At 37.1% G+C, this 122,848-nt stretch overlaps 9 protein-coding genes and 1 non-coding gene across 20 annotated transcripts; 5 read left to right on the top strand and 5 right to left on the bottom strand.

Moving 5' to 3' along the window:
• Positions 1–10,766: 10,766 nt before the first annotated feature.
• Positions 10,767–12,980, bottom strand: LOC127795366 (bidirectional sugar transporter N3-like). The gene is made up of 6 exons (XM_052326994.1): positions 12,812–12,980; positions 12,137–12,173; positions 11,831–12,035; positions 11,566–11,724; positions 11,340–11,459; positions 10,767–11,241 (listed from the first exon to the last, which is right to left on the bottom strand). Exons 1-6 carry the CDS (start codon positions 12,858–12,860, stop codon positions 10,921–10,923), a joined length of 891 nt encoding a protein of 296 aa, XP_052182954.1. The 5' UTR covers positions 12,861–12,980; the 3' UTR covers positions 10,767–10,920.
• Positions 12,981–15,506: 2,526 nt separating this feature from the next.
• TRNAQ-UUG (transfer RNA glutamine (anticodon UUG)) lies at positions 15,507–15,578 on the bottom strand. The gene has a single exon. It is a non-coding gene; the product is annotated as a tRNA-Gln (tRNA).
• Positions 15,579–22,179: 6,601 nt separating this feature from the next.
• On the top strand, positions 22,180–25,612 carry LOC127795480 (probable protein S-acyltransferase 7). 4 transcript variants are annotated; one of them, XM_052327178.1, is made up of 7 exons: positions 22,180–22,596; positions 22,890–22,998; positions 23,130–23,343; positions 23,448–23,630; positions 23,825–24,115; positions 24,570–24,803; positions 24,918–25,612. In XM_052327178.1, the coding sequence occupies exons 4-7, from the start codon at positions 23,508–23,510 to the stop codon at positions 25,410–25,412; spliced, it is 1,143 nt and encodes a 380-aa protein (XP_052183138.1). In that variant the 5' UTR covers positions 22,180–22,596; positions 22,890–22,998; positions 23,130–23,343; positions 23,448–23,507; the 3' UTR covers positions 25,413–25,612. The 4 variants fall into 4 exon arrangements, with proteins under 4 accessions (XP_052183138.1, XP_052183137.1, XP_052183139.1 ...); XM_052327177.1 differs by having other exon boundaries at positions 22,868–22,998; XM_052327179.1 differs by lacking the exon at positions 22,890–22,998.
• Positions 25,613–25,685: 73 nt separating this feature from the next.
• LOC127795481 (mitochondrial import inner membrane translocase subunit TIM8) lies at positions 25,686–31,184 on the bottom strand. Its single transcript, XM_052327180.1, has 2 exons — positions 31,008–31,184; positions 25,686–26,085 (listed from the first exon to the last, which is right to left on the bottom strand). The coding sequence occupies exons 1-2, from the start codon at positions 31,053–31,055 to the stop codon at positions 25,888–25,890; spliced, it is 246 nt and encodes an 81-aa protein (XP_052183140.1). The 5' UTR covers positions 31,056–31,184; the 3' UTR covers positions 25,686–25,887.
• Positions 31,185–37,259: 6,075 nt separating this feature from the next.
• LOC127795371 (NAC domain-containing protein 83-like) lies at positions 37,260–39,079 on the top strand. Of its 2 annotated transcripts, none has more exons than XM_052327009.1 (3): positions 37,260–37,529; positions 37,612–37,889; positions 38,533–39,079. In XM_052327009.1, the coding sequence occupies exons 1-3, from the start codon at positions 37,349–37,351 to the stop codon at positions 38,833–38,835; spliced, it is 762 nt and encodes a 253-aa protein (XP_052182969.1). In that variant the 5' UTR covers positions 37,260–37,348; the 3' UTR covers positions 38,836–39,079. The 2 variants fall into 2 exon arrangements, with proteins under 2 accessions (XP_052182969.1, XP_052182968.1); XM_052327008.1 differs by having other exon boundaries at positions 38,530–39,070.
• Positions 39,080–48,712: 9,633 nt separating this feature from the next.
• Positions 48,713–55,290, top strand: LOC127794599 (pyruvate dehydrogenase E1 component subunit beta-1, mitochondrial-like). Of its 4 annotated transcripts, none has more exons than XM_052325841.1 (15): positions 48,713–48,954; positions 49,079–49,150; positions 49,266–49,325; positions 49,480–49,560; positions 49,666–49,692; positions 49,790–49,852; positions 50,003–50,089; positions 50,703–50,828; positions 52,167–52,300; positions 52,384–52,456; positions 52,531–52,596; positions 53,988–54,026; positions 54,132–54,256; positions 54,362–54,476; positions 54,848–55,290. In XM_052325841.1, exons 2-15 carry the CDS (start codon positions 49,100–49,102, stop codon positions 54,914–54,916), a joined length of 1,116 nt encoding a protein of 371 aa, XP_052181801.1. In that variant the 5' UTR covers positions 48,713–48,954; positions 49,079–49,099; the 3' UTR covers positions 54,917–55,290. The 4 variants fall into 4 exon arrangements, with proteins under 4 accessions (XP_052181801.1, XP_052181803.1, XP_052181802.1 ...); XM_052325843.1 differs by having other exon boundaries at positions 49,058–49,150; XM_052325842.1 differs by having other exon boundaries at positions 49,037–49,150.
• LOC127794598 (probable serine/threonine-protein kinase At1g54610) lies at positions 54,900–63,527 on the bottom strand. 3 transcript variants are annotated; one of them, XM_052325838.1, is made up of 8 exons: positions 63,060–63,527; positions 62,705–62,989; positions 60,320–60,637; positions 58,055–58,282; positions 57,484–57,584; positions 57,275–57,398; positions 56,742–57,112; positions 54,900–55,046 (listed from the first exon to the last, which is right to left on the bottom strand). In XM_052325838.1, exons 1-7 carry the CDS (start codon positions 63,381–63,383, stop codon positions 56,765–56,767), a joined length of 1,728 nt encoding a protein of 575 aa, XP_052181798.1. In that variant the 5' UTR covers positions 63,384–63,527; the 3' UTR covers positions 54,900–55,046; positions 56,742–56,764. The 3 variants fall into 3 exon arrangements, with proteins under 3 accessions (XP_052181798.1, XP_052181797.1, XP_052181796.1); XM_052325837.1 differs by lacking the exon at positions 54,900–55,046 and adding an exon at positions 55,984–56,328; XM_052325836.1 differs by lacking the exon at positions 54,900–55,046 and having other exon boundaries at positions 56,555–57,112; positions 63,060–63,526.
• A 5,350-nt stretch (positions 63,528–68,877) lies between these two features.
• Positions 68,878–106,792, bottom strand: LOC127794889 (ubiquitin-conjugating enzyme E2 27). 2 transcript variants are annotated; one of them, XM_052326175.1, is made up of 5 exons: positions 106,362–106,792; positions 82,256–82,319; positions 69,784–69,943; positions 69,442–69,531; positions 68,878–69,234 (listed from the first exon to the last, which is right to left on the bottom strand). In XM_052326175.1, exons 1-5 carry the CDS (start codon positions 106,537–106,539, stop codon positions 69,127–69,129), a joined length of 600 nt encoding a protein of 199 aa, XP_052182135.1. In that variant the 5' UTR covers positions 106,540–106,792; the 3' UTR covers positions 68,878–69,126. The 2 variants fall into 2 exon arrangements, with proteins under 2 accessions (XP_052182135.1, XP_052182136.1); XM_052326176.1 differs by having other exon boundaries at positions 82,271–82,319; positions 106,362–106,788.
• Positions 106,793–109,314: 2,522 nt separating this feature from the next.
• Positions 109,315–115,860, top strand: LOC127795435 (uncharacterized). The gene is made up of 6 exons (XM_052327098.1): positions 109,315–109,602; positions 110,524–112,143; positions 112,252–112,503; positions 113,210–113,290; positions 114,299–114,892; positions 115,398–115,860. Exons 2-6 carry the CDS (start codon positions 110,953–110,955, stop codon positions 115,452–115,454), a joined length of 2,175 nt encoding a protein of 724 aa, XP_052183058.1. The 5' UTR covers positions 109,315–109,602; positions 110,524–110,952; the 3' UTR covers positions 115,455–115,860.
• Positions 115,861–118,541: 2,681 nt separating this feature from the next.
• LOC127795264 (CASP-like protein 1F1) lies at positions 118,542–120,495 on the top strand. The gene is made up of 3 exons (XM_052326835.1): positions 118,542–119,008; positions 119,508–119,631; positions 119,986–120,495. Exons 1-3 carry the CDS (start codon positions 118,803–118,805, stop codon positions 120,214–120,216), a joined length of 561 nt encoding a protein of 186 aa, XP_052182795.1. The 5' UTR covers positions 118,542–118,802; the 3' UTR covers positions 120,217–120,495.
• Positions 120,496–122,848: the final 2,353 nt, after the last annotated feature.

Genomic DNA, 122,848 nt, shown 5'->3' with positions numbered 1-122,848 from the left:
GGCTTTATGACAGCTGATAAATACAATAACATGGGGATCATGCTTGGAGAATATGGTTTTGTTTGATACTGACATGTCAACTCAATATCTCCCCATCATGAGTTCAAAGGTGAAATTCTTATTATAATATGGTTTTGTTGGTTCTAATGCATCTGTATCTTCAAAGGGATAGATGTGGTAATTAGTGAAACAGAATTAAGAAAACCAATCAATCTAAATAAATGTCCTACGTGGTTTGAATTATAGAAATAAGTTGTCAGGTTGTATATAAAAATGTTTCATTTTTTTTTATTTTTATTAAAGTGAAAAATTTTATACACTAAAGATTCTTTTGTTTGGTTTGAGAATAGATAGCAAGGAAGACGATGTTCCTCCCATTATCATCTACTTTTTCATGAAAATAAAACTAATTATCTCGAGAGGCTAGAGAGATATTTTTAGCGAAGAAGAAGACAAACAACTATCGTCTTTGGCCCCTTTCCATCAACTGGGCGGCCAAAAAAGCAGCAAACTGAATGTGGACAATTAATGATCGTACACATATCTGTAAACTGTTGCTGCAAAAATCATGTTAAATTTTAATCTGGATTCTTTGTGCTTTTGGTTCCTGTTTTATAACAATGAAAATGTAGGAGCTGTAAAGAAAGCCTTTCTATGGCAAGAGCCGGAACACGTCTCGCTGCTGGCCCCATCCATTTCATGATTATTCACGTCAAGCAGCCAAATCTTGCATTCCCATGCGTTCAAAGTTTGGTCCGTGATATTTATTTGAGTCAATTATATAGGCAAATTAAGTTAAATCTTAAAAGTGACAAACCAACTTAATATGACATGGAATTGATTGTTGGGTAAGAGTGAACTGATCAGACAGCAGCTTATGTTTTTAAATCTAATTAGCACAATAGAACAAAATCACAAGAAGTCGGAATATCATGACAAACACGGTGCAAAGCCATTAGGCGCAAATATGAAACGACACGTAGTGAGTTTAAAAGGCGGGATAAGGCATGTCTAAAGAAGGGTACTAGTTGTTGGTTATATATATATATATATATAAACAGTAAATTGATACATAAAGTTGAGGTGGAAAGGAGGAGATGCTTACTAATCCTTGTACTCGATCACATTTCAAATAACAAAGTCGCACTTTATCGATTCGGAGATGGTAAGACTCCTTAAACCTAAAAACAACAACATTGAAATAAGAGCTCATTAGAGGATGAGGAAGACACTATATCTGGCTTAAAACATTAATTCACTGGGGCGCCCTATGTCACATGGAGTTTGAAGTTACTTCCAAATAGAAAAAAATGGCTTGAAACTATACCAAGCCAAACTGTCTGGTCAATGCAATGCAATCCCCTTTCCTAGTGGAATCTCCAAAAACCTTTAAATGATGATGTTTCCAGGAAACATCATTCTTTGTCAAACTCTATTACCAATATGGACTGGGAAAGATACATAATACCAACTTTCCAGTCACTCAACACTATTGACATGATCTTATATAATCTATCTGGATTTTGGCACAGCCAAAGTGTGTTTGGCTTTGAAACTGGCCTACAGGAACTGCCCCTTGAGCCAAAAATGTGCCTCACCACTTGAGCGAATGAAGAGCTTTTTCAAGATCAGAAGGGAAATGGGCAAGTGGATCGGGTTCTATTTTCACGCGCAGTATCTAAAATTGGTGCCTTTTTGTTTTTCTTGCTTCACTTTTGACCCTTTTAACTCTATAGGAGTTAATGGACATATGACAAGTTGGGGTTGGCAAACTTTTTGATGTCAAACAAAACCCTACTCTAGCAATTGTTTCTCAGTGTGTGCAACCAAAAATAACAAGAAAAAAAGCACAGTACTTGGGTTGGGTTGTTTCAGATGATCTGTATGTGGTTCCAATTTGGAAGAATGTCCAGCTCTAAAGATCCCACCTTTGTAATAACTTCTGGATCACATGAGATGCAGAAAAATTTGGAGTCCTTAGTGATATCGATGCAAGTAGACCATGCTGGTACCCAAATATATAATAGGCGGCGCAGGAATTGACCTAGGAAGGTGATATTCAAATTTTGAGTGAATTATTGGTTATTTTTTATGCATTAATGGGTAGACACAGAAGTATCAAGGAGCCAACAAAAACCTGGCTTCTATGTTCGCATCGTGTTACAAAATGTTTTGAGAATTTGATACGTTCATATATTACCAATTAAGAGTTCAATGATTTAGAGTAACCTTTAACTTTGCTTGGTTGATTCGGCGGTTTTCTTACTAATTAATGTGAGTGGTTATTTATTGCACATCAAAACATCAATCGAACATAAAAATAATGGGAACTAGCTTGCTATTCAACACACAGTGTGTATAGAAGATTTGAACAACAATAGAGAGACTGATATTCAATCACAAAGCTGCCATGTCTCTTTGAAGAACAGAGTGATCTCAGCATATATACATATATATATATATTCTGGATCAGCAACCCTTGTTTTGTTTATTATAATTTTGAGAGCCCTTTGTTGCCAAGAACTTCGACATCTATGGAAGTTGGAAACTTCTATGTGATCTGCTTTCCACACATTGCACTTCAATATTGTATAACTTGAACAATACCAAATAGCAATTATGTCTCAATTGCCCCGCTTGAGCTTGCCTAGTTTTTCTCCACTTGTATCCAAGAAGGAAAAAAAAAAGAAAAAAGTTCATACCTCTCTCTCTCTCTCTCTCTCTCTAGGATTTATTGATTGTAGAGCCTCTTCACCACCGGCCCCTTCGTCTTCCTCTGTTCTAGTGACAGCGACATTCCCTTTTGTTATAATTATAATCCAAAATTCAAATTCAACTGTGAGTGAAATTATATCTGCAATTGAAAATTTATTATTTTTAAGATCCATCAAATTTATCTTTTTCATTACTCATCTTCTTATTAAAATATAAATTTATTTAATTTTTTTTTTAAGTGTTAGATCCATAAATAAGTTCTTAATACTTTGTAATTAGTTACAGTAATATCACTATTATAGTATTAATATCATTTTAGTGATATTTTAATCTTTTTATCCGTAATTTTTTTATTTGAATTTTTTCACATTAAATTTATGTGTTTTTGTATATTTGATAATTTGATTGTAGTTTATTTTTTTTATCCTAAATCCTATTAAATTGGTATCAGAACCGTTGGATCAAACCATAAGCTTTTGACAGATTTCAATCCTTCATATGCAATTCTTCATCTTCTGTTGCAGCTAAGTTTTGGCTGCCTAGTAGTCGTCGTTGTCGCTGTCTCTACTGCCGTCAACTACTGTCGCCTCTGCTACCGTAGGCCACCTTTTGGCTTACCGCAATCGCCTCCGTCTACCCTATTCTTTGTCGCTTCCACTTCCAACGACTGCCTTTACTGTTACCAACAAACCATTTTTGTTCTTTGACCCTTCATCTTCTCCAGGAATTGTGGTCCTTCATCGGCTCCTGAGCTCCGCCATTGACATCCATCATCGACCATCGCCTCCTTCATCTTCTTTGTTCGCCTTTGCCTTCTCCAGTTGTCATATACCATCGTCCTCGATGAGTTCATCATAGTCGTTAGCCTTTCAAGCTTTGCTTGTCTAGATCTACTCGGATCCAGCAGATCTTAACTCATATTCACCCATATTTAATCCATTCAAACTAGATCGATAGATCTAGATTTGTTTTGCCAAGACTTGTGGTCCAGATTCGCTATCTTGGTTTGTTTTTTGTTGGCTAATTTTTTTTTTTTAATTACGCACTATTACTCACGCCTCGTCGAACTTGTCTCAGGGTCATCACGAGAGAGGTAAACCATGGATGTGCCTGGGTGACTAGAGTTTGAAGCTGTGTCCATTGGCACTTACCAAGAATCACTCTTAGAAGGATACAAATTTGCTTCCCCCAGAAATCGATCCCACGCTGGCAGCCTCCAACATGACTTTACAGCTCCTTTCTTTGCCACCCAGCTGTACTTGGGGGCTTGTTGGTCATTCTTTGTCAATCTTTTGGGGTTATTTAATAGAAAAATTCTATTTGTAACCATATTTTTTGTTTTTCATAATCAGTGTAAAGTAAAATATTAAATTTTACTATTTACAACCACATTTATTAGTTTTTGTAACCATTTCTATTCCAAACAACCCTTCAAATACCATCCCTTAAAAAAGACATCCCACGCGCATCAAATCTCCTCCTCATTCTTCTTATTCTTTTTCTTCTTCTTCAGACTACTCAAATTATTTATTATTATTTGTTGTATTATTATAATTATAACTTTTCAACGTGTATTATTATTATTTGTAATAATATTTTATTTTAGTATTTGCTGTTAGATTTTATTTAAATTAACTTTATTTAATTTATAATAAAATGTCATAAATTTAATATAAATTTTAAATAAATAAAAATAAATATAATTTTATTACGATTTGTATTTAACTCAAAAAAATTAAAATTAAAGCAACATTAATTCAAGAAAAAATAAATATAATATTAATCCAAATATTTGAGGCACGATGGTTCGAAATAATTTATATACATTTGAAATAATTTATATAAAATCATTATATATATGCATATAGTTATAATATATATATATAATATACTATATATACATATAATAATATAATATACATATAATATTATACATATAATATATAATATATTATATACATTTGCATTCTCCCGAACCCTGAGGTTCGGGAGACTGGATAATATGCATATTATATATTATTATATAACATATATAATATTATATTAATTATATATTATGTTGAATTCGGGAGAATAATTATAATATGTTGAATTCGGGAGAATTGCAATTCATAATTTCAGGAAAAATGATTTTTTCTGAATTCATGGATTCGGGAGAAATGATTTTTCCCGAATCTATAAATTCGGGGTGCTTACCGAATCTGGAGATTCGGGGTTCCCCGAACATCCCGAACACTAGGGTTCGGGGCATCCCCTAGCCCCCGAATCCCAGGGTTCGGGGGCATCCCCCAACCCCAAACCCCGAGGTTCGGGGCATTCCCTAGCCACTGAACCCTGAAGTTCGGGGACATCCCCCAACCCCAAACCCTGAAGTTCGGGGCATCCCCTAGCCCTCGAACCCCAGGGTTCGGGGTGGGTTTCAAGGCGTATTTTTTATTTTTTAATTAATCTTATTTTTTTAATTCATCCCTCGTCTATGTATATGTAAATTATGTTATTGAACTAGTGATAGATGTTGTAAACTGTGTTGTTTCTCGCCGAAACAGGAATACTCATTATCTTTTTCGTCAAACTCTACGTAAATAATAGTGGATAATAATCTTCCATCGTTGGTAGTAATTGTTGATAGTACTGGTAATTGGTTATGGCGAGGAGAATTGGGCTGAGCAATATTTGATGTTGAATAATAGTGGTTGCGTAATGCTAAGTGTTGAATAATAGTGGTTGTGCGATGTTCAGTGGATGAGTAAAGTGGTTGTGGTGATCGTGGTCGAGAAAGTGAGTGAACGCGCTTGAAGAGTAATGATAGGTGGTTGAGCGTCGAAGATTTAAATGAAGGGCAAAAATGAGTTTTCATTTCAGAGTATTTTAGGAATATTAAAAGTGGGTTGTGAAAAGCAAAACGTATGGTTGTAAATAGAATTTCCCTATTTGATATTAGCAATGACAACTTTAAAATGTGCTATTCCATTGTTGAAATAGAATATTACATTTTCAAGTGAAGATGTAAGCAATTTTGATGCAGATGAATTTAAAAGATGTGAGTACTCTTGATTTAAATGGATAAAAGTACATTAGTGAAGGTGGAGTCAGTAAAAGTATACTAAGGTAGATTTTGTTGCCTATACTTTGAGTGTGGCTAAAAATATCGATTACAATGAGCATTGTGTGAATTTAGTTAGTATTCATTAAAGAGATTATTTTTTTGTAATTTTGTTGGAAGAATTATTCCATCTTTAAATTTTGTGTTAAGGTGGAATTTGTTATTATCGACGTTCAATTTTAGTCGATCATGATTCGTTTGGGCCGCAGTGAGTGAGTCCAAGATGCAAAGAGGAAGAGCAAGATGTGAATAACATAAAGAGTTTTCACGTGGTTCGGTCAAAACGATGCCTACTCCACGATTGTCTCCTGAATATTCTTCCAGAGTGGAAGTATCTAATTATGTAATCCCCAGGAATGGTTTGAGGATATAAACAGTATTTAATGAAGGGCGTAAATGGAATTTGCAGAAAAATGAGACTATAGGGTACATTAACGCAACTCTGGACGACCGAATTAGTCAGAGGGAGTACCCCGGACCCTAGATAGGCAAGGAAAACAGTATAATATCATCGAGTAAAATAAATTATGATTTTTGGTGATGAAGAAAATTTGATCGGGAACAGTTTTCGGTACAGCAAAAATACAGCTGCCAATTAGGTCGTATTACCGAATTGTTATAGATGACGTCCAAAAAAATTAACGGAGTGTTTCTAGGAATAATATTTGATGTATAGAACAAACCTTAAGTGATTTTAGGTTGAATCGAGTGGATTTGAGGTTAAAACGATCAATCGGGCCTAAGTGTAATTTTTTAAAATTACCCGAGAGAGGTCAAAATAGTAATTTTTCGGAAGTTTCAAAGGAGAAATGAGATGTACTAATCTTTAGGGTCTTAGTGATGGTGTTAGGAAGAACAGGGGCTTGAGGATAAAGGCCAAAAGGTAAAAGAAAGTTCAAGGGGGGCCAAACTGCAATTTTCGAAAATCTGCTCAGAAATGGCAGATCTGGCTGCGATTTGTGGCCGGAAAATCCAGCGATTTGGAAGCCTAGCTTCATCAGGGCATGGCCAAGGACGGTCCTGGTGGCGTGTAGGAGAAGATTTGGCCGGAAATCGACCACGTGGGGGTCGGATTTAGCCTATAAATACCAAGGGTTTTTGGTCGATTTTGAAGCACCAAATTGCTCGATTTTGAGGGTGAATCGAAGGAAGCCAATAAGGGCTTTTGATACTTGAGGCAAAATGAGCATTTCTAGAGAATTTCGTGAGTTTTCGAGCTGGTTTGAAGGAGTTTCGAGGGTGGCCGAAAAAATGAGGCTGTCCGCCCACCGCCGCCTGTAACCGGCTGTTTGGTGGGTTTTTCGGTGGCCTTTCGGCCTGAAATCGAAGGGGTTGAGATCGATTTTTCGTGGGCTTTTAGGGGGTACCGGTTTCGGGGTCATCGGAGCAACCGTCGGCGACTGGCTCGAGGTTGAAGACGGTGGCGCGTGAGCTGCACGCGCTAGCCTTTGCTTGCACCCATGCGCCAAGAGCGTGAAGGTGCGTGACGAGGGTCTTTTTGGTAATTCAACTTTCAGAAATTTTATTTAATTATTTTATGAATTATTATGTAAAAATATTTGAGAAAATAGTTGTGTAGATATTTATTTTGGATTAATAAAGAAGAAAAATGGAAGAAAAAATAGGAAAATGTGAGAAAATTAAGGAAAAATTATAATTGTTGGATAAATATGATGATTATGGTGCCTTGAGGGTTGAGGCGAAGTGACTCGTGCAAAGTTCAAGGTGGGCACGCAAATCAAGGCATATCACTCTTTTCAAGAAGAATTCAAATTTAGGCAAGGTGAGTGGTTCTACCCGAAAAGACTTATAGTAGCATGTGAATGGTTTACTGTGAATGTTCATCCCTATGACTTGGTTTATTGTGATGGTTTGTCCAAACGGTTATTTACACATGCATTGAATTTCGTACGATAAATTGCATACATCGAAATGTTGATTTTAAGTTATGCATGTTATGATTTTCGACGTTGGCATGTTGTGTGTTGTCCATGAGGGACGTGGGTTGTTAACTTGTGACATAGCCTTGAGTGACAGCACTCGGGATGGGTACCAAGGATTAATGCTAGGTGACTCACTTGGGACGGGGCTAAGACGGGCTTCACCCTACGGTACTCAAGTGGCGGGGCTGAGAGTGGACACCACCCTGGTTGTTGGCTCAAGTGGCGGGGCTGAGAATGGACACCACCCCAGGTTCCTTTGAGCAATAGCATTAATACCGAGGTGTCGTTGATTCTGAGGATAGTGCTGATGTGATACTCTTGAGGGCTAGGGTTGCGTTGGGTTTGGAATGCTTTTGAGTAGGAGTATAATGCCTAACAATGACAATGGGGTGATTCCCGGGTTCATATGTCGAGGTTGTCCCTCTTAAGCAGGATTGTGTTGCCAATGGGTCGATGTGGTCGTGTCGCCTTTAGAGAGATTGCACTTTCCCTGGTTAGGGCTAAGTGTTTCGTGGGATTCTCTTAAGCTGGTGCATGTCAGAATTTTTCAGTTTTATATATGATTTGGCATATATTCATGAAAATGTTTTTGAACTCTCACTTAGATGATTCAGCATCTAATTTAGACTTTGTCCCTGAAATATTCAAACGTTCCAGGTGAAAGCAGTGGCGCCAAGGGGAAGAATGTCGTCGAGATGTAGTTGCCATGTTTAGATTTCATAGGTTTTTGTCTATGATTACGATGTTTAGAAATTATGTAATATTTTGATATTTTCATGTGAAACATCGATTTGGTTATTTAATTGTAAAAGAAATTTTTCGGTTATATATCATCGATGTTTTGATTTTGCTTCTGCTGATGTGATTGATAATACCTGTCTTAGTCTATTATTTTTTAAATGCTGAGAAGGTATAGTTGGGATTGTCGAGAAATGAGTATGATGAGGGTATGTATATCAAGAGACTTATGTTGCGTGTATGATGTTAAAAAAAAAATATATATATATATTTTCGAAATCTCGAGTTAACGCACACTTGGGAAAAACGAGGCGTTAAATAAATAATCTTCTTGTTGTTCCCTATTTTAATGATATTCCTGACCCCTATTTATAATAAGGGGTGTTTAGAGTTTGCATAAGATATAAAAGTATAAAGATGATATAATGGGGAACAAATAGTCCTTATCGTCTATATAAAACTAGGAGTGAGATTCTCATTATGAGGGATACGGCTCATCTCAGATAAAGTAAGTGGGTCTCTGCCTCTAGTTGTTTAGCAACTTTGTTATCTATGCGAACTGGAGGATTTAGACCAGCAAGTTGAACGGTTGAGCCAACGAACTAGAGGTTTTATTGGGAGTTCATTGAGTCGATCGTTGGGAGCTCGTTAAGAGCTTGCTTGGTTCCACGATATGAGCTTGGACTTAAGTGATGTGTGGGTTTGCCTTGGCGAGCTCGTTAAGGCTTCCTGGATCTTAAGTGATTGGGTCGACTTGCTAAACTGGGTCTGACCTATAAGTAGTGATGCAAGAAATATATATAACAGTTATAATTATGACCCAAAATTTAAATTTGATTGTAATTGAAACTTTAAATTTAACATCCCAAATTTGATTGTGATTGAAACTATATTTAGAAATGAAGATTTATTTTCTTTGTGATTTATCTTTTGATTAGAATATAAATTTGTTTAAATATTTTTTTTGTATACATTTATAAATGAATGATAGATTTATAAATAGGTTTTTAATACCCTAGAATTAGTTACAACAATATCAATTTTAATAATATTTTATTATTTTTGCTCATAATTTTTTTAATTTAATTTTTTCACTTCATTAATGTATTTGATGATTTGACTGTGGCATTTTTTTTTTTATCCAAAATCCTAACACCTTTCCTCTCTCGTACCTCTCACTTACCTTACCTTCCTTTCCCATCGCCTCTCATTTCGCCCTTTTACAGATGGCTCCTTTTCATTCAAACCCATTTTGTTGACACGCTGATTCGTACGTCTTCCGTTGTCAAACCTTTCATGGGCGATGCTAATGGCGGATTTCAATGATATGTTAAGACTCCTAAATCTTTTTTTCGGTTAATTTATATATATATGGCAATCAAAGACTTAAATTGATGTCATTTTAATTAAAAGAGAAGCACCACACACCCAAAACAATAAACTGTATGTTATTCGTAATTAATGAATTTATGTGGTTGTTGTTTATAAAACTAATTTATTTATTGAAAAATGTATACGGGATTTTGTTTTTAAAAAAATTGAAAAATATTTTATTAATTAATGATAAAAGATGCCAAGCTTACATGCAGTACTCCCACCAGCTCATCAGAGAAAACGAACCATTAACCCTAGAAGAAACGCACCCCCAGCTACGAAATCCCCATGCTTCAGCGAAGCAAGAGAATTATATATCAATCCAATATAATTTAAGTTTGATTTCATTTTAATGTTAACTTCAGTTATTCCTTTTTATAAAAGGTGAAATATTATATATATATATATATATTAATGAAGAGCTTTGAAGGAATTTTATTTGCTAACGGCTCAAAAATTAACAACTAGTTTCTCTTTGCAATACAACTGTACATACGTAGTATCTTATCAGAGATATATACATATATATATATAGGTTTGCTTTGAATTGAAAAAAAGAAAAAAGAAAAAAGAAGAAAGAAGAAAGATGAAGAGATAAGCGTAGGTACTAGAACTGGACCCTCACTCAGTTCATGCAAGACAGAGAGTTCACCATCATGTTCCTGTGCTTAATTTTCATTAATTTAATTATACTTGCTTTATTTTCGATATATTTTATTAGTTAACCCATATGTTTTTGACAAGTAATTTGTCAGTGCCACCTTTCTGTTTGTGCTATATATATATATATATTATATATGCTGCTTTCCTCATATGCCTTCCTTTATTAGATTTCCTATTTAATTATATATATGTTCATGCATACATACATAATCATAGAGAAGCCATTTCCAGGACGTAGCAACTGATGAATTATATTCATTATTGGAGAAATAACATTGCATGAGATAATTCACCAAGAAAATTAAAAACCACGACAAATTAAAAGAGTATACATATATATATTTGCAAAGATACCGATCGATGTATTTTGATGAAGTTAATTAATTAGGCCAGCACGGGGACTTCAATGTTTGGCTTGGCCAGGTGAAGCTCTGCTGCAGCCATGGCATGTCCATTTAGGTTTGGGACCACTACTGCAGGCATCATTTCTGAACTCAGAATTATTTCTCTCAGCTTCGCCATGTCGATGGTCACTTGCTCCGGGACCGGCATCTTCTTCTCCTCCGCCACCACCACCACCTTGCTTGGTATTTGATCAGCCGCTGCAGGAAGCTTTAGCTCCTTCACACCTTTATTTCCATCCTTGTACTTTAGATAAAGCACCATCTGGAGAACGCCGAAGACGAATCCCAGCACGTTTGGAATCTGTTTGGTAACGGAGAAAATAAGAAAGAAAATATATATGTTGTTATTAAAACTAGCGAGAGGGCTTTGGTTAATTAATTAGTATTTACAGTACTTACAGCAATATTGAAGTCTTTTATTAGAAGGCCATAGAAGAACCACATGACAGCATTAAGTGTGAGGGAAAATGACAAGGAAAATGGCATGAACTCCACGCTTTTTGTTCGCATCACTTGTTTCTGATCAAGAGCAAGACAACACAAGATTAATTCATCATTATTATTGAAATTAAAATGGAAATCATTAACACATAATCCATGCATGTTTAATTGATTAATTAATTACCAGAATCCCCAGGGGCGCAGCGAATACGCTCACAGAAAATATCAGGCAAATCCAGCCAACAATGTGCACTCGCATGGGACCATTCACGAGAAAGCAAGTGATGACAAGGATCAGGCCGAAACTCCCCATCATTAGAGAGAGTAGCTTCACAGTGGGCAACTGCAGTTTTCAGGCCAAATATTATATGACTGTCGAGTCATAATTAAGTGATTAATAAAAATAAGCTCAGATTCAAATTAGATCTGATTCTAATCTTAACGTTTACCTTCTTGGGAGTGTAAAAAATGTAAAAGCCGATGTAAATGGCCTCAATGAAGCAGCCGAAGGAGTTGATGGTGATGAGAAGGGTGGCATTGGACTTGAGGAAAGCGTAGTACATGAGCAGCATGGCGCTGAACAAGGCGACTATGTATGGCACTGACTGAAACCCTTCCGTCGACTTCTTCTTGTATATTTGGTAAAACGTCGGCCTGCAGCCCCCGAGGGTTAGAAAATATATCGTGGGAAATATTTATTATGCATAACACTCTATCTTTAAAGGTTAAACAGTGAATAAATTAAGGGAGCTTACAGCGGCGAAAGGAAGACGAAGAAGGAGATAACGTTGCCTGCAGGAGCAATTATAAGACCACTCAAATCATTAGATATATAATTAAACTCATCTTTAATTTGAATACGAGAAGCACAGCATAATAATGAACGTACGTGCATGACCATGCAATAATATATGACACATTTGTACGTACGTATATATATAAGCCGGATTACATAATATTTTAAGCTTGAAAACAATGCCATGCTAACTCTACTAGCTAGCCAAGAGTTTAAAAATATTTGTAATCCTATAGAGTTATTTTATAACAACAAAATAAACCGAATATGAATTCAAACAAAAACTATCATGAAATAAAACTAATGATTATATATCTTAAAAAATAAAAACAATAAATTTTAAATAATTAATGATTTGGGGGCTAGCCGCGCCGGATACTAGCTTCTTTTCCCACTTTCTTGTGAGAGAATTCGTTTTCAAGCAAGGCTCTGAAACAGTGCCCACAAAGCACTGTTTGAGAAGTATAACAGGAAGAAGGATGAATTAGTTAAGAGCAAAAAATCAGAGCAGATAGATATATATTTGTTGTCAGTATATAATATTTTGTAGGAAAATTTCTTTATGAATATATACATATGTCTATGATTTTGCAGAGAAAATTGGGCAGGAGTCAAGACATTAAATTAAACATACCAAGAAGGCCGAAGGCGAAGGCCAAATTGTGACCAGAGAATCCAGCCATATTTTCTCAACAATCGATAGATTGCTTGCTTGCTAAGAGTCTCTTCCTCTTTCCTTCTCTCACTGTGACACGAAGTGGTGGTCCTAGAAAGAAGCACTAGCTAGCTCTAGCTCAATTAGCTGCTTCTCAAACAAGCACATGGACCTAAGAGCTCTGAGAGAACCATTTATATAGGCAAGAGTGACACTGGCAGTGGGCTCCCACAAAAACAAAATACAGTAGCATTTTCTTTTTCTTTTTTTACAAAATAAAGACTTAAACAAGTGTCAAAATAGACGTAGATGGGAATGAGCCTGTCCAAGCCTCTAATCTCTTTCTTATCTTATTATTCACAAATTCCGTCTCAGTTATTATGAATAACACATTTGACGAGAAAATAATATATAATATAATCAGCTTTTTCTCTTTTAGATTTTAATTACTTAAATATGGGTAATGGATATGTACTCACATCTTATGTTGATAGGACTCTTAAATTCACGAACTCTATTATATATTTGATCGATTTGACTCCAAGCCACCTTAAAAGTAAATTACTAATTTTTTTGCCGAACAATATTGATATCAAACGTTAATGTTTTTCATTATAAATATGTTACTATAATAAATTAATAATATATAAATAATTAAACACAAGCAGAATTATCATGAATAAGATTTTTATATATAATATTGAATTATGTAACATATATATCAAGTATAATAAAAAAAATTTATCCCACTTGCCAGATTTTGCCAGAATTGGGACATTTCTGGCAAGCAACAAGGCCTCCCCAGCTCAGTCAGTACCCATTTAGGAACAGAGGCCCAAACCCTAACCAGGGAACCACTGGCCTTTCCGACGTGTCACCCACCAATCCAATTTGAAGGTTTACAACTCACAATTTCCTCTTTATAGAAGGTTTAGATCCACCTTATCGGGGCATCCAAGATTTATGTTCCTACTCAGCAGGGGAACGAATCTTGGTTGCAAGACTGGATTAAAAATATTTATAACTTATGAGTTATTTTGGTGGTACTTTATGATCTAAATAAATATTAAAATTTATTTAAAATTTACTTTACTTACTTTTTGATATGTAAACTTACTAATTAAATTTTTGTATTTAAATTTAAAAATTAAATATTTTTTAATTAACAATATAAACAAGATAAAACTATATGAAAAAGTAAGAATTGAATAAACAAAAAATATAGAGAATACACAACTGGGTTCTACAAATTAAAAAGTCACTAATTTATTATTATTATTTTTTTTGATACCCAAATCAGTTTAAAGATTTATTTTATTAAATTATACTCCTAAAATAATACTATTTATTATCTTTTTTTTTCTTATTACATTATTAGTTTACACATCACTATTTTACTACAAAAATAATAATTTTAAAGACAAATTTAAGAAAAAAAATTCATCTATAATAAAGACAAATTAAAAAAATAATAATTTTAAAAACAAACTTAGAGAAAAAGATTAATCGCTTTAGTGGGCTATGCGTTCGGTCCAACCATGGCCACCCACCAATCGAAAGCCGTCACATCAGATCAATAATTCAGTGGAGCCAGCTTTCGCAAGGGCCTCCAGCAGCCACGTAATCCATTTCTTTTTCTTTTTTTTTTTGGTTAGGATACGTCATCTGATCCAGATTTGTCCCCTGAGCTTATCGGCTGCATACATATGGTGGGCTATATAAATACATCACATAGCATTTAATGCAAAAGGTGGCATATCATTGCCACTAAGGCCATGCAACGTTGGGCCTCCATGCAGAAGATATGAGCCCAAGCCACTGTTCTTCCCTTTTAAAATGAGCTTCCATTCCATGTACACCAAAATTTAATTAACCTTTCTCTTCTCCTTTTCTTCACTAACCTTATACACACACACACATATATTTATCAAAAATCATGCAATATATATTTTATAATTAGCAGAGATGATGAATTAATTAATGTTCTTAATTTTGAACAAAAATAATATATATATATATGTCTTAATTAATTAGACGCGGATAGGAAAAGTGAGGTGGTATTGATATGAAGGGGGGAGGGGGGGGGGGGGGAGGGGTAGGTACGGTAGTGTTGATGGATCACGTGTGAAAGGAACGGACAGGAAGGAAGGTTGGGGACTGGATTGATTATTCATTGTTGATTGTTAATGAAGGATCAGTCACGTAGTAAACATGGAAGATGGAGATGGAGATGGAGATGGAGATGAAGGAGCTTTAGTTGAAGACGGAGCTTTAATTGAATCGCACTAAGGGATTCTTTATATCGCCATGCAAGATTGGTGGGGAACGATCGATAATGTCAAGTGGAGCCCCCATAAAGAAGTCAATAATGTCAATGTCAATGCCGCTGCCTGCTATGTGTTTGTGTGTGTGAATTAAATGCGCATCTCAATGAAAAGAGAAAACGTCAATCAATGAGTTCCTCCCTCCCTCTTTTCTTTTAACAAAATCTCAGCCGGCTTTTTGGGAGCGCTTTAACTGTGTGGACGTACACTGTGCTGTTACAGTTGCGGTGTGCCAAATAATGACGACGTCCACAATATATATATATATATATATATATCAACCACAAAATTAATTCACTAATTTAATTAGTGAAAAAGAAAGAGACAATTGACAATAATCGGGGGTCGGAAGGTCCCACCGGGAGTCGAACCCAGGTCGCTGGATTCAAAGTCCAGAGTGCTAACCACTACACCATGGAACCAATGGCTGGTCTGGTTCGACTAAAGATGATTATCAATCATGTGACTATATTTGACAGCTTCCCATTATTAATGATATAAAGTGCGTGATTCATCACAACGTACAATATTGCAGATTCATTGCATGGTGTTGGATGTGTTCGATGAAAACAAGCAACCGGCCCAACAATGTTTTTTAATCTTGTCATTTTCAACATGTCTATACGTACAATCAACTGCCCTCCCTCCCTCCCTCCCTCCCTCCTAGTACCATATGTAGATAACTTTATGTATTAATTAGGTTTATTCAAACGCCAGAAAAATAGCAAGACCAGCAAATCATTAAGGTCAATCTCATATATATAACTTAATTTATTTCCAGCTAAATACTGGGTTCGATCGAGTTCGACTGCATATGCATATGCATGGGTTTAATTTTCGTATGCTTTTTTCTTAATTACTTTCCCTTCCATGCCAAACTCTGTGATTAATTAATGCATACGGATCACAATTTTTTAATCATTCATATGTTAGCAGAACTGTAAAAAGGGTAATTAATTAGTTCAGAAGCCTAAAATGATTTAAACTCTTAAATATTACCTTACATTTGATGTGAGATCGATGTTGGTTGCTTGCCGCTATTAATTAAAACAAATTTTATTTTTATTTATGATCTAATAAAATAGGTATTATTTGGAATGGTAGATCGAGATTTGCATTAGGGCACTTCACAATGAATATCTGGGGTACTTTAATTATAAAGTGATGATTAAATTTGAATTAAGCGTTAAAAGGGAAAGAAATAAAGCCTGTCTTTTGGGGGAAGAGAACAAGAATTGGAAAGGTGGGCGGATGAATGATGATGTAATACCAATAGCTAAAGGTGTAGACAAGGATAAAAAAAAAAAAAAAAAACTAAGTCATATCAAGGTAATGCTGGCCTTTATTTCTTCTTTAATTAATGTCCCAAACACTGTTCATCATACTGATCAAACCTATCCAATCGCATTAAGTTAATGAAGATTCCTCCCCTTCCTTTTTCCTCTTGGATTTGGGTACTGCGTCATATATCGATCTTGGGCCAAGGGCAATTCTTATGCGTCACAAAGCAAGTGTTGGTACTAAGATTACGAAAAAGCTTCCTAATAAGGATTATCACAAAGTTTTTACCCTCCGAAAGTTACTCAGAAATGGGAGAAGATATGCTCTGAGCTAATCTTGAAGTATTATATATAATCATAAGATATGCAATCAGCAGCGAAACATTATCTCTTTATTAAATTTATGATCTTGTCTCTCCGCCTAGTATTACACCATATATAACCATCTTTATCTTCTAACGACGACTCGTGGCAAGCCATGAAGCCGTAGTAATTCATTTTTTCTGGTATATATATATATATATAATATATATGTGAGTGTGGGGATGGAGTTGTCAGAAGATATCATGAAGCCTTGAAAGTTGAGACTGAGATTTGGCAGTCAAAAGCTATATATGCATGTGTGATGGAATGGAATGGAAGGTTAGGCTCAAGATTATATTAATTAATAATTACTCTATAGGCTTTAGCGCTTTTGGCTTTCATTTAGTTAGAGAACACTTGGCGTAGGTAGCCATGAATCGTGAAAAACTTGTGCACCGTTGGGTCAATTATATATGGTCATTTGATTGGTTTGGTAAAAGACGTGGTTACAGTTGGTTAGTACTCATGATTAAACACAGATCAGGGTTTTGTAATTTGTAAATGTAAATGCAAAGTTGATACACACATACGTTAAATAAATCAGTAATTGCTATTGAGAAGATGACGTTTCTAAGCACTTTCTCTAAAACTAACAGTTATTATAATAATAATACCATTCGGTAACTGTTCTAAATATTATACATTTATATAATATTATTCTATTTTTCAATCAACTGTATGATTAAATTGTTATGTTTATATAATTATTTTTTTTTGTTAATAATTTTTTATATATATTAATGTATCTGTGATACCTAAGATCGGAAGACAAAGATTGTCCTTTCGGAAAGACCTTTCCGAAAAACCTCTTTCAAGAAAGAGATGGATCATTCTTTTCGAAAAAGAGCAAAACTTATTTACACGCATCCCGAGATCCATTGGCACCTATAAAAGTCAAATGACAGCACTCAAAAAGGGACTTTTAAAAAAACATCAATTACTCTTATTTTTCTATACGAGATTTTATTTTTATTTCTGCAACACATTTCTTTTAGGTAACTGATTTAAACATAGGAGAATCTTTGAGAGGGAGACCCTCACAAGCCCTCACTAAAGGCCCCAAACTCTCTTCGAAAGCACTTCTTGTATTTTCCAAGAGAGGCCCCCAAACTATTTTTGAAAGCCCTTATTGTCCTTTATGAGAGAGGCGCCAAACTTTCTTCCAAAACCCTTCTTATCTTTTCTTTCCGAAAGTTACTCGTAAATCTTTTTGGAAAGATCTATTCAAGAAGCCCCAGATTCTTTCAAAAAGATCCCTTCAAAAAGTTCTAGATCCTTTTGAAAAGATCCCCTCGCGAGAAGCTCAAATCCTTTTGGAAAGACCCAATTGAAAGCTTCAGATCCTCTCGAAAAGATTTTCTTGAAAGACACTCTCAAGGAATTGTGACATTGAGTTGGCCGATTCCTAACGATATTAGAATCTTCTATTATAATTTTTTTTCACTTTACACAAATTTTAATTATTATATTTTGACAACAACAATATCATTTATGAACAATAAACATCTTTGTAAATAATACACTGATTTACTAAATTTATAAATGAAGTGAGGTGAAATATTATTGATTATAATTTACAAAACGAGCCGGGCTAAGCCGAGATTAAATTAAACATATTTAAAAGTTAATGGACATAGATTAAACATATTAATGAACGACAAGCCAGCGAATACCCAGCCGGCGGCAGGGGCTTGGGAATTGAAGCAAGGTTTAAAAATTAAAATCGCATTAAGCACGCTAAAATTGGGGCCCTTCAACGAAAATCCTGGAAGTTTGTTGCTTTTCTTTTTATTCCTTTATTTTGATGAGCCACCCAACCCACGATGTAAATGTTTTATACACATTTCCCAAACAGAACTTTAACTGTAAAAATAAAAATAAAAACAAAAACAAAACAAATGATTTTCACGTGTTGAGAGAAAATAGAATAAATATAAAATAAATCTCGCCTATGTAAAAAGGCTACATGCTAATTGAAGGTTAATTAGTATCTTTAAAATGTATAATAATAACTTTACAACACCATTAATTGTTAATGGATAATATAACTAAACAATTTGTACTAAGTAATGCTTGTGGACAGATCACTCACATTAAAAGATACCTAATCATTGATCAAAATGGGGGGGGAATAAAAAAAAGGTTTAATTATCATCATGTAATGTATCTATAAGCCGTGGTATCTGTCCTGATCTATCGCTGCTCAGTGATGGCGACGGTGATGGATGGATGCTTCAATCATTGTAAAGACTAAGTCAATACAGTTAGCAACAAAAACTATTACTCCCATGTAACAGATGATGATGATATGAATAAGCAATGCAATAATTAATCATACAATCTATCATGCATATAAGAATAGCAAAGCCTCACCGGACATAATTTGAATAGCAAAAAAATGCGGGTAATATATCGATATAATTTGATCAATTATAAGTTTGATTCCTCCCATATACAAGAATCAAAAGCTCAATTTACGATTTATCTTTTTCTGCGTTATCGAGTGCACGAGCACATGCGATCGTGCAAGAGCGATTATCCCAGAATAGCAAAAACCCCCCACGACAGAGATTGGACAATTGAGTGAGTAATATGCTGGTGTAAATCCTATAAATTGGGAGTTCGATCCTCCACCTGTGCAAAAGTCAAATGTTCTACTTGCAATTTATCTCTCTTAACGTAATTGAGGGTACGAGTACCGAGAATAGCACAAGTACGATCATCCCAAGAATATCAACATCTGCACTTCTAAGTTTTAAATATATATATATATATATAGTGGATAAACAAATTTATTAAATTTGAAATACCAAATAAGCATGTAAAAATTTTCATATATTTTTTTCATTGAACCTATTCTATGTTCAATCATCTTACTGTTTAGTGTTTAGCAGTTGAAATTAGAGATGTGGACTGGATTGGGCTTGCATGGCTTGCCAAGTGCCAACCCACCACCTTCGATGCTCATACCTAGCAAGTGCATTCAAATAAATTATTATAATAATTTAAAAATTAGCTTTATAAATTATTATACGAAACCAATTTTTTTTTTTGTGTGTGTATATTTAGATCATTAACTTGCTTTTCCATGTATATACATTAATATTAATTTTATTTATGATTCATGCATGCATTATGAGTCAGTCGGGCCCGGGCCCGTTTGGCTCCCCCCAGGCCCAGGCCAGTTGCTATGTTAGACGGACCCGCTTCACCGGACCAGCCCACGTATCCGGCCTTGTAAAAACAGGACATCACAACTGCGGGATAAATTTAATTATTTTAAGCTTCCAAACACGCCGTACCTTATTAAATGGCACAAATAGAATGAAACAATCAGAATCTCCACGGTCTAATATGCTCTAAAAAGAGGGTTTTTTCTGTATTATTATTATTATTAAGACACAGTAAGTAAATACCAACAAAACAAATAAACAGTGTTGGACCAAAAAGAGCCCACAATGAGATATACAGTTGAAGTTAGACAGATAGATGGGCTAAAACCGAATCCGAATAATAAGAGCAGAAGAAAGGGATCAACAAATCTAGATGGGTCAACGAATTAAAAGCCGATTCACATAAAATACACGACTAAGCCAGAAATGTCGTACTAATACTATTGGGTAACCGTACCCACTTGGGTCAAACCTATAATAAAACTGGTGGTCTGCACATTAAATTAAATTAAATGTATTAAAGAAGATACAAATATTCAAAATATCTATCTATATATTCTTAATTCTACAATACTATTTTTTAAAATGAATTTGCTATTATTATGGAACTAACTAATATAATAACCTAGTTAATAAGACCAAAAATCAATATTATTCTGAAATAAAAAAAATTCCCCGGCCAGACAAATTGTCCTTCACCCTCCTGGCAAGATGAGGGCTAGGTTTAGAGGAAGAAGAGAGGAGACAATTGAAACTACAACTTACTAACCTAAAAATGTAAGTTAAAAAGAGGAGGCACCCTAATTAGAGATCAGACTTTTTATGTGATCACCTAATTTAGGCCAATTTTTATTTCTTTTAATTATTTTTTGGGTGTGGGAATAAGTTGATATATTTTATAAATTCAACGAAGGGGACTTTGACCGAGCATGTAGCCCAACACTTTGAACGAAATATATATATGGCTTCTTAATTACTACTGTTGGGCTGTTCCTCCTCCTCCTCAGAAAATTCACTAATTAATAATGTCCAATAATAAATGCTTTATGTTGTCATCAATAATGAGAAATAATAATAATAATCTTTTACTCTCTCACATAATATCATAAGTTAAAACAGTTGAATCCTCAGTGAAATTTAGATTTCATGCTAAGGATGAAAATGAAGGAAGAGAGAATGTTTTGGAATATATATAAATATAAAAGCTGCTGGGCAGCAGCAGCAGCCGCCGCCGCAGCCGCCCTTCTACCGGCTACACGATTGATTGATTAATGAGTTATTAGGTCAACGCATGAGCAGTCTGCATCTGCATCTGTACTTTCCATTCTTCGTCATTTCTTTGAAGCAGAATTTTTTTTCGTCCCAAAGGTGAAATCGTTCACCCGAGTACTCTTCATACTTAGCTCGACAAAATATAAAAAAAGTTAATCATGATGATTCAATCAGACACAGTGGCTAGACCTAAACTTATCCCGCACAAAGAACCCCTCTCACTTTAAAGAGATGTATCTCTATACTATCGCTTACAAGACTCAATCTTCAGTCTTGGTCGAAAATTCATCACGAAAGGTACTTTATGCCCATTTTCTTGATCAATTGGACTGCCCATACAGGTTGAAGCAGAGTTTTTCTAGATTTTGGTGGTAGTTGGTTGGAGTTGGACCATTTAAATACTTAAAAAGCCACCACAATGGGATTTGTCCCAATCTTACTATCTATAGTTTATCAGCCCAAATGGTTTCATTACTTGGCTTGAAAGATTCTCCTTTTGTGCCTGCCTATCCACATACCACACGTTTCACTTTCACATCAGCCAAAATTCAAACTTTAAAGCACCCATAAATGAAAGTGGTTTTGCTTCTAACACCCTTAGTTAGTTACTATTACCCAAATCAACAATTATCCTTTTTACTCCACAAAATTCTCCTATTTTGTAAGAGTTAAAAACAAAGAATAAGCCTATTATAACCATCATCTAAGGTCAAACTTATTTTACATTAATTATATTTTAATAATAGAATTAAGTGAAAAAAATTCAACTTCTCACCCAAAAAAAAATTAATTAAATTGACAGCTTTAAACGTGCTTTTAATGGGTGGCTGGCCCTCATTAATATTAGATTATATAGGACTGGGTCATCATCCAACGGGAACCTGCCACGTCAACCTTTCGCAAAATTTGGCATTTGTAGTTGTAGCAGCAGCAAATGAATCAATCAGGCGTCGGTTTGATTGGGAAAGAACAAAGCCGTCCCCGTTCTCAGTTGTTCCCGTTACTAGATTGGGATTCCCGCCGTTGAATTTACCGAAATTATGGCCGGCGGCGTGTGTTTTGCCTTCCGGCTGTGGCCACCAGCGTAGGCTGCGGTGGCCTGCACTTGCAGCGGGGCTTAGTCAACTGCCATTCCCCCAAAACAAAGAGCCGCCTTTCTTTTCATTTTTCCCTCACTATTCAATTCTCCAGTCCGCCCTATTGGCCTATTACTTTGGGGGGAGAGAGAGAGAGAGAAGAGAGAGAGAGAGATGTATGCGGTGGCTCCTCCGCCTACGAGTTCCAACTCGGCCGCCGGACCCGGCGATGAAACGGCGGCGGTCCGCACTTACCAGACCTGGAAAGGCAGCAACGTAAGTTTGTGTTTGTGTGTGGATATAATATAACTTTACATATGTGTGATTATTCATGTGAAAGACTTGTTTTCTATGGATTTGAAATTGTGGCAGTTACTTTTTATGTAGAGATAGTGTTTTTGAGATCTGAATTCTGTGAAAAAAAATGAAATCGTTTTGAATTTTCTTGGTTTTATTTGTATTGCTACAGAGGAGAGTTGATTAATTATTCGATCGACATTTCTTGAATTATTCTCATTTACTTTGGGGTTTTACTTAATTGCTTTAGGGTTTTTTCTCGGGAAAATCAGGTTTCTGGTCTTCTTGAACGCTGAGCTCCGTTGGGTCAATGAGTTATCTTAGAATCAGTGAATTCCGTTTCTGTTAATTAGCTGGGATTATAGGTGCAGACCGTCTTAGGTACTGTCGTTTCAGCAATCCATATTTTGGCTTGATTTTAGCTGCTTATTAGCTATCTCATCCATTTGATGTATTGCCGAAACATCTCCATTCAGATTGCTCAATTCGTCTCACCACTTTTGGTATTTTAGTTTATATTGCAGTAGTGATCGTGCCAGGAAAAGACTGCGTGATGCCAATAGAAAAGAATTTATTGCAAGTACAACTGAGTAGAAACTTTTGGCGACCCACCCGCATCATGGATATAATGACATGTTCGAGTCTTTAAGAAAGAACAGTTTTAGCAACTTTCCCCGAAGCTTGAGTTTATCATGCGGGACAGGGAAAATAGGTTTTGAATGAAGCGTATGTACTATTGTACTCGGTACCATAACAGAAAGCATGCCGTCATGCATATTTATGTTTTGTTCTTTCCTGTTAATCTCACACTTGGATGTTGCAATGTGCAGATATTTTTTCTTCAGGGGAGGTTCATATTCGGACCTGATGTGAGATCACTTTTCCTAACGATGTTCCTTATAGTTGCCCCAGTTGCTGTTTTCTGTGTCTTTGTTGCCAGAAAATTGCTGGATGATTTTTCTCATCATTTGGGAATATTAATAATGGTGGTGGTTATTGTTTTCACATTATTTGTGAGTGGCTTTCCCTATCGTATTGTTATTTCTATCTCTTGGAACGAAATTTGTTGAAGCTCTGTACTTAAACCTTCGAGAATAATCCTATTCCGTCTCATATGGAATTGGGTATGGTGACAAGCAGTTGTTTTTATTTTTTCCCTAACTTAAACCACTAAATACTGATCTGAAGGACACATTCTTTCTTCCAGGACTTGTTACTCCTACTAATGACCTCTGGGAGAGACCCTGGCATAATTCCTCGCAATGCTCACCCTCCAGAGCCAGAAAGTTATGATGGAAATGCTGAAGTTGGGTCTGGCCTAACACCCCGTTTGCCCCGCAGCAAGGATGTGGTTGTCAATGGAGTAACTGTGAAGATCAAATATTGTGACACCTGCATGCTTTATCGACCTCCTCGATGCTCTCACTGTTCAATATGCAATAACTGTGTTGAGCGGTTTGACCATCACTGCCCTTGGGTTGGTCAGTGTGTTGGATTGGTAAGGATTGCTACCCTAAATGGTGCTCTCTTTTTTTATCCTGATGCAGTTAGTCGAACTAGTGCTGTTTATGGATTGCTTTCGATGATCTTTTTGTTCTACCAGTTTGTATTCTGATCCTAGTCATTTGCTCAATCAAGGGAGCAACATCCCTTGATTGAGCGTCCTTTGTGGATAGTCACCAGATATATCCTTTGTTCTACCAGTTTGTATTCTGATCCTAGTCAGTTTGTATGCTAAGCTTTGCTGACTGTGTCAGTGTCTGAACGTGCATCAACAAAGGGTATATCTGAATGTTCTATAGACCAACGTATTATACCCAAAATAGTGGCATAAGATCCTTGGAATTCCATCTGATTTTGGTTCTGGTACGATGGATGTCATGCTTGCTACTTATACAAAATCACAGCAGCCATAGTAGATTTATAATGCTTTTAAATTTGAATGGATGCAGAGGAATTACAGGTTCTTTTTCATGTTTGTGTCGTCGACAACTCTTATTTGCGTATACGTATTCGGGTTTTGCTGGGTTTACATCAAGAAGATCACAGAGAGTGAGAAAACATCGGTCTGGAAAGCGATGACCAAGAGCCCTGCTTCCTTGGTGCTAATAATTTACACTTTCATAGCAGTCTGGTTCGTGGGCGGCCTTACCATCTTTCATCTTTATCTCATGAGTTCAAACCAGGTAAGCCGCCATATCTAGGCACTGGGAACTCTAGTTTCATATGTCGGTTGCTCCATCCCATATTAGTAACTTTGTCTTTCACTGACATGGGATCCGTTTATGTGCTTTTGGCAGTCGACATACGAAAATTTTAGATACCGATACGATGGACGCTCCAATCCTTATAACCGCGGAACGATCAGGAATTTGCAAGAGATTCTCTGCACCAGCATTCCCCCATCAAAGAACAAATTCAGAGCAAAGGTGCTAAAGGAGCCGGGAATTCCCCCTCGCCTGGTGGCCGGTAGTTTTGTTGGCCGCTCAAACATGGAAAAACCAGTAGTGGCTGACGACATAGAAGCAGGAAACAAGCCTAACTGCAGGGATGAAGATGAAACCGTGCGATTCAGCAACGATGAAAGTGTGGACAAGGACGAAGGATCGGATTTAAGCAGGAACCTGACCAGTGATGCTGCAGATGTCCGAATTACATTACATCCAAGGCGATCCAGCTGGGGGAGGAGAAGCGGGAGCCTGGACATATCGCCTGAAGTTCTCGCCTTTGCCGCATCCCAAGTTGGGGATTCCGATCGGAGCAGCGGCCTGAACTTGACGGAGAACGGGCAATGACAGCGGCCGCTCAGGTGAGCAATTTCTATTAAATCTTGTATACGAAAGGGGAAGAGAAAAAAGATAGGCTTCATTATCAGTCAAAAGCGTTCGGGTGCGGCTGTATATTGGTACCAAAATACGGGTGTGTTTTATTATATGGGCCTCTATTCTAAAAATGTTTAGGCTTTTTGCCACTTTTAATCATTTTGTTTTGTTTAGGCATTCTCTGCCATGTTGTAACTTGTGTAGAAATCTTAATTTGTTAAACTTTAACTTACCAACAGACCAAAAGAAAAAACTGTTGTGCCTGCTTGTGCACACAATTGTATGAGGTACCAGAAACCAGCTACAAGAGGCTTTCCACAATTATCATCAGGAGAACACAATAAATTCTACCGAGAGTCTGATTAACAAATTAACGAGATGGACTACATGTAAGAGGAGATGCTAAAAGCTGGAGACGAGAGACAGAATGCTTCGCCATCTGCCGTCTTTAGTGCATGGATCCCATCGACTGAAAGCGTTTCATGATGATGAGACTCATATCCATGTAGCGCTGAGCGCAGTTGGAAAGGCACGACGATTCACTGGAGCTGAACTTGCTTCCGGGAGTACTGGTGATGCATTTGTCCCAACACACGCTAGTCATCTTTGACACCATCTCGTTAACCATGGCCGCCTCCTTTTCTTGCTGCGTGGAGTTAGAAATTAAAACCAGCAAATGTTGATAAAAAGTTGGCATCTCAAGAAGCCCAACAAAACAAGTTTGGCAGTAATTCCACGGCAGAAAGTTCCCTCAGTCAGCGGCCACAGCCAGCCCGACACGGGGTTCAAATGAAGTAGAGTTACAAGGATTATTGATGTCTTCATGAGCAAATGTTCATTATGGAGGACACTCTCTATTTGTCAGAAATCAAATATTTATTCCATAAGCAGTTGTTCTGAGGTAACAATTCAAGCTTCTTAAATTGCATCTACTGTACCAAACAAAAGAAAACGTTCAGTCAAGAAGTTCATATGGAACGGAACTTAATTTCAACCTATAGGGTTGGATCATGTCATGAACCTAGGGTTGGATTGGGAATCGACAGAATCTGATTTAAGACGGACCAAGAACAAAATGAATGGAGAGGGAAATTGGACAGAAATAAGGGAAGAAATTAGAGAGAAATGAGAGAGAGTTGCTGAGGAAAACGAGAAGGAGAATGGAAGAGAATTCTAGAGAAAAATCAGATCTTTGTTTATCAATTCAAAAAATAATTTCTCATATTCAGTGGCTTATATATTATAACCTAAGAGTCTCCCACATGCACCCATGTGCAATACAATAAATAGTCTAATTGTCTATAGCTAAGGACAAGGCCCTATAATAGATAATACAAAAGTAAATTACAATTATTATATAATGCATGAAAACTACTATTATATTTACTAATTTATCCTTGGAGCATGACAATTTTCCCTCCTTGAGAGAGTTCTTGTCCCCAAGAACTTGCAGCAATTGATCCACTATTCTTATCCAATTCCAGTTTTTTCCATCTGTTTTATTCTTCCTTCTTTCTTTCTCCTTCTAGGCTTCTTCTTATTCGTTCTTAGGTTTTCAAGATCAATTCCAAACATAATTTGGCCCAGAACTTCAATAGAAGCCAACCTGATCGAGTTCAGGCCCACTACAACCGCCTCCGACAATAGCTATCCAATCAAGATTAGTCTCCACTTTAAGAACATAATCAGCCATCAATTCACCCTTCAATGCAACAGACAACAACTTGGATTTGCCAGTGTGAGTAAAAACCATCACAATAGTGGAAGTTTTGTTCCCTTTGGCAAAACCTTTGGATTCTTCCGTTATATCCCTTAGCTTTCCTCCAGCTAGTGCTGTCTTTACCTTCTGATTGCCTATTTTAACCCAAGTCAAGGGCGACTCAGCCTGCTTCGAAACCAACATCCCATTGAAAGAATTCTTTTTCTCAACCTCCAGCTTCTTGCTTAATGTAGGTCCAAGTTCATCAGCCTTAGGATCAGTTTCATAGAGCCAATATAAGATTGTTCAGATCCTAATTGTTCAATCAGACCTTCTTCAACTGCATGTAGACCTTTACAATCTTGACCCCGTCTAGCATAGATGTTACAGGCATTGTCATTCTCAACTCCATCATGTTTTATAATTAGCTTATCTAATGGATCCATGTTTTGTTCCAAATCTGATTATTGCTTAGATTTGGATAAGTCCAAAATTTGAGAAAAGGCTCCAACCCCATCATCTGCACTGATGGATGGTTCTTTAGTTGAATTTGCTTGTTCCAATGTTGTTCCATCAGAATCTCTATCCCTCTATTTCTTCTTTAATGCTTCCAACGTTAATTCATGGAGCCTGTCACTATCAGTAGCATGCTTGAGAGTCCTAAGTTGAAGCACTGTCACCATTGGCCTCAACTCTTTGTTCAAGCCAATTATGAAGCTTGAAACGAAATAGGCCTCTATCAAATAGGGGTTATGATTGAGCATTAAAGCCATCAGCTCTTCAAATCTCAATTGGTACTCCATTACTGACCCTATCTGCCTGATTTTGTTGAACTCTTCCACCACATTAGACAAGCCCGAACTCCAAACCGCTCCTTAGGCTGCCCCATTTTAAGGGATTCCTCTTGGTTATAACTTCCGCGATAATCATCTAAAAGATTTCTTCTCGATTTATCGAAGAATTCAACAAGAAAATTGACGTTATACCTCTTAGTCAGCATCCTTGCAAGCTCCTGTAGCTGTTCTCGTAGTACCCAACCCCATTCCACACACGATTCATGTATCACTTTTCTTGTTTCCTTATCCAATCGACTGAACTCATTATCAAATTTCTTTTCCCCTATCTCGTGATTTTGGCCAAAATCCTCGTGATTTCTACCTCCAACTGAAAATGTAGTATTTTTCTGCTGCAATTGAGAACTCATTTGTTTCATGTGTGCACTACTCCCCATGGTCGACATCTCATGAACAGGACATCCCATTGAAAATACAACACTTTTCTGCGGCAATTAAGACTCCCATTGTCTCATGCATGCATTGCTCCCCATGGCCGGTTTCTCACGAACATGACACTTCGAAGACCAAGGGGTTAGGGTTTTGTACATACTGCTCTTCTTCAAACAACTTAACCAAAATTCAAAGCTGAAATTAACCTTTATTTCCCTTGACTCGCAGCCTAAAATTCAATTGGAATCACTTCATGTGGAATTCTCTTCACTGATTCGTTGTTAGTAGTCGTTGGACTTCTAATCACTGAAATTAATTACCCCGGCCTTCAACTCGGATCTATCGAAATCGCCGAAGTTCACTAGGATCTGCTTTGCACTTCCACTTTGTAAGATTACCAGATTTCACAACTGAGCGTCACAGAATTCAGCTCCGGAACTTGTTGTACGAGTCGTCGAAAGCACTGTCGAAGCCAATTGGCCCAGTTGCCTTCAAATTTCCAAGCCTTTATTTTAGTCGACACTTCTCCCCTCTTGAGTTGGAATTAATTCCAAGATTCAACCGAAAATTACCTGGTTGCTTCTCTATCTCAAACGCCAAACTTCATCGGAATAGTCAAAATTGCAAACTGAAATTGCTTGGGTTGCTCGCCTCCCTTGATCAACTGTAAGGATGTCACGACTAAGGAATTTTACACAACTTGAACCAAAAGCCTAGATTACTCCTGTGACTCGATCAGTCTCTACTTCCCTTAAATTGAACTGAAACCACAATTGAGGCTCAACGGATCTGCTATTGGAAGTGGAATTTTTGAAATCCGATAGCAATTGCTATGGGTTCAAGAAGTTGCCCAGATTCGCTTCTCACCGTTTGGTTCGAAATTGCCGACTGATAAAAGCGGTAGCACCAGCTACGCACCTGATTGAATTTGCGCTTGCCTCACCCAGAATTGCTTATCACCGTCTAGGTTGGACTTGCTTGCTCGCCTCACCCAATCACCGTTTGCCTAGGTCAAAATCGTCTTCGCTTTGATTTGTTAAAACTGCCTATGACCAACAACTCGTTGATGTTCAACCGTCACGCAAGAACTTGCTTCCCGTCATCGATTTCCTAATTTGCGTCAATCCTCGAAAGCCGCCTGAGTTCTCGCAGAAAAACAATTGGGTCACCTCCGGTCACCAATCGCAAACCGAGAGGTTGTTTTTCTCTCTCAGTTATGACTCGTCCTTTGATTCCTCAAAATCTGATCGACATTGTTGCTTGCACTCACCTATCAAGGGCCAAGAACCACTGGTTTAGACCATTGCCAGAATTTTGTCATTCGAGCCATATTGCTACGAGTTCATCGAAATCATAGCCAAGAATTATTAGCTCTGATACTAATTTGTCATGAATCTAGGGTTTAGCCTAGGGTTGGATTGAAAATCGGAAGGTTCCGATATAAGTAAGATCAAGAGTAGAATGATTGGAGAAGGAAATTGGACAGAAATGGAGAAAAAAATTAGAGAGAAGTGAGGGAGAGTTGCTGAGGAAAACGAGAGGGAGAATGGGAATATCAATTCAAAACATAATTTATCATTTTCAGCTGTGACTTATATATAGCCTAACAACCTCCCACATGTATCCATGTGCAATACAACAAATAACCTAACTGACTATAGTTAAGAACAAGACCCTGTAATCGAAAATAAAAAGGAAATTACAATTATTGTATAATAGATGAAAACTCTTATTATATTTACTAATCTATCCTTGGGATCATGATAGATCAACATTCAACAAACATATGTAACACCTTCCTAGTTCCTTGGGTTCATCAATTGAGTCTCTCAACTGTAACCAAATCCACAAAGATCGTATCAATCCAAACATACTCAAATTAACTAACCATTACACACCCAACACTACTAGCAAACAGCAAGCGACAGAAATTTGAATCAAGAGTGACTTTCCAACTTATCCCATGAAAATCAAACAAGATAAAGTTAAAATTTTCGAAAGTAACAAAACTAGTACAAACTGAAAACCACATAAAATGTTGCGAGTCCCCAAACTTTTCAGTGAGATTAAGAAAGCCAAGCATTCTACCACAAAAGAGTCATTTAGTCAACGCCAAATTGAGCAGACGTGTATTAGGGCATTACTAATAGAAATAATGGTAACCATAGCTTTATTTGGTTTTAATAATACAGATTCACTAAAGCCAAACACGTATCTAATGCAATAACATGAGAAAACAATATCAAACACTATAAGCATCCAATAATTGTGAAACAGAACAATGAATCCATCGAGCACCAGATAAAGCAGTAGGCAAGCCCATTTCTTTTGTATATCATTTTCAAGAATCAAGACTATCCTCTTTAACTTATTTTGCTAATGCAATTGAACCTTATTTTTTTCTCTATAAGTAATTGCCTCAGCAACGCTCATTCATCCCCCAAAAAGAAGAGGAGGTCCCAAGGGGCCTCTACCCCCTTCTGTAAATATGTCATGAGTGCATCAAGACCCAAAGACTATCAAACCATGGTCAATTGTATTTATGAAACATATATTATCTATATATATATATATATATAGAGAGAGAGAGAGAGAGAGAGAGAGAGAGAGATGTTATATATAAATTAAAAAGTTGAAACGTACATTGATCAACTGCTGCAGTTCGGCAGAGTTCAGAGATGACGGATCCATCGAAGGTGAGAAGCGAAGACTACTCCGGTATTGATCTGTCGAATAATGGGTGAACTTGGAAACCAAAACCAGTAATAAAACCCTAAGAAGAAGCCGCTCCGTCGTGGACGACGAAGGAGAACAAATGGCTCACGATAAATATTGGGCCCTGGCCAATTATTAACTTATGGACTCCACATAGAAGAAGTAGACTATCCTATGGATGGCCCATAAAAGATTGGGCCCAATTAGGCGATGATAGCCCAATCTACCAATTTGAAGTTGAAGGGGCCACTCAACTCAGTGCCTGTGATATACATAATAATAATAATAATAATAATAATATATTTTATAAAAATGATGTATAAATTTGTTGCCAAAAAGAAACTAACATTATTATTATTTTAGGTGGGGGGAGCTGACTATTGTATTATTATGAATCCCAAAAGGCCATCGAACATCTTAACAACGAAGGAATTGAAGCGCCCGAAGAATCCTCATTCCTCACTGACACTGCTTACCCAACCAAGCAGCCACCCTTCGCTTTCCATCCTTTGCTGCCTTTTCTTTCTCAAAAACACAAGCTTTCCATGCACGCACGCCTTTTAAATCATCATCATCTTTCACGTCTAATTAGTTTATTATTATCTTTTTCGGTTTTATTAATTTTGCTTTGTAATTAAGAGTCAAACTTTAGGACAAACCATGTACAGGAATCCTGTATGCCCGATTCGTTGGTTATGTTAAATTATATATAAAATATAGTCCAAAAACAAACCTCTTTTGGATCTTATCAAGTAAAAAATCTTCTACATTAATTGGCGACACCACCCACCCTTAAATTTCACATCACAGCACACAAGACAGGGCAATCCAAGTACACTATGAAAAGGTTGATAAAGCTAGCTAGTACTATATATAAAGGCAGATCCATAAAAACGAGTCCTTTTTTAATAATCAGGCTACCGATCGATCGAGATTCAGTTAAAGCCAGCCCCTGGGTCATATATGACCAGCTGGAGGCTGGAGTTGCTCTATTCAGCGTAATCGCCGCTCGGACGCACTTATCTTCTACTGCTAATTGTAAGACTGACAGCGGCTACGATAATAAGCATGCAAAAATTGCTTTTAGTTTTCTGTAACTATTTTCATAAGATCGATATAATAATATTCACCTTATTTTAGAGACAAATCTCTTTTCACAATAATACAACAAATCTCATTTCACCGTTAACCTGAATTATATATCTGCAAACATGATGATTACAAACTATCTAATGATCACTTCTTTTTTTTCTTTTCTTTTTTTTCAAATATGGGTATATATTTAAATAAAATTAATTAGAACTCATTGTATATTCATTTACATTCCCATTACACATAAATTAAACTGTATTTAATTACGGCAGAATATGAGCCATATGGAGCCTAAACACATTGTTATTTATTGATATTTGTTATGAAATTGGATCGATAACAAACCAACAATTAACCATACATAAACACAAAATTTAACAAGAAAAACTCAAATCGAGAAAAATCATAAGCAAAAAGAACAAAATATTATTAAACAAATATTGGTAGTACAAAAATGATACTGTCACACTCAAAATATCACTAAGTAAATATTACTACAACAAAAATGATAGAGCTGACACTAATTCTAGAGTATTTGACACCTATTTATATATATAAAATCATCTATAAATATATACAAGAAAACACATCATGATCAGAAGATAATTCATGAGGATATTTCTCCAAATGAGAGAAATCTCACATAAAATTGAATTTGACAATATCATAATTACAATTAAATTTGAAGTCATAATCATGGTCAAATTAGGAGTCTCAATTTCAGTCAAATTTGAATTTCGAATCACAATTATAACAAGCTCTACCTTAACACGAAATTCAAATATGGAATTATCCAAAAATTCTTTCTTCCAACAAAATCACGAAGAATTAATCTTTTAATAAATACCAACTAAAACTGCACCATAGGAAATACCATCCAAATTCACAAAGTTTACTGTAGTGAATATCTTGAGCCGCACTTAAAGCATAGTCAGATATCAGTCTTAACATATCTTTGCTGATTTTAATAACTCCGCAATTATCAATATAAATCTCCCATGATAACTCCACATTCTTCTAAATCCATATGTCAAAATTGTATGCATCTTAACCTGTCATAGTGAAAATCTGATGTTTTGATTCAATAATGGAATATCATACTTCAATATAGCTAATACGAAGATCAAATAACCCCAAATAATATCAAATGATGGATAAACAAAATTCCAATAGAAAACAAACCAAAATACTAGCTATGTGTAGTAACTCTAGGAAAAAAAAGATTTGAAACTGGGTTAGTAAATCTGTAGTAGGTCGCAGGTGGGCGGGTCGGACTAAACCATATCTGGATCAAACCTAGGTCTTGGTCAAATGAGTGGCCTTTTGCAATGGCGGAACTCAGTGATGGCAAAGCTATAGGCAACCGACGATGAGGAGCAAATGACGGAAGATGATGATGGCTTGTGGACGATCGGCCGGAGCAGATGGGAGGCGTAATAAGAGCAAGGCCGATGATCGACTGCAGCGATCGATGAGGAATAAGGTGGTCGGACGGTCAGCTGCAAGAAGAAGAAGAATAGATAGGGGCGGCGGTCAGTACCGGTGGCGATGACGACTAGAGATGGGGTAACCAGAAACCCAGCTTGAAAAGAAATATGATGATGATGCTGAAAATCAGATCCAATAGTTGAGATTTGCAAACGGTTAATAGTTTGATCCAACGGCTTTGATACCACTTTATTACGAAATTGAATCAATAACAAATTAATCAACAATCAAACCAATCAATCATACATGAACACAGAATTTAACGTGAAAAACTCAAATCGAGAAAAACTACGAACATAAAGAACAAAATATCACTAACTAAATATTAGTAGTATAAAAATAATATTGTCATACCCAAAATATCACTAAGCAAATATTACTACAATAAAAACGATATAACTGTCACTAATTTCAGAGTATTAGACACATATTTATAAATCTAAAATCATCTATAGATGTACATACGAAAAGATATCATGATCAGAAGATAATTTAGGAGGATATTTCTTCAAATAAGATAAATCTCACCTAAAATTAAATTTAAAAATATTATAACTACAGTAAAATTTTTAAGAGTCCAGTTAAATTTTAATTTTGGATCACAACTGTAAGACTATTTAATGAATAGAGCTGGCGGGTCCATTAATATGCAGGCAATTGAAAAAGGTGTGTTTGGTTAGTAGGAAAATGATAGGCAGAACCTTACACGGGAAGAAAGCATAAATGCGATGGATCATGGATGAAATTAAGCAGCCTCAAAGCAAGGGCTGGGAAAGGGAATTCACAGGCAGCAGCAAAATCAGCATTATTATTATTATTATTATTATATGATGATGCATTCATATTATTTGCATTATGATGCCTTTCTTTGTTGTACCTGACTCACCATTCGGCCCCTTTTCCTTCAAGTTTTTCGTCTGGGGTTTTCTTTTCAATTAACTATTCATCGACTCAGCTCAGCCCAGAGAACAAATGTACATTATCGTGACTTGTGAGAGACAAGAGGAGAGAAGAAGAAGAGGAGAATCTGCACGTGTCAACTCATCTCAAAACACAAAAAAAGCAGTATTCTAGAACATGGCCTGCAGTTAGGCGGGGCTGGGGCGGGGCGGGGCGGGGGTAGGATGGCCTTCCATAAATGTCCACTTCTTTTTCAAGTACACATAATTTCCCTTTTTAACTTGATGGGTAAGGTACTATTTTAATTTTTTTATTGTATTTAAATTAAAAGTAAAAAATAAAAAAACGAAGAACAGAAGACTCAAAGCAGTTTGGTCTCCTGATAAACTTATTTTCACAATTCTAAAGATTAAAAAGATCATCCTATAATCAATAAAATAAAAAATTTAAACGAATACCGCCAAAATAAGTTTAGTTAAATTTTTCTTCATAACCCTTACATGAGTCTTTCCTTGGCAATGATTATTATATATTTTATTGTCGAAATATAATAATAAAATTATACTTAATGAAATAATTTTCAATTTTCAAGAGTTTTGTAAGAAAGAAGTTGGTTAGAGGGCACAAGATGTCTTTTGCATGGACTTTTCAATGCCAAGTTAGATATGTTTGTCATAAGTGAAAGTAATGCATTTTGAATAATATTTTTTACATATTTGAAGATGAGTGATCACCTCTTATTTGTAAAGGTGCCAAAGTCTCATCTAATCTTGAGATTGTCGATTTCGACATTTAGAAATAAAATCTTAGGAGTAATGATTTGTATTAAATATTAGAAAAATATCGCACAATAAATTGCCCGAGAGACTCTCTCAAGACTTCTTTTATGAGTCTACAAGAGGGTCTTCCAAGAGACTTCGTCTGATCATGAGAGTCTCTCAAGTCCTTTTATTTTTATCAAGTGAACTCTTATGGGATCGTGGGCTTGGAAATGGCACCATGAGCCATGTAACATTAATTGCTTATCATTATTTCTTTCGAATCTTTTGGGTGAAAGAGTTATTTTTTTGCTAAACCATCTGGCCTCCTTGTAAAACCCTTATTGAGAGACTTTTTGTCCACTAAAGGGGCGTTTGTTAAAATGAGCAAGATAAGGTAGTATCAAGATAAGATTGAGATATTTTTCAGATCAAGATATGGAATGATCAAAATAAGGCCGGGAAACATTCCAAGATTTCTATCAAACTATTTGTTAAATTTTTTAGAATCCACTGATAATTGTATTTTTTCTTTCCATGTGTTTGTTAATACATATGATAAGCATCAAGATAAGGGTTTTTTTTACCAAAATATCCCTATTATCAAATTTATGATTAAAATAGTATTTTATGATTAATATGAATTGTCAAAAAAATTAAGATTAAAATTAAAAATAATATTTTATTTTTCAAATTCATGTCCAAAAATAAATTTAAAAAGAGTTGAAAAGAGTTAAATAAAATATATATAGAGTGAGAAATTTAAATTTTAAAAATCAATGAAATGAATAATGTCATTTAAATTTTAAAAATTGTCAAAACATATAATAATTTAAAAATATATTAAAAATATTAATTATAAGAGTTAAATAAATAAATTTTTTAATAAATTTAAATCTTTAAAATGCACTAAATGGTATTAATTATCTCACAAGGGGCAGATAAGTAATTCAGTCTTATCTTAAAAGAGCAAGATAAATTCATTCGGGGGGAAGTCGAATAAATTTATCTTGAAATGGGGGATAAGAGGTCACGTGAGACCTTTTCCGAAAATGATCAGATAAGGTTAACAAACACGTTGAAAATACCAAACATTCGGAATGTTTCCCATATCTAACATTTTCTCCTTTTTATCTTAGTTAACAAACACCCCCTAAGGGTAGTGATTCTCTAACTTTTTATTATGGTCCATACCTCATTAGATTAATCCATTAATTGATATCTTGTGCGGGTTTTTTTATAAAGTGCCACATGTTATGTCGATTCTTCTAGCGATCCAATAGTTAAAGTCTCCTGTAAGCTCTCATCAAGAATGGCGTGTCGCTACCGCTTTGACTCTTAGGGATGCTTATAAAAAGTAAGGGTGGGCATTTGGTTAGTTCAATTATTGAACCAACTAATTTACTTAAATTGAATAGACGGAACATTTCTCAAAAACCAAATTAAACTAATTGAATAGTTGCTCAAACAGAAAAAATTGAACAAAATTGAAAAAAAATCAAAACTAGCCAAGTGCAAGTAGATAGAAATAATTAAAGATAAGCTAAATTTCAGTTAAATTTAAATAATTGAACTGAACTGACCAATTTTGATAAAAAAAAAAAAAGATATTATTTTTGACATTTTAGTCAATTCAATTATTTTAATTTTTTAAATAAGAAGACCGAACTAAATCCAAATAATAAAAAAATTCAAATTTAGAAATCAAATTGAACTACTAATTTTAAACGATTCAATTTAATTATTCTAATTTAATCAAAATTTGGCTTACCTCGCCCCGGGCCGGGGGGGGGGAGTGGCTTTTTCTTTCAATTATTTTCAACAAAAGTAATTTGCGATTTGACCCAGCTTCAAAAGAAGACTCTCTCGCTTTCTTGCTGTGAGGACTTTTTTCATCAGAAAGTTGTAAACAAGAGCTATAAATTGAGAGGATTATCTCCACGAGAACTCCTCGTTCTTTCATTGTTCGAACGTGTCCCTTAGACCCGAATCTAAAGGACATCGACTTCAACTTCCACACCAACTTTCCCCATGGACAAGCTCAATTTTCTTCAAGACGGCGCCTTAAAATTGCCTCCCGGATTCCGCTTCCAGCCCACTGATGAAGAGATCGTCTTCCAGTACCTTGCCCGCAAAACATTTTCTTCCCCTCTTCCTGCTTCAGTCGTCCCTGAAATCAGTCTCTGCAAATACGACCCTTGGGATTTTCCAGGTAATAAAAGCAAACACCATATGTGTGTGTGTGTGTGTGAGCTTCAATGCAAGTCTTTTTATGGCGGATTTTATTTATGTAGGAGGCGATGATGAGGAGCAGGACAGGTACTTCTTCACAAAGAAAGAGCCCAAGTACGGGAATGGAAACCGGAGCAACCGGACGACCGGCTCCGGGTACTGGAAGGCTTCCGGGACGGACAAGAGGATTACGAGTTCGAAGGCAAGAGATATAATGGGGATGAGGAAGACGCTGGTTTTTCACAGAGGGAAGCCTCCGCATGGGTCCAGAACCGATTGGATCATACACGAATATCGCCTCGTCAACTCGGCAACTAGTGGCAGCAATTTATCAACTCAGGTAGCTAGCTTCCCGGTTTTAATTTGTATGCTTTCGACGAGACATTTATGTGTACGCACGAAGTGCTATATGTCTATATGTTTTTATTAATTTATACCGCTGAAACTGAAAGCTTATATACATATATATACCAGAAAACAACACAAATCTGTCGCAAAAAATTATTAATGACAAATATTTTTGTCACAAATATAATCATGTGAGCCGAATTATACAACCGCTAATATAATTTTATTAGTGACTATCTTACTTGCTTTTATAAATTAATATTATAGCAGTTATTAATTATATATATGCCTCGAATTAAATTTTTCTCATCAAAAACATCTGCCCTGTTATATAATACTTTTCTAGACAAAATATCTTGCCCTTATAATTTTTAACATTAGAGCAGCAAATACCAGTATATATATATATATATATATATAAAGTGCCGCTACATAGTAATAATAAATGTAACTAGTGATATTATGCTACCTTCTTATGGTCACAAAAAAGAATCCTTTATTGCGACAAATATTTCATTTTCAACAAATACTATAATATCAACCACAAATCTTAATCTAGTTAACTGAGTCGGCTTCATTATCGAGAAATGGTGGTGACAGTTAATTTTTGCCTGCTGATATTGTTGTTGCAGAAGGCTTTGCAGCAAGTAGGGAACTGGGTTTTCTGTCGTCTGTTCTTGAAGAAGCGAGGAACAGATCAAAACGAAGAAAGGGCTGCGGCAGGCAAAGAGAAGAGCGTTAGGAAGTACGAATTCATGAGATCCAGCACGGAGATGGATGATGCTGATGCTGATGATGATGTAGAGCGCAGCTCCTCTTCTTCTTCTTCCTCCAATTCATCTTGCGGTTCCAGCTTTGTCACTAATAATGAAGCTACTTCAAGTCACCAAGTTCATGGGTTTAATGATCAACAAACAAACCACTGGCAGTGGCTGTAGCAAGGAGCTGAAGCGTAGCTATATCTGATCGGTGGTCTCCATCGTTCTTTACTTTGCTTTGTATGTGTCTGTATCTTCTTTGTCCATTACAAGGACTATGTATGTGTGCGTGTGTGTGCGCCACATGGAAATTATGAAATTTTATTGAGATAGTGGTTTTCTTGCAAGCAGATATGAATCTAGTACGTGTTCCTGGTATCTATTCTAAAAGAAGGTGGTCTTAAACTATATAAGGAAATCGAATCCTTGGAATATTTAAATAGAAAGTCGTATGCATGGCGCCCATGATCTGGATTTTAATGCCTCTGCAACAGGTTGTAGAGAGAAAACGCTGGGACAAATGATCTCCCTTGATCAACTGTCCCAGCGGTTAGTCAGTTTGGAGATCTATTAATTGCACCATATATATATAATTTCAAAGAGAGAATATTTAAATACAAAGCTGGTACTGCGTACGTCATGTCATCGTGCTTATGTATGTGGTATAATCTAATGACGATTTGTTAGTTAAGACTGTACATCAGCACCATGATGTACTATCAATGTTGCATTAAATATTTTCTCATAATTTCAGATGCTGTTTTTTATTTCTTTCTTTTTTTTTTATGAGAATTCAGATGCAGGTGTTCCATATGGCATTAATTTGTCTTACTCAGTTCTGGCTGTGGTGAATAATTAATGAGCCTGACAAAACAATCGTAATTATTTGGATAAATTATATGAAATTCCGCTGCATTTAGGATTATACGTAATTTATTCCTTTATATTTTTGATTATCTCAAAAAACTCCTTTACATTTTCAAAATGTTATAATCAACCACAAATTATTAAAATTTTATATAATTTTTTACAATAATCTACATACAAAATACAAAATTTTACATACATAATTCCAGTATATGAAAAAAATATAGAATTTTACATTAGTCAACTAGTAGATTGCACAAAATTATGTAAAGTTTTAATAGATTGTGGCTGATTGCAATATTTTGAAAATGTAAGAGGATTTTTTGATGCAATTGAAAACATAAGGGATAAATTGCACATGACCCTAAGTTTAAGGGAATTTCATATAATTTAATCTAATTATTTTATAAAAGTGCTATTGCCAAGTTATTCTTTTGTTTTTTTCTCTTTCTAAATAAAATTAATAGGGAGTGTACAAACGATTGATTTGATTATTAAACTGACCGAAATCTACTAATAGATTAAATTGAATTAAGAAGCAAAATCGAAATAATTAAACTGATTGATTAATCTAAAAAATTAAATTTAATTGATAATCAAAAAAATTAATAAATCATAAAAACCAAACAAAACCGATTAGATAGAAGAAAACTGAATTAATTGATAGACCGAACAACCGAACTAATCAAGTGACAAAACAAAAACTGAAAAATTGACAAAACACACAAAACCAAAGAATCCAACATACACAAAATGTCTGCACACCCCTCCTCACAAGCAAAAGAGCCCTGAGAACAGCAATGCATGATTCAGTGAATAAGAAGAAAATAAGCCCTCAAGACTGGTTGATGCATGTATATATACACATATTTGTAATTTTGTAGATAAACACACACGTGCAGATCCAACTGGGATGCTCTGTGCAGTTCTTGTCCTATTCACAAATTATTCCAAATTACAACATACACTAATTGCAAAATCTCCTGTAAGTACTCCCAGTTAGTAGGTCAAGGGAGTTGCTAAGAAATTATTGTGTACCATGCATGCAGAATCTGTTAATTTACCGAGAAAATCCAAGAAATGAGAACTGCAGCTAGCTTTGGCTGTGTTGGACTCACCCCTCCTCAATTTACCAGAAAGTATGGAGAAGTTGCTGATTCCTTCAAGGCTGAACGAGAGCCAAGGGAGCAGAGGAGTCTCCAGCATCCCTCTTGACGTTAGAAGCTTAGGCTGCATTTTTTTTGTTTTTTAATTTTTAGTTTTGAGTTTTGAGTTTTATATTTATTTTTAATTTTTTATTTTAGTAGTCTATTTTTAGAAAATTAAAAACGCGTTCTCTTTGTCATTTTGAAAAATTATTTCTCAAAACAGAAAATTAAAAAATGCGTTCTCTTTGAAATTTTGAAAATAATTTTTTAATGATATTTTATTTAATAAATTTGATTATTCAGTAAATTAAAAATATTTAATGTTATGATATTATTAAAATATATATATATATATATATATTAAAGTTGATGAATTTTGTAATATTTTTTCCCATCATAATAATAAAATATGAATAAATAAATATGTTTTAAATTTATAGTTTGTTTTGAATGAAAACACTCAAAATAATTTTTTGTTGTTTTAAGTTTTTTTTTATAATTTTTTTGTTTTCAAAAATACATTTGTAAAAACAATAAAGAGAACGCGTTTTCATTATTTTAGAAAATTAAAAACTAAAAATGATTTGAAAACAATAAAGAAAACACAACTTTATATTTCCGATAGTAGGGTTTTGGTTTGGTTTAGAGTTTGTGGGTCTTTCTCTCGATCTCGTCTTGAACTCTCTTGGTTTGATTGATCTCTTATTCTTCATTTGTAAGCAGTTAGTTAAAAAATGACGTCAATTATAAATATCAAAATGACATCGTTTTGAAGTTTGATCGGTTCAGTTAGTTTGGTTATTTTGACTAAAAAAATCAAATCGAAAATCAAAAATTAATTTTTGATAAAAATTAACCAAATCGAATCAAATTGATGCAAGAAAAAAAAAAATTGAATCGATCGATCGGTTTGATTCGATTAGTTCTAGTAAATCAAACTTTTGCTCTCCGTACATAAAAATAAATCACGTAACATTGACATTGCTCAATGAGGGTATTTTTGTTTTTTTTTTTTTTTTGTTGTTGCTTAATGACATTAATTTTTCTTATGAGAAAAGGATAAAGGAAGTAAAAAGGGGGGGGGGGGGGGGGGGGGGAAAGAAAATGAAACAAGTAGTGAGCACAAAAGTCTCAAGCTGCACAATTATTGTTCCTCAAATGAGAAGTTCCTTAACATTTTTGTTGTTGACTCTAAAAAGTGAAAGATAAGAGATTAACGACGAAGCTAGCTATTTCTTCTAATTAAGAATCTGTATATAGCCAATAAAAGGAGTGGATTTTGGATCAGGGATGGACAATGTGGACTTTCTTTAGGCTTTGTCGGGAATTAATTAGGATATGTAGAGAGACAGGAACATAAAGGGGAAAAACCGATATGGACCAAAAAGGAAATTCTTTGAAATTAGAACAAGGAAGACAAATTAAACAGAGATTATATATAGAGACTAAAAAATAATAGAGCAAAAAATCAAATTATTTCTTATTACTTTAAATTTTTAGATAAGTTGGTGATTAGTTTAAAACAAGCTTTTAGATTCATCATGAATCAAATTTTTTAATAATTATATATCTTGTAACCCAAATATATATATTTATAAAATAAGTCCATCTATAGTATGCAAGCCAAGCCCACACACACACACACACACACACACACACACATATATATATATATATTGCTACTCATAAACATTATGGCCGAAGCCAACCATAAGAAATGCAAAAAGATTTGTCTAGACACAAGGGGAGACCTAAACCAACAAAGCTTATAGAAAACACGAGCCTCCAAGCAACAAACACTTAGAGCTAATACTAGAAATGACGAGCATAACTTGGGATGTTAACAAGCCAAAGCACAAAGTCACCGCATGACAAGAGAGCAAAATAAATTAACTTTTGCCTCCTGAGGGATGATAAGGGAATGACCCAAAAATATAGCAGCCGACATGTAGGCATGTACCAAGTTTGCTAGGACCCCAAGACACAATCTATAGAGATGCAAAATAAAAAACAGTTAGCTAGCATATATAAGATCAAATAAAATAAGACATAAAACTACAAGGAAATACAACACCACAAAGTGAAGCACCAAACTAGAGCATGAGAAAACCCAAATTGATAATAAACAGGGCTCAAACGAGAAACAATCTTTAGTGCCATTATTATCTTCAACTGCTTCAGCTCAATCAAGAACCCAAAAGAAAAGGTCTTGGTAGTGATTAATAGTAACATGAAAGGCAAAGATAAGAATGAACAACATTAATACTCTTCCCAATATCTCAAATCTAAGTCAATGGTTGTGATTCCATTTGGGTCTCAACTCTTGGGTGTGCAAACTAAAGTCACGTATCAACTATACATGAGGAGGATCAATGACATATAAGTATGGACAATATCTTCATTAGAATGAGACATTTTGGGTAAAATTCAAAAGTAATCCATGCATGAGCGCTTAGCGCTAAAGTGAACAATATCATAAATGTGGAGATTTGAGAGGTCCATAGTCCTAACAATGATATCAGAGCCCAAGCCCTAGGGTTAGCTAGGAGAATGTGTGAAGGAAATTTTCAAAATGCCATGATGAGCCCCAATTAAGCTCATGATTGGATTCATGGTTGGGCTTTTAAGATAGAGGGTACTCTAGAACTTACGAACGTGTTGTTGGTCTAGGTGAAGATAAGTAATTGATCTCAATGGAGTAGACGGATGGATGATAGTTGGAGGGGAGGCTTGAAAAAAAAAAAATACCACAATGATGTGGTCTTTTGTTTGAAAGGAGAATTGTTGGGTGTGCAAACTAAAGTCCCACATTGGCCAGACATTGGGAGGATCAAAGACATATAAGTGTGGATAATATTTTTATTGGAATGAGGCATTTTGGGTAAAATCAAAAAGTAAATCCATGAAGATTTAGGCCCGAAGTGGACAATATCATAAATGTGATTTGGGAGGTCCATAGTCCTAACCTGTGAAGCACGAAAATGGCTTGGAGATGTTGTTACGGCGTTTTTGAACTATTTTTCATTTCAAAAATGGCTAAGACGTCCCGAAATCATTTCTGTAAATTGTGAAACGTTCTAGGGTCGTTTTGCAATTTAGAAAATTGGAAAAAAAAAAAAGCATTTTTGGCAACCTCGATAAAGCAATTTTCTACAGCAGGGAAGATGATGGTGGCCAGATCTGTAACTTAGGTCGCTGAGTGGTTAGGTGGCTGCTAGAACGAAGGATGAGTGGCAAGAGAAACTAGGCGGCGATGAAAGATGCGAGGCGGTGGTCGGTGGCGATGGCGATGGCGAGAGGTGAGACGGGTCGACAGTGAGAGGTAAGGTGGCGGCCATAGCGGCGAGAAAGGCGTCGATGCGTCAACAGTGAGAAAGGAAAATGCGATGATAGAGATCGAGGATGCAACGACGGTCAGCAGCAAATAGCGAGATGGATTGGTGGCGAGACAAGTCAGCAACGAGAGCAACGGACACCCGGGTTGATAGTGGCAGTGGCGATGCTATTCCAGACCTTCAGGCTTTAATAAACAGGCTATAAATTTGCAATTAGGGTTTATAACTTATAATTCTATTTATATTATATAAATTATAAACTAATTTTACATACACCTTTATTTATTTTTTTCTAACACTTATATTTTTAACTATTTTTCATGTATACCCCTATAGTTTTTAAATTTACATTTTATCCCGCATTTTCGTTTTTTATCTTTTTAAAAAATGTCATTTTTTCATTTATATTTCATATCAGAAATGTTTTTTATTTTTATTTTCGTGTAATATAGGTCTTAACATCAAGTTGTATGTGGAATAAACAAGGGAAAGCAAGAAGTGAGAAGAAATGGAAGGTAGGGACCAAGGTGGATGCAAAAAAGTAAGGGAAAGAGTTAAAAAGTCAAAAGACAATTAGGGGTGAGCAGAAGTTCAGTTAAATCGAACTAACCGAACCGAATTGAAAAATTCGATCGATTCGGTTCGGTTTTTCAAAAAGAACGGTTCGGTTCGATTATATATTTTTTTTCAAAATTTGGTTATTTGGTTTGGTTTGATTATTTTGATGAAAATACTCAAAAAATCGAACCGAACCGAATGTGCAGCAAATGCCCAACCAAACCGACCACAACCCCACCCCCCCGGGCGAACCGAACTCCCCCCTAATGCGAGCACAACACTTCATAGGCCTTTGTACTTGTCTTTGTTCTTCTTTCTCTCTCTTGCGTCTCGTCATTTCGTCTTCTCTTCCCCTCACTTGTATCCCTTTCCAGTCCACTCCGATCAAGTCTTCACAGATCGAGTCTTCATAGATCTAGCGATGGCGATAGCGATGGTGAAGACGAAGGCTCGTTCCCCTTCCAGATCGAGTCTTCACAGATCTGGCAATGGCGAAGACAAAGACAAAGGTGTGCATATAGAGATCAGATACACTGTTAAAACTTCACATACACTGTTGTTTCCGTCGAAGCAACCACTTCTGACGCTTCTGCTCTAACATCGACGTCGAATTGGACCTCCGACACAACAATGCCGACTTCAATGCCTACGGGTGCATCTCTTTCTCCTCCGATTTGCACCATCGTGCTTGCCCTTCAATAATTTTTCTGCTCTGCAACTTTTATTTTTCCAAAAATGTGAGTGTTTTTTAACTATAGATTTTTAGATCTATAAAAAATCAACCTTCCAATCAAATTTATTTTTAGATATATGAATCACTGTGGTTGGAGGAATCCAATGATCAATTCCGATCATTGGAATCATCAGCCAGCCACCTAGTGGCCGGTGACAATAGATGTTCAGTCTTTTCAGTATGCTAGGTTAGTTTGATTTTCGGTTCGGTTCGGTTAGTTCAGTTTTGGTTAGTTCGGTTAGTGGGGTTGGTCGGTTCGATTATTATAGGTTGGTCAGTTCGGTTCGATTAGGAATTTTTGGACGATTCAGTTCGATTATAACTGATTGCACACCCCTAAAGACAATTGTAGAGCTCTTAGCTAAGAATGAGAATAAAAGAAAAAAAATGGTTACCAAGGTAGATGATGGTGAATCGGGAAAGCTTGGGGAAGGGGAGATTGATGACAAGGTCAATCGGGATGACAAGAAAAAGTTGATGACAAAAAGGGTATTTTGTAAAAATAACAATAAATAACAAAATACCATGCCCATAAATCTAGAAATTTTATGTATTTCACAAAAAAAATAAAAAAAAAGTATCTTATAAGATATAATATTGTTTGTAAAAATAATAACAAATAACAAAACATCATGTTCATAAATTTAGAAACTTAATATATTTCACAAGAAAATTAAATGTACATTAATTCATTAAAACTTTAAGACCCAAAAAACACTGACGGTTGTTGAAGAGAACAATGAGATTTGATTTCTTTCCATTAATCTTTGATCTTGATGATGGATGAAAATTGACAAGATAATTTATTTTTGCGGGATCAACATGGGTTAAAGTCCCTCAAATCCCCTTTCTCTTCGACCTTGGCAGGCAATTTCCCCAGCTCTCCATTGTAAATGTGCATGTAGTGCGCCTTCAAACAATGGCCACTCGGCGTCTTTAATTTGTTCGAGTTTGATCAACTGTTAATACAATTAATACCAGTGGCTTAATTTGTCGGCCTTTTCGATTCTTGATCTTCATCTACATCATTGTCTCTCTTCATCAAAAAGTGAAAAAACGAAGCAGGGAGATGAAAATATCTTCAAGATGAAAGATCATTACCCTAATAATGGCCATTGGCCCTCATTTTTACTTTGTTAGATATAGATTAATCTTAAAAGTGAAACTCCTATATTTTGATTGATTTAGAATTTTGACTTTCTAGAAGACTTAACTATGAAAGTTAGGAATCAAAATGAGTCAAATCAATATTCTTCAAAATCGAATTTTCTTTCTCTAAATATGTCTTTGCCAATGCAAAACTAATAAAGGAAATAAACAGCTAGTAAAACTAAAAAGGCTGGTCCAGTCTGTCCAATATTACCAAAGTTAACTCTCTACTTCCCCCTCAAAAGTCACCTTGCACGCCAATTGCCAATCCCACCAAGACATTTTCCGATCTTTCCAACACAGCCCTCTTTGCCGCCGCCACATTCGCTGCCGGTACACCTTCAACCACGTAAGATGGGGTGTGGGAATTCGGTGCTAAAAGGTAACAACGACGCCATGCCTGCCAAATTAATTCCCTTCCTCCACCACCCCATCGATGAAATCAACAAGCGCCGTCGCACCAATGCAATGAAGGAAATAAGCCCTTCCAAGAAAGAGTTGCTTGTGGACGGCGAGGCAAATATTGATAGTTTCGACCATGCTCCCGGTGGCTGGAAAAGCGTGTCCGAGGGCTTGAGGGAATTCACCGAAAGAGTAGATTATCATGGCGCTGAGACCGACAGAAGAGATGCCGGCAAGGTGCCTGAGAAAAATGAGGAAGCCAAAGAAGATGAAGGAATGGATCTAAGAGAGGATGGCATAACGTATCCAGGCTCGCCCAGTTTCAGAGTATACTGCCTTGGTGATAATAACAATAATAACAATGACAATCACAGTGATCACAATGACGGTGACGACAACCACGACGACGGCGACCACGATTGTCATGACGGTGAGTACGAATACATGCATGCAGATAATTTAGATATACATATATAGTAGCTGCTGGTTTTAATTACCCATTTGAATGTCCATGCAGGTGACAGAATTGGCGCAGACAAGATTTTAAGTAATGATCTCGAGGCATCAGCTGATAAGGTACATGATCATCTTCTTCTTTTTTTTTTCTTTTTTTTTTCTATATATAGATGAGAACGTACGGTTAGGTGTATCACGTAATCATACAGAAATTTGAATTTGGTGGCTTCGAGTATGATTGCACATTCATCTATACCAGTAGTATTAATTTGTGATACACTATCTATACGTACATTCCCTCTCTCCGACGCATTACTTGCTCTAATTAATACCTACTTGTGTTTTTCTTCTTCTTTTTATTTTTAGGATTCGGAGGAGTCAATGCCAAAGAATGGAAAGAAAGGAAGAAAGATAAGGAACTTGAAGAAGGCCATATCCATAGGGAAACACACTGCAGCTGTGAAGAATATATTCAATGCCCGCTCTTGCTACATGTCATCAAGCTCTTCCCACCGTACTCATCCTGGCCATGCTTGATTAATATATATATATATATATATACACATTAATGGAAGAACAGTAGAAAAAAGGAATGCGTTCTTAATTATGTATAATACATCGATCTCAGGATCTAGAATGATGTAGCTTGGGTGGCATTTTGTAATTTTGAGCCACTTTTCTTAAAGGTTTAATTTCCCCTTCAATATGTGCTCATATTAACATAGTACGTACGTACATCAACATTCTTTTTATATATGAAATCCTCATTTCTTTTTGTCATTGCCCTTGCAAATGATGAATTGGCTGAATGATTGGCTCCATGATAATCCCACAACTTAGATAATAATAATAATTGTCCAGGTAATTAATTTCTAACCCAACTAATTATTACCACATTATTATATATGCGAATTGGATTCCATGATATATATATATATATAATAATGGTACGTAAGTGTTTTGTGCAATCACAAGATGAATTAAGACAAGTCCATATATATAATTATATATTAATTAAGCTTTTAATTAGTATAGCTAAAAGTTGGGTGTTGTTTGAAACTTTGATGCTTGTAGGGTGGGGAAATGCACAGATAAAATTGTCTCTGCCCTCCTAACAGCAGCTAGCCTCTCCTTAATTACTCTACGTACTAAACTGACAATTAAATTTTTAGAATTTAAGCAAAATAAAAATCAAACCTATGAGCCACTAAATTGATATCAGATATTACTATTCAATCGGGCGAGCCTTCCATTATTTATTCTTCTCCGTTCTTTGATTCCGAACGCGACGAATAAAGCGTGAAGCACGTCATTTCATTCAATTGGGCCCCGTTTTATCGTTCCGAATCGAAATCCTTCAAAATAATCCGGTGCTACGATCTTATCACGCTACAAGCCCCATCGCCCCCGCCCATCTTCAGTCACTACGTGATCGTCGCGATGTCCAACGGCACAAATTGTTCCTATTTGTGAATTTGTCTCCGTCTGTGTCCTCGGGAAGTTGAGCACGCTCGCCACACCAACCTTTTTCTTCTTCTTCTTCACCTCCACCAAACACCATCGACCAAAGGCGTCTATCGCGTCGCCATCCATCGTCTCCTTCAGATCTTCTCCTGCCTCGTCGAAATTCATTTAAAATCTCTCTTTCTAGGTATTGTTTTCATCCGTTTCAGAGATCGGCCTTCTTTCTAGCTCCTTTTTGTATCCGTTCTTGCATTGAGATTTGTTTCTAGTCGCTCGACAACTGATTGCAGCTGAGGTTGTGCGAGGTGCAGAGCTGAGAAGAAGAAACAACTATGGCGGCGATTGTGAAGCAAATCTTTTCCCGCAGATGCGCTGATTCATCGGTAGATGCTGAATCTTTTTCGTCATTAATTTTTAGCCATTACTGCTTGCTCGTGTGAATTGAACGGTTATGGCGACTGTGGTTTGCGTAATCTTCGTTGGTTGCTGTCTTTGCAGAGGATCCGGGCTCAATCCCTCCTTTACGCATCCAGGAGATGCTCTTCTGCTGCAAAAGAGGTAAGACTCGATGAATATAATTTGACCTCTGTACATTTAAACCTTTTGCTAGAACTAGTTTACATTGAATGTCTGTTTTATTCTGTAATGGTCTGTGTTTTTAGCTTTATGGTTGTTGAGAATTTTTTTTTCTTTTAACTGCAATTGCTTCCAGATGACAGTGCGAGATGCTTTGAATTCGGCACTTGATGAAGAAATGTCTGCGGATCCTAAAGTATTTTTGATGGGTGAAGAGGTATTTTAGAAGGTTCATAGAAATGCATATTCGGGGCTGTTGACATGCGGGGTTCAATGGCCGTTTATTCCCTATGATTTATTTTTTCTATTACTTAATATGCAGGTTGGTGAATATCAGGGAGCGTACAAGGTTAGAAATGCTTAGCAAGACATAAACCAATCTCTTAATTTGTGGTTCTGCTAGTATCAATGTACATTTTCCTAAATCTTACTTGAATTTGTATTAGATTTCGAAAGGTCTTCTCGAGAAGTATGGTTCTGAAAGGGTTCTTGATACTCCAATTACAGAGGTTTCTACTTACACCTGGGAAATCATTTTCTTTTCTATTTTATTACTCTATTAAATTCATTGTTTTCCCTTTTTCTTTTTACTTTTTAAGTAATGACACTGAAATATTATTATATTTTTTTTTTTGTGGCAAAATCTGCTATCAATGAAGGCTGGATTTACTGGGATTGGTGTTGGTGCTGCTTACCATGGTCTGAAGCCGGTTATAGAATTTATGACGTTTAACTTCTCCATGCAGGTCTGAGTTCATATAGAAAGCTTTTTCTTTTATTTTTTTTGAGGCATCTAGATACACCTTATCAATGTCATCCCAGAACTTTATCAGTTCTGCTGTAGTTAGAAGTATCTAACTGTGGTGACAAGTAATATCATAAGTAACACACTTGTTTCATCTCACTATTCTGTGATTTGGTTCCCCTTCTGCAACATGAGATTTACAATAGCACCTGCAATTATCAAATGACTAATGCATTTGATATCTGAATTTGGTCTTGATTTTGTTATCACCAGTGGGGTGATGGTTGAAATGGATGTCTCACAAACAAATAAACTTGATGGCATTTGGTTACTTTATAATTTGTGGTTGTTTCAAGAGCTTGTTTTGGTCCCTTTTTTTAAGTAGGCATCAAGATTTAATAAGCAATTCTAAACTGCTTATTATTGGGTTTCAATGATGCTTGTATCTGTACGAAAAATGTCATCAAATTGTAACTATAGTCTATATAAACTGGAGGGTAAATCACGTTTAAGAAACCTTGTTATAATTTCTCTTTTCTTTTGTCTTCTGTCTAGGGATGATAATGATTTCACTATCTGTTGAATGTGTGGACTCAATTCTATATTTATTACAGGCAATTGACCACATTATTAATTCTGCTGCGAAGTCAAACTACATGTCTGCTGGTCAGATATCTGTGCCTATAGTTTTCAGAGGACCAAATGGTGCTGCTGCAGGAGTTGGTGCCCAACATTCCCAGGCATGTTATCTGTTTTCAACTTTTGGTAGTTTCTGTTCTCATGTTAGCATCAGCATAGTCATGGATTGTTTGCGCATCATACCCTTAAAGTGTTTCCTGACTTTCTGTTAATATCTGAAGGCATTGGCACTTCTATGCTGCTTAACACTAATTGATTACTTGTATTGTGGCCATCAGAGCAAAAGGGAAAAATTATAAGGCTAGGGTTTTGATCTGTTCCAAGGGGAAGAAAGCGAATACAACATTAAAATGCCATAAGTTGTGTAAATTGAGCATAACTTATACGAGTATCTGTATCTTTAGCTGACATTAATTGAGTATAGACTAATAACTATGTAATTCTAATCTTAGTGCTATCTTGTTACCTTAACTTTATCTGACATTATTTTAGTGACACTAGAACAACTTATAACTACAACTGAGGCAATGGAGCTTGGCATTTGTTGGGGAATGCATAAAGGACCTCAACATCTTCTTTTTTGTATGGCAGCCATGGAAAATTTAAAGTCCCCCCTAGATTGGTTTTACAGCTAGAATGTTTATGAAAAGATATTGCATTTAGGAACTTAAAAGAGAGAAGAATTTTCATAAATCCAGTAATAGCCAAGTTGTGTTCCTACAAAAATTTTGGTGTTATGTTATCATGATAGCCAGGATCTGAGAAAATCTACTTGCTGTGGAGGTCTTGAATTAAGTTTACAATCAGTTTTGAATAGAAAAAACTTCAGCCCCCTTTTCTCAGTTTATTGTTACATTTCCTTAGACTGCTGACTATAGGCAATGCTATAGAAAGAGTGTGGTGTATGAACTGCGAATGAATCCCACATTAAATATAAAGTGAGAATGAATTCATACTTTTGTTGCTTACGGATATGCTAGGGCAATTACTAGTGAGGCTCTTTTATATCAGAGTAACTTTTTTGGACTGTTGGAATGTAGGTGGTCTTTACTTGTGCTGCAGATTGAGATGAGGATATCTCTGAAACTAAAACACCCTCATTGATGGTAGATTTTAAGAATACTGAATGAAAATATTTATACATTTCAACAGGAGAAAGATTTTGACTTCATTGAACACTCGCCTAGTTGATGGTGGAATTGGAAATGTCTTATTTTAAAAGGAGGTAAATATTACGTCATTTGGTGACAGGGAAAGAAAGAGAAGCCAAAACATAGAAGATATGTTTAAATTTGTTTCTTTCCCCCCGCCCCACGTAGGCATGTGACTTTAATAGGTGTATTGATTAGGTTATTTCTTTGTTTTCATCATTTAACTTTTAAGTATTTTTTTATTAACATGTTCACCAGATTAAAACTACGTGATGTGTTTTGTTGTAGTGTTATGCAGCATGGTATGCTTCATGTCCGGGATTGAAGGTTCTGGCACCATACTCATCGGAAGATGCTCGAGGCTTGCTAAAAGCTGCTATAAGGGACCCAGATCCAGTTGTTTTCCTTGAAAATGAGTTGATGTAAGTACTTGCAATGGATTAGGAGTTTATTGAGTTTGATTTGATCAGCACATTGAGTGATGCAGACTTGACATGTGCTGCAGGTATGGTGAGTCCTTCCCTGTTTCAGCAGAAGTTCTGGATTCTAGTTTCTGTCTTCCAATTGGTAAAGCTAAGGTACTTCCGGTGGTCAGATTGTTATTTTTCTTTTGTTTATTAATTATTCCTTCTTAACGTACATGTATTGACAGATAGAACGTGAAGGAAAAGATGTTACAATTACTGCTTTCTCAAAGATGGTTGGTTATGCTCTTAAGGTTTGTCATTCTTCTTCATGTAGTATCCTACTTGTGTTTAACTATGTCATTGGATTGCATTTTTTGGTTAATCATGCAATGCATCTGCTTTCCATTTTGCTTGCAACAAGTGAATACTGATTGCTGTTATAACCAGAAGATTGCCAAAGAAATTCTCAGTCATGCATGCGTTCATGTCAAAGAGTGATGGGGCGACAGTGGGGGTTGGGAAATGCCTTTGTAGATTGATAGACTTTTTGGTGATTTTGATGTGCAGTTGTTTAGACCTCAACTGCATGAATGATGCCAGAGGGATGAAGTTGGGCTAATATAAGAATTAATGATAATTGCTGAAATCTCCAAAAGAGGGAAGGGAGATGATTAAGACAGCCATGAGGGAGGGAGGGTGTATATATAGAATGAAGTGTTTTCTAACAAGGCCTTATTTCTGAGACGGGTGACTCCTCCTTGTATGGGTATAAGGGAATGTGCTCACATGGGAGCTCGGACCAACAAGACTATTAGAATAGGGGCACATCACTTTGTGTAGTTAGTTGAGTGGACTAACAGGAATCATATGTATTCTTTTGTTCCCAAGGAGGTATAGCCTTTCTGGCTGGCCTTTGGTAATTGGTACCACTCGTGGAGGCAGGAGGGGGTTGCAATGATCAGCATAATTTATACTGGGTCTTTGGGAAAAGTTTATTGTCCCCTATATCTTAATGGTTGGTAAAGGCATCAGGCTCATCTCGTTGTTGAGACAGATTAGGCCTGAGTGCCTTCACAATTCCCTTAGTCCTGGCATCTAGTCAATAATTGATTGAGAGCCCTGCTTTGAAGGAGAATGACCTATGAGTTTTTCCTTGGACCGGGGTGCTCAAGATAGGATGATTGATGTTAGGTGCCAAGGAGATAATCAGGAGACAATGACAGTTATTCAAGACAACATCCAGGCAAGGCTGACTCCAGAGAGCTAAGCAGATTATGAGGGTCGTAAAAATGGAGGCACCATATGCATTTGCCTTGGTTAAGACAATCCCCTTTCAAGCAGAGACTCGAGCAAATAGAAGAGTAATGCAAGTTGAGTCATTTTGTTGATTCATGCTAGTTAGGTGACTAGTGGAGTCACTCAGGTTCTGCAAAGTGCCAAATCGTGCATTGTGTCTGGAGTATGGAGATCCATAGGATTGACATGCTGCTGGGTGTTTGTTATACCCAACCTTAGTATCAAATGTCTCATAGATGATTCTTAGAACCAAATTTTCTCATGTCCATCTTCCTTCACCCAGTTATCTGAGTTGCAGCAGTTTATCCTATCCTTTTCTATTTCGCCTATGGAAATTATTTCAAATTCAGTTGCTAATGCTTAAGATATTCTCTCTTTGAAATAACAGAATTACTTCTTGTTTCAGGCTGCTGAAATTCTTGCAAAGGAAGGAATCGGTGCTGAGGTAACTCATGAATTACAAACCTAAGTTCCAACATGGTACAGAAATCAGAGAGAAAAAAAAATATTTAACTCTCTTAACTGCCCAATTGCTTTATTGCTGATGCAGGTTATAAATCTCCGCTCAATTCGCCCACTTGATAGATCCACAATCCACGCTTCTGTCAGGAAGACCAATAGACTTGTGACTGTGGAAGAAGGATTTCCTCAGCACGGTGTTGGCGCTGAGATTTGGTTATCTTCTTTTTCATTCTGTCTCTTCACACCGACACGCCCACTACCTTTATATTCTCTGTACAATCAAATTTACAAAAAAGAACACATTGCTATTTGTTACAGTGCATCTGTTGTCGAGGAGAGTTTCGAGTATCTTGATGCACCTGTGGAGAGGATTGCAGGGGCAGATGTTCCCATGCCTTACGCTGCAAATCTTGAGAGGATGGCCGTTCCACAGGTTTGTGTTTTAAAAATCTATATGCATTTACTTTTATATAGAACGTATGAGATTTCTGTTGTTGTTACATAACTTGGCATGGAAAGAATTTTCATTACATCACATGCTTAATTTCTGGTTTTTATAGAGGAATTTTATTGTGTTTGAATTTCCAACTAAACAAAATGTAGTATTTGGGTAGTCAATAAGAATGCTATGTTCAAATCGCAAAACCAGAACATTCCATAACTTCTTCCAAATTATTTACAGTTCTCTATTTAAAATGAATTCAGCGTGATTTTAGACGATGCAGACTATTTAGTTGCAGCAAGTTTACCGATTTTTTCTTGAATAGCTAACAAAGTCGACATCTGTTTTACCAATATCAACAGATCGAAGATATAGTCCGAGCAGCAAAGAGAGCGTGTTACAGATCAGTTCCAATGGCGGCAGCAGCTTGAAATTTCAGGGAATAATCTTGCTGGTCTCCCATTAATTGTATTTTTGTCCGAGTTATTCTTTGTCCACATTTTTGTGTTGTACGCAGTTGACGTTAACCTGAGAAGGCGATAGTCTGGCACATCCACGTTCCTTGAGAAACATCCAGCAGAATAAGGAATGAGAAGATTGAAGGATTGTTAACATCTCTCTCCACCATTCAGACAAAATTGAAAATGATTTTGTAAGCTGACAGAATAGACAACACGAAGGTTGATTGAATGAGGCTATTCTTTTCTTAACTGTTCTTTCCTTTATTTTTTTCCCCCCCTCTCTTTGGTATAATGATCCTTTCATTATAAGATTGGCTGCGCGTGGAGTTGGTTTGGTCGATAAATGTCTTTGACCTATTATTCAGTGGGCGTGCCCCTAATGCCGTAGGCTTTTGTTTCACGAGAGTTGAGAGAAGTTGTATATTTAGTCTTCTTGATTTTTTAAGAAAAAGACCATCTATCAGTCAAATTTCGAATATATGATATTTCTTCTTTACCTATCAGGAAAAAAAAGAAAAGAAAAGAAAAGAAAGATAGAAAGAAAGAATACCTGGCCTCTCAGTGGAGACCAATTTCCAAAAGACATGGCGACGATACGACAAACTGAATTAGTAGCTAAACACCTTCCTAGGTGCATGGTGGTGGTGGTTATGTCCATGGACAAACTACTGTTTGTCCTTTAGCTTTTTCATTCATGTACAAAATGGCAATGGCCGACTCTGACTATATTTGCTTGAGCGTGAATATAACAAGTTCTGACGGCAAGTCTCAACTGTCAACTCGTTTTATGGAAAAAGTGGGCAACTAATACTATAATGACTTAAATTTTTTCCAGATGGGCACTGATTCGGTTCGAATTTGGACAAATTGTTCATTTCAGATAGTAATAGAATTTAATATAATGTTGGTTAGCCCAACAATTAAGTTCGGCTACTTCAGTTAAAGTAGCAGGAAAACAAAAAATCAATATCTTTAAGAATGGATGATCTGTTGTTCGTGCCCGACGCAGGCATGCAGGGGGGGGAACAAATTGTTCATTTCAGATAGTAATAGAATTTAATATAATGTTGGTTAGCCCAACAATTAAGTTCGGCTACTTCAGCTAAAGTAGCAGGAAAACAAAAAATCAATATCTTTAAGAATGGATGATCTGTTGTTCGTGCCCGACGCAGGCATGCAGGGGGGCACACCCCTCTTCTGATTTTGCCCGTGTCGGGCACCATATAAACAATCCTCTATCTTTAAGAGCCTTTTTATTTTGTCCTTTGAACATAAGGAAAAACAAATACAACTTGTTCTATTTGTTTTTAATTCAAAACACTTATAAGACTATAATGTACTCCGCCTTGCCACTCGAACTTCTTCCAAAAAATTTGCATCACCTGAGAAACACAAGACCAAAGGATCTAATTTGCGGGCAATTTCAGATTTTAATTCATTTCCTGTCAAGGCTAAATTTGACTCTCTTTTTTTACACCAACTATCTGGACTTTGTCGGAAAAGTAGAAATATTTTGTTCTAAAATTCTGGACATTCATCAAATTTCCGAAAAATATCCGTTTTTCATTATACCAAAGCTAGAATATTTCTCACTGCACTCGATGAGCATGAGCCCTACACATGGAACTTTATTTCAGTGCAAATGTTAATTGAATTCTCAGGACGGACTGTACAGCCTAAGTGGGATTGGCATCTTCTAACTATGCCATTATACACAAGGGATTATGCCAAAGTTAAACAAATGGGCACAACAATTAACAAAAATGCATTTCAAAAACAAGGGAAGGAAAGGCACCTGATTCTTCAACATTTGTCTCTCTACCTTCTGGTGTTAAAAGCCTGTCCTTTACCCTTTGATCTGAACTCCGTGGATAATCCAACAGAGGATGGGATGAAAGCACGGAAAAATCTTCCAGAAGGGGCCAGCTGCGGCTCCTTTTTTTCGATCCTCCTCCTGGAAGATCCTGCTGTGGCTGCACTATTTTTGACAGGCCCAGATGACTCCGGCATCAAGATTGATGAATCGAAAGAAGTATCAGGCGCACCCAATGAGACTGGACCATTTTGCGATCTATAAAGAGGATGACCTACCGCTCCATCTTGATGGGGAGGTGGGAATTTTTGGCTTTTGCTCCTAGCATTTCCTTGTGCCATAAATCTTGAATTCTGGGAAATAGAGAAACAACAACCGAGAAAATTGAGATTTACGGAAAGGGTTAATGTGGAGCTGGATGAATTTGAAATGAGAACAATATGCAAATTGGAGACTAGAAAAAAGGCTTGATAATTAATGCAGAAACAGATAAAAGAGAAATATGTCTAGCTCACATCCAAGTTTCTCTGGATCTCTGCATTGGCACCAAGAGCCGGTATTGCCTGGCCACCCACATTACGAGCTTTTCTTCTTCTATTCCCATTAATGATATTAGCATTGACATTTAAAGCTCTTTGCCTGTAGACAAGCAATAATTTGTTAGCGCAGTCAAAATGAGTCCACGGGGTCATAGATGTGATTCATGTGAAGGAAAAGAAGAAACCTTCTTGCTTCTTTATCCCTGAATTTCACATCTATTTCTTTGCTGGGAGGATAGTTCGGTAAACTTGACGGCTCACAAGCATAAGGTTCAGTCAAAAAGAACTGTATGAACAGACAAGGCTTTATTATATTAACCCACCTGATTATTATATTACCGAGCATGTCAAATTAAAAAAAAAAATTGCTAGAATATATCAAACAAATCCGTTTTGGCACAGAGCCATGTACATATAATGACATACGAACACTCAATTCCATGCAAAGCAACTCAAAACCATAACAATCTTAATTTCATGTTGGTTTTCTGTATATCCCATCATCCAATGGAAAGTGCATAAGTTACAGATGAAGGCAGCAGACTTTTCCTTCATCTTAAAGGCAAGACAAACGGAATTCACTTGCTCCAGCCAAATGAGAAATGTCTTTATATAAAGAAACTCTCAGTTAGCAAGATTCGGACTTATGGATTCACCAGACTGCATACCAAAATATGGGATATCCACTTATGGAGCCATCAAGCATATGGAACATTTTTCTTTAATCAATAATGTATGATTAATCAAGATACTCACTTCACTATTTAGAGCTGCAGTTGCAGAACCTCGTTCGGCAGGGTCAATTGCAAGAAGTTTTTCAATTAGAGGAAGAGAAGTTGGTGGAAAATTTTTGAAAGTTTCAGCCATGCAGCCTTTGTATGGCTGCTGTGTCTTGAAAAGAGTTGCATTTGGCAACTTGGATTTCTTCCAATATTCCTCGGATGGGGAGCCACATAACTTAAATATCTTGTGCAATTGCTCCACCTACAGACAAAAAAGAATCTAAAATAAATAAGTTGAGACTCATTCCTTTAACTTCAAATATAGAAAAATATTGGAAGGAGATAAAAAGTCCCCACCAGTACATCAAGTTGTGAAATTTTCACGAGCCATAAAACAGGTTGGTACAAGGTAGAATAACTGGAAAATGAATACTGAGAATCCAGAAGAAAGAAGGTTTCCAATATCATGAACCAATTTGTCTCACACAAAATGGGGATCCTAAAATGCATTGTTGTGTTTTATCTAAATTGAATTAGGTCAGATCATATAAGATTGTCAGACATCTTTAAAGCCAATTAATTGAATTTTCTTTGATTAAACTAATTGTCTATTAAACATCCATATTGGCTTCTAGAGGAACCTCAATTTCACCACAGAATTTATAAGAAAATGGGAAAAAAAACTTTGAACCTTTTCCCTCTTGATAATTTTTCAATAAAAAGTAGTAGGAATCTTGAATTTCTTGCCTTTCCAGGATTGGAAGAAAATGAACCAATACACTATCATTGCAAATTAAACATCCCACACCGAGGAAAAAGGCCATGTTTGACATAGGGGCTGAACCAGTGCTGAAGGCCTACAGGTGAGTACATAATTTTGTTAAGCTCCAACAGGCATCAAGCAAAGCACACGACAACCAAGATGGAAAGGAAGAGGGTTAAGGCAGTTGCTAAGGCAAAGTAGCAATGAAGAGGGTAATTATTGGAGGTAGTGGTGGAAGTGGCAATTTTATTCCCAAGGAGATCAAACTTGGCTATGAACACAGGATGCCCCTCTAGCCATTAGAGGATTCAGTGTGTGTGGCTCTGCATGCCATATCAAGGTGGAGGCCCTCTCCCCTCAAGAAAGAAGTTGTAAGTGCTTTGAAAAACTTAAACTTTGGCAGCTAATCTAAGGCCTAAAGGTACTGTGCTGGAGGGAGATTCCTAAGCCTGCCGCAACTTAGGTTGTCAAGCCATCTTGCAATTGGAGATTGTGAAGGTCATACCAGTCACAGCCAAAGGTGCTGCTCTACATGGGGAATTTGGAATGTTTGGACTTTCCTTCATAGTGAGCACCTTTGTGGGTAGGGATCTTCAATTGAAAAGCCTTAAGACGAGAAGACCTCATGGAAAGCCATCTTTAGGCAACAAGCATCCAGGAAACTAGTACCACCAAACCCAACCAAACAATGCATGGGCACTCTTGACAGTGGGAAGATCACTCAGGAAAAAGAAGGAGATCTCACTAGCATCCTTGTAATGAGTTGCCAATGTGGAGCACTTGGCAGACAGTTCCATGAGTTGAGGAAATATCATAAGCATCTGGCAGAAAGTCATATCAACTGAATCAGGGAGGTATCCTTAGCATCCTCACTGTAATGGTGATTGGCAGGGGTATCAAGAACACCATTGTTGCCCTATAATTATATAGAATTACCCCCCAGAGTGAGAGATGTTAGGACCCGGGGGTATAAATGTAATAAGGGAATATGGGTAACTGTATAACTAACAGGGCAGGGAGGTTGAATTGGCGGGAAGGACGGTTAGTTGGCCAACAGATTGGATGTACACCTAATAGGTAGGCTGTTGTAGAAGGAGAAGACAGTTTTGGATTGAATAACAGATTCTCTCTCTCTCTCTCTCTCTCTCTCTCTCTCTCTCTCTCTCCCTAATTTCTGTTCTTGCCGGGAGGAATTCCGCCCTATTGTCAAACCCTAATCTAAGGGCTTGACAAGAGATTGTGTACATATCATTGTGCTGGTTCATGAAGTTAGCATGTGTTGACATATGGAGTCATTTGCTGACGAGGAGAAGACGAGACACCCAACTTTGGCAGTGCAACACATATTACCCACAGCTATGTGGTTGATTGATGTGCAAAAGAGTAATAGTGTCCTACTGGTACTAATGTCATGCAAAAAGCCTAAAAACACACTCCGAAGCCTAAGATTATGACATGTATGATAATATTCAAAACTAGTGGTCAAATTAAGTTAATGGATTACTCTGCACCAATTAAAACAAGTAAAGGAGATACCTCTGTTCGCCCAGGCATTATTGGTGTCCCAGAAAGTAACTCTGCCAAAATGCAGCCAGCACTCCACAGGTCAACACCAACACCATAATAAGTAGCCCCAAGAAGTAGTTCTGGGGGACGGTACCAAAGTGTGACAACATGATTTGTCATTGGTTGCTTGCACTCATGATCATAAAAAGAAGCTAGCCCAAAATCAGCAATTTTAAGAATTCCTTCATTATCAATAAGCAAATTTGAACACTTGATATCACGGTGCAACACACCATTATTGTGGCAATGCTCAAGCCCTGACAATAGTTGCTTCATATAACACTTGACCTATCACAGGAAATTATATGAGAACTCAGCCTCTGACATGTTCTTTTATCTACCAATATTCAATTTGGTACACAAACAAATAGGCAGTCAAGAAAGGCAACAGACAGGGGAAATATTAAACCTTGCAAATAAAAACAAGTCCCATCACCCATCTTCACCATGTAGGCCAAGGTGATCAAGTATATGGAGAGGAAGGGTAGGCTAACTATTCCATCAGCAGAAATAAAACATTTGACCCTAACTTCAGACTCCTCAACTAACCAATATGTTTGTTGTTAAACATAAATTTTCATTTCCAATTAGATTTCCCTCCCTGTATTCAAATTCAAGGAATAGCAAATTACAATGATTCCAACAATTCTTTCATCTCCAACACCTCAAAAACGATGGCTACATCAAGCACTGAACCCATACCAACCTCAGGGGATACAATCCTATTAGTAGATATAGTTGCCTATTTCTATCATCAGTTGACTATAGTTTTATTAGAACTTGACATTAATTTTTGTGAACTGGGAAAGTTTTCAGCAGAGAATCATGTACGACTCACAGTTTCATGTATAATCCTATTCAGATGTTTCCTATAATCTCTAGTTCCTTAACAATCTCCAAGACCACTATGAAACAGTTATTTTTTTTTTATCCTAGTAGGTAATAGCCTGTTTTGACAAAATATGAAAAACACTTGGGCAATATAAAATGAAACTCTGCTCTGCTCTGTAATAATGCAATTTAAATCTGACCAGATGGAAACTCCCACCCGCGCCCCCCCCCCACCACCACCACAAAATATAATATATATATATATATATAATAATAATGAATAAATAAATAAACAGAAACAAGAAAGAATAACTGAAACACTCAATGCCAATCCCATATACTAACAGAGACATCAACTTAACTCTACAGATCCTATTGTGCCTTAAGATATGCATTAACTTCACAAGAATAACTCAAAGTGATAGCCAACCTTCATAGCCTTACATTCAAGAATTTTTATGATATTTAAACCGTAAAAGTCATCTCAATAACAAAATAACAAGTACTAAATTCTATGTTGGAAAGCATGAATTTTATGTATTATTTTTCTCATAGAATTAGCAAGTCTAGACTGAAATGGTGGGACAAAAACAAATTCCTCATACACTCACATATGTAATCCAACAACATATCAGTCTCTTCATCTAACATAACCAATGAAGAAATGTTAAATAAATCAAACCTCTATATTATCAACTCAACCAAAAAACAAATTATCATGAAATGCCAGAGACAATAGGAGGTTGATGTCCACCCTATATAGAACAATCTAGACCATTTTTTTTTTCCTTTTCATTTCTGAAGGGGCATTTTTAATCTAAACTCCAGAATGCTATTATTGTTAATCAACAAATAGATCACACTGGGGAATTGAATTCAAACACAATTTTGATTAATGACTCACACCACAAGGATGATTCAAAGTGATATCCAATTATTCCTTAGTTTTATGCTTGACTATTTACAATAATTAAACACGTAAAAACTTGTTCCAATAACAAAAAGAATGAGCGGTAAAACCTATGTTGAAAAGGATGAATTATCATACTGCCTTGTTGACGAAACTAGCCAATCTAGACTTATCAGGTATCACAGGCTAAACTCAAACACCTGCAAAAATTGCATCCCACATGTATGAAAGAAGACTCTAGCTTACTACTTTGGTAAACAGTATACGGAAAGATTCAACTAACCGCCCACCACTAAAATTTTAATTATCAATATTCAAAAATTTGATCTTCAGAGAAATGGGACTGAAGCTACAACTTCAATTTCTTACGTGAAAAATGAATTCTTATAAAGGTAAGCTTGTGTCACGACGTAATCTGTAAATGCTGAATATAACTAACAAAATTATGTCCAATTTAAGATAATACAGAGAATCCTAGAAAATTATTGTCAACCAGACATCAGAGCCTCTACAAATAGTGCTCTATGATATCATGTGCAAGTTGTTAGGAACCTCCAAGCCAAAGAAATGTAGAAGAAAGGTGTGAACAGATGAAGAGATGTTTAGGGAATTACCTGTGGTTCTGTGAAGTGGATTCCCCGGACAGCCGTGAGGCCGGCTAGGTCATGTTCCATGTATTCCAAGACAAGGTAAAGACTTGAGGAGATCCTCGACGTAACTAAGCCTTCAAGCTTGATTACATTGGGATGATCTAGCTTTCTCAGAATAAGAATTTCCCTTACCATGAACTTTAGACTTTCCGGCTCCAAATTATCAAACCTAACCTTCTTCAAAGCCACAATCCTTCCAGTAATCAAGTCTTTGGCTTTATACACATTGCTATACGTCCCCTTCCCAATCTGAACAACAAATCATAACGAGCAATGAGCACATGGCCACACACAAACATAAGTATCGACGAATGAGTACCTTGTCGAGTTTCTCGAACGTGTTGGCACGGCGAGGGGTCCAATCCTTGATGGCTTCGCCGGCGACGTCGAGCAACCACGGCGGCCAATCCTGACCAGTCTTGAACTCGTACAGGGGATTCAGATTAAGCCTATGGCCTGGCGCCGGACAATCACCGGAGCGGCGGATCCTCGCACCGTCCCGCTCTGCTCCAACCCTAACGACGTCCCTGGCGCCGTCAGGAAGCCGCTCGACGTTCCGGGTAGGGCGCTGGCGGGAGGCTGGGGAGGGGTTTCGGCGACTGTTGCGATCGCCAGCGGACTTCGTCCCTAGAACGCATCCCATGCCTTCAACTCTCCATTGGATTCCGAAACGCGGTGGACTGTAGTGGGTATGACTCGGAGAGAAGAAGAGGAAGAGGAAGAGGAAGAAGAAGAAAAAGGCGCGTAGGACGTCAGAGGCACGCAGAGAGGAAGGGAGACTTTTCAACTTAATTACCTAAATGTCACTGTAGACTCTATTTTAGTCTCCCAAGTCGTAAGTCGTTGTAAAATGAACTGACAGATGCCAATTTGACGACAAATTCTGAAATTTAATAGGTGTTGGCTTACCCCTTTTTTTTCCTAATTTTTAAGTTATTTAATTTTTTAAATTATATAAAATTTAAAAATTAAATAATATTTAAATAAATATATTTTTAAATTATAAATTAATAATTATATATTTAATTTTAAATAATTAATGAACTATCAAAACTTGATAACAAGATAAAAATAAACATATTTTAAATGATATAAATAAAATTTATAAAAAATATTAAATTTTAATAAAAACATTAAATATATATATAAGTTAAATATATATATGTATATATATTAAATATATGTGTTATATATATATATATATATAAATAGTGAATGAAGGGTGACAGTAAACGAAGGAGGTGGCGAGGGCAACAATAAGAAGAGGTGATAATGGAGATAACGACAATGAACTAGAGGTGACAGGCTAAGGTGACAGACGATGAGTTTGGGGGACAACTACGATGAAAGTAGATTGAGGATGACAACAACGGCGAGGAAGATGAGTCTGGTTAGAGGAGACGCTCGGAGATGGAGGCTGGAGACAGCAGTCGGAGATAGGTCCTAGTGGTGGCAGCGAAAGTGAAAGGAGATGATGAAGATAGGGGTATGATTGAAATTATGTATTTTGTTTGAGGGTAAATCAAACATTTTGTTTATCAACTTTGTTTGGGATTAATTTTTGAAAAATGCTATTGAAAGAGCTTTTAAATTTAATAGCGTTTAAACTCCTAAAACATACCAAATACTTAAAAAAAAATAACCTCGACAATTTATAAGCTAAATGAATAACTTATAAGCAATTAATCGGTAAGCCAAACACACTCTCTAAATTTTATGATTAAATGTTTAGATCTAATCTTTATATAAATAAATATTTATAAATAGTCCATAATATTTATTTTTTCAATTAATAATAATAATAGCCGAGTTTGTAAAATCACATTAAATGTTGGTTCTTTCTAATTTATACTAAGGGTGCGTTTGATAGCCTAAATTTTTCAAGGAAAAGGTAATTTTTTTATCCAATTTTCAACTTTTGCATTGTTTGATAGTATATTTTTTTTTTCCAGGAAACTCACTTTCTCATTAATGGTCACATGAAGTCATTTTCCTTCGAACCATAGAAATCAATTTTTTTTTTGGGGGGGGGGGAGAGGAGATAAAATTTTCCTGACAATTGCAGTGGGTGGGCGACAGCTGGGGATGAGGGAGAAGGGAAGGTGGGCAGGGGAGGATTTGTAAATTATTTTATATTTTTAATAATTAATAAATATAAATATATAAAAAGAAAATATGTAAAAATTACGTATAAATTAATTTTTTGAAAAACAAAACAAAAATAATTTTATAGTTTTATTTCTTTGAGAAAATAATTTAATTAATTTAAAATAAGTTCTTATTTTAATTTTTTTTTACAAGATTTAATATTTTTTAATATATTTTCACCATTGAATTCCATAAAAAAATGTGTCATTTTTCATGAAAAATAATGCCTATCAAACACGAAATGCCAGAAAAACGATCAAATTTTATGAAAAATATTACCAATCAAACACCAAAAAATAGAAAATAACATTATTTTCTAGGTAAAAAATTATACCAATCAAATAACTTAAATTTTTAATTTTCAAAAATTTATTTTTCCTACAATTCAATTTCTTAAAATTTATTTTCTTTCCACTCAAATTTTATCCTTGCAGGCAACCTAATAGTTGTTGAATTTGTAACTAACCAAATTTAATTTAATTTAATTCAATTCTTGATCTGATGTTTTTAAATCCAGTAAACGCCAAGTCAAGCCCGCCTTAGACGTTAGACCCGACCATTGGGTCTAATATAAATAAAATAAAATAATAATAATAATAATAATAATATATTATTATTAAAAATAAATCCCTACTAATTCTTGGTGGTAAAGTAAGCAGCAGCAGCAGCAAAGCTTTGCGTTTGGTGCCGACTACCGTTAGCAAACGTTCAAGACTTCAACAAGACGCAAACTAGTTGTTACCCAACCTTTGCTTCGAACTGTTGTCTGCTTCTTCTTCATTTTTTCATTTTTTTTCTTCAGACTTGTTGCTGTATCCAACTAAATTTTATATAAATTCTTGTCTGTTATTTTTTTAAAAATATATGCAATAGAATTTTGATATTATTATATAAATTTCAAAACATAAACACAACCCCATTTTAATTAGTTGAATTCATTTAAATTCAGAAACATACATTCTTAAATGCTTAAGTGAGGGGCAATTATTTTGTTTCTTACCAAAAAAAAAAAAAAAAAAGTTAGGGACAATTATAAAAAGCACAATTAAGAAGATGCATTCAATTGTTTATATCTGATCTACTGTGGATTTGTACTTATAGAGTTATAATGTTGTCAATAATTCTTAATATGTTTTTTGATAATACATTTATTTTTTGATTACGTTATCTTTAATTATAAAGTCAAAACTCACTTATTATTATCTCAAATATCAATGTTTCACGTCATCTTTTAGTTCCCCTTTTATTATCATCTTTGATGAAGCAAGCAAGCAACTAATATTTATATGTATTTGCCCTCAAACACTTGTGGAGATGGACTTCCCTGAACTTTGGTGAGGAGGAAGAGTAAACAAAGGATCTTGAAAAACCCTTGATATCTGGCAAAGCGCTTTGATCCCTACAGATCCATTCGTATTAGCTGGGAAATGCTTTCTGCCATCACATCCATGTGATGAGGCTGAAAATCATACAGAAGGGGAACCAAAGAGAGTCTCAATATCACTCTTTTTTTTTTTTTCTTTTCTTTTTTCTCTTCTAGACTAGTTTTTGTCTTTGGATTCTTCGTTTCTATTTTGCCAACCAGTAACTGGGTGGAGTTCCTCTCAATGGATTGCATATCTTATGCCACTACATCAATTTTATTTTCACCTAATTGAAACTTAAGCAAGTAAAGGGTCTATTTAGATTTGATAAGGACAGAAGTGGTTCTAATCATATTCTAATCTAGAGGTATATGTTATGATTGCTCTCATCCTCTGTTTGAAAAAGAAAAAGAAAATGAAAATGCAGAGAGGGAGAGGGAGAGGGAGAGAGAGGGTATGAAGAACCAGTAGCAAAGTGAGATGTGGCAGAAGAATTGAAGGAAAGCTTGTAATTGCTAACTTTGCACTTGCTACAAACACAATATGTGGCTAACTCAAACTAACAAACTTGGGTTTCCAATAAATGATTACAACAACAATAACATATATATAAAAGCTCTAATTCCACTACGGGAGCTTTGAGTTATAAGAAATTTTAATTAAGTGAATTCGAGTTGGTCAATTATTATTTTTTATTTCTTATCTTATTTTCAATAAAAGTCTTGCTGACTCAATCAATCAATGATAATGATGACAAACCATAATTCTCTTGCGCGGGGGACGGGAGCATAGGATGAAGAGAAGAATTGCCATGATCAGAGCAGCCACGAACCCCAGCAGAAGGTTCTTTCCTCCATCCTCAGACTCTTCTGTGCAGCAAACTTTCCCCATTTCGCTCCTCTCCAATCTTCTTCTTCTTCTTCTTCTTCTTCTTCTTCAATCAATGAGTTCTCAGAAGTATCTGCATAAATGCCAAACGCAGCAGCCAAGCCAAGGAGGATTGATTGAAGAAAGGAGAGGGATTTCAGTAGACTTATTAGAAAGGGTTAAGTCCTAAGAAGAAAGAGACATGAAAGTTTAATTCAATAATGAAGGTAGGTATCGGAGGGCAGCCAATTGAGCGCTGACCCGTGGAATCCCTTGTTATGTGGATGCTATTGTCAGCTTGGGGCTCGAGGGGCCATTGACAATCCTTGTCATATATCCAATGCCATACGATGCAAACTGATGCTTATCTATTTCTTTTTAACCAACTTAAAATAATCTTACAAAAGAAAAAAAAATATATATATATATATATACTCTTATAATTATGAATAATTGAATTAGTTAATCGTGGTAATTAAGTGGGTGTTTCGCTTACCTGACTGCTAATAAGTTATGTAACTTATTTTTTTATGTATTTGACAACATTTAAGAGTTTAAACGTTATACTGTTGTTTAACTTTTAAACTAATTTAGTAATATTTTTCAAAAGCTCATTCCCAACTTTTTCAAATAAGCTCTTAATAGCTTATTGCGTTGATCAAGCAAATTACAAAATTGTCCTCACAAAATTCAAATATTTACACTCTCTCATCTCCTCTCCCATCTCCTTCTATGGTCGCCTCTTCCATGGCCGACTGTTCATTGCCGCCTCTAGCCCAGCGTTATCGTCGTGGCCTAGATCTCCTCTTTTCACTTCCATTACTTCCTTCTATAGCGTCCATCGCCATCACCCATCATCATCGCCCATCTCTTCCTCTGTCGTCATCGCTTTGGATCTCCTCCTGCAACATCGCCCGTCTCCTCCTCCATCGCCTCAGTTCCCGCCTCATCTCACCATCACCGGCCACCCTTCACTATATATATATATATATATAGCACATAATACATATTGACTTTAATAAAATATTACATTAGTATATTTTTTAATAATTGTATATAATTTATCAACATCTAATGATAAAATTTTATCAGTTAGATATCAATTTATAATTTATTTTTATTAAAAATTAGTATTTTTATGCATTTTATTTGTATTATTCAATATATTTTTTTGTCTTTTTGTTAAATTCTGATAACTTATCAACTCTTTCAAATCAAACACACAATTATATAATTGACAACTTAAAACATATTTATCTAAACACGTTATCATCTTAAACACTATCCAACTTTTTAACTTGACAACTCAAGAACTATAAACAGTTTAAAAACTGCTTAAAAAAAAGGGTAAGCCAAACACCATCTAATTAATGTCAAATTCAGCCGAAGACCCTTGATAATAGTAGGCCAGACTTTGTATATTTGTTGCTTTTGTAGTTAGCTAATGTCGAATTGAATTATGATAGAATTTTGTTTGGGCAAAAATTTAAGTCACATAGAAACATTGGAATAATGAGATCTAATGGATCTGCCATTAATCATTATTTGTGTGATAAGGCAATAATGTAGTTTTAAAAAATTCGTGCTTAGCTTTAGGGCAAGATAAATCCATCAACTTAATGGTAGTTTGAAAAGAAGAACATTCAGCAACAGCTCTACTTATTCACTACTAGTAATAGGATGCTTGTTCTTCACAAGCTACTGAAAAACCAGAACATACAAAGTCTCATCAAAACATCCAGAATTCAAAGACAGGTAGAAAAGAAATTTGGTGCGATGCCATTGAAGATATACTAATCCGTTCAGAGGGGGGGACAAACGGTCGGCAACAGCAAACTGCCAAATGAAAAACCAAAGGACAAAAACTAGTCTAACATAGAAAAGAAGAAAAAAAAAAAAAAAAGCTGCTTATATTCAGACTATCTTGTTTCCCCTTGTATGATTTTCAGCCTCATGTTGACAGAACACTCCCAGCCAATACGAAAACTGCGTCTGTCTGGAATGTACTTAGCCAGAGCAGAGCGTTTCAAGAGCCATGTTTTCGTCGCCGCCTACACTTTCCAGTGTACTCCTCACTTGGGGTTCAGGGAAGCCCATCTCCACAAGTTTTTGCACCTATCAATATCCAAGATCAGCTTCGGAATGGCTTAGCTGATACTAGAATTGAATTAATATGTAAATGTGTTGGCCGCATAGAAGTTCATTATTTATCAAATGCATAGATTTATACATATTAGTAGCTTGTTCTTCAGCAAACATGAATAAGAGAGGGGGGGGGGGGGGGGCGCATGTAAAAAGAGAAGAAAATAACACTCCGGTTACCTTCTCCTCAACCCCAAGAGTTGATGTTTTAGCAAAAGTTTCAGTCCAGTACCGAGCTGTGGCTGCAAAAGTGTGGTAGTCTCGAAGATACTGGCATGGCCACAAGCAACGTAATTAATCTTTTAGCAGATAAAAAAAAATACAGTAACACATTGCTATAGCTAGCAGCAAATTGGAAAGATCTTAGTATCATATTAACATGCGGAAGAAAAGGAAATAGACAAGCCGAGCAGATCTGAAAGTCGAATGCACAGTAAACTTTTACATGCAAGAGCTAATTTAGTAAAATATTTAGTTAAAATACATATGAGAAGGCAACAAGAAAAGCTGGCAGAAAATTACCTGTTGTGCTACCACAGCATCTTGTGGATCATCAGGTTGAGGAGCAGAAAGTAAAGCTTGAACAGACAGGAGGGCTGTCTTCAGAGTAAGTGCAGGGCTCCATTGGTCCTTGAGGATGTCCAGGCATATAGCTCCACTTTGACTACTGATGTTAGGGTGCCTTCAACAGGTAACGGGCATAAAGAAAGATTCAGTGTTTTATGTTTTTAGGATAATACAAGCCTTGAAGTTCAGGTATTAGCCACAATGCATCAAGCAATGAAAAGTGCACAGCAATGATTTCCAGAATGGCATATATGCAGTGGCAAGCATATGAGCTTACACCCATAATTTACTTTTTATTTTATTTATTTTTTATAAACAAAAACTGCACGGATGAAATGTCAAAAGGAGGGTGAACCCTGTACAAGAGATACCAAAAAGAAGAGCACAAACTCTACGTGTATGACATCTTATCTGACTGCACACTTTCCTAGACAAACTAAAACATGTTTTTTCCTAAATTGTTCTCTACTTCATAGGTCAACTCGAACAGAGATCAACAGAAAATTTTAATTCATTTATTAATTTCTTCATGCTTCCAGAATAAAATAAAATGGACTTTAAGGCCCTGTTTAGTTTCAGAAAACATTTTATGTTTCAAAAAGTTATAACATTCATTTTCAGAAAATTTAGAAAACATCAAGAAGGACGTTTTCTAATTCATATTATAAAGTTGAAATTTTAGAAACCTGAGTTTTGTAACAAGAAATTCAATTATTCAATAGAAAACTAAAGTTGAAAGACATGAAATGTTTTCTACAACTGAACCGGGCCCTAAATGTTTACAATATCTGACTCTGATTCCAAAAAGCAAAAATACTGCAACAAGAATCCTGGAATTCTATACATGAGTCCTTCACTTAAATCTTCAGATGAGCAGCTCAATTTTCCTCAACTTTCTACACAGTATGCACAACTCCTTGAGATAAAATTTTCCCCATGTTTCTTGCCATAAACAGAAGGAAAAGAAGTAAAAAGTTGTTCCAAATAGCCAAAGAAAAGAATGGCAGGTAAAAGTTTACAGGATTCCTATATATTATAGTAGAGAAGGTGTAACATGTGTTGAAAATGCATCACAAACTGCCAAGTCATTAGCATTTTCAGTAGGTTTTGATCCACACAGTTCTTGCATTACTATGACATGAAAGACATTAAATTTCCCCTGATAAACAACTTTCCCCAGCCTGACAAATGACTATACACTTCATCAGATATATCAGAGAGCAATATTATACAAATGAAAAATAGGAAACTCCAGAATTTGAAACTCACTTAAAAAAAAAAAGAGAGAAAGTAGAAAGAAAAACATTGCTTTAAGAACAACGCAGTAGCTTAATATGGGTTTTATATCATTCTTGTGCTGGTCTCACCACTTCCAGACGTTGGGATCAACCAAACACGTAAATAGATTAATATCAATTCACCGCACAAAAAAAAAAAAAAAATCAACAATCTGTCAGATCTCTGATCTGACACTGAATTTTCACTGATTGGATGTGAACCAAGAGAATTCTGCAAGGGAATGGAAAGAAACAGGAAAGGAAAAGAAGAGATATATATGTATATATATATATAGAGAGAGAGAGAGAGAGAGAAATGGTGAGAAGAATTCAGATAAATTTCAATGGAATTTCCGAATGCCTCCATGCGGCTAGGGCTCAGTCCTTTATATACTGAATCCCCACGTCTCAAATCCAGCCAAAACCGAAAAAAGTACAATTACATATAGCCTTCTCTAAGTACAAGTCACATCATCTATAACTACCCTCACGTGTAAGCCACCCAAGCCATTAGAACATGACAAATTCCCCACACTTAAAAAATTTCTTGCCCTCAAGAAATGCATTGTAGGCTAGCCACTTGCGGAAAATGTCTTGAGTAGATCAAACAAATATTCCCAAGTATTATTATCAAGGTGAAGGTTGGACCACTTCACTAATACTTGTATGATCCCTGCTTGTATATGACCCTCGAGTCCAATATAGCACTCGGCTCCATAGTAACATCAGCTTCCTTAGTGATTTGGGGTAAAGTAGGGTTTACCTACTATGTTCCTACTGATCTCTTAACCAAAGAGACATGGAAAACTCGATGGATTTGTGAATCTTCTGGTAATTGAAGTTTATAAGCCACATTTCCCACCTTGGCTAGTATAAGAAACGACCCATAGTACCGTGGGCTCAACTTGGTCACCTGCCCTTGTGCGATAGACTTAAGATGAGCAGGCCTAAGTTTTAGGTAGACTTCCTCGCCTACTGTGAACTCCCTTTCACTTCTTCTTCGATCCGCAAATTGCTTCATGCAATTTTAGGCCATGGCCAACTCTTTCTTTAGTTGTTGTAGGACCCATTGCCTCTGCTCCAGGTAGGACTCAATTGTAGCTATTGTAGTACACTTCCCCACTGTAGGAAGTAGTGGGGGTTTGTAGCCAAATAAAGCTTCAAACGGGCACCTTTTGAGCGAGCTATGGTGGCTAGAATTATACCACCACTGTGCAAGTGAGATCCACTTATGCTAGCTCTTAGGATGAAGGAAGCATAAGCAACGTAAGTCTCTACACATTGATTCACCATTTCTGTCTGCTTATCCATTTGGGGGTGGTAGATTGTAGACATTTTTAGTTTAACTCCCAATGATCACATCAACTCCTGCCATAACAAACTGGTAAATATCTTATCTCTATCAGAAATTATGAATTGGGGAATCCCATGTAACTTCACCACTTGATCCAAAAAAGTCCTTACCACTTCTTGTGCGGGATAAGGGTGAGTAAAGCTCAAGGAATGTGCAAATTTTGTGAATCAATCTACTGCGATCATGATACAAGCCTTACCCTCAGATTTAGGTAACCCTTCTATAAAATCCATTGTCAAACTATCCCACGCCTGTGTAAGTATAACCAGGGGTTGTAACAAGCCCAAATAGGCCACAGGCTCATATTTGCACCTTCTACACGTGTCAAAAGCCATTACAAAGTCTGTCACAAACTTCTTGAGCTAGGGCCAAGAGAAAAGTTGTTTCACATTATAGTATGCGTTTTGAATTCCCAAGTGTCCCCCCAAGGGGGGTTCATGGAGTATTTTCTTCTTAAGAGGCTCATAGTTCCCAATAATCAGCCTCCCATGATATCGAATCACCCTTTTGGTGAGTGTGTACCTTGGCCTTCAAGTGGGATCCATTATCAATTGTTCCAACAACTCCTTAATTTTCTCATCTCCTTCACAACTGGTCCTACTAATACCAATCAGGGGTTATGACTGTAATAGCAGCTGAGGATCCTTCTTTCGTGGCATCTGGATAGAGCATCAACTGCCATATTCTCTCTTCCCTTCTTATACTGTATAAGATAGTCCAAGCCTATCAATTTAGCCATTCCCTTCTTTTGCAAGTGCATATGAAGCCTCTATTGTAGCAGAAATTTTAGACTCCCATGATCCGTTTTATTTATAAATTGACTCCCCTCCAAGAAGTGCCTCCATTTCTCCACAGCCATTAAGACAACCAATAGCTCTTTCTCATAGATACTCAGCCTCAGGTACCTGGGGGATAAGGCTTGGTTGAGGTATGCCAAAGGCCTTCCCTCCTGCATCAGAACCGACCCAACTCTAGTGTTGCAAGCATCTATCTCCAAGGTGAAGGGTTTACCAAAATTCGATAATCCCATCACTGGTGCTTTGCTCATAGTCTCCTTCAACTGTACAAAAGGTGTTTTAGCTTTCAAACCCCATTTAAACCCATCCCTCTTCAACAACTCCGTCAAAGGCCTACTTATGATTCAATAATGTTTCACAAATCTCCTATAGTATCCTACCAGCCCCAGGAATCCTATCAATGCCTTTATGTTAGTAGGGTCTCATCCATGCAACCATTGCTACCACCTTCCTTGGGTCAGTGCTCACCCCTGCACCAGAAATAACATACCCAAGGTACTCCACTTGCCCTTGATCGAAGGCACACTTCAACCTCTTAATATACAATTGGTTAGACCTAAGAATCTCAAATGTAGTCCTTAGGTGATCTAAGTGTTGGTTAAAGGTTTGCTTGTATACGAGTATGCCATCAAAGAAGAACAAGATAAATTGGTGTAGGAATGGCTCAAATACTCAGTTTATTAGGGATTGTGCTGGAAATATGCTAAAATCAAGAGAGATTTGTCCTTGATCCTAGAATATTCTAGGATCTGAGTTTTATGTAAATAATATGTAAATATAGTAAGTCAATGATGTAATTTAGGATGCTGTCAATATTTAGATTATTTCCTTCCTTTTTTTGTTCATAATCCTCTCCTTAAAAGAGGATGTTGTTCTTGCTCATTTCAATCAATAAAAGACAAATTGTCTTTGGTTATTTCTAAGATGGTATCAGAGCTGGATTAAATCCCAGACGATTCAATTACTAAATACTTCCATTCCTTGAAGAGACTGTGGCAAGATCTTGACCTCTTCAACACTTATGAGTGGAAATCTACTGAGAATTGCAACCACCACAAGAAAATGATTGAAGATGGCCGTATTTACAAGTTTCTTGCTGGCCTTAATATTGAGTTCGATGAGGTCCGAGGGAGGATTATTGGCCGATCCCCCCTACCTCCCATTGGTGAAGTATTTGCTGAGGTTAGAAGAGAAGAAAGCCGAAGGAGAGTCATGCTCGGCAAAAAAATTACTGGTGAGTCCATTGAAAATTCTGCCTTGTTTACTGATACAACTGCCTACAAGGCTGCACATTACCAGCATAAAAGCAGTGAGCGGCCTCGGGTTTGGTGTGACCATTGCAACAAGCCACGCCATACTCGTGAGACTTGCTAGAAAATTCATGGCAAACCTGCCAATTGGAAGAGCAACAAGCGAGGAGACAAGAGCAGTAACCATGGGGTCCCTACTACGAATGAGGTTGACACAGGTTCCTTCAACAAAGAGCAGATTGATCAACTCTTGAAGCTGTTACAATCCAGTTCCTCATCTAGTATTCCTAGTGTTTCCTTGGCGCACACAGGTAGAAAACCTAAAGCTCTTTCTTGTCTACATTCCTCTCCATGGGTTATTGATTCCGGAGCCTCCGATCATGTAAGTAGTTCTCCTTATTTATTTAATACCTATTCTCCTAGCTCTGGAAATGAAAAAATCAGAATTGCCGATAGTAGTTTTTCATCTATTGCAGGAAAAGGTCTTATTCAACTAACCGAAAAAATTAATCTCCATTCTGTTCTTCATGTTCCTAACTTGGCCTGCAATCTTTTGTCTGTTAGTAAACTTTGCAAAGACTCTAACTGTCGTGTTACTTTCTTTAAATCCTATTGTGAATTTCAAGACCAGAACTTGGGGACGATGATTGGGCGTGCTAGGATGATTGAAGGTCTTTACTACTTTGATGAAAAGTCTTCTGGTAATAAAAAAACTCAGGGCTTTAGTAGTACTAGTTCAATTCCTATTCAAGACACAATTATGCTATGGCATCTTAGACTAGGACATCCTAGTTTTACCTATATGAAACGTTTATTTCCTGAATTATTTAAAAAAATGGATTGTTCTTCTTTTCAATGTAAAAGTTGCATCTTGGCAAAAAATCATCGTTCTACATATTTACCAAAGCCCTAAAAAGTATCCAAACCTTTTTATATAATTCATAGTGATGTTTGGGGCCCATCTAAAATTTCTACTCTATCTGGAAAAAAATGGTATGTTACCTTTATAGACGATCATACTCGTTTGTGTTGGGTTTATTTGATGCACAAAAAATCTGAAGTGGAAACTTTATTCAAAAACTTTTACACTAAGATCGAAAACCAATTTCAAACCAAAATTGAGATTTTATACTCTGACAATGGCACTGAATATTTCAATGAGCACTTGGGGGATTTTTTGAAAACCAAAGGTATTCACCACCAAACTACTTGTCGGTATACTCCTCAACAAAATGGCATTGCTGAACGTAAAAATCAACATTTACTCGAAGTAGCACGTGCCATCATGTTTTCTATGCATGTTCCAAAATATTTATGGGGCGACGCTGTTTTAACGGCGTCCTATTTGATAAATAGGATGCCTACTAAAGTATTAAAGTACCAAACCCCCCTTGAGTGCCTCAAAGACATTTTTCCCAACACTAGATTACATTCGGATCTTCCCATCAAAGTTTTTGGATGTACTGTGTATGTTCATATACCTACTCAATTTCGCTCAAAACTTGATCCTTGGACTGTCAAATGTGTTTTCTTGGGTTATACCTCTCATAAAAAAGGCTATAAGTGTTATGATCATCTCACAAAAAAGACTCACGTGAGTATGGATGTCTCATTTATTGAAAACAAACCCTATTTTAACAAAAATTCCCTTCAGGGGGAGAACCATGAAGCTGAAGACAATTTTTGAGATGTTTCTGTCCCCCTTCCAAATGCAATTTGTCTTACTCAGGAATCACATGTTTCTGATAATGGTCACCTAGGAGATTCTGGTTCTTTGATGCCAAGTAAAGGGGTTTCTCGGGCAGGGGGAGAATTACTACAAACTGATCATAATGATCTAAATTCAGAGCTTCAGGTTTATACCAGGAAGAGATTTCATCAAAAGAACAAAGACTTGAATGTCAATTCTGCACAAAACCAATCTGAAAACTTGATAAATGGCACTGTAAGTTCAAGAACTCCCACTTCAACTTCTAGTCCACCTCCCTCTACTTTACCTAATAGTTCCAAAATTGATTCTTCAACTATTTCCAATCATTTACCTACTATTTCTGATCTTGATATTCCTATAGCAATTAGGAAAGGTGTCAGGAGTTGCACTAAATATCCTATTGCTAAAAACCTCTCCTACTACAGATTATCTAAGAATCATAAGGCTTTCACATCTAGGATTTCATACTTGTTTGTGCCAAGGAATATACAGGAAGTTTTGGATGATCCAAACTGGAAATTAGCAGTTATAGAGGAGATGAATGCTCTAAGGAGAAGTGGTACTTGGGAGATAGTTAACTTGCCCAGAGACAAAAAAATAGTAGGGTGTATATGGGTGTTTACAATAAAATATAAGGCTGACGGGAGTGTTGACAGGTACAAAGCCAGACTGGTGGCTAAAGGCTTCACCCAGACTTATGGGATTGATTATCAGGAGACCTTTGCTCCTGTGGCAAAAATAAACTCTATCAGAATTCTGTTGTCTCTTACAGTAAATTCAGATTGGCCTCTACACCAACTTGATGTCAAAAATGCGTTTCTCAACGGTGATCTTGAAGAGGAGGTCTTTATGAGTTTACCTCCTGGATTTGAAAATAAACTTGGGCGTAACAAAGTATGTAGACTGAAGAAATCCCTGTATGGTCTCAAACAGTCTCCAAGAGTATGGTTCGAACGCTTTGGAAAGGCAGTTACTAGTTATGGCTTCCTTCAAAGTCAGACAGATCACACTATATTTTATAAACACTCAAAGGATGGTAAAGTTGCAATTTTGATTGTTTATGTTGATGACATTATTTTAACTGGTAATAATGAGACAGAGTTGGCAGTCCTCAAGCAGAAACTTGCAAATGAGTTCCAAATCAAAGACCTTGGGAATCCTAAAATACTTCCTTGGAATGGAGTTTGCAAGATCCAAAGAAGGCATCTTTGTCAATCAGAGAAAATATGTTCTTGACCTTCTTGGAGAAACAGGATTACTCAGCTGCAAGGTGTCAGAAACTCCCATTGAGCCTAATGTGAAACTATATGCTGTCAAAGCTAAAGAAATAAAGGACAGGGAACAATATTAGAGACTTGTGGGCAGATTAATCTACTTGTCTCATACGCGACCTGACATTGCTTTTGCAGTGAGTGTGGTGAGTCAATTTATGCACTCACCAGGGCCAGAGCATTTTGAAGCAGTTTACAGAATCCTAAGATATCTGAAAGGTTCTCCTGGAAGAGGCTTACTATTCAAGAAACATGGCCATCTACAAGTTGAGATCTACACTGATGCAGATTGGGCAGGAAGTGTTAATGATAGGAGATCTACTTCAGGCTACTGTTCGTTTGTTGGGGGAAACCTTGTCACCTGGCGAAGCAAAAAACAAAATGTTGTGGCTAGAAGTAGTGCAGAAGCAGAATTCAGAACTGTTGCTCATGGAATCTGTGAGGGGATGTGGATCAAAAGGATACTTGAAGAGTTGAAATTTCCTCAATCAAAACCTATAAAAGTCTATTGTGACAACAAGGCTGCCATCTCTATTGCTCATAATCCGGTATTGCATGATCATACGAAACATATAGAAGTGGACAAACATTTCATCAAGGAGAAGCTCGATGCTAGAATAATATGCATGCCATATCTTCCAACAACTGAACAAATTGCTGATGTTCCAACTAAGGGTCTTCATAAGAAGCAATTTGATAAACTTATTGGCAAGCTAGCTATGGAAGACATCTACAAGCCAGCTTGAGGGGGAGTGCTGGAAATATGCTAAAATCAAGAGAGATTTGTCCTTAATCCTAGAATATTCTAGGATCTGAGTTTTATGTAAATAATATGTAAATATAGTAAGTCAAGGATGTAGTTTAGGATGCTGTCAATATTTAGATTATTTCCTTCCTTTTTTTGTTCATAATCCTCTCCTTAAAAGAGGATGCTATTCTTGCTCATTTCAATCAATAAAAGACAAATTGTCTTTGGTTATTTCTAAGAGATTGAAATGTGCAGGGGCATTGGTGAACCCGAATGGCATCACTAAGAACTCGTAATGGCCATGATGGGTTCTGAAAGCGGTCTTGAGGATGTCATCTAGTTTCGTTCAAATTTGGTGATAGCCTGAACATAGGTCTAGTTTGGAGAAAATAGGGGCATCCTTTAGCTCATCTAAGCAAATCTTCAATAATTGGTATAGGAAACTTGTCCTTAACGGTCAGGGCGTTGAGTTGACGGTAGTCAACACAGAAACGCCATGATTCGTCCTTTTTCTTGACAAGCAGGACAATGGATGCATAAGGGCTTTAACTGGGTCTAATTAAGGATTTGTGCAACATTTCCTTAACCATCTTTTTGATCTCCATCTTTTGGTTTGGGGGATAACGGTAAGATCTGATGTTGATAGGCTCAAAATTGGGTTTAAGGTTGATGGAATGGTCGAATGATCGCTTAGCTGGCAGGAAGTTGGGTTCTACAAAGAGATCCTCAAATTCAACCAAGAGTATATTAAGTAGGTAGGTGTAATTGGTGTACCTCCAAGTTGTTCTGAGTCTGAGTGTTGATAGCTAGTTGTAACTCTCCTTCCTGCTCCATACTCTCCTCTGTCACATCCATAGTCTAAATGGAGAATAGTTGGGCAACTTGAGCACATTTGTTCTTGAACATCTTTTGAAGTTTCTTCCCAGTGCTCATCTTACAAGTCCCTATCTCTCTGTTGCCAATAAGTGTAAGCTTCTTACCTTCCTTCCCAAAGGTTACTTCCATCCTGTTGAAATCAAAGCTTATTGGACTCGAGTGTTTCATCCAATCCACGCCCAGCACTACATCACAACCCCCCAGTTTTAGAAACCTCGTATCATCCTCAAATGATTCCCTTGCATCTCCTAGCAAAAACCAGCACAAGCGAAATTACTCAACACCTTGCATTTCCCAGCAAAAACCAGCACAAGTTGAATTACTCAACACCTTGTTGCCATTAGCCAAAGTGACTATCAATGGATGGATTCCTGTGAGTCGACAATTTAATTTCTTAGCTGTACTTTCATCAAAAAAACTGTGAGTACTCTCACTGTCAATCAAAATCATAAGGCTACAATCCTGTACCTTCCCTTCAACTTTGATGGTCTTATTGTTAGCTAACCACTTAAGAGTATGTAGGGAGATCTCCCCATTGTCCTCCCCTTCCAATTCCATCAGTTCTTCTATTTCCTCTTCCTCTACCATAATTCCATCCTCCTCTTCAAGAAAGAGTAGTTGCTCCTTGCATTAATGTACAAGTAAATGTCCCCACATTTGAAACACAACCTTGTCTACCTTCTCTATTCGATCATCTTTCCACCCTACACTGTTGTAGGATTAGCTGGGGTGGGGAACATCACTCCCTTTGATCTCTAGTTCACCTTGATCATTTCCTTGCCATACCCCCTATTCGCTTGTGATGTAGTATTCCACCATTAACTCCTATAGCCTAGCACTATCATTAGCTTGTTCCACCGTTTCAGGTTGTAGCATCTTCACCGTGGGCCTAAGTACTTCACTCAACCCTACTCACAAAGCTGGAAATAAAGTATGCTTCGGAGGGGTGTGGGTTGAGATTGAGCATGAAGGACTTCAACTCCTCAAATTGAAGTTGGTAGGATTGTACTACTCCTTCTTGCTTAAGTTTGTTAAATTCTTCTACTATATCCATCCTATTGTCATGTACCTAGGGTTGGATCAGGAATCGAAAGAATCCGATAGAACTAAGACCAAGAACATAAGGAATTGGAGGGAAAATTGGATAGAAATAGAGGAAGAAATTAGAGATAAACTAGGGATAGTTGTAGAAGGAAATGAGAGGGAGATTGAGAGAATTCTAAGAGGGAAATTAGAGTATTCAATTATCAATTGAAACATACTCTTTCATCCTTAGTTGTGGCTTATATATATAGCCTAACAGCCTCCCACATGCACCCATGTGCAGTACAAACGATAAGTCTAATTGCCTATAGCTAAGGGTAATTATCAGTAGCAAAAAAGAAGGAAAAATTGCAATTATTGTGTAATGCATGTGAGCTAACTACTATTATAATGACAATTATAGCCTTGGAGATCCTTGGGGTTGTGACACCTATTTCTATCCCCGAATCTCTCACATAACTTTTTTACAAATTCATCCCACGGACACTCCCCCTTACCTTCGACTAGCCTTGATACCAGGCATCCCCAACATCATTGAAATAAACAGCTGTCAAAGCCACTCAGTGCATTTCTAGCACATTATACCAATTGAACATTCATTCTCACCTCCTCACCCACTACCGTGGGTTAGGGATCTCTAATTTAGGCATCAAGAACCTTAGCTAATTTGGAATAGTTAGTCTCTCTTGTCGTCACTCTACCACATTCTCCTCTACTTCTGTTGGATCCACCTCTATTTCTGAGGGGCCGACATTTGCATTACCCATTCCATGTCCGATTAAGATCGATTCTCTCCTTTCTCTAGGAGGAAATTCGGGGGAGATTCTTACCTGATTCTCTCAAGTAAACATGACCATAAAACTCCAGAGCTGATCCCGGATTTGGTTTCCCACCTCATCTCTGATCTGTGAGATTGTTCCATCCAATTTCCTTTCCAATCCTTCCATAGAATTATCTATTTTCCTATCCATTGCCATGATCGCCTCATGGTTCCTAGTTGATTTGGTCTCCAACAATTCCACTCGAGCTTGCAAATCTGAAACAATTGAATTGAACTGTTGTAATTGCGACTCCAAATTCTTCATCCGTGTCCCCTCCGCCATGGAGACTCCACCAAATTCCTGTCAGCCCGGGTCAAGCTTCGATACCAAAATTGTCAGATCTCTAATCTGACATTGAATTCTCACGGATCGAATGTGATCGAAGAGAATTCTACAAGGGAATGGAAAGAAACAAAAAAGGAAATGGAGAGAGAGAGAAATGGTAAGGGAGAATCCAAATCAATTTCCAGATGCCTCTAGGCAGCTAGGATCAGTCCTTCATATACTGAATCCCCGCGCCTCAAATCCCGCCAAAACTGAAAAGAGTACAATTGCATATAGCCTTCTCTAGGTACAAGTCACATCATCTATGACTACCTTCACGTGTAAGTCACCCAAGCCGTTAGAACATGGCACAATCCTAAAAAATCAAGAAGATTCCAGTATGAATAATGCTAGGCATGAGCCAACAGCAAAGACGTGATAAAAAAAAAAGAGACAAAAACAAGAACTTTTGGTCATGTGCACATTAAAAAAGTATCTAGCTCCCCAAATAACCAAACAGAGGAAGTGGATATCAGCCAAGTCTACCAACATCAGATGTTTTCAAATAGCCCCACATACATGTGGATAGAAGACAAAAAAAGCTTATGCTATTATTCTATTTATTTCTACTTTTAAAATAATGAAAAGAACCAGAAATTCAACCATTTCCAAAGGAAAACCTTGACATTGCAAGCAGCTAAATGCAATTTTATTTCATTTCAACAATAGGTAAAGGAAGAGGCAAAGAAGCATATCTAGATCCATAGATCCTCATTAACTAATTCCAGACATCAATTAGGTGCTTGCCAACCTACCCCCCAGACTGATGATTGTCTAGTGGACCAACCATGAAATGTCACTCGACCGCAAAAATTATGATTCCAAGCAACATACTTTGACCCCATAAATTAAAGTGGAAGTGGTTTATAGCTGGCGGCAGTAGTGGAGACAAAAAAGTGTCATGTATAGTGTGATTGCTGATGCTATAATAATATGCTCCTGTTAACTCTATACCAAATTAATTCATACCAAACTTTTGTTGCAAATTGCATCCTTGGAGGCTCAAAAGGGTACCCATCTGCGAAAACAACATAACAGTTGAAGTTAAGAGGGATATTTCATTGTCCTAAACAAACAACAAATGACTAATTTATAAAATCAACTTCAAACTACACATCAGAAAAATCTTTAGGTCCCCCTTTGCCCACCAAATTTCTATGCAACTTTTTGAACTTTCCTTTTCAAGAACATTATCTTGTTTTAGTTGCAAAAGAGATAGTTGAGTGCCTCTATTCTCCACCCTGTTTATGTTTTCAAAATTGTAAAGTACAGCTGCTAAACCATCACGTCTCAATTGAAATTCCATATTCCTCTCCTCAATCTATATTTACCAGAAAGTTCAGTATGTCAACTAGCTAGTTATCAGTTCACATTCCCCAAGTAAAAAGCTGAGATGCATTGGATGATGTACGGGATCCATATGGACACAAAATTTGCATTTTGACTACATAGTGACTAATTCTCAACAAGTGAACATTTACAGAATCCATTATCGGTAACTGAAAAGCCTAAACTGAAACTCCAATCCCGATCCCAGGAACAACAAGAACACAGAATAAAGAAAAGAGATAGGTACACCTAAAGTAAAATTCTTAAATCACTAGAGGGAAAAGAGAATGCACATTCCATCAGTCAGCCTGATATCAAATGAAATTGCCTGATAATAAAATGAGTTGTTTTACCCATACATTTGCATTCAGACATAGTGAATGATGGTCAAAAAGAGAACATTTATAGAACCATTTACCAGTCACTGAAAACTCTAAACATAAATCTTAATCCAAAATCCAGAAAGAGTAAGGAACACACAGAACAACAAAAATGGATCGATATGTGCAAATAAAAAACCCTTAAATCATTAAAGGAAAAAGAGACATTCCATCAGTCAGCCCACAATCAAAATGTATTCCCACATAATAAACTGAGTTGCTTTACCCATATATTCACATTCACACGACACGCGGTGAATAATTACCAATAAGTGAATATTTTGTTGAGAATATTGTCAGCTTCCCGAAGTGGACAATGGCACTCAATCAAACAGTAGAATAGGAATGAAAGAAACAGAGAGAAAGAGAGGAGAAGAATGCAGGAAGAGAGAGAGAGAGAGAAGAGATCAAAAGATTCTCAGATTTTTCACATATATCTGAGGGAGAGAATTCAGCACTATATATAGCTGGATTCCTAACCTCCCATGTGCTGTAACCACCCACATGCATGAGAATGTACCTGCTGCTAATGTAGCAACTAATTAAGTACAACCCTCACAGCTAGCTACTACCATACTGCTCTATTTTTACCCCTTAACCATCACTAATTATAGCAAACTCCCCCTATAGCAAGTTAATACATGACAATACCAAGAAGGCTTGCCCCATCAAACTCCCCCCATCAAAATTTTCTTGTCCTCAAGAAATACTAAGAAGGCTTGCCGCTCGTGGAAATTGATTGAGTAGATCTGAAAGGTATACACAAGTATTATTGTCGGAGTGTAGACCCGATCAGTTGACTAATACTTGAGTAATGGGGGCTCCATGCTTGTAGAGCACTCTTTTATCCAGAATGGCCCGAGGTTCTTTAGGCTGGTCCTCACCTTGTATAGAATTAGGCAAGGTGGAGCTGACTTCTTGTTCGGACACTGATTTCTTGAGAAACGAAACATGAAATACAGGGTGAATGTTAGAATTTTCTGGAACCTGTAGTTTGTACCCACCCTGGCAATTATGAGGAATGGACCATAGTATTTGGGTTGCAACTTTGAAATAGGTCCAAGGGATAGGGATTTCAGATGCCTCGGGTGTAACTTCAAATATACACTTTCCCCTTCTTGTAACTCTATATCACTTCTCTTTCTATCCGCAAATTGTTTCATTCAATTCTTGGAATAGTCTAGCTCAGTCTTGATCACTTGTAGAGCCTGCTGCCTTTGTTGGAAGTAGGTATCTAGGGCTGCCACTGAAGACGTCTCTCCAATCGCCAGGATTAGTGGTGGTTTGTAACCATAAAGTGCTTCAAAAGGAGACCTTTTGATGGCACTATGGAGGCTGGAAACATACCACCACTAAGTAGTGGCCAGCCACTTATGCCAGGATTTTGGTTGCAGGAAGCATATACACCTCAAGTACATTTCTAGGCTTTGGTTTACCCTTTCCATTTGCCCATCAGATTCTAGATGGTAGTCGGTTGACATGTTCAACTTGACCCCCAATAATCGCATTAATTCCTTCCAAAACAGGCTAGTAAAAATCTTATCCCTATCTGATACTATAGCCTTGGGCACTCCATGCAATGCTACTACATGATCCATAAAGATCTTAGCAATCTCTCTGGCAATATACGGATAGACAGCCCCACAAAGTGGTTGTACTTGGTGAATCAGTCCACTATTACCATAATACAATCTTTCCCTTTTGACCTTAGAAGTCCTTCAATAAAGCCCATGGAGATGCTCTACCAAGGCCCCCCAGAATGTTCAATGGCTGCAAGAGTCCCAAATAAGCCACATTTTCTGTTTTGCACCTCTTGCAAGTGTCACACCCTATCACAAACTCCATAACATCCTTCTTTAATCCCGGCCATTGAAAGAGTTGTCTCACTTTGTGATAAGTATTGAAAATTCTCGAATGTCCTTCCATAGGTGAATTATGCAAAGCGTCAATCACCTTGTGTTTGAGTCTTCTATCACTTCCCAAAACCATTCTTACTTGATACTTGATGATGCCATTTACCAAAGTATACCCTAGTTTAGCCGTCGGGTTGACCACTAACTGCTGCAACAATTCTTTAGCTGCCCCGTCTGCTTCATAGTTTGCATTAACTTCTTGGCACCAATCTGGAATCACCACATTTAAAGCAGCTGCTTGGCCTCCTTCAAAACACCGCGACAAGGCATCTATTGCCTTGTTCTCCTTCCCCTTTCTATATTGAATAGAATAGTCAAGCCCCATTAGTTTTGTCATACCCTTTTGCTATAAGTGAGTATTCAGTCATTGTTGCAATAAAAATTTCAGACTTTCATGGTCTGTTTTAATCATAAATGTACCTCCTTCCAAATAGTGGCAACATTTATCCACAGTCAGCAATTCCTTCTCATATATACTTAATCCTAGGTGCTTAGGTGCCAAGGCTTGGCTCAGGAGAGCTAGGGGTCTTCCCTATTGAACCAAAACAACCCCAATTCCACTAGCACACACATCCGTTTCAAGTATGAAGGGTTTGTTGAAATCTGACAAGCCTAACGTTGGAACATTGCTGACAGCTTGCTTAAGGTTGACAAACGCCTTCTCTACCTCCTGACTCCAATGGAACCCATCCTTCTTCAATAATTCGGTCAAGGGTCGACTGATAATTCCATAATTTTTGACAAACCAACGATAGTAGCAAGTTAGCCCCAGAAATCACCAAAGTCCCTTTAAACTGGTGGGTCGTGGCCAGTCTAACATGGCTGCCACTTTGCTAGGATTCGTGCTCACCCCTGTTTTAGATATGATGTGGCCCAAGTATTCCACTTGTTCTTGAGCAAAGGAACATTTTGACTCTTTAATATACAATTGATTGAACCTAAGGACCTCAAAGGTGATTTTTAGGTGGTGGATGTGCTAATCAAAGGAAGGGTTGTAGATTAGAATATCATCGAAGAACACCAAAATGAATTTGTGGAGGTAGGGTTCAAAGATTCGGTTCATCAAGGACTGGAAAGTAGCTGGGACATTAGTCAAACTGAAAGGCATTACAAGATGTTGTAACATTTGTATTAGATTAGATAAAATGTAAATCATATACTTTGTATTGCTGCATACTCTATTTCCTATCTTAGCGTTAGAATTAATTGTTCTTCTAAAATGTCTGTTTCTAGAAGAAGGTTGCCGGCCTTTTGAATTAGTTATTCTGTTAGGTGGTTAGTTAGTTTTATATCTTGTGCTCCGCCACCCCTATATCCTATAAATAGGGATCGTGGATAGGTTTGTGAGAGAGAGAGTCTTAGTGTGCCAGAAATCGTGAAGGATTGTTTCCGGTTTACTGTCTTGATTTGGGATTAAGTGCGAGAGGTTGGGAGTGACTGGTTCTTAGCTAGCATTCCCTATTTTCCCTATAGCTTTCAGTGTATATGGGCGGGAGGGATTAAGTTCTTGTTGTAATCATCCTTGGGTGTTCAAGATAGTGGATTTCAGTGGCCCCTAAGCAGTCTGGATGTAGGTCTTGGATTTCAAGACCGAACCAGGATAAATCTTGCTGTTTGTTGTGTGATTCCTTTATGTTCTCTGTTATCAATATATTCTTGAGTTAGTTAGGGAGCTGGTTGGGTTGAGAGAATAGAGTGGAAAGCTGTGAGATACTCTAACAACTTTGTATCAGAGCCAAGAAGTGTTCTTCGGCAATCAAGATTCTCAAGAAACTCAAGGAATCTCGCTTCCTTCAAGAATCTGATATGGCGCCATCTACCTCCATATTTGACATCGAAAAATTCGATGGGTCAAATGACTTCAGTTTATGGAGGATAAAAATGGAGGCGCTTCTCTGCAGTCAAGGACTCGAAGGAGCCCTGGAGCAAGAAGCTAAAGCAATAGACGCAGCCACTGGGAAAGAAATACCAGTGCTGACTGAGGAACAAGAAACGACCAAGAAGGAGATCAATAAAAAGGCTTACAGCATTCTGATCCTAAGGCTAGGCGATAAAGTTCTTCGGGAAGTCTCTAAGTGGAAGTCAGCCGTAGAAATTTGGAAGAAGCTGGAAGACCTCTACCTCCAAAGATCGCTGTCCAGTCGCCTCTTCTTAAAGGCCAGGTTTTTTAATTTTAAAATGCAAGAATCCCAGAAATTGCATGACCATATAGATGACTTTAATAAACTAAGCCTAGATTTAGAAAATATAGGAGTTAAGTATGAAGAGGAAGACAAGGCCCTAGTTCTGCTATATTCTCTGCCTAAGTCCTATGAAAATTTTGTAGACATTCTTCAACATGGTAGAGATAAGCTCTCATTAGAAGATGTCATAGGTGCCTTAAATTCAAAAGAACTTAGATTCAAAATGAATGAGAAAACCTCTTCAGGGGATGCTCTATCAGTAAGGTCCAGAAGCTCTAAAAAGGAAAACAAAAAAAAGGGAAAATCTAGGTCTAAGTCTAGAAATAGGAAAGGCCCGATAAAATGTTACTATTGCCAGCAAGGACATATAAAACAGCTATGCCCAAAGAGAAAGAAAGACTTAGTAGATAAAGAAAAATCAGGAGATGGTGGAGCCAACTGTTGTGACTCAGGTTATGACAGTTCTGAAGCTCTAATAGTTAGTGAACATTCAGACAGCCTAGAGTGGGTTCTTGACTCTGGCTGCTCCTTCCACATGACCCTTAGAAAGTCGTGGTTGCAAAACTTCAGAGAAATTAATGGTGGAAAAGTCTTGCTCGGCAATGACCATGAATGTAAGGTTCAAGGGGTAGGAGACATTAGATTAAAACTTCATGATGGCTCCATAAAAACCCCCACTTCAGTGAGGTATGTCCCTGATTTATAGAGAAACTTGGTTTCTCTTGGAGAGCTAGATAGAAATGGCTATAAGTTTAAAGGTAATGGTGGATCTTTTCAGATTTCAAAGGGATCATTAATTTGTATGAAGGCAGTTTTAAAGAATGGAATTTATCTATTGCAGGCCACCACTCTAGGTGGTGAAGAGCCAGCAATAATTCTAGATCTAAAGCAAGTCTGTGGCATCTAAGAATGTCACACATAAGTGAGCAAGGGCTCAAGGAACTTGCTAGCCAAGGTATTTTAGATATTGGGCAGTCACTAGAATTATCTAAGTGTGAATCCTGCATTCTAGGCAAGTCAGCCAAAGTGAAATTCAGCAAAACTGCTATCCATTCTTCAAAAGCACCCCTAGATTATATACATTCTGATTTATGGGGTCCAGCCCAAACAGAATCCCATGGAGGTTCTAAATATTTCCTATCCATAATAGATGATTTTTCTAGAATGTTGTGGGTATATATTCTAAAATCAAAAGACAACACTTTTGATACATTTAAATCATGGAAGAATATGGTAGAAAACCAAAAGGGCAAATCAGTTAAGGTTATTAGAACCGATAATGGGTTGGAATTTTGTAATAAAGAGTTTGATCAAATGTGTAAAGAATGTGGTATAATTAGGCATCTTACAGCTCCCGGAAATCCCAAGCAAAATGGGGTTACCGAGAGGATGAATATGACCCTTTTGGAAAGGGCAAGGTGTATGCTGTTTCATGCCCAATTACCCAAGTCTTTCTGGGGAGAAGCAGTAGCTGCTGCTGCCCATGTTCTTAATAGAACACCATCAAAAGCTATCAGCCTTCAAACTCCTTATGAAAAGTGGACCAACCATAAACCTAGCTTAGCCCATCTTAGAGTATTCGATTGTCTAGCATATGCTCATGTAAAGCAAGGTAAGCTAGAACCTAGGGCTAAGAAATGCATCTTTATTGGTTACCCATCAGGTGTTAAAGGTTACAAACTATGGAACTTAGAATTAGATGGACCTAGAACCATAGTTACAAGACATGTAATCTTTGATGAAGATTCTACCCTAAAATTAGGAAGTAATGAGCCTCAACAAAATCATAAAGAACCTGATAAATCGGTTCAAGTGAAGATCCCAAGTGAAATCCCAAATCTGTCCCAAAAAACCATAGATTATGAGCAGTTTGATCATGAACATCTAGGTAATCAAGACCAAGACCAAGGATCCTCTCAAGTAGAAGAAGAAGAAGGTGACAGTGAAGCAGACTCAAGCCTTAGAGAACCTATAAATCTTGATAGATACAATGTGGCTCGAGATAGGCAACCTAGATCCCGTAGACCTCCCCAAAGGTATGGCTTCTCAGACCTGGTTGCTTATGCCTTTAATAGTGCAGCTGAATCCATAGGAGAAGAGCCCCTTACCTATGAAGAGGGAATGGCCTCTAAAGATGCAGGAAAATGGCAGGAAGCCATGAGATCTGAAATTGCATCTCTAGATAAGAACCACACCTGGGAATTGGTTGAAAAACCAAAAGGGCAGCGTGTGGTAGGCTGCAAATGGCTGTATAAAATTAAAGAGGGAGCAGGAGATCAATCCAAGCCTAGATTTAAGGCTAGACTAGTGGCAAGGGGATTCACTCAAGTTCAAGGAGTTGATTTTAATAAAATGTTCTCCCTAGTTGTGAGGCACACTTCTATAAGAATTCTCCTAGCCACCACAGCTCAAATGAACTTATATCTTGAGTAGATGGATGTCACCACAGCCTTTCTCCATGGGGATTTAGAAGAAAGGATCTTTATGAGTCAACCAAGAGGCTTTGAATCTAAGGGAGAGGTGGAGAAAGTATGCTTGCTTAAAAAGTCCTTATATGGACTTAAGCAGTCCCCTAGGCAATGGTACCGAAAATTTGATTCGGTTATGTTAAGCCAGGGGTATTTTAGGAGTTCATTTGATTGTTGTATCTACTTCAAACATATCTCTTCTAGTATTTCCATATACTTACTACTCTATGTAGATGACATGCTCATAGCAAGTCAATCTTCTCAAGAAATCCAGCTTCTCAAAGGAAAATTGAGGGCTGAATTTGAAATGAAAGAGTTAGGGGAAGCTAGGAAAATCCTAGGAATGGAAATTTTAAGAGATAAACTCCATAGGAAGATATATCTTTCTCAGAAATCCTATTTAGAAAAGCTTCTAGTTAGATTTGGTACGGCTGAAGTCAAGGCAATCAGCCTGCCTTTTGCTGCCCATTTTAAATTATCCCCAGATCAATCTCCTAATCTTGAGGAAGAGAAAAGGGAAATGGATCATATTCCATATGCTAGTGCTGTAGGCAGCATTATGTATAGCATGGTATGCACTCGCCCTGATTTAGCCCATGGAATGAGTGTCCAGTGTTCGAAAAATCGGCCTAGGCAGCCGCCGAGGCGTTAGGCGGACGCTGGCCGCCCCGATTTTGGCCTAGTCGGCCCCCCTAGGCGTTGGTTCGTCTAACTGGCCGTCGGCAGCCCCTAGGCGTCCCAGGCGGCGCCTAACCGCCTGGGTGGCCTACTTCTAAATTTGTAGGGTTTTAAAGAGAGTGTTACTGTTTTGCCTAAAGTAAAACTGGATTTATTGAAGAAACCAGAAAGAATTGAAGATGATGTGGCAGCAATTAGATAATAGGACATAAATGTATCTAATTGTTTTAGTAAGGGTAGTTTAGACTTTATGTAAAGTTAGTTATCTCCCTTAGATATTTCCGCCTCCTTTAGTCTATATATAGAAGGGTGTGGAGGCCGGTTTTCATTATCAATCAGTCATATTCTTTATTCCTTGGGTTCGGGTACAGTGAGAGGCGTGAGATAGAGCTGATTGTTTCAAGTTCTTGTTAGCTTCGGTTGAGTATTGTATCCGAGAGTAAAGGAAGAGGGAAGTGGGGAATTCTTGTACTGGTTTCAGACTTGTTTCTAGTGGATTGTTTGCTTCTTGGATTGCTGGATGTAGTGCCATGTAAATGGCATGAACCAGGGTAAATTGTGTGTGCTGCAATCTGGTTTGATTTCTCCTTTTTACATTCTGTTTTTATGTTCTACTTTCAGTATTCTTTGTTGTTATTGAATCGGTGAGTTTCTTGAGTGATTCTTGAGTGATTATAGTCTCGGTTTTTACAATTTGGTATCAGAGCTTTAGGTCTTTTAAATCAAGAAACATCAAGAAACCTTTAAAATCCTTAGAAACCTATAGGAGAGTTGTCTTCCATGGCCTCCGCAACCCCAGCCGCTCGGTATGATATTGAAAAATTTGATGGCACAAATGATTTTGGACTTTGGAGGATTAAGATGAAAGCTTTGATGGGAAACTTAGGGTTAAAGGAAGCTTTAGTACCCCAAAAGCCTTTTCCAGAAACTGTTACTACCGAACAAAGATTAGAAGCTAATAATCATAGGCAAGAAATCAGTGAAAGAGCTTTCAACACCCTAATCTTGAGTTTAGGAGATAAAGTCCTAAGAGAAGTGTCTAAAATGGAAACTGCCGAGGATTTGTGGGCCAAGTTAGAAAGTCTATATATGACTAAATCCCTTTCAAGTAGGCTGTATCTGAAAGCAAAATTCTTTACTTTCAAAATGCAAGAAGGGCAGAAACTTCAAAATCATATTGATGAATTTAACAAATTGTGTCTTGATTTGGAAAACTTAAGTATATCATATGAAGAAGAAGATAAAGCCCTAATTTTGTTGCATTCACTGCCTAAGTCATATGAGCATTTTGTAGACATTCTAAAACATGGAAGAGATACCATATCTTTAGAAGATGTTATAGGTGCCCTAAACTCTAAAGATTTACAACAGAAAGTAGAATCCAAGAAAATAGTTGTTGATGCCCTGTCATCTAGGTATAGATCTGAAAAGAAAGACTCTAAGGCTAAAGGAAAATCAAGATCAAAATCCAGAAATGGCAAGAAAACATTTAGATGTTTTCATTGTCATGAGGAAGGACATATAAAGAAAAATTGTCCTAAAAGGAAGCAAGAATTTTCTGATAAAGGTAAATATGAGTTTTCTAACTCAACTTGTGAATTAGGCTATGACAGTTCGGATGTCCTTGTAGTTTCAAAACATTCGGATGAAGTGGTATGGGTTTTAGATTCCGGATGCTCTTTCCATATGTCACCTCACATAGAATGGTTTCTGAATTATAGAGACATGAGTGGAGGGAAGGTTCTTCTTGGTAATGATCAAGAATGTGGAATAAAGGGGATTGGGGATATTAAGCTAAAAATGTTTGATGGATCTATCAGAATTTGGGAAGCTGTTAGGTATGTCCCAGAACTTAAAAGAAATCTGATTTCCTTAGGAGAATTAGCTAAGAATGGCTACAGTTACAGTGGCTGTGGGGATATTCTTAAAGTAGCCAAAGGATCTCTTATATGTATGAAGGCAGTCCTTAAAAATGGGATATTTGTTATCATAGCCTCCACAGTATGTGGAGATGCAGCCATAGGGGAAGAAAAGACCTATGAACTATCAAAATTGTGGCATTTTAGGATGGCTCATATAAGTTTCCAAGGGCTTAAGGAATTAGCTAATCAAGGGATCTTAGGTTCTGAAAAACTGACAGATTTAGATACTTGTGAAACTTGCATCTATGGAAAATCTGTGAAAACTAAATCCCCTAAGAAAGCATTGCATATCACTAAAGGTCCTTTAGAATATGTCCATTCGGATTTATGGGGCCCTAGTCAAACTCCAACTCATGGTGGAGCTAGGTATTTTCTTTCAATTATAGATGATTTTTCAAGAATGGTTTGGGTTTCTGTTTTAAAAACAAAAGATAACACTTTTGATGCTTTTAAAATTTGGAAAATCATGATTGAAAATCAAAAGGGTGGGAAATTAAAAGTCATTAGAACTGATAATGGCTTAGAATTTTGTAATAAGGACTTCACCCAATTGTGTAATGAAAGTGGCATTATAAGACATCTCACTGCCCCTGGAAATCCTAAGCAAAATGGCCTGGCCGAGCGCATGAATAGGACCCTCCTTGAGAGGGTAAGATGTATGCTATTTCATGCTAGGCTTTCAAAAGCATTTTGGGGAGAGGCTGTTGTTTCAACAGCCTATTTAATAAACAGATCACCTTCTTCAGCTTTAGATTTTAAAACTCCTTATGAAATGTGGTATAATCATAAGCCAAACCTAGATCACCTTAGGGTTTTTGGGTGTATAGCTTATGCACATATAAAACAAGGAAAACTAGAGCCTAGGGCTAAGAAGTGTGTGTTCATTGGATATCCTTCAGGAATTAAGGGGTATAAGTTGTGGAATTTAGAAAAAGATATGCCTAGAACCATGATAAGTAGAGATGTAACCTTTAAAGAAAATTCATTTATTGATCTAAGAAGTGAAAATGAGGATAGGGAAGGAAAAGATAAAGCTGTAAATTTTGAACAGCAACAACAAAATGATATTGCTACTCAAAATGCCTCCCTAGAATCCTTCCAGGATCAGCAAAGTGCTGGTGAAGAATCCTCAAGCCAAAACAGTCTTGATAGATCTATAGAAGTTAGGGATTCATCAAACTATGATGAAGAACAGCACATGGACAGTGCTGGTTCCTCTAGTACAATAGGAGAGCCTATTGGAGATAGATATAATGTAGGCAGGGATAGACAAAGGAGAATAAGTAGGCCACCAGTGAGATATGGATACTCAGATCTGGTAGCATATGCACTTCTAAGTGCAGAAGAGATTGCAGGAGAAGAACCACAAACCTATGAAGAAGCTGTAAGCTCTAAGGAAGCTCAGAAATGGCAGGAAGCCATGGAAGCTGAGATGGAATCCTTAAGAAAGAATGAAACATGGGTGTTAGTGGATAGACCTTTGGGAAAAAGAATTGTAGGCTGCAGGTGGCTGTTTAAGGTAAAAGAAGGAGCTGAAAATAGTCTTAAACCTAGGTATAAAGCTAGGTTAGTAGCTAGAGGCTTTACCCAAGTAGCAGGAATTGACTTTAATGAAGTGTTCTCACCAGTTGTTAGACACACTTCCATAAGAATACTGCTTGCAATAACAGCCCATCTTGACCTATATCTAGAGCAGTTGGATGTCACCACAGCATTCCTTCATGGTGAATTAGAGGAAGAAATTCTAATGGATCAGCCTAGAGGGTTTAAAGTTAGGGGAAAAGAAGACAAGGTCTGCTTGTTGAAGAAGTCCTTATATGGACTAAAGCAGTCCCCTAAGCAGTGGTACAAGAAATTCGATTCTTTTATGATAAGCCAAGGGTTTACAAGAAGTTCTTTCAATTGCTGTGTCTACCTTAAACATATTTTCACTAAAATAGCCATTTATCTTTTGCTTTAAGTTGATGACATGCTCATAGCAAGCCAATCAACAGCTGAAATCTAAAGTTTAAAACTTAAACTCAAATCTGTTTTTGAGATGAAAGAGCTTGGTGAAGCCAAGAAGATTTTAGGAATGGAAATATGTAGAGATAGGAAGAACAAAACTCTTCAGCTATCCCAGAACAACTACATACAAAAAATTATGAGAAAATTTCATATGTTAGATGCAAAGGTAGTAAATATACCATTTGCTCAACATTTTAAACTTTCTCATGATCAGTCCCCAACAAATGAAAAGGATTTATCAGAAATGAAGAGAATTCCCTACTCTAATGCTGTTGGCAGCATTATGTATGCAATGGTGTGTTCTAGGCCTGATTTAGCCCATGCCATGAGTGTAATAAGTAGATTTATGGCCAACCCAGGAAAAGAACACTGGACAGCAGTTAAATGGGTGTTTAGATATCTAAAAGAATCAATAGATAAAGCTCTGATTTATGGTGGAGCTGATGATTTTAAAATTCCAGACATTATAGGATACTCTGATGCTGATTATGCTTCAGATTTAGATAGGAGAAGATCTACAACCGGCTATGTATTTAAATTGTGGAAGTCTACAATTAGTTGGAAATCTAACCTTCAATCAGTTGTAGCTCTATCAACAACCGAATCAGAATATATAGCTGTAACAGAGGCTGTTAAAGAGTCTTTGTGGCTGAAAGGCTTGATTAGTGAACTCCTAGGATATAATGTGAGGATTATTTTAAAGTGTGATAGTCAAAGTGCCATACATTTGGCCAAAAATTAGAGTCATCATGAAAGAACAAAACATATTGATATTAGATATCATTTTATAAGAGAAGTCCTTGAGAAGAAGGAGGTAGAGCTTATAAAAGTTGCTGGAAGTGAAAATGCTGCAGATATTTTCACTAAGGCAGTCCCATTGTCCAAATTACTTCATTGCTTAATATTGTTACAGTTTGATGTGTTTTGATTGATGTGTTTTCAGGATATTCAAGAAGTAAGCAGGGCTAGAAGGCTGAAATTCCAGGATTACTTAAAGCAAAATGGTGGAGAATTGTTACTGTTTTGCCTAAAGTAAAACTGGATTTATTGAAGAAACCAGAAAGAATTGAAGATGATGTGGCAGCAATTAGATAATAGGACATAAATGTATCTAATTGTTTTAGTAAGGGTAGTTTAGACTTTATGTAAAGTTAGTTATCTCCCTTAGATATTTCCGCCTCCTTTAGTCTATATATAGAAGGGTGTGGAGGCCGGTTTTCATTATCAATCAGTCATATTCTTTATTCCTTGGGTTCGGGTACAGTGAGAGGCGTGAGATAGAGCTGATTGTTTCAAGTTCTTGTTAGCTTCGGTTGAGTATTGTATCCGAGAGTAAAGGAAGAGGGAAGTGGGGAATTCTTGTACTGGTTTCAGACTTGTTTCTAGTGGATTGTTTGCTTCTTGGATTGCTGGATGTAGTGCCATGTAAATGGCATGAACCAGGGTAAATTGTGTGTGCTGCAATCTGGTTTGATTTCTCCTTTTTACATTCTGTTTTTATGTTCTACTTTCAGTATTCTTTGTTGTTATTGAATCGGTGAGTTTCTTGAGTGATTCTTGAGTGATTATAGTCTCGGTTTTTACAGAGAGGAGACAAAACAGAGCAGCCTCTCCTCGTCTGCCCCGATTGCTCTCTCCCAACCGCGACCGCCTCTCTCTTCGAAAGCTAATCCTCATCGTCGTTGACGCCTCCGCCTCCGCCTCCGCCTCCTCCACTGCCGACCATCGTCTCTCTTGGCCGCGATTTTCCGATTTCCCTTGGCCTGGACCAGTCGTTTCTCTCGTTCGCTGAAGCTGTTCTTCCTCCGACCACCAGTATCTCTCTCTCTCTCTCTCGTTGTGCTTCTTGATTTGCAGTAGCCATCTTGCACTCGATTCGCTGTTCTTCCCTTCCCGATTTACAAATAGAAATTCTATTTGCTATATACTATATCGTATATAATATATATATATAATATATATTATTACAATATTACTGCTATTGCTATATGCCTATATGTATTGCTATATAGTATATATATAATATAATATGCTATTGCTATGTATATACATATATTACTAACAGTAACAGTTATAGATTATATATATGTTATTGCATTATTGTTGATTTTCTACTTTGATTTACTTGAAAATAATATGACATTATATCAAAAAGTTCAAAAAAATAAAAAAAAACAACAATTTTTCTAAGCCCCGCCTAGGCGCTAGGCCCCATCTTGGCGCCCGACTAGCGCCTAGTGCGTTTTAGAACACTGTGAGTGTCATTAGCAGATTTATAGCAAATCCAGGAAAATCTCACTAGATGGCAGTGAAATGGATGTTTAGATATATTAAAGGGTCTATAAGAAATGCTTTAACCTATGGTGGAGCTAAATTAGGAGATAAAGCCAGCATCTTAGAGTTCTCGGATGCAGACTATGCTGCAGATCTAGACAAAAGGAGATCAACAACAGGCTATGTATTTCAGCTATGGAATTCTACAATTAGTTGGAAGTCAAGCTTGCAGCATGTGGTAGCCCTATCCACCACAGAGGCTGAATACATAGCTGTAGCTGATGCTATAAAAGAAGCTATGTGGCTTAAGGGTCTAGTTAGTGAGCTCTTAGGTGTAGATGTCAAAACAACTTTGATGTGTGATAGTCAAAGTGCCATACATTTGTCCAAAAACCAAGCCTATCATGAAATAACTAAGCATATAGATGTAAGACATCATTTCATAAGACAAATTGTTGAAAATAAAACTGTTTTTCTAACCAAGATTGCAGGAGAAGACAATGCAGCAGATATGTTTACAAAACCAGTCCCCTCAGCAAAGCTTAAACACTGCATGAAGATCCTTCAGATAGATCCAGGAGGGCAGTGTTGATTCTAAGAAGTGAAGGCCATTTCAAGGCTGAAGATGAAGTCTAATCGAAGTGCAAATGAGTGGAGAATTTGTTGTAACATTTGTATTAGATTAGATAAAATGTAAATCATATACTTTGTATTGCTGCATACTCTATTTCCTGTTTTAGCGTTAGAATTAATTGTTCTTCTAGAAGGTCTGTTTCTAGAAAAAGGCTGCCAGCCTTTTAAATTAGTTATTCTGTTAGGCGGTTAGTTAGTTTTATATCTTGTGCTCCGCCACCCCTATATCCTATAAATAGGGGTCGTGGATAGGTTTGTGAGAGAGAGAGTCTTAGTGTGCCAGAAATCGTGAAGGATTGTTTCCGGTTTACTGTCTTGATTTGGGATTAAGTGCGAGAGGTTGGGAGTGGCTGGTTCTTAGCTTGTATTCCCTATTTTCCATATAGCTTTTAGTGTATATGGGCGGGAGGGATTTAAGTTCTCGTTGTAATCATCCTTGGGTGTTCAAGATAGTGGATTTCAATGGCCCCTAAGCAGTCTGGATGTAGGTCTTGAATTTCAAGACCGAACCAGGATAAATCTTGTTGTTTGTTGTGTGATTGTGTGATTCCTTTATGTTCTCTATTATCAGTATATTCTTGAGTTAGTTAGGGAGTTGGTTGGGTTGAGAGAATAGAGTGGAAAGCTGTGAGATACTCTAACACAAGAAATTCATAATGCCCTTGATGAGTCTTGAACGCCGTTTTGTGAATATCTTCGGGCTTCATCCAAATTTGATGATAACCAGACCAAAGATCTAATTTGGTAAAAACAGTGGCATACTTAAGTTCATCAAGTAAATCGTCTACTATAGGTATTAGAAACTTGTCTTTGATGGTTATGGAGTTTAGTTGACGGTAATCAACACAAAATCTCCATAAACCATCTTTCTTTTTAACAAGCAAAATGGGCAAAGCAAAAGGACTGTTGCTGGGCTGGATGATAGATTTTCTTAACATATCTTTGATAAGCAACTCAATCTCAGTTTTCTGTTTAGGGGAGTATCGATATGATCTTAGGTTCACAAGCTCAGCTTGAGGTTGCAGGTTAATTGAATGATCAAAAGCTCCTTGCAACCGCTTACCCGAGATGACTTTACACACTCCCACCTCTGCACTACCTGTTATGACCTTTTTGCTGCCATCCTTTTCGAAAGTCACCTCCATTTTATTGAAATCGAAGCTAATTGGACTAACTCCCTGTCACGACCGAAGATGACACTAGAGAAACTTCCTTAACACAAGTATTAAGGTGAATTGCTAGCGTTGAGAACAGAGAGTTTGGAAGGGAAAGTTGAGCAACAGAGAGAGAGAAAGAAAGAAAGAGAGAGAGAAGAGCTAGAAGATAGATGGAAAACAAAATGTGATATTCTTCCTTGATGCCTTCTTACGGTAGCCTCACTACTAATATAGAGCAAGGCAGGGGACGTCGGGAATCCTTTTCCCAACGGTTGTAACCATAAGTTTTGTCCTATTCGACCTCTCCCACGTGGAGAATCTTTGGCTAACAAACTTAGCACTAGAAATTACAATAAACCCACAAGTAGCAAGTAAAACAAAGGAATTACACTGCAATGACAAAAAATTAAAATATGTTGCTGCTCTGCTGCTGAGGGACGATCGTGACAACTTCCCTCCCCTTCAACCAATTTCTTGTCCTCAAGAAATGCTAAGGAGATTGGCCGATCGAGGAAATTGCCTTAGGAGATCGGGTAAATATTCCCAGGTGCTGCAATCTGAAGTACTGCCACGCCACTTGACCACACCTGGATGAGCAGAGCCCTTTGTTTGTACACCACCCTCCTCTCGATTATAGCCTCTCATTCCACTACCCCGACAACTTCTTTAGGGAATGTAAGGAGGGCCCTGCTCACCGACTGGCTTCCCACGGATTTCTTGAGGAGAGAGACATGAAAGACTGGATGGATTTGAGTTCCTTCCGATAAATTCAGGCGGTATGCCACTTGTCCTATCTTGGCTTCTATGGTGAACGGACCGAAATATTTGGGGCTAAGTTTAGTCACCTTTCCCTTAGTAATGGCCTTGAGATGGGGGTACCACAGCCTCAAATACACCTTGTCCCCCCTCAGTAAACTCCCTTACACTTCTCTTGCGATCGGCTACTTGCTTCATCCTGTTCCTAGCTGAGGCCAACTCCTGCTTAAGCTATTGGGTGACCTGCCTTCGCTACTGAAGGTATTCTTCTACCGTAGCTACACTGGATCCCCCCTCTACAGCTGGTAAAGTTGGTGGTGGGTACCCGAATAGAGCTTCAAATGGTGACATTTTGATAGAAGAATGATAGTTGGTGTTATACCATCATTGGGCTAGGGACAACCACCGATGCCACTCCTTGGGTTGTAAGAGGCAAACACACCTCAAGTAGGTTTCTAAACTTTGATTTACCCTCTCGGTCTGACCGTCTGATTGGGGGTGGTAGGCTGTAGACATGCTCAGCTTAGTTCCCAATGCCTTCATGAGTTCTTGCCACATTAGATTGGTGAAGATCCGATCCCGATCTGAGACAATGTATTTGGGAGTCCCATGCAGCTTTACCACCCGATCAAGGAAGGCCCTAGCTACATCTTGAGCGGTATACGGATGAGTTAGCCCTATGAAGTGAGCAAACTTAGTCAACCGGTCCACCACGACCATTATGCTGTCTCTTCCCTCCGACCTCGATAGGCCTTCCATGAAATCCATTGACACGTTAGTCAAGGCTTGGTCCGGGACAGGTAACGGTTGTAGTAACCCCGAGTAGGCGGTGTTCTCAATCTTGCACCTCTTGCAGGTATCACCAGAGAGTACATATCTTCGAATCTCAAGCTTCATCCCTAGCCAATGGAATACCCTCTTAACCCGTACATAAGTGCTTTGCGTGCCTGAATGCCCTCCTAGCGGTGACTCATGCAAGGATTGCATGATCTTGTTCTTGAGCCCGATATTATTTCCAATCACCAACCTTCCGTGACGCCTCAACACTCCTCCACTTAACGTATATTCCTCCCCCTCCTGCGTTCCCACAACCAGCTTTTCTATTATCCCCTTTAATTTTTCATCCCCTTGGTAGCTATCAATTACCTCATTGTACCATTCCGGCACCACCTGGGAAATTGCTGCGACACTTCCCTCTTTGTGGCACCTTGACAGTGCGTCCACCGCAATATTTTCCTTCCCTTTTCGATACTGTATGGTGTAGTCCAGCCCCATAAGTTTAGACATTCATTTCTTTTGCAGCTGGGTGTGAAGTTTCTATTGTAGTAGGAACTTGAGGCTTTCATGGTCGGTTTTTATGATGAATATGCCCGCTTCCAGATAATGCCTCCATTTGTCGACCGCCATCAAAACAGCTATAAATTCTTTCTCATATATGCTGAGCCCCAAATGTTTGGGGCTTAGGGCCTTACTTAAGAAAGCTAGTGGTCTCCCTTCCTGAGCTAACACTGCTCCAACACCAGTGCCAATTGCATCCGTTTCTAATATGAATGGTTTGTTAAAGTCCGGTAGCCCCAAGGCCGGCACCTTACTCATGGCTCCTTTCAGTTTAGTGAATGCTTCTTCTGCCAATGGTCCCCATTCAAAACTTCCCTTCTTTAGTAATTGCGTCAGGGGCTTGCTGATGGCCCCATATCCCTCCACAAATCACCGGTAGTACCCCGTAAGGCCCAGAAATCCCCTTAGGGCCTTCACTGACTTGGGCCTCGGCCAAGACTCCATCGCCTCTAGTTTCCTTGGATCTATGCTGACCTCTCCCTTGGATATGATGTGGCCTAAATATTCAACTTGCTCTTGACCAAAAGCACACTTAGACTCCTTACTAAAAAGCTAGTTAGATCTGAGGATATCAAAAGTGGTCTTTAGGTGAGATAGGTGCTGATCAAAGGTAGGACTATAGATGAGGATGTCGTCAAAGAATACAAGTATAAACTTACGGAGGTGAGGCTCGAATATACGGTTCATGAGGGATTGAAAGATGGCAGGGGCGTTAGTAAGCCCGAAAGGCATCACTAAGAATTCAAAATGTCCATGGTGGGTTCTAAAGGCTGTTTTAGGGATGTCCTCTAGTTTCATTCGGATTTGGTGATAGCCCGAACGAAGATCCAGCTTAGAAAAGTATTGAGCATTGTGTAATTCGTCTAAAAGATCCTCAACAAGTGGAATTGGAAACTTATCTTTGACCGTTAAGGCGTTTAGTTGGCGGTAATCCACACAAAACCGCCATGTTCCATCCTTCTTTTTCACTAAAAAAACCGAAGAGGCAAAAGGGCTTTGGCTGGGACGAATTATGGCTTGTTGGAGCATGGCCTTGACCATCCTTTCTATTTCATTCCTTTGGGAAGGAGGGTAACGATAAGACCGAATATTAACGGGTTCGATGTTAGGTTTTAGGTTGATGGTATGGTCTTGAGCTCGGGCAGGAGGAAGGGCAGAAGGTTCTAGGAATAGATCCTCATATTCTAACAGCAAGGTATTAAGAAGGTCTGAGTATGATACCTGGTCAGTTTGTTGGCGAGGGGAGCTAACTGTCAATAACACCTTCCCGTACACCTCCCGTTCTCCTCTATTTTCTTCGATGGCCACTATGGATCTTCCTGTGAACAATTTCCGCAACATTTTCCCATTGATCATTTTACAGCTACCCGTTTCCTTCCCTCCTGCTAGCGTCATCATCCTCCCTTCTTTCTCAAATGAGACCTCCATTTTGTTAAAATCAAAGCTTATGGGACTCACCCCTCTCATCCAGTCCACACCGAGTACAACGTCACAGCCCCTGAGTTGTAAGAGTCTTAGATCAGCCTCAAACATTTCACCTTGCATTTCCCAGCTGAAGCCATTACAAGCTGACTTGCTCAATACCCGATCCCCATTTGCCACTGTCACACTCAGGGGTGGCGTCCCCGTGAGAGAGCATTCAAGTCTCTTGGTTGTGCTCTCATCGATGAAGCTGTGGGTACTCCCACTGTCGATAAGAATCATCAAACTACACCCATTTGATCGGCCTTCCACTTTCATAATCTTATTATTAGCTACCCCGTTCAAGGCATGAATGGAGATCTCTCCATTGTCCTCCTTGTCATCCTCCTCGAGGTTTAAGTCCCCGGTCCCTCCTTGATCCTCTCCTTCACCTCCATCTAGTAGAAGGATTTGCCTTTTACACTAGTGTCCGGGGTGATATTTGTCTCCACAACGGAAACAGAGGCCTGCTAGCCTCCTCTGCTCCCTCAATTGTTCCCCATATGGAGCCGAGTTTGATCCTCCCACGTGTTTTCCCTTCACCAACTCCTTATTGTAGCTCTTTCCTCCGATATTGGACGTGCCCAGACCCACCCCTCTCTCTATTGTTGCCTCTGCTTCTTCATTATCGCCTCCACCAGGGTCTCTTGCAAGCAGGCACTCTTCGAAGCTTGTTCCACTGTTCTTGGCCTCATCATCTTCACCATTGGCCGCAACTCCTCACTAAGACCGCTCATGAAGCTGGATACGAAATAAGCTTCCGAGAGGTGGGGGTTGTGGCGAATCATGAATGACCTTAACTCCTCAAACCTTTGCAGATAGGATTCAACACTTCCCACCTGTTTGAGTTTGTTGAATTCCTCTATAGTATCCATCATGCTTCTTTCTCCAAACCTCTCGCACAACTTCTCCGAGAACTCCTCCCATGTATACTCCCTCCTTACACTCAGACACCCTTGGAACCATGCTTCCACTACTTCATTGAAATACGCAATGGCCAGTGGTACCCTTTGCGCCTGCGATATATTGTACCAATCAAACAGCCTCTCACATTTTCTTACCCACCAATGCAAATTGACCCTCTCAAACATCGGAATCTCCATCCGAGGCATTGGATACCCTGGTTGATGATGATTGGGAGGCTCCACCCTGTCTCTCCCCAGCATCCTCTCCAGCTCCTCTTCCGGGTTTATCTCCAATTCGGATGTTCCAATTCCTCGATCCATTCTATGGTCTTGTAGAATGGGCTCATTTCTCTCCCTAGGGGGAAAGTCCAGCGCCACCCTGACCGAATTCTAATGGGTAAACATCACCATGAACTGCTGCATCTGAGCTCCCAGTTCGTCTCGTACTCTCGCGATTGAAGAGTCCAACCTTCGCTCCAATCCTTTCATGGAACTCTCCAGCTTGCGGTCCATAGCTATGATTGCCTCATGATTTCAGGTAGCTCCCAGCTCCAGTTGATCGGTTCGGTTCTGAAAATCTGCCATCGTTGATTGCACTTGTTGAAGCTGTGTCTCCAGACCCTTCATGCGAGTACCATCCGCCATTGTTACCGACACTACAAGTGTTGGCCGAGAATCAGTTGCTCTGATACCAATTAATGTCACGGCCGATGACGCAGCGTGTAGCACGAGTGTGAAGAAAACACACCAAAATAAACCCTTGAAAGAGCAAACTTCAATGGCCGAAGCTTGGCTTTCAAGAAGACGCAAAAACAAGACTGTTTTGCTAAGAAAACCCAAATAGATTACTGAAATTTGATTAAGAAAAACTTGATTACAAACTCTAGATCCTAGGCATATTTATAGTATTTGGCTAATCCAAATCCATCTAATATTTGGAAAACAAAATCCAACTAGAATCCTAATAGAAATAAATCCTAATCCAACATGAAGTAGAATCCTAAATCAAGTAGAAACATGAAATTGAATCCTAAATCAAGTAGAATTCTAAAAACTTAAGAAGTATTAAAATAACATAAAGTAGAATCCTAAACCAAGTAGAATTCTAAAACTAAAGAAGTATTAAAATATTGTTCCGGCGTGGTCGGGTCGGCTTTGGGCCGGGTCTTGATTGGTGACCGCATCAGCCGAAGATGACACTAGAGAAACTTCCTTAACACAAGTATTAAGGCGAATTGCTAGCGTTGAGAACAGAGAGTTTGGAAGGGAAAGTTGAGCAACAGAGAGAGAGAAAGAAAGAAAGAGAGAGAGAAGAGCTAGAAGATAGATGGAAAACAAAATGTGATATTCTTCCTTGATGCCTTCTTACAGTAGCCTCACTACTGATATAGAGCAAGGCAGCGGACGTCGGGAATCCTTTTCCCAACGGCTGTAACCATAAGTTTTGTCCTATTCGACCTCTCCCACATGGAGAATCTTTAGCTAACAAACTTAGCACTAGAAATTACAATAAACCCACAAGTAGCAAGTAAAACAAAGGAATTACACTGCAATGACAAAAAATTAAAATATGTTGCTGCTCTGCTGCTGAGGGACGGTCATGACACTCCCTTCATCCAATCCACCCCCAACACTACATCACAACCCCCTAACTTGAGCAATCTCAAATCTGTTGAAAATTTTTCCCCATTCATCTCCCGAAAAAAGCCCTTACAAGACGACTGACTCATCACCTTGTTGTCGTTGGCAACCGTCACTGATAGGGGATGGAAAAGGCTTACCTCACACCCAAGCCTTCTTGCCACAGCTTCATCCAAGAAGCTGTGGGTACTCCCACTATCTATGAGAACCATGATCGACTGATTGTTTACTCTTCCTTCCACCTTGATAACCTTACTATTGTTCACCCCCTTCAAGGCATATAATGAGATCTCCCCTTGATCCTCCCTCTCGTTTTCTGATACCAAACTTGTCAGCTTCCCGAAGCGGACAACGACTCTCGATCAAACAGTAGAATAGGAATGAAAGAAACAGAGAGAAAGACAGGAGAAGAATGCAGGAAGAGAGAGAGAGATAAGAGATCAAAAGATTCTCAAATTTTTCATATATATTCGAGGGAGAGAATTCAGCACTATATATAGTAGGATTCCTAACCTCCCATGTGCTATAACCACCCACATGCATGAGAATGTACCTCCTGCTAATGCAGCAACTAATTAAGTACAACCCTCACAGCTAGCTACTACCATACTGCTCTATTTTACCCCTCAACTATCACTAATTACAGCAAACTCCCCCTATAGCAGGTTAATACATGACAAATATACTTCCCAATTTAATCCAAGCATGAAGCAACAAAGAATCAATAAGCATGATACAAGTACAAAATCCAAAAAATTGCGTGCAAACAAGATTTACATCATTTGGAACTTTAGTTGCCTAGGACCATAGAGAGATACCAAGAATTCACTATGCAAAAACAAAAAATGCACCAGAAGAAAGTTGTCATTTCCCTTGGGTTAATCCCAACTCAAACCCATAATTTCTTGTATACTCCTCTCACATAAACTAGAAAAATGTTCTCTCACCCCTCTAGAATTCCTAGAGAACAAGAAATACCAAAAGCCCACAACGCGTTTCCCCTAAACATTTGAATGTTTTCCACACCCAAAATACCCAACACTCAATTTCTTTCTCACCATTGGAAATCTCAAAAAGGCAATATTTATAATCCTCCAAGACTTGGCCACCACTCCACCCTAATGACTTGGCCAACACTCAATTCAAGCAACCCAACACATTTGCATGACCATTTTTAGTAATTGAAAGCCCAAAACCTGAATTTCAATCCAAAATCCCCAAAAGAGTCAAGAACACACAGAACTAGATATATACACATAACCATAAAACCATTAAATCACAAAAGGGTCAGTCAGTTTTCTATAACAACATATTCCCAGGATAATAAACTGAGTTCTTTTCCCAAAAATTCACATTCAGACTACATTGCAGATAATTGTCAAAAAGTGAACAATTACAGAACCATTATTAGCAACTGAGAGCCCAAAACCTAAATTTCGATCCAAAATCCGGTAAAGAAACAAGAACACCGAGAACAACAAAATCAGATGGATAGGCAATTATTGATAACTGTAAAAGCCTTAAATCATAAAGGGAAAAAATAAACGTTCCACTGTTCATCCATCTATCAAACACATTCCCCACCCAATAAACTGAGTTGCTTCACCAATATACACACAGTTCGAACCATTATCAGGAAGTGAACATTTACATAACCAATATCATCACTCAGAACCCTAAACCTAAATTCCAATCCGGAATTCTGGAAGAAATGCGCAAATAACTACGGAACCCGTAAACCATTAGAAGGGAAAAAGAGAATGTACATTCCGTCGGTCAGCTCGCCATCAAAACATATTCCCCACATAATAAACTGTTTTGCTTAATCATACATTTACGTCCAGAATACATAGTCATAATTGTCAAGAAATGAACATTTGTAAACCCTAAACCCAAAATTCAACTCAAATTCCGGGAAGAATCGAGAACACACATAACAAAGTAAATAGATATACACCATGTACATAAATCGTGTAAGTTATATATAGATGAGAGTGTAGGTGTAGATGGAATACTGGGCAAGTCGATGTCGATGACGAAAGTGCCGCCTTCGTAAGGTGTAGTGAGAGGGCCGGGTATGGTTCCGGTCAAGTGGATCAGACTGTCGCCTTTGGGCTTAATGCTTATGCCGGAAACTTCGATGTCTTTGTTGCATTCTTGGAGCTCTTTCTGGATCCGAGCCAAGTCCACCATTTTCAATCCTGAATTTCGCAGAGAGAGAGAGAGAGAGAGAGAGAGAGAGCAAGCGTCTGGATGAGATGAGAGAGAGCAGGAATTGAAGATTTTCTTTACATCCACGCAGACGCGTCTCTCTTTTATTCTGGTGCTTTACCTTCTTCCTTCGCTGTCTGGGAGCAGAAAGCGAAGAGAGCGTGGAGCGGAATTGATTCTGTGGGTGTGAGAGTAGCCGATGAACTGAAGAGTCCAAGGCCAAGTTGGTGAAGCGGTCCCGTCAGTCACAACACAACAATATCATGTATGTATCTAATCAACCCATAAATAAAAAATATATAAATATTTATTAGGTAATACTTTATTTACTACTATGGTTATAAAAACTTATCTTTTTTTAAAGTCAAATTTCAAATAAAATAAATCTTATTATAATAATAATAAATTTATTTATAAATTTATAATCATTTAAAAATATAACATACCAAATCTAATCTAATGTTTGCATGTTTATTATAATAGATATTAATAATATAAGTTATGAATGTGATCGTCATCTAATAAAATATAAAATTAAAAATATGTTAATCATACATGCATACATACATCACGTTTTAAAAAAAATAAAAGAAAATACAAATAAAATTACAAATGGGGTATATTTGATAAAACAATAAATAAGATTATGATATATTATTAATAAAAAAAATCATTATGTATTAATTATAAAATAACTATCTAAGTTATAAAAAGATCATATTGTATCGAACTAACAAATTGAGAGATCCCGTGTAAGTATGAGAGAGCTCTTGTGAACAAATTATAAATCACATCGAGAGAATTATCAAATTATGTAAAATTAATATAAAAATATATAAAACTTATTTTGTTATTTATAAAACTCTAATTATAACTAATTATCTATTATTAAATATTTATTTTTAAATTAGAACAAGATTTGAAAGCCCTATCTCACTCACCTCTCATCTTTCTTGTTCTGCCTCCATTCATCATCATGCATATTTCATTGTCAGCCTTTAAATCTACCATTGTCGATTCACCACTAGCTAGCATGGCGCATCACTTGTTGCTGCTGTCAACTTGCTTACTTTCAACACACACACACCATCACCTTTTTGCTCTCTTAGATAATTAGATTATCCATCACTACTACTCCTTCATAATAAATTTACTGTTTTTGGATATATATAAGTGACGCCGGTGCGGTGGGGGTGGGGGGAGGCCTAGTTGTAGTTGGGTGGCTTGTTTTTCCCTACTTCACCTCAACCCTTTTGCTTTTGTGGTTAATTTATTTGTTATTTTGACTTATTTGTTCTCTTAATTATTATATATAGAGAGAATAGTGGTTAGTGCACATTATTATTTGCGTGCAATGCAAATAGTCAAAATAATTATTTTGCAATGACAAGGACAATGAATGAATGTAGTACGTGCGTGGCAACATGTAATTCATATATATTATTTTAGTTATTTAATGCAAAAATTATACATTATCCATTTTATAATACGTTAATTGGTCATTTTATAAATTGTTATCTTCTATAAATATTGCACAATATATATATAATTTACATTACATGAATTATGATTATTATTAAGAATATGATGCCAGTCTGTCTGTTTGGGTATCATTTCCCACATCTCATAATTCTTTTCCATATGTTTTTAATTGGAAAAACATATTAGTGGTGACCTTTCCAGAAGAATAGCATGCAATCCAGGGCTGTAACAGTCAACCACGTGGCTGTGTTAGAATCAACGGTGTGTGTAGAGCATACTGCTCAAGGAGCTTGTGCCACGGGGGAACTCGTGCCAGAATTGGTTGGATATTTCGTCACGTCTTATCAGAACAAATACTATATATTTAGTATTTTTCCTGCCACTGCATGATGAAAGTAAATAATTTGAGCTCATTTATTTGCTTGCCTCTAAGGCCAAACCATATAACCAAAACGAGCACTAAAATCAAATGAATTAGAACTAGAATCTATTAAATTAAATGGGTCTTAATTAATTAATTTAACATTAAAATAGCTATAATAATTATTGAAATAAACATAATATAAATAGAATATAAGTAATTAAAAGTTATCAAATCCCCAACAGTTACACAAAATGATATTAAATGTCAGAGTTACTTCAAACCTAATCGAACCCGTAAATAAAAATTTCATATGCTTATTTTTATTGCACTATGATTAACATTATCCCTCCGATTATCAAAATGGCTTCTATTAAAATTACTTAAAGATAAAATTACATTAAGAGGTTGAGCTTGCCTTCTCCTCCTCCTTATTCTTCATCTGTACCAAAAGTGCTTAAAGATAATAATAAAAATATCAATTTTTGTAGAAGGTTTCAAAGATTTACAGCGATTCTTTGTCCACGGAGAGCAAGTTGTGTTTTGCGGCTTGGAAGACAGACGACAGTGGTGATGCTTTTAATGTTTTCAACCAGCTAATGTCAGTAGCTACAGAAATTGATGATAATATGATATAATATAATTTTAGATTGCAATGTTGGAATTATAATTTTATCTCTAAGCGCTTTATATTATTAAAATTCCGACGCTTTTTGTTGTTTCTAATTTTGGAAATTAGGGAGGATGGTTGATGCGTAAATACTCTCGGTTCTTTCTCCTTGCTTTGGGATGACAGAGATGTTGGGAAAATGATGGGCCTCATGTCGTGGGAAATTGCAGCCTGTGGCTTCAAGGGTCCAGGGCCAGGCACATGACAGCCAGAAAATTCTAGCCGAGCATTCGACCGACCGAAGGAAAGAGAACTATAAAAGAAATGAAAAAGAAAATAAGACAAAATTCAGAGGCTTAGAACTTACTTACAGCCATTATATATACATACATACATACAATACACAGATAAAAAGATAAGCAAACAGAGAGAAGCAGATGAAGATGCGGAAACGGAGCTAAGGAGGATTTTTCAATTTCACCGCTTTGATTCTCAGCCAAATATTTGGACCCTCTGGATCGGTCCATGATCTGTTTGTAGAAGATACGGGCAGAAGCGAGCTGTAAATACATGATCGCGAGCTGCGGCTTTGGTGGGTCTATTTCGATTATTCCTGATTTTGCTTTGTTTTCCAGCGCTGATAGCAAGCATATAGCTCCTTGAGCTTCTGGGTTTTTTTTTTTTAATGCTTAACAAGGTTTTGGGTTTAGTTGGTTGGGGTTTTCTTTGGTGAAATCGGGTGTTTGATGATGAAATGGTCTCAAGCCTCTGCTTTTGGGTCGTTTCTCACTTTTGCTAGGCTGTCAAACTGAAATTGTGCAATTTTCTGATATGGGGTTTTTAAGTATTACTTTGATGCGATTTATAGGAGAGAGATGAGTTCTTCTGAATGCGTTGGAAGTTATTTTCTTTCTGTTTCTGCGTTTCTGGCTTCCAATCTGTTCAATTTATATTAACTTCAGAAATTTTCTGTAATCAGAACGGTGTCAAATGGGATTTCCCCTTTTACGTGGCCAGATTTTTTTTTTTCTTTGTTGCACTGCTGCTTGAATTTTTGCTATCAATAGGTTTTTTTTTTTTTTTTTTTTGGATTACGCCCCATTACTGGCGTCCTCCCTTGATCCCATTTTGTTTCCAGAACCAGTTTACTGGGAATCAGTGTTCATACCAGGTATAGTTTAAGTGAATTTAGTAAGCGATAAAGAGGTTTGCAATGTAAAGATATCTTCCGCAAGCAACTTATTCTGCCAACATGTCTTGTTTCCTCCATAAACGCTAGAATATTGTGCGTCCTAAAGGAAACCTTCTAGAGAGGGGGAGTTAATTTGTCTGTATGTGCTTTCCATTTGGTGAATATGCACCAGAAATTTTGATGCGAAGCGCAAATGTGTTTCTCCCGCCTAGTGGGGTTAAGGATTGAGAATGTTGTGCTGTTGGGCAAATGTGTTTCTTCATTCTGTTCTCTTCTAATAAAAAGCTCGAAGAACTGACTTTCCTTGTCATATTATCTCAGGTTCGGGCTTTTGGTTTTAGGATAAGCCATGAAGCTTTGCTTTCATATTGCATGCTGGAGTAAATGCAATACTCATTCTGTTACCTGCGCTGTTCCCATTTTCGGTTTGTATTGGTACGGTGAAGCTCATGGTGGATTGAGGATGCATTATACTGATGGATAGTTGTTGCTCCTGCAGTAACTATGAGAGTCAGTGGGTCTGTCACGCCACATGGTAGCAGGGATTTGGGAATGATTTTGGATTCTTACATCTTTAAGATGAACAACTGAATTCCACTAATTCTTTAGGAACATTAGTGTCTTTGATTTTGATCCCATCACCCATGTGAAAAATGCATTTGTTGGGTCTAGAAAAGGATTGCTAGAGTAAAAAAGCTAGTGCAAAGATAATTTAGGGCATTTAGAACAATAGAGTAATATTGGTCATTGATGGGATTGCCTCAAGCTTCCTCCAGCACAATTGCTGAGGAAATGACGGCATCGTTGAGCACGTTTGTACAAACGCAGAGTCGACTTGTTTCCTTGGGCAGTTGTGATTTAAGTGGAAGTCATCTAGGTCACCCAGGTAATCGAGTTCCGGGGGAGTTTCCTTGTTCTTCTTTGAGGGAACTCTCAAAGGATTCAGATGCTCTCACCTTGCATAAAGATGGTGCGTCTCACATACATAGGTTGAAGATCGGTACCACAGAAAAGAATGGTTTGCTTGTTCATAGAGGCGGACAAAATGTGCATCACCCTGTTTCAAGGATTGTGGGGTTTGAACCCAGGGCTTTGGATTCTCCTACCAATGCATTTGCGGGAAACCAACCAGGTGGTAGTCTTTCTTCTGATTTGGTCAGTAGCAGCACTAATGAAACTGAGAGCATGAGCTTATTAGCCAAGAAGCGCTTATTGTCTCCTTTGAATGGCATGCTCATGCCAGATCAATTTGATGGTGAACCTCTTCAGATCAGCAGCACCATTGCTAAGAGTGGCTCCCATAATTTCTCTGTTCCTCAAGAGAGTAAGAAAGCTAACATAGGTAGCTGCAGTGATTTCAGTCCTTTGATAGGGTTTGCAGTGCGTTTCTCAGGACAGAATGATTCCCTGGATAATTATGCAACCAAGTCAAATTTCTTCACTGATATCCCTTTGCTGAAGAACAATGAGTCAGAACCTCTCAATCCTTCTCCAACTTTACCTGGACTGGCTTGCTTCCATGAAACAATTAAACTAAGATACCAAACCAAGGAAATATCCATACCAACAAAGAAGGCGATCTCTTCTCCTCTGTCTTTGTCTCCTCTTGGTCCAAAATTCTCGGGAGGTCCAAAAACTTTAGGAGGATGCATGACTGCTAGAAAAGAGTTAGATGTTAACTATTTAACCTTAAAGGGTATGGAGCAGTCACTTGATGGACCTATCTCTTGTTTTTTACCTGCCCAAAAAGAAGATCCTAGAATGGCTACAAAATCACTTCAAGATATTGATATTCTGCGAAAAAAGTTTGACCAATTCACCCCGGAATGTGAAATGAAGCTGGTCAGAACCTTGGGTGGGGCACCTGTTAGAAGGTCCTTGGTTGGTTCATTTGAGGAGTCCCTGTTGTCCGGTCGTTTATCAGCTGGGGTAACCAGTCAGGTTAGTGCGCGCATATATGTGTGTGTGTGTGATTTGGTTATTCACCCCCTTTTTTTGTAATAACTATCTGTTCTAGTTTTTAATATCTACGTGATTTATTTTATGCAGAAAATTGATGGTTTCCTTGCAATTCTTAGTGTTACTGGAGGAAATTTCTCCCCACATCCACAAAAGCTTCCATTTGCAGTTACCAGTGTAGATGGAGATAATTACCTATTGTATTATTCATCAATAGATCTTGCAGGCCATTTTCCATCAAATAAGTGCAGAGGCTCCAAAATGAAAAGAAGTAATAGCATTGATCATTCTCGAGGGGAAAATAACTGCCTGCGCATTCCTATGAAAGGCTGCATACAACTGGTAATCCTGTTCTCCTTGGAAAAATCAAATTAAGGTTTTTTTATGGAGAAGCTGGACATTTCTAAGAGCTGTCATGTCACTCAATGGACACTTCTAAATATTTCCTAGTCTCTTGTTAAAATGTGTCCCACATTTTTCAATCTTTTTAGAACAAGATAGCTCTACAACACTTCAGGATTCCTTTGTCCATGGTAACTATCACTTATCTAATTAGAAGCAATTACTAGTTTAGAAGAACAAGTTGAACATCAATTATTAACAACAATGTAGATTTATATCTATGGCTCCTTCCTTCCCTAGATCTTTTTATTTTCAAGAATTGTTTTACCCAACATAGACTGGTGTGCTATTTTCCTTACTTTAAATTACATAATCCAACAAAGACGTTGTTCTACCAGGGTACAGGTTTCCAGCATATCAATCACAAATGTATTATCGTGAAATAGAATCTGCTTCTCGGAATGGTTGCACATGGCATATGAAATTTTAAAATGAGTGAAAAGCACGTGAAATTATCAGTTCATCCTTGTGCATGTGTGTGTTTTGCCTGTTGACTGACTTCAAAGATTTTACATTATTAATCAAAAGGTTTGTACGCTTGACAAGATACCTTGTCGATGTGCAACTTATCTGTTAGCTCTTTTAAACTAACAATCTAAAATGGTTTTCAGAAGATTACACTAACTATTGAATTGCTTTAAATCAGGTTCTCAGTAATCCAGAGAAGACACCTATTCATACTTTCTTTTGCAAATATGATCTGAGTGACATGCCAGCTGGAACCAAGGTAAGTACCTGTGGGAGCTGAAGCTCTTGAGTTTCTTTTGCTGTCAATTCAACAATAGGATAAATTAGCGATTTTCCCAAAGAATTAAAATATACATTTTGTTAGTTGTGTTTGAATCTGCAATGCATCTACGTTGTATTCTGGATGAGTGACTGCACAAACTACAATGAATTCAAGCAGCAATATGTAAACCCCCCCCCCCCCCCCCTTGGTTTTCTAATTGTGTATCCACTTCAATCTGCTTGGATCATGTCTTCTCAATCACATGCACAACAAAAAGTAATTTGAGTGAATACTGGTTTAATCACACAATTAATGCTGCTACACTTGGCTGAGGTCATCCTTGGTCTAGATTGTAGAGTCAGTCACAGCTTCAGCCTGTATGTTATTATGCCTGAACTCTAAAACTAAGTGGCGAAATAGGAGAAAGTGTATGATTTGTTTGTATGAATGCTAAATTTTTCTGGGATGATGAAGAGAAGTGGAGACCCTCTTTGTTGAGAATCAACTTCAGTGTGCTGCATTATATTAATCATGAGAAGAACAGATGGTCTGCATTAAGCTTAAGCTGAAGGTAAATGGAAAGGCCCACCCCAGGCTTTCGGACTCTGCTTTCAGTGTGAAAGTCGAGGGCTTGCTATGGCATGAAAAATGGGGTGGTTTTACATGTAGCAGTGTCACTAGATGGCCAACTTCCAGGCTGTCTAGCATAGTAATGGTTTGGAATTCACATTTTGTTGTTATCATGATGAGTAACTGCAGTTCCTTGGTCTCTAGCTCAGAGAAATTTCCAAACCCATGAGCGGATCTACGGAGGTCTATAAGACTGATTTCTGCTTTTATGGATGAAACCTAGCTGGGGGTCTAGTTTAAGGCTCTGATTTCTTCTGTTATGGTTTTTCTTTTTTTTTTTGCTTCTTCCTTTGTTTTTTTTTTCCCTTCTGTTGTGGTTTTGATTTAAGATTTTTTACTAACTATTTGCTCAACCGTTTATTTACTCTAAACCAGACATTCCTGCGCCAAAAGATCACTCTAGCAGCCTCTGCTCCAACTTCCACAATGGGTAATGGAGGGCAGAAGGATCCTAACATTAGAACTTATGTCAACAATAGCAGGGGGTTTGCCAATAATTCAAGTGGAGTTGATGTTGCACATACAGTAGTAACTTCGGAGCAGGGTGCAACAATGATGAAAGCTGAAAGCCCTGTCTATCCTAGAGAGGTAAATGAATCTGAAATTGAAGCGAGGATAGGCTCACTGCCCTTGCATTGTTGTGGTGGTATCAGTAATGAACATAAGAAAGCTGCTCGGGTGGAAACAAGTCCATTGAGTGCACCTCATTGGTCTGAAAGCAAATTAGAGAGGAGCTCTTCAAAGGTCAATGAGAGTACTGTGAATTCTGGAGTCATGCGGTATGCACTTCATCTTCGTTTTTTATGCTGTTTGCGTAAGAAATCTTCAAGGAGGGTGCACAGGTGTGTCTCTGATCCTCTTTCTACACCATCAATCAATGTGGACACCCAAGGGGAGCGGCGCTTCTATTTGTATAACGATATGAGGGTGGTTTTCCCTCAACGCCACTCAGATGCCGATGAGGGCAAGGTACGTGTGATACTACATTATATGACCCAAGTGCTTTTACGCTTGCCTACTGCCTACTGCTAGCAAGTTCAGCTTCTCTTTTATTCCTTTGCAATGCTAGTTTTCTTGTCTAAGAATTACCATCCGTGTGACTATATTCGTTACATTATTGTGTCCCTTAAGATCCCGATTCACTTCAATTTTGGATTTGGAGTAAATTGTTGCGTTTACCCTAAATCCTAAACTCTAAAATCTAAACTTTAAACTCTCGTCTGCCGGCAATGCAAGTGGAGTTAAAATCTCAATCATGATATTGCACACATAACAACATATTAGGCACGAAGTTTTGAAGATAGTATAGCACTGCAGTACATATGATCATAAATAGAGATGAGCTACAAAAATACGTTCAATACATTATTATTGTTGCAAGAATTTAATGCTCACGCTTCATTTATGAGTTTCATATCGATGTTGACGGATCTAAGTTACTACTGTCTAATAGGACATCCTCTTTGGCTTGCAGTTAAATGTGGAGTACCATTTCCCCTCGAATCCCAAGTACTTCGACGCCGGCGACTGAGAGGTGATGATGTTCCTAATGTCCGGGAAGAATCCGATTCCGTTTGCACATACATGTACATATATCTTCATTTGCCATGGTTTATTTCTCAGATGGATGGGATCAAAATGCCATGTTCACCTGCAAATGTGACCAACTTGGAGCGACGACTCTTATTTCTGTTGGTTCAATAACATCCCCAAGGAGTCATGATATGGCCGTACGCCTAGTATATATAAATAAATAAACAAATAAAGGTTACCATTAGAAGAAAGGCAACAAAAAAGCAAAAAGCAAAAAGCAAAAAGCTCAAGCATGGGAGGGAATGAAAGAAAGAAAGACATGATGCACACTTATTGCTTAGTTTGGCAAAGCGGTTTCACTGCTTATAAGCTATTAAGAAAAGTGGGTAAAATATTTAGATGTATTTAATAATGTTTAAGTTAGGTAACTTAAACATTACTCCAACCGCGTTGGGTAAAAATTATATGGGGTCAGTTTTTGCAAAAGTTATACAAATTAAAAGTAGAGTTGACTAATTAATTTATCGATTTACTCTCAAAAATTCTTCCTATGTTTAACTCATATTCCTATCTTCATCTTTTATAACGCTATTTCTCCTGTCGCTAGCAGGGTCGGTCTAACCCTTAAGCCATATATGCTATGATATTAGGTTTCCAAAATTACAAGGTTTCAAATTTTAAAAATTTGTAATAGTTATGTATATTGATTTTTTATTTTTTTTAATAATTAATATTTTATTAAAAAATTAAATACAAAATATTATAAAAAAAACTTAACTTCTCTTCATCATTTTTCATTTTTTAACTGTCATGGTGTTCCTAAATCTTAATATTTAATAAAATTCAATTTTTAGTTGAAAATTTATTATTTAGAGATTATTATATTTTGTAGTTGATTGAATTTTTTTTATTTAATAAAATAATAAAATATTTATATAAAAAAGTATATTATTTATTTTTTTATAAAAAAAATTAATAATCAGAGTTCTCAACAAATTCTTTCACCTAAGGCCCCCTGGTCACTAGACTCTCTCCAATAGCCATAGTTGCATCGTCCGTTGCAATCGCTCTCGCCTCAGCCGTTCCTGTCATTGGTTGTCCATTACCCCAGTTGTTGCTGTCATCGTCGTCCCAGCTTGTCGTCCATCGCCCCGTCTTGTTGTCCGTCGTCTCCGTCGCTGTCTTCTCTCACCATTGCCCTTATCTGCCAATCCCGTTGTCTCCATCGTTTTCAATCCATATTCTCATCGTTCATTAGTTATATGTGTGTGTATATATATATATACATTATAAATATTAATGTATGTTATATTAATATATTTATTTTTTGTATTAAAAATTAATATTTTTAAAATTTTATTTTTATTATTTCATAGTATGTCTATTTTAGTCTTTTTGTCAAATTTTAATAATTTATCAATTTTTACAAACCAAACACATAAATATTCATTGACAACTTAAAAACACATCTATTCAAATATGTTATCAGTTTAAATATTACTTAATTTAAATGTTATCAATCACTTAAAACACTATCTCGCTTAAACTTTACTAAAAAAAAAAAAAAAATTAGCCAAACTAGCTCTATAGGGCCCTATAACCTTGAAAAGTGTGAATTAAATGTGGGGCTGCACCAAACGATGCCGTGTCGTGTCAATTTCCTTTCCCTGGCACTCCATGCAACCACATCAGATATGAACGCCGGGATCATTTGTTTTTACAAAATATTTTACTTCCCTTCTTCTACATATCCTGTATAAAATACAAAAAATATTATTTACATTGAAACAAACGAAACCTAACATAATTTTGTAATTTGTATGCATTTATTAATACATTTTATATAAAATATCACATATTCTTAATGAATTTATACTTGCAAAGAAATTAATTTTTGCATATATATATATATATATATAAAGAAATCGAATCTTTATATTATTGTCTTGTTTGGTAGCTGCAAAGTTGTTCTCATGTGATCTCCACCAAATCTTCTTCATCAAATTCAGCATTGTTTTTCTCTATTTTTATATATTAATTCACTTTATTGAATATGAACACTCACTTATAAATTATATATATTAATTAAATAAGTAATGTTAACGGAACTTTAATAAACATTTCTTATTTTCAAATAGGATATATTATTTTTATTTTGATAAATGCGTCATATTTTATAATATTTCATCAACTAATAAAATTATTTTAAAATTAAAAATAATACGTATTATCTAAAAATAAGACATATTGAAGTTTAATCAATGTGTTTAAAATTTAAAACAATAATTAATATTGTTCTAAATAAATATATTAAATAAGTATGTTGATTCACCCAAAAAGATTTTATATAATCATAATTCTAATTAATAAGAAACTGCACTTATAGTTCCCAAAAGGCATAGTTCGAGTGATCAGATGAGTAATATGATGGTGTTAATTCGGTGGATTGCAAGTTCGATTTTTATCCTGTGTAAGAGTTAAAAGCTCAATTTACGATTTATCTTTCTTAGAGTAATTAAAGACACAAGTACTGAAAGCTGCACAAGAACGGTCCAAGAAATTACATTTAATACACACAAAAATACTACAAGCTTCTTTGTTAATTGGATTTTATATAATCATAAATAAATGAAAAATAATTTTTTTACTTAAATACTTGATGGGACATAGACATTCAAAAGCAATATGTAGACCAAATTGTTTCAATGCATCTAATTTCGTATATAAATGCAAAATTAAATTTATATGTATTCGAAGACAATTTTTATTTTTTTATTATTTTTAAATGCCAACCAAATACAGACAAAATAAGAGGCAGGAGAATTTATCAAACAAAACAACCTTAAATCTCATTAGAAGTAACCAAATTAATAGCATATCAACTTAGGGACGCACTGTCACAAAAATAGAACTTTTATATATTTCATGACCTAAGTAAAATTAAGCAATTTTTTTATATTTACTTGTAAAGGTAAGAAAAATGATTATTATAATAATAAGAGTACCATATGAAAATTGTAACGATCCCTCTGACTGTGAAGCCAATTACGGAGATGAACAGGGAGACTTCCAACGGTTGTGGAAGTCCCCACTGTCACCATATCAAATCCAGAAAGAAACCACCAATTCAATTTATCAACACGTCTCTCTCTCTCTCTCTCTCTCCGCTGCTGCTACTTTTGGCAGTTGATAAAGTTGAAACTTGAAAGTTGAAGCCACTCTTTTCTGAGGCATGACTGATCCCCACTCTCACGTAATCTCTCTATAAATTTCCACCTAACGTCTCTCTTCCACATCTCTCTCTTTCTCTCTTCAAATTTTGGAGACCCTTTCTTTTGGGACTGGAATGATGGATGGTTTTGAAGGCAAAACCCCGCAAAACCCACCACCGGAGAGAAGTCAGAGACTCTCGTCGGCGGCCCAAATCTTCCTGAGACTTTCAGCCGCAGCGGCGTCGCTGGCCGCCGCATGGGTTATGTTCACCGCCAAGCAGTCCGCGGTGATATATGGGATGCCCCTCGAGGCCAAATATAGCTACTCCTCCGCCTTCATGTAAGCCGAGATACATACATATCCACATATAAATTTCTGTCATTTTCTCTCGTTTTTTGAGCTTTATGCTTTTGGAGCTTTTGTCTGTGATGACTGGTGAGAATTTCTACGCTTTTATAAATTTATTAAGCTAATGATATTTGATCATCTCAAAGAAGGAAGAATTATTTAGGACAATGATACTTACAAACATTGATTGGACGATTTGGGAAGACAAAAATGGTTTTCAAATTCTTGTTGATATTTGACCAAAATTAAAGTAGCATTCTTGTTTTCAATAAAATAATTTATTTGGTATGAAGTATAAATGTATATATGAAGCTTCCATTACAAATTAAACAAAATATAAAAGTAGTCCATTCAATGATAAACAAATATTATACTTACCAAATATTACTATACAATTTTGTTGTAAAAACCATTTTCAGGATAGCAAAACAGTAAATTAGTTTCTTTTTTCTAAACTCGTTTAATTAGTTATTTGATGGATTCTGTGCAGGTTCTTTGCCATTGCCAATGTGGTTGCATGTGTTTTCTCTGTGATATCGCTGTTGGTTGCTGTTGTCCTTCAGCGCAGTAGATTTGTCCCCAACAACTATTACTACATGTTCATCCATGATCTGGTAAGTTTCTTGTAATCCGGATTTTCCCGAGAAAATACAAGTAGAATATGACGGAAACTATTACTACACGTTCATCCATGATCTGGTAAGTTTCTTGTAATCCGGGTTTTCCCGAGAAAATACAAGCAGAATATGACGGAAACTACTTCAATCTTTATGATCCTTTGGGTATATTTTTATGTTTTTTTTTCTTGTTAAGTTGATATATTTTTGTTACTTGTGAAAAAACGTTCCATCTTGCTATAATATATAATATAATTTGCTTTCCTATTCACATAATATATAGTACAATTTGTTACAATTAATCATCACCTTTAAAATGTATATAGATTAATTTGGATTGGCTATGAACAGCTTATGACGACGCTGGTGATGGCGGCGTGCGCCGCTGCAACGGCAATAGGGTACGTCGGAAAATACGGGAACGTTCACAGCGGGTGGATGGCCGTTTGCCATCACTTCGCCAGGTTCTGCGACCGAATCACCGCCTCCATCATACTTTCCTATTTCGCCTTCGTCTTCTACTTCTTCCTCACCATCGCTTCCGCCAGCAAGTCCAGGAAAGTACTTCAAGCCTCAAGCTAATAGTTGGCGCCAATAAATCCGTTTGGTTCAAGAGAAAGTGAGAGAAAATCGTTGTTGTGGCAGTGGAAGAAGGTGAGATCATGGGCAATATTGTAATGTTGTAAACGAAGAAGTCAGCGACTCGTTCGTCTGTCTGTACGATTTGGTTTGGAGAAGAAGCTTTGCATTAGTCTCTCGGCATAATTAATTTCACGGTTGAATTTATTTGGCAAACATATATTATCAAACAGCTTTAGGGTAAGGGTGGAATGAATGTCTTTGCCTACTCAATCATGTACCCATCAAGTATTGTCCTGTTTGTAACCCACCAAATGAAGTCATCACCATGCATTTGTTTTAACCTCCTAAGACACGTTCATTGTTTTAACCACCTAAGACACGTTCCTTGTTTTAACCACCTAAGACACGTTCATTGTTTTAACCAATAATCATTATCCCTCTCCTATATTCTCCTTAATTCGCTGGTGTGGCTGGCTGGCTGGCTGGCTATCTCTTTCCCTCTCCTCTCACAGCTTATCCAAATGAATCCGTTATATGTTGAAGAGATGCGTGCTCTCTTTTCGTTTCCATTTGCTCGATGCCTTAAATTGCGTCTCAAACACATCCTATATTATACTATTTCTAGTGACTAAACATCACGACATCCATATAAAATTCAAAACAAATCACGTGATCCTTTCGTTTAAGTGAGATTCTCCGAGGTTACACTTACACTCACGTGGCTACTTTCACCTATCAGGCAGTCGAAGTGCATCATCATCTCACACCTTGCCGGCGGCGAGCCGCCATTGATGGCGGTGCATTGAGCATTTCTTCTGCCGATAAGATGTACAAGTATTAATTAATTTTCATGAAATAAGAGAAGCAGCCGATAGATGCAGAAAGCGGATGGATAATGCCTCGTTGCTCTACTGCTGAAAAGTACGGACCGCGCCTGCCTTCCTGCCATCGTCATGAAAGCAAGCAGTAGGTGGCAGTTGAGCACCTTACTTACATTTACAAATGTACCTCCCAAATCTATTACAATTCCCACCCACCACCATAAATTTGCTCTCCACCCTTTAACCCTAATTCACTCAATCCCATAAATTTGCCCTTCACCTACAACACTCAATCAATCATATTCATATAGGCGATGTACTTTAACCTTCCCAATAAAAATATTATTTAATTGAATTTCTGATATTTTTTGTAATATTTATATATTGATATAATATAAAATATAACATATTAATATCTTTATATTATAAAAAAATATTACAATTAAATTTTTAAATAACATTTATGAAAGCAAAATTAATTTAAAAAATATTCAATCATCGTCCAAAATTAAATCAATTACATGACATGGTGTTTAGTACATTTGTTTTCATCAATGATACGTAGAGTTACAATTGAACCGACTCGAGTTGAGGTTTATTTAACTTAGGCTGAGCTTGGTAAGTTGGTGTATGGGCTTGAGTTCAAGCTCAGGCTCTACCTCAAGCCTTAAAAGCTCGACTTGAGCTCAGCTCAGCATGGGTTGCAAACATCATTTTGGTTGAATATGCCGAATAAGTTGGAAAAGACAAATAGTCGCAGCCTCAGGCAGTCGCCTTTATCGGAGAAGGCGAATGGTCGTAGGCACAAAATCACACGTTGTCGTAGGAGAAGATGAACAGTCGCAACCGTCTCTGGCTTCTCCCTCGCCCTTACTAAATCTGACTCCCAACCTTACTAATATTAGAATAAGAAGAAGAGGGAGAAGCCAATGATGAGGAGCAGGCGCAGGCGAAGCAAGTGATGGCTATTGTTGCCCTAGAGAAGAAGAGGAACAAACGAAGGCAAAGGGCGAGAGGAACAGAGGCCTTCGATGGCTACTAGGGTTTCCTTGGGTCTTCCTCATCCTCACTAAATTTGATAGATATAATTATATGTATTTATATTAAATAATATATTTATAAAATATATGTCTGATATATAGATATATTATTAAACTATAAAATAATATATTTATAAAATTATAAATAAATTTATTAATGTATTTATAAACAAACTTGTTCAAGAGCTATTCACAAATTTCGAATCGAGTTTGCTTAAACCTCTAATCGAGTTAGCTTGCGAGTTAACGAGTCGAGTTTTACTAAGTTTAAACTCGGTTCGTTTATAAATCAAGATTCAAAGTTAAGCTCAAGTTTTATTTGTTTTAACTTAACAAATGAATTCAAACAAACTTTTATCAAGTCGAACACCGAGTCACTCATGAACAACTCGGCTTATTTGCGACCCTAATGACATGCCGACATTGATTCATATTCTAACTCCAACCCCAACACCAAATTTCAAGTTTCAAGTCCAACTCTATCTAGGTTTTCAAAACTAATCATATAACTTATAGATTATGTAAGTCTATAAGTTATACATTTAATAAACTAGTCTATTTTATATATTGAGAAAAGAGTGATTTTATCATTATATTAATATTTATCTTTATTTAAATTGTCTTAAAAAATTATATAATGTCCAGGACTAGGAGCATCACTCATTGAAAGGTGTGCTTTCATTTAAAGTGTTCTAGCTTGTAACTTTTATTGTCTTCCTATTTTCTGAAACACATTTTATTGGATCAGGGAATTAATGGTTGAACTCACAG

Source organism: Diospyros lotus, chromosome 2 (assembly GCF_014633365.1).
Source record: "Diospyros lotus cultivar Yz01 chromosome 2, ASM1463336v1, whole genome shotgun sequence".
Lineage (NCBI taxonomy): Eukaryota > Viridiplantae > Streptophyta > Magnoliopsida > Ericales > Ebenaceae > Diospyros > Diospyros lotus.
Note: the sequence above shows the minus strand (reverse complement) of the source record. Positions and strands in the feature narration are given on the sequence as shown.

Coding starts and splice junctions, on each gene's coding strand:
- LOC127795481 (XM_052327180.1), bottom strand. CDS start 31,055: ATGGATCCGTCATCTCTGAACTCTGCCGAACTGCAGCAGTTGATCAAT. Junction 26,086..31,007: donor AACTGCAGCAGTTGATCAAT/GTACGTTTCAAC, acceptor AACTCCACGCAG/CAAGAAAAGGAGGCGGCCAT.
- LOC127795480 (XM_052327176.1), top strand. CDS start 22,495: ATGTATGCGGTGGCTCCTCCGCCTACGAGTTCCAACTCGGCCGCCGGA. Junction 23,631..23,824: donor TTATTGTTTTCACATTATTT/GTGAGTGGCTTT, acceptor TCTTTCTTCCAG/GACTTGTTACTCCTACTAAT. Junction 24,116..24,569: donor TTGGTCAGTGTGTTGGATTG/GTAAGGATTGCT, acceptor GAATGGATGCAG/AGGAATTACAGGTTCTTTTT.
- LOC127795371 (XM_052327008.1), top strand. CDS start 37,349: ATGGACAAGCTCAATTTTCTTCAAGACGGCGCCTTAAAATTGCCTCCC. Junction 37,530..37,611: donor CGACCCTTGGGATTTTCCAG/GTAATAAAAGCA, acceptor TTATTTATGTAG/GAGGCGATGATGAGGAGCAG. Junction 37,890..38,529: donor GCAGCAATTTATCAACTCAG/GTAGCTAGCTTC, acceptor TTGTTGTTGCAG/AAGGCTTTGCAGCAAGTAGG.
- LOC127795435 (XM_052327098.1), top strand. CDS start 110,953: ATGGGATTGCCTCAAGCTTCCTCCAGCACAATTGCTGAGGAAATGACG. Junction 112,504..113,209: donor TGAAAGGCTGCATACAACTG/GTAATCCTGTTC, acceptor GCTTTAAATCAG/GTTCTCAGTAATCCAGAGAA. Junction 113,291..114,298: donor ACATGCCAGCTGGAACCAAG/GTAAGTACCTGT, acceptor ACTCTAAACCAG/ACATTCCTGCGCCAAAAGAT.
- LOC127794889 (XM_052326175.1), bottom strand. CDS start 106,539: ATGGTGGACTTGGCTCGGATCCAGAAAGAGCTCCAAGAATGCAACAAA. Junction 82,320..106,361: donor CATCGACATCGACTTGCCCA/GTATTCCATCTA, acceptor TTGTTTTCGCAG/ATGGGTACCCTTTTGAGCCT. Junction 69,235..69,441: donor CTCTTGGGGTTGAGGAGAAG/GTAACCGGAGTG, acceptor GGATATTGATAG/GTGCAAAAACTTGTGGAGAT.
- LOC127794598 (XM_052325838.1), bottom strand. CDS start 63,383: ATGGGATGCGTTCTAGGGACGAAGTCCGCTGGCGATCGCAACAGTCGC. Junction 58,283..60,319: donor TAATGCCTGGGCGAACAGAG/GTATCTCCTTTA, acceptor TTTTGTCTGTAG/GTGGAGCAATTGCACAAGAT. Junction 57,585..58,054: donor CTGCAGCTCTAAATAGTGAA/GTGAGTATCTTG, acceptor CTGTTCATACAG/TTCTTTTTGACTGAACCTTA.
- LOC127795366 (XM_052326994.1), bottom strand. CDS start 12,860: ATGGCTGGATTCTCTGGTCACAATTTGGCCTTCGCCTTCGGCCTTCTT. Junction 11,460..11,565: donor CTGCGCCCCTGGGGATTCTG/GTAATTAATTAA, acceptor GCTCTTGATCAG/AAACAAGTGATGCGAACAAA. Junction 11,242..11,339: donor TAAAAGACTTCAATATTGCT/GTAAGTACTGTA, acceptor GTTACCAAACAG/ATTCCAAACGTGCTGGGATT.
- LOC127795264 (XM_052326835.1), top strand. CDS start 118,803: ATGATGGATGGTTTTGAAGGCAAAACCCCGCAAAACCCACCACCGGAG. Junction 119,009..119,507: donor AGCTACTCCTCCGCCTTCAT/GTAAGCCGAGAT, acceptor GATTCTGTGCAG/GTTCTTTGCCATTGCCAATG. Junction 119,632..119,985: donor ACATGTTCATCCATGATCTG/GTAAGTTTCTTG, acceptor GGCTATGAACAG/CTTATGACGACGCTGGTGAT.
- LOC127794599 (XM_052325841.1), top strand. CDS start 49,100: ATGGCGGCGATTGTGAAGCAAATCTTTTCCCGCAGATGCGCTGATTCA. Junction 50,090..50,702: donor CGTTTAACTTCTCCATGCAG/GTCTGAGTTCAT, acceptor TATTTATTACAG/GCAATTGACCACATTATTAA. Junction 52,301..52,383: donor TTCCTTGAAAATGAGTTGAT/GTAAGTACTTGC, acceptor CATGTGCTGCAG/GTATGGTGAGTCCTTCCCTG.